Source organism: Vitis vinifera, chromosome 6 (genome assembly GCF_030704535.1).
Source record: "Vitis vinifera cultivar Pinot Noir 40024 chromosome 6, ASM3070453v1".
In the NCBI taxonomy this organism is placed as follows: domain Eukaryota; kingdom Viridiplantae; phylum Streptophyta; class Magnoliopsida; order Vitales; family Vitaceae; genus Vitis; species Vitis vinifera.
The window spans coordinates 21,459,745-21,603,923 of NC_081810.1; the positions used below are offsets into that span (position 1 = coordinate 21,459,745).

Genomic DNA, 144,179 nt, shown 5'->3' on the forward strand with positions numbered 1-144,179 from the left:
AATGATACTCATATAATCTCAAAGTGATACCTTATACTTGATTTCTTTCCTCGAGTGATAGAATGTAAATTTAAGCTCAATGCACTCAAAATGTTTTTTTAAGGCTCAATAAATTATTGGCGAATATTTTGGAACAATTCTTTCTTCAATAAATGAAATATAGAAGCCTTATATAGGATTTGGAAAGTTAAACTAGCCCTTAGGCACACTTTACATCAACCGATTGACCTAGGCAGTTGGCCGGTTTTCTAGTCGCTAGAGGCGAGGGCAGTACAGCATGTGACTGTTGGGCTGTAAAAACTCAATTGATAGCACAAAGTGGTCAATTGATTGAATCAACCTCAATCGATTAAAGCTTTGACTCCACTACCTGAAACACTTCTTCAGGCCTGAAAAACCACCTCAACCAATATACCCCTAGGGGTTGACCAAATCCCTTGTAATTTTGATAGTTTTGCAATTTTAAGTTCCAAAACATGAGAAAATTTTGATTATTAACTCTTTAACATTTTGAAAAACCTTCATAAAATCACCAATTTAAGTTTAAATTTTTCCTCAAATTGATTTTCATCTAAATTATAAAAAAATAAAATTGATTAAAGACTTAGGAACAAAATAAGATGCTTTAGAAAAGGATGTAACCCTACATGAACCTTGTATATCAATAACCTTATAAAAACATCCTAAAGATAAATTTGATAAACTTTTTCTTCGATGTTCTACTCCATCTTGATTTTCTTTTGACTTAATATATCTTCTTCTTAATTGTCTTTTTAAAAATACTCTTACCTAATACATTTAGATAAAACGTTAAATCCAATTCTTATTCTATTATCATCAAATATGAGATTAACCAAGGTTAGCATAAAAAAGAAGATATGATCTATCAAGAAAACTTAGTCCTTGAATTGTTTTGAATCAAATAGAAGGCTATTTGTGTTTGTATGCTTCAAGAACGGTTTTTTAAAGACATAGTCACACGTATTTGGGTAGCGTTTGGATGAGCACAAATCATCGTTTAGTCATACTTTTCTCTTCAATGATGGCATCATACCTTGGAGTAATAAAAAGCAATTTTGTATAGCATTATCTACAATAGAGTATACTACATGCTCAACTATTGTTTAGGAGGGTGTTTAGTTGAAAAGGTTCCTTTAGGAGCTTGTCATTGTCGCATGCACTTATGAGCCTATGACGATCTACTGTGACACCATGGTGACTCTTGCCTATGAGAAGGACCCCAAGTATCATACATTATGTCATTCAAGACATGGTTGTGTAGGAGAAAATGATCCTAAAGCACAGTTTTACGAACCGCATGGCTATCAATCCACTAACTAGGTCGATACCTAACAATACTTATAGGGCTCATGTTAGGAATATATGACTACATAGATTGATTTTATATTGGCTTGTTAAATTGACCATTGTATCTTAACATTTTTGTCATATATATTATAAACTAACCCATGTCATTGTTTACTAAACGTAATTTTTTTTAAAACAATCCTAAGTTCAAGTACACTGGCATATACAAATACACTGGCATAAAATACATGAAAATTTATAATATTCTAACTTAAGTATAACTTATATGATTTTCATAATTTTTCTTAAAATATTACTTCATTTTTTTTTTTATAATTTTGTTTAGTAATTTTAACCAAATAACTAAAACCGAAATTTAAATAATATTATAATTGTCTTGTATATAATAAACACAAGAATACTATTTTCCTACCAACTCCTTTTTCAAAGAAAATTGCTAAAATCTTATTTGTCATAATTTTCCCATGAAAATTTAAATAATTTCTTTTTTAATTTTTAAGGATAGAAATAAATATGAACAGGGATAAAGAACTACCATGGAACTTGGAAGCTGCGAAAATTAAGCCACCGCCTTTTCTAGATAGTGTTTGAAACATACTCATTAAGTCATTCTCCCCTCTCTGTCAATTAATGAAGAACATGAGCCCTCGTCATGCCAATCAATTAGCTAGGGTTCATATCACAAGATCCATGAAGATGCACATAACCAAAAAAAAAAAAATTTTAAATGGAAAAAATGAAAGAAAATACTTAAAATGAAATCCTAAAACACCCTAAAATTAACAACACAAAGAAACAAAAAACAAAACACGCTAGAGTTAGAAAATTACAAAGTAAAATCCCCAGGTCCACAACACCAATGTGCCCCTTTTCCACAAAACCACCCCACAGCATGAAGTGGGTTGACCATCATATTAATCAGTACTCCTATTTCCATTGAAATCAAGTAGTGAAAAAGGAGGTCAGGGAAAATCCTGGGTCTACTGCTTGTGGCCTCCTGCAGCAGCATAGTCCATGTAATTAGAAACGGCCTTAGTCCCCTCAGCCATGGCATGTTTTTGGAGCTCTCCAGGTAAAACCAGCTTGACGGCGCCTTGAATCTCCCTTGCTGATAGCGTTGTCTTGCCTGTATACTTGGACAGCTTCGCTGCTTCTTCCGCTATTCTCTCGAACATGTCGTTCATGAAGCCACTCAGCACAGTCATGGCCTTCGATGATACTCCCAGTCCAGGGTGCACCTGCTTTAGTACCCTGTACACGTACCTCTTGTACCCCTCACCTCCCTCCTTTCTTCTCCTACCGCTTGTCCTCCTCCTCCTCCTCCTCCCCCTCTTCTTCTCTTCTCTCCCTTCTTGTGTTGTCGTCGTCTTCTTCTCTTCCTCCTTTTTTGGTGGTTCTTCTTGTGTCACTGGAGTCGGAAGCTCTTTCGGTGGTTCCTCATCAGCTGAAACTTGTTCCCTTTGCAATTCCTCTGGTGCTTTGTCCTTTTTAGAAATTTTCTTCCCTTGCTCTTCCCTGGGTGGTTTTTGCTTGCTGGCAAGTACCGTCACTTCGACAGTTTGTTGAACCACTTTCCGGGTTGCCTTCACCACCACCTTACTCCTAGTCTTGCCAGAACGCTTTGGAGCCATTCCTTTGCTTTGCTTTTTTCCCTCTCCGTGTCACAAATTTGAAAATCATAGAAAGAGATTGGGAATTTGAATGGGAGGAATAGGCTGTGGTGCCATCGTGGTAGTGTAAGGGGTTGACATATGGCGGGGCAGGTGTCAAGCCTTCTCTGATCAAACGGCTACGTGGGTTAAAAGTAAAAGCCAACATCCTCCTCAAGGGCTCAGTCGGTCTTCACCTTTTTACTCCCTCCTTCGGAGTAAATAAAATTAAAATTCTATTTACAAAAATGATCTATTATTAACCAACTTCTATATATAATTGCTCATGTCATTAGAAACTTTTAAAAAATTGAAGGCAGCAAATGGACGCTCCGTGGGTCGAACCAACATACCACATGGGAAGAGATTGGCAGGGTTTTGAAAAAACAAAATTATGACAATTAAAATATTATTTTTTTCAACACTTCTTGATCGATACTTTGACACAGCAGAGAATTGTGAAATCGGCAGAAGCCTAGGGCGGGCCCATTAACGCCAGAGTTTTGACCCAAGCCTGTAGCTATGGGCTACTTTTACAGGATACTTACCATTTCAAATGGTTCTCTTTTATATATATTTATATATTCCTTCAATGATTTTTTTCTCGTTCAAAATCGTCTTGTACACGGCTCAGAGCTGATAATAGATTCGATACACGGGCCGTATCACATGCAATCTGAGCAGTTGACCTTGCAGATGGGCACAAACATGGCTATAATTGCAGGCGCCATCACTAACATCTCAATCACAAACATATTCCAAGACTCTTTTCTTAACCATATAAATCATTTTTTTTTTATAGAATTAACAAGGATTTTTATTTTTTGGTAATAATTACTTGGGATCATGTAACATCTTACAGGGCACTCATCGTCTATATCTGTGGGTTTGAGAAGGCAATAATTGAACTGTTTGAAAAAGAAAATAAAATGAAAAATGCTACGTTGCCCCCCGCTCAAAGAAAACCCATAAACCTAATAATGGAGTTGTGATGGTGCACATTGGATTCCCATTAAAAAAAATGCCAAAACCAGTGAAGGGGTTGCGGGGCTGCTCCATCCTTCTATTTTAACTTTTTTTTCTTCCTTTTCCATACTGTACATAGAACAAGCTGTTTGTTTGTTTGTTTGTTTTTGTTTTTGTTTTTGGTGGGCTAAGCTTAAAACATGACTCACACGATCAATCTTTCCATTGAATAATAATTATAGCCTGGGGTGGTTCTTATACATTGAATAGCCTCACTGTTTTGGTCACATGTTCATATACTTGGTAAGTATATAGAACTCTCACCAATACATTCCCAGAATAAATCACAATATATGCTAGCATGCAACAGTATTTTTGCAGGACTTAGTTCCAAGAGTTTATCCTTGGAATAGCAGTTTCATTCCCATTTTATAAGGGAGGAATTCCATTGTACAAAACTTAGAACAATTTTTATACATATTTAGTTTTCTTTTTCCTTTAAAGAAGCTTAAGAGAACTAGAGAACTAATTTCAAAATAATCTAAACTCCTATGGAGAAAACATGGCTGCATCTTTGTTGGGTGACCTTTTGGGTCATGGGAAGTGCTAAAAGAAAGTAGAAAAAAAAAAGTCTGAATTAATTTTCCTATTTAATTTCTTATGAAAAATATGAAGAAAAAAAAAATATAATACAAATTATTTTGAAATTGACATTAAGAAACATTCCTTTTTCCTTCCTTTCTTTCAAGGCAGGAAGATCCAAACAATCCTAAATTTTTAACCTCAAAGAAGGCTCTCCCCAATCCCTTATTCTTGCTTTATTCTTATTTTTATTTAATTTATTATTATTATTTTTGTTTTGAAATTAATGAGCTCCGTTCAAGAATGAGGACCATGTTGAGACATGCACAGTATCATTATCCTGCAAATCATTCATCATTCTTCCCAAAGGGAAAAGGCCAGAAAAAGTATACCATATATAATATGAGATCAACAAAGCAATATTGTTAAAGAAACAACTTGGATTGCTTATGTACGGATACTCATAATTCATTGGATAGTTCAGCCAAATCGCCATAATATTGAATGTCGTGAGGATCCATATCCCATGTAGACAAGTTTTCATCAGTAAAATCGTTGCTGGTATTATTAAGAAGCAGTGGTTATGTATATATAAAATAAAATGGAAAAGTGACCTAGGCTCAGTTTCCTTTACTCGTATACCTCTTCTTCTTAACGCTGCGAGACGAAACCCTAAAAAGTTCAAAGCTTGATTTGAAGAGGGAATCTACCTCATCTCCTCCGGTGAACTCAAAGAACTGCACTTCTTGAAATTTTCTCTTCTGTGAAAGTACTTTTCCTCGTTTTTTCGGGGCCGGCGGACAGCTTAGAATTGATGGGATCTTGTGATCGCGAGAAGTCGGGGTTCTACAGCCTTCAGGATCATCTGTTGTTAAGGTTGATTCACGATTTTCTTCAACAGATGGTGGTGGGATTAGTTGAAGCTGAGGGTATTCTCTAGCCATGGAGATGAAAAAAGGGTCTACTTTGGAAACTAGAAGGGTAGGGAAAGAGAGACAGAGAGTTTGTCTTGTAATATCTCTTTATCTTCTGAAATATAGACGTCTTCTCACGTTCGCACCTTCTTCTCTTGTATTCTTCCTTATTACCCGACCTGTTTCACTTCCTTTTTTTTCCCCATAAAATTACAAACTAGGTTGTGTTGTCGCTTTAAGGAATGACACCACTAAGTAGAACTACTATTCTCCATTCTCAGGACTCATCAATTCACCATAGACCTTTTCCCTCACCAGGGATGACTGTGTTTTGCCATAGCTACTGTAGGATGTGCGAGTTGGAGAGTTTTTTATCTCAGGGAAAACAATATATAGAAGGAAGGTTTCTAATTATAATTTAAAACAACTTTAAACTTGAAGTTCGTTTTTGGAAACTTTTTTAGGGAAGTGTTTCAAGCCATATGGAATGTTATATTACATAGAATATTTAGAGTGGTTTTTAATTTTTTTAGTATTTGAAAAATAAAGATTTTTAAGTGTTAAAAAGATCAAAAATATTTTCTAGAATCAGTACCAACTACACTCTTATAAGTTCGTATCTAATCTAATCCATTAGATTACTTCTAGGACAAAGAAAGTTAGTAAGAATATTTTTATGTTTTTGGAAACTTTTATGAAGAAGTGTTTGTAGGAGAGTTACTAATTACTAAACTCATATATGATTGGAATTGTATTACTAATTAGATAAGGAGAGCTCAATGTTTGTCTTTTTTTAACTTAATTTTAAATAAGACTTAAAATTAAATAGTGTTTAATAATATTAAGAATGAAGTTGTTCATTTTTTTAATATTTTATTTTTATTATGTATTAAAAATTTTAAAAAAGCATATATTGCCTTTTAATCTCTAGAAAAAATTAAGTATTTGTTTAGGAACAGTATTTTAGAATAATCAATTTTCTATTCTCCCGAATAAAAAATATAGAAAACTCATTTTACAATCAAAAATTGTTTTCTATTATTAGGAACAAAAAATATAATGTTTTCATAAAATATCTTTTAATTGTTTTTTATTATTTTCACTTATTTTCTAAAAAAATTGTTTTAAGAAATAATTATACAAATATATATGTAAAATGATTAAAAATAAAACATTAGATATAAAAAAAATATTAAAAACATTTTAAGTTTTCAAACAGACTGTTATTCTATAAAAATTAAAAAATAATTTTTAAAAACTATTTTTTAAAATTATTTTTGAAAAGACTTTAAATATTTTTCTTTTTTCTATTGAATAAAAAAGCTTAAAAGAATAAATTATCAACAAAAAGTGAAAAAAAAAAAAAACATATTATCTAAAATTTGGAAACAAATTATTTTTAGTAAAAAATTTAAAAAATAAACCCCACCAAGTAGAAATATTTTTACGAGTATTGAGGTCATTAGAAAAATATATATATTTTGCTTCAAAGGTATTTATTAGAAACCTAAATTAATTAATCAATTTTTGGGGCATCGTGAGCTAATTCATATACCTTAGAGGCGGCATGCAATGGTATAAAATATAGGTCTTCATCCACCATATTCCCAGTATAATTGGTTGAAAATTTATAGCTAAAAGCGTAGAACTTGTCCTTGTAAAATAAAGAGGATCAATTTTGAAGTAATCAAATATGGCAATGATTAAGCCGTAGAAAAGGGGAAAACAGCAAAAACATCGGATTTAGCCATTTATGCAGCTTCTTGAACAAGGGGAGTCCTAGGCAAAAGCCCATATGGACACAAGCAAGAGCCCTTATCTCTGTTCCCTTTTCACCTGTCAAGTCATGTACCTGTATTCTTTCTCTAACTTGTCTGTATGTACACAGGCAGCATAGGATACCGGTTTTATGTTTCGGACCTCTACAGAATAATTTGATGCCTGACGGGGACATGAAATTTCCTGTCACGTATCTTCTCTTACACAGTTACACTTTTCTTCTCTCTTTGCTTTCCCATGTCGTCTAATGTTTGCAGCTTTTCATTCCCTTCCTAAGCTTCCTTGTTCCATTTTCCCTTTGATAATTCCATACAGTAAAATACTTTATTTTTATACCCATAATTGCTGAACCTGCAAAAGAGATATTCCATGGACATGAGGTATATCCGTCTATATGTTTGTGCCACTGCATGCATCAAAGTGGAAGTCACATCTTAAATGAAAAGGTCCCCCAATATGTTTTTTGTTTTTCAAAATATTTTTTGGAATTTCTTCTATTAACATGTTTGTTTTCCTATGTTTCTGTAAAAGACAATTGTGTGTTATTTGTTTGAAAAAGTAGATACAAAAATTACATTCCAACAAATTTGTTAACATAAGAACAACAAATTATGGTGTATAATAATTATTAAACTTTCAATTATCCAAAAGGATTATGTAGTGCCCAATAATGTATGTCAAGATAGGTAGGCTATAAGAGTTCAATAAATAAGAGTTATGATATAATGTTAAGTTACCATCGATCGATGGCCTTCTTTGAGCTTTCACTTGGGTTTAATAAATAAAAAGTTTTATATCAATTTAAGTCGTTAAGTAATGTTGGAGTGTCACTAATATATATCATATTTGTAGTACTGTCCGTCACTTGTAATTTTTTTTTAGATTTATATGCACTAATTTACTAACTAAAAGTTTAAATATTAAGATCATATTTAATTGGTCAGATATAACATGAGATAGAATAAGAAAGAGGATGTTATATTATATCTCATGTTTAATTGATGATTAGAAATGATAAATTGTTTCATCACTTATTTTATCATATATTCAACCAAAATGAGATATGATAATTAGTGAAATATATTATTTATTTTTATTTTTTTATTCATTTCATATAAAATATGTTAATATCATGATAAGATATAAGATATACATATCTCATATATTAAAATTTTATTTTTTTTAATATAGTCATTTTACAAAATAAACTTTTCATTATAAATTAATTTTATGATTAAAAAAACTAACAAAATATTTATATAATAATAATAATAATATATGATATATAAATTATTTTTATATATTAAATAACATAATATAAAAAATTATCTATAAAATTTAAATATTTTAATCATTAATATTATTAAACATAACAAAAATTTTATTTTTTAAAATAGAAAATATTTGAATGTGATATAATTTTATTTTAAATATTAAAAATAATATATTTTTTATATTTTTATTTATTTTATAAATTAAATATAAATATAATATAGTATATCTTATTGAATATATTATTTTAAAATATCATGTTCATAAAATATGTAATATATATATATATATATATATATATATATATATATATATATATATATATATATATATATATATTCTATCATATTTTATCCTATTAATCAAATATATCCTAAAAGTAATAATAATTCTAGAAATCGTTTTTAACTTCAAAAGCGTTTTTTTTTTAATAAATAAATAAATATTTAATAAAATATATTAAAAAATATGAAAAATTACTTATAATATTAAAAAAAAAAATCATTTCTAATATTTTCTAGAGACATACTTAATAAATAATTTTAAAAAAAAATACTTCAAATAAAAATAGAGTGAAACACACCCTAATCCTCGCTAATTTATTTTGTGCGGACAAGACATTTCACAGCTATAGTAACTGAAAGGCATGTCGAGGATATTTTTAAGCAAAAGGACAATGATGGAATAAGTTGGAACCAAGGTGGGGTACGGTTGATAACTACCCCATCTCGTTTATATACTTATTATCATTCATGTCCCTATAAAAGATTTAGACAAGGTGGGGTATGGGATACGCCACCTTGTTTATTTTCTTGTTTTTATCTTTAAAATAATTTAATTATATTAAAAATAGATATGCTTCATATATAAGCAAAATTTTCTATTATTTTATGTGTTATAAAAAGGTGAAAATAAAAAACTTAATTAAACTATTTTTAAATTTTATTGTATATAAACCTACCTCAAGTTTTAAATTTATCTTCATTCCAAACAATTTTTTTTTATAAAAATGGAAAATAAGAATAAGTATTTTTAAAGTTCAACTAAATAAAAATCAAAAAAATTTAGAGATTATTGTTTATATATATATAACTCAGAACTTTAGATTCTATGAACATCTTTAACCTTTAGATGACATGAACAACTTCGTGTCATTAGCTCAGGGCTCTAGATGCATTGATAGGCTACGCATACACAAAGATAAAGTACAAAGAAATTCAACAATAACAATAACACTACCAATGTAACCCAAAACAATACACCAAGCAAAAAGGCCTTTCAAAGAAGTATAGAGCAAAAGCAAAAAGAAGTAAAATAGCAACATTAACAGTATATATATATATGGGCAAAGTTATATAGGCTAATGTACAAGGATTAAATGCTATAGAACTCCAATCAGGTGACCTGAAAGCGGCGCCCTGTGGGGAATGCCCTTCCTTTTTCTAGAATTAGAAGGTGGGAGTTTGGCCGGTGGGGGCGCCCTTACTCTGAACTTTATTTTTAGCGACGATCTCTTTTCTCCTTCTCCTTTACTTCCCTCTTCTTCACTCTTGTTGCAGGCGTTCACCAAACCTGCATTCCCATTCTCCATTATGCCCGCTACCTGAATTAATTAATCAACAAGAAGGGTCATATATAAAATTAATTAAGAGAAAATAAAAGAGAAATTAATTAATTAATTAACAAACCTTGCATCTTAGTGAACAGAAACGGAAGTTGGTCAAGAGACCTCGACGACAGACTTCACATGCATGAGAGGCATTACCATTACTAGGCTTCACCTGTGTCTTCCGGTCCAGATATACTACTTTACACTTGTTGACCACGTACGACTGAACCCCACTTACATCCAAAAGCTTCTCAACTTCCATCACCTTCACAGCATTATGATATGACGATCGTCGTATCTGCGAATTAATTAACTTTCATCATTAACTAATGTGATATTCAAATCAAAATTTTCATTGATAGTAATGTAAGAACGTACTTGAATTACGGCATGACCCGAGTGTAGTGAGATTCGGCAGTGGCTGCAAAAGGCGTCGCTTCTGCAGTCGATGCAGAACATGTTGCATTCCTTGTGTGCGGCGTCGGGATGCTTAGTGCAGCCGCTGTAGAACCGAGTAGACAAGAAACTCTCCACCCATGGTGGCACCAACATCGCTGCTGGCGGCTGTATATATCATAATCCCACACAAACCAGATGATTAGGACATCATTAATGGCAGGCGAGTGTTCGAAGTTAGAACAAGACAAAACAACACTTTGATTTTCTTTACTATTTGATTCTTCAATTTTCACAAAAGCCACTAAGTCGGTTACTACTAAGTTTCACTCATACTAAATTTATAAAAGCATGCAAGAAACATGTATTGAATTTAAACCAATTTTTATTTTTCTTTCCTTTTTCATCTTTGTTTTCTACTTTTCTTGGCATTTACCACCATCCAAACAGACCCTAAAAGTTACGAACATCGTTTTCTTCATAGATTGAGATGTAGAACTTTTACATGGACATGAATAATCAGAATTAGGTTTTGAAATCCTACAAAAACTCAGAAAACGATCATGTATTACCATATCTCAACATGCAGAAAATAATTTTTTTCAAGACTCTTTTCTTCATTCATCTTCCAAGATTGTGCTCATACAAATATTCTGAGTCAAGACTCAAGAGGACCCACAAAGAACGTATAAAGACAGAAGAAAATTCAGAAAATCGAATGCGTAACCTCGATCTGAATGGCCATCGTCTTCCCAGAAAAATCAATGGGGATGAGAGCTGTACTCAGAAAAGATACAACATCCTAATAATAACAAGAAAACACCGAGGGAATGAAGATACCTGCAACTGCAAGGCGTTTGGTTCCTTATTCCCTGTCTTCTCCGTGGATTTCACTTTTCAATGTTTTCAGTTCTTGATCCGACTGATTTTATGGAATGACGTGAATCCAGCTGTAAAAAATTGAGAAGTCCAGGAATTTGTTTCCTACTATGTTTCCATTTTTTTAAAAGCGCGGAATTGTAATAAAATTAATTTTGAGCTGGGAGGGAGTTCATAACGTCTCCTTCCTTTTTCCCAAATCAAAATTTGGGGATTTTTTTTTTTTTTTTTTTACTTAAATTATTGAGAAGGCCCATTTCTTCAATATAATTAAATATTTTCTTGAATATTAATTTCAATAATTTGTTTTATTCACAAAAAATTTAAAAATGAACCGATTCAAGAAAAGCCCATGTTCTAAAGTTTTTCACCTCCTCAATTTGATATGCCACGTCGATTTTTTTATTTTGTTTTATCTTATTTTATTTATTTTGTGAGATCCGATTCGATTTCATAAAGGCTGTCCCGTTTAAACCAGACACCTGTCCTCTGCATTGGGCGTTCAACCCACTCATGATACAAAAAGCCCAAATGGAGTGGATTCAAGAATAATTGGGCTGGGGCCCAATCCAGCCGGCCATCGAACTGGTGTTGGATATGATATTTTTAAAGGAAAATTATGTTTTGGAGCCTCAACATTTAAACCCAAGACTTAGAAGAAGTGTGAAAATTAAGAAAAATGATATGAATTTTTTATCTTTCCAAAAACGACTTTTATTGACTATGAAAAAAAAGTTTAGAAAAACATTAATTTAAATTTTATTTTTTTTGTAAACCTCAATAAAATTTAATTTAATTTAGTTATTTGGAAAAAAAGATACACATTTTTTCAAAAAAAATAAAAATAAATTATTATTATTATTTAAAAATCAAACATCTTAGAAAATATATATATTTAAAATTATGTATGTAAAAAATAACTAAAAATATGTCAAAATTATTTTTTTTAAATGATATATTTTTAGAATATATTTTTAAAAAAAATTAGTTTTCTAAAAATAATAAATATTCAGAATAATTATTAAAAAAAAAATTAAGATAAAAAAGTTTGTCAAAACATTATGGTAGAAAATATTCAAAATAGTTTTAAAAGGTATATTGATCTCTTCATATTTTATATCAGGCTCATCAATTATGTAACTTTTATGGATCAAATCTAAATTTTTGGGCTCAGTTGGATTTAAAACACAATTGTCCATATTTTTAAAATATTGGGATATGATTTTTTTTTTTTTAAATGTAACATTGAAATACAATAAATTTTTCATTTTATTTTTTGATCTTTTTACAAATCAAACATGAAAATAACATAGCAATTGGAAGTCATGGTATAAGATATTTCCCATCTAATCCAATCAAACACAACCTTAAAGTTTTGGTTACATCTAAGTTGGGAAAACCTAACCCACCCAAGTTGTGATATTTTGATCACTTTATTTTCCAAGATATTTTTAGTTTTTTTTTTTAAATTAAGGCCCAATATCAATCTACCACAAAGTGACTCCCATCTTGTGGTTCACCTTGTAGGCCCATTATTTAGGCCCAAAAGCTGAAAGTTGAGGCCAAAAGCCCCAATTCACAAAAGGGTCAGGCATTGTCAAATTTGCCAAGCCTGATGTTTAAGTCGAAATTAATAAATGTCTCAATTTTATGAGTACTTAGATATTCCAAAAACTAATAATTCAATACTAAAAAAGTTAAAGGCCATGTTTGGTTAACTGATATAATATGTGATAGGATAAGAAAAATGATAATATATTTTATCTCATATTTAGTTGGTAATTAAACATGGGATATGAAATAAGAATATTATATTTCATTGCATAAGAAATACATATTTCATTTAGAGATTAAAACAAGGTCGATAGAGACGAATATAAAAAAAACATGTTTCATTACCATCCTTAATCCTATTAGAATTAATAGGATAAAATATGTGTTTCCTATAAATGAAATATAATATTCTAAAATATACATATTTTTTCAATCAAATTAAACCTAAAAGTATATTAAATTAAAAATGAAGAATCCGACAATCACAAAAAATAAAAATCTAAAAATAAAATAAAATATTGTAAAAAAAGAAAGGTTCATGATTAACTCTTCACTAATTAAATTAAAATAATAATTAATGAAAGTAATGGTAGGATGGTTATCCACTTTTGTAAAAGATAATGAAGTAATCCCCCACGCCCAAAAGGCATTCCCACATTATTCAAACCAAAAATTCATTCCTTTCCTTTTTTTATAAATATTCTCTCCATCATGACTTGGAATTTAAGAGCTTCTCAAAATGAATCTCATCCATTATAAAATGCTTTAGTCAAAAATATAATTTAAAAATTTAAAAAAAAAACAAAAAACAAAAAATGGGGACAATCATGATTAATAATCCCCATTCTTCTTCCAAGTTCCAACAACCATTAGGCACCGACACTATTTATTTATTTATTTTTTTTGGCATTATTTGAAGTCTTTAATTACCATATTTTCAAGTCAAAGGCAACATCATTAGACTTTTCTTGACGGTATTAATTTTCCCTTGTGGCAGAAGATTACACATCAACTATACTGTATCAGCCATCATTTATTTAGTTAGTTATTAGTCATTACAATTTAATATTATTTAAATTTTTCAAAAAATTAGAAATAAAAATAAATCAATGAAAGCCAACCAGATAGCATGGAAAATAAATTGAAGATGTTGCATATCCATATCACAATTAAGTCTTCACATTTAATGATTTTAAATCATTTTTAAAATTAAATTATGTAAACATTAAAAAAATTAGTGAATTAAATTATAGTTAAATTGGTATTTTTTCAATTTAACAAAATTTGAACACATAAGATGATGAGTCACGCATATTTGATATGTGACATATATTCACATGGTAACATGGGATGAAATTTAACTTTATAAATAACAACAAATCTTTCAATTAAAATAAAATAAATAAATATTCTTTCGTTAATAAATTTATAAAGGAAGCAAATCTTCTCAAAAGAGAATTAAAATTAAATATGAGTTACAAAATTTCATTAATAAAAAGAGATAAATTATAAAATTAAAGAACCAAATTCTTTAAATTAAATAACTAAAATTTGAGTATTTTAAATTTAATTTCATAATTTTACTTATAAATAATGGTAATTTCCTTCTATAAAAGAGACTTTAAATCAATCAACAAAACCATTACACACGGGAAAAGTATTATGCCGCTTGATAAATTAAAAAAAAAAACATTTTTATCATTGTATTTCAAAATGTAATTAAAGTGAAAAAATGAGAGAAAAAAATATTTAAAAAAAATATTAACACAAAAATTGTACTCCACAATTATTAATTTTAATAAAATTTATGTTTTTATTATTTTTTGTTTTTCTAATTTTGTAGGGCCTCACAAAATTTGTGCATACAAGTTAATTAAAACTTATTTATTTATTTATTTAAATTATTAACGTTGTTTGGTGAAACTCATTTTAATTTTCTTAAATACTTGAATTGACATATTTATTATCCTTGGTATCGACAATGGAGTAGTAAAATTATGACGGAGAAATAAAAAGGAAAGAAAGAAAGACAATTAAAATTAAATTATTTATTTTCTGCATTTCTTATATTAAAGCTCCATATTTGACAGCCCATATGATAGGTGGGGGGTAAATCCGTAAAAGTCATTTTGGAAGCATTCTTTTATACATATCTAATAAACTATGCGGATGCTGGTGGGTAGGGCCGTAGGGGTCACAATCCATATTTGAATAAGCAAATGTTACCTCAGTCTAACGTGGATATTGTTTTATCCATATGTTTATTTAGGACATTTCTTTGATTCTTATTCCAGGTTCAGAAGTTTTCCAAGGGTTTTTACAAAATTTAGGAATTTTTTCAAATAATATTTTAAAAAATAATTTTTGATTTTTAATTATTTTGAGAAATAAAATTATGATTAATAATTAGAATATATTCTCAAAATTGGTACGATATAATCATATTCAAGCAAAAAGTTTTTATTGTAGTATGTGACTCATATCGAATGAAAGACATGAAAAAAAAAGACAAATGTCGAAGCGAAGTGGAGTGGAACGGAGTTACGGCATTTGTCATTCAAACTTTATTTTTATTATTGTGGACGAACGATAAGTTGGGGATACGGGGCACCCGCAGTACGGTTTAAGAGTATTTTTAAAATTTCATTACTTGAGAATTAGTATAAATACTCTTATGTAACCCTAATTTGATATATATAGTGAAAATCTTCTTCCCTATTTTCGTTAACGTAGACAATCTATCGATTCACGTTAAATCTGTATTTTTTTTCTTTTCGTTTTCTTTAATTTTCACCATAAATCGTTACGTAAATCAATAGCTTTATAAAAACAATTAAAAATATCTAAAATTTATTTTTTCAAAACAAACTTCCAAGAAAAGTTGTGAAAATTTTATCACATGTGTTTTCCTAAATTAAAAATAAAAAATAAAAATCTTCAAGAATAATTTCCAAACAAACCGAAGTAGGTGAGCAAACATTTATTATTATTAAAATAAAATTAACAAAACAGAATGATGTGTTATTATTAATCCATCACTTTTAGGATATGCCGATGAATAGACTTTTGAATCAATGTTGGAGATAGTCTTCTTATCTCAGGATATTTTTTTTTAAATTTTATTTAATATAATATTGGTGCAGCAAAAGCTCTGAATGTAGTGACATATAAAACTTTATTGATGTTGTTGGTGGTTATGTAAGCATGTGAAAGAATTCTATTAAAGGAATGAATGAGTATCCTCAAGTGCTAATATTCCTCCCAAGTAATCATTGCGCCCCAAGCCTCCAACTTCCCCAGGTAAAAAAATGTACAAGTTGGAGTACTTCAATTAAAACACAAATTGTAGGATTGAGATTGATGGAATATTGTATTAATTTATTTTTATTTTTTTTAATCCTATTATTACAGGTGTTTTTTTTACAGTAATATTTCGAAATTCTACACTTTCTATAATTACTATCAAACAAACATACTCTACATTTGTTTGATAGGATATATATATATATATATATATATATGATTTCAAATGAGATATTATGTATTTTTTTTTATATAAAAAAGGGTTTTAACTCATTAAAATATATTTAAGAAACACCTCAATTTTTTTAAATGAGTATTTTCTTCATATATTTTTTTAATTTACTAATAATAATAATAATAATAAATACATCTAAAATGAAGGAAAATATTTACGTGGTGTTGATGACATGTTAAGTAAAAATAACATTTTAAGGAATAATTATATCACTCGTTAAAAAATACATATATTTTAAATTATTTTTAAATAAATGAAAGCAATATTGATTTAAATAATTTGGATTTTTTTCTATATATTTTCGTATTAGTGAATCAAAATCTATTTTTCAAATCGTATCAAATGGATATCATAAAGTAACATATCTAATGATAGATATTATACTATCTCATGTTTATACTTAATTTGTGAAATAAATAAAAAAATAATAATTTGAAATATTATTTTTTAATGTTTAAAATAAAAATTATATTATATTTTAATATTTTTTATTTAAGAAAATGAAATCTATGTTTAATAATATTCATTATTAAAATATTTAAATTTTATAAATAAAAAAATTTACATTATGTTATTCATATATATATATATATATATATATAATATTAATATTATTTTACAATATATTTTATAAAAAAATATTTAGTTCTTTTTTTTTAACTACAAATTTAATTTTATAATAAAAAATTTTATTTTACAAAATAAGTAATATAAAAAATAAATAAGTGATAGTATATATATATCCTACAACTTAGTATAGGATTAATATATCTTCCAAGATTAGGTATCAATTGAAATTTTCTCTGTAGTTTTGGATAATATCTTTATGTTCTATTGTGCCAAAGATGTAAATTTGAAATTTCAACCAATGTAAGCCATCTACGCCGCATCCACTCTCCCAATTTCTTTCAACTTTAGCGTTATATTTTGACGGATGATTTAATCATTATCCGACTACCATATTTATTTCTTTAATTATCGTAGATTTTTTTTTTTTTTTTTTTCTGTTTGCAGAAACTGAAAGCTAAGAAAACATTCTAACTTCCCTTTTTTTGAGGACTATCTCATCAGCGGCAGCCAAAAGCCAAGATTCTGATTGGTTTCCAAAAAATCTTCCCCAACCCCACAATAATTTCTTTGGAAATTAACTAAAAGAAAAGAAAAAAAAAAAAAGGAAAAATCGGCGTTTATTATTCTCATGACCCAGAGAGGGTGAGAGAGGCAGAGAGCAGCCACCCAAGTCCTTTTCTTTACAGAAAAAAGATCCAAGCAAATTTACGCAATCTCTACCCGATCCATCCATTCAAAGCCATCTTTTTTTTTTCTTTTTTTTTTTATAAAAAAAAAAATATTATTTCATATATATAATCTCAAACCCATAACAAAAAAAAGAAAAAAAAAAGGAAAAGGAAAAAAAATTATTGATATCTTAATTTATTTTTTATTTATATTCTTCCTATTCAATATTCACTCGCCTTGCCTTAAACGGTTCGTCTAATATAGTATAAACTATGTCTTATTTTTTTTCTTAAAATTAGTATGCTGTTGAGTGAGTTTTGGTTCCTCCTTCTTCGTTCTGGTTTTCACTTTTGTTGTTGTTTCAGTTGCAGAAACAAACAAAGGAGGCTTCATTCCATCTTTTTCTATATATATGCCCTCCTTTATGTATGTTTCTGTATGATTTGTGAAGTGGGGTTTTGATGTTTTTGGCTTTGGAAAAAATGGAGAAGTGGTGTTTTCTTGTTGTGCTCTTTGTTCTGATGTTTGGTCCGTGGGTTAATGGAGGAATGGCCATGGCTTACAGAAGCCAAGATGGAACAGAGGAGTGGGGATATGTAGAAGTCAGACCCAGTAAGCAAAATGCTTTATGATTGAATATAATTGCCATTCATTTTGATATTCAGAGAAACATGGTGTTTGATGGGGAGTGTTTTTCATTTTTCACTTGTTTGTTCTTTTGCCTTTTGATTGTCTGACACAGAAGCACACATGTTTTGGTGGCTTTATAGAAGTCCGTACAGAGTTGAAAGCCCCTCCAAGCCATGGCCAATAATTCTTTGGTTGCAGGGAGGACCCGTGAGTATCATTGCATGATATATTACAGACTAAATATAAGAGAAACCCAGAAATTTATGGTCTTGTTTGGAATTCAAATTTGTGAATTTCATTCAAGTATGATTCCTCAACTTGAATATATTTTCTGTAGGGTGCTTCAGGAGTTGGCATTGGGAATTTTCAAGAGATTGGGCCGCTTGGAACAGATTTGAAGCCCAGAAATTCTACATGGTTGAGAAAAGCAGATCTGTTGTTTGTGGTAAGTGGGTCATGATGGTTGCTCTACTTTTCAGAGATTCAATGTTAACATGGATTATTACTTAGTAAGAATTGTCTTGTTTGGTATTTGTAATGATTCTTAAGCTGTAATGTAGGATAACCCGGTTGGAACAGGATACAGCTTTGTGGAGGATACAAAGCTGTTGGTGAAGACTGATGTAGAGGCTGCAGTTGATTTGACTACATTGTTGAAGGAGATTTTCAACAGGAATGAGAGCCTCCAGCAGAGTCCTCTGTACATAGTGGCAGAGTCTTATGGAGGAAAATTTGCTGTCACTCTTGGATTAGCAGCTCTGGAAGCCATAGAAGCAGGAAACTTGAAGCTTAAACTTGGAGGTAACTATGGATCAAACAATCCTCTACAATGGCAAAATTTCAAGAATTTGAGATATACTAAGAAAAGAAAAACAGATCGTTATCTCCTATTTAAAGTACATGTAATTCTGCTTTTGATTGATTTAAATTTTCTGTAGTTTTTTTCTTGTGAAGTATATGAATTTATCTGACTTCTTACTTCTGAATTGTTGTTCAATCTGTAGGAGTAGCATTGGGAGATAGTTGGATCTCCCCAGAAGATTTTGTGGTCAGTAGTTTGCCTTGAATTAGTCACTTCACATGTTTTTGACAAAAAAAATGAAGTTTCCAGTTTGATATCGATGTCATAAATTAACAACCTCAATCTGAAAAATTGCAGTTCTCATGGGGTCCTCTTCTCAAAGACGTGTCAAGGATTGATAACCAAGGCCTACAGAAATCAAACAGGTCTAATTTTCTCACTTCCTATACCCCCACCCAAAAAAAAGGCTATAAGATTTGAAACCTTAAGTCGCCTAACAAATTCATTTCTGGGATCAGTTTAGCTAGGAAGATTAGGCAGCAGCTGATTGATGGTCAGTATGTTGATGCAACAAGTTCATGGAGTGAACTGGAAGGTGTGATCAGCCGAAGCAGTAATTCTGTGGTATAATTCTCTTCACTTCTTATTAATTATCATTATTCATATGCCATTTTCCATAACCGAATTAAGGCCTTACAACCCATCAGGACTTCTACAATTTCTTATTGGATTCCAACATGGATCCACTATCCTTGACTTCTGTGGAGCTAAGGGAACAATTTGCAAAGAGGAGATATTTGAGATATCTCGACTCCCTGAGGCTTTCTCCTGGTGGGGATGTTGATATTGACACCTTGATGAATGGTATCATTAAAGATAAGCTAAGGATTATTCCCAAGAACGTAAGGTCAGTTGTAATCTTCTTCTTCAATCCCCTCCAAAAGAAAAGGTCCATTCAACAATACTTAATCCTTTATTAATCCAATAATTCCCATGTTTACAGTTGGGGAGGGCAGTCTGATCTTGTTTTCAGTACTCTCTCAGGTGACTTCATGAAACCAAGGATTAAAGAGGTAACAAACTTATATATGTTTGTCTCACAATAATATATTTGAAGGGGAAATTCAAACAGCTGTGATGAGTTGTAATGAGACTATAAGCCATCTTTTTGACTGAAATTTTCATTCTTTGTTGAAAGATTCCCAACTTGCTGTCCTTTTTCTTTCTCAAAATTTTCTCACTACCATATGGGAAATATAGTGTTGAATTTTGAAAGATGGTTTTGATTGAGTCTATTTTTGAAGGTTGATGAGCTGCTAGCAAAAGGGGTGAATGTGACCATATATAATGGACAAGTAAGCTTGCTTTCTATCTCTCTGAGTTTTTCCTTGTTATATAAGTTGAAGAATTTGTGAACATAAAGTTACAAATGAGAGTGGGTTAGATCCCTCGCGGACCACCACTTGGGTTTGTAGTCTAATGAATTATTGATTGATATTTTTGGGTTGACATCTGCCTGCAGCTTGATCTCATTTGTGCAACCATGGGGACTGAAGCATGGGTTGAGAAGCTCAAGTAATTCTCTTTCTCTCTTCGTCTTCTTCCTTTTTTTTTTTTTTTTTGTGTGATTTATGAGTAATGTTGTTTTTGAAGAAAATAAAAAAGAAGTTGAACTTTTTCTTATTTTCAGGTGGGATGGGCTGAAGGAATTTTTGAGCATGAAGAGAACTCCTCTGTATTGTGGGGGAGAGGGAGGCACAAAAGGGTTCACCAAGTCATACAAGAATCTGCATTTCTACTGGATACTTGGAGCTGGCCATTTTGTAAGTCAACTCTCTCTATTATTATTCATGTGCCTTTCATCTTCACCGTCACCATCATTATTTACTAAAGGGTGTCCATCATCATTTCATCTTTAGACCCTCCTTCACATAAATCATTTCAAAGACAACTAAAAGAGAGTGTAAAATAAATTTATGGTAAAATACAAAAAAGAAAATCATAGTGAGACTAGATTGGGTGGAAATGTTTAGGAGAGAGATATTGGACCATTAGTAGAAGTTTGGGTTCACAGATACCTTTTTGCAATGGTATAATTATATTGTATTTAAGCAGGATATTTTGAGTAAAAAAAAAAAAAGGCTGACAATAGGGTGGGGTGAGGTAGACGAATGCATAAGGCAGGGGGGCTTAAGAATGAATAAGGAGTAAACAGTGGGGGGGGTGGGCATGATCAGGGAGGGTGGCAGAGCAGGCATTAATGGTGAAAGTACTAAGAGTCAGAGAAATGAGAAGGGAGGGAAAACCACCCAACAACAGAAAATAACAGTGATAGTGATTGAGATATATGAGATATGAGATAAGAGATTAAAGAAAGATGTTTTGGTGACACTTTGTGGCAGGTACCAGTGGATCAGCCCTGCATTGCATTGAACATGGTTGGTGGCATCACACACTCTCCAATGGCTTCCATCTCATGACTCCATCACTCCTCCAGGCTCCATCTTCTTCTTTCACAAGTCACAGCTACACAACCCCCATAGCATCACTCCAATAATATACCTAATACCCCACTGGTATAGTAGCAGCAAGAGAAGAATACTACTGGCATACTACCCCACTTTTTGACTTTCATTGCAACTTCACTGTTCTTTTCAACCTCTTTTTCTTTCTTCACATTCCTAATAGTTTTCTGCCTTTCATTTATTGCTCTCTGCCTCTTTTTATTTATTTATTTTTGTTTGGGATGATGATAATAAATTTTTTTCTGTAAGAAAATATTATATTATACTGTACAACATCTTGACAACTCAAGCACCCATTGAGCTGTCACAATTATTGTTGACGTAATGTAACCACCAAATATTCAATTTTAATTCAGCAATTCCATAGTCTTGAGTGTTTACAACCCTCTACTTATGGGCATGTGACTGGCCAGCTGTTGTGGGGAAGCGCCAGCAATTGATAAGATCATTTGTTTGTTAGATTTTGTTTTCTAATCTACTTAGGGTGTTTTCAATAACTTTGACATGAATTATTAAGCATTGGTTTCATTTCAAAACGAGTGATGAAGAAAGAAGGGTTGATGGAGAGCGTAAAGGATTGACCCAAAAGGTGAAGCAGCATGTTAGGTGTTGCCCTAACATGTTGCCCGTGGGGATCCAACATTTCATCAATGAAAAGATGGTGGGCAGAGGGCAGATATTGGACCTTCATTTTGTCATTTTAAGATGTGGACATTCAACTTTCTCTATTTTTCAACCCACTTCAGCCTTTATGTCGGTGATTCTTCACCTTTTTCCTTTGATTTTTGGATCACAGATTCACAGCTTCTCACCCACATTATTTATTCCTTTTTCATGAATTTAGGGCTATATTTGAATCTCAGAAAATTGGAAGAAATGCAAGAAAGAGAAAATATATAGTTTATATGAAGAATAAAAAAAAAAAAAATAGATTTAAAATCAATAAATTATGTTTATATATTATTTTAAACTCATCTCATTTATTTAATTTTTTTTTTATAAAAATCAATAAATATTTTAAAAGTACATAAATTTTTTATTAATTTTATTCATTTTTTTTTATAATAAAATCAAAAAATAAATTTCTTTTACTAGGTACTTTTTCAAAACCAACACCAAGACCAATAGGGGTTTCCGGGGTGTTGTAATGATTTGTCATTAAACCTTTCAAGTCTCAAAACAGTCGTTGAGAGCTGAAATATGTGAGGAAATGAAGAGCTCTCGAGAAGGAATAGGCATTTAATTGTGTCTGGTTTCAGAGTATTTGTGCCTGAAAACTGAAAACACCTTAAACATGCATTTGTCGGCTGTTTTATTTTTGCTCTTTACATTGAAGTCAGTCCAATCCAATGTAGATCAATTTTCCAGCGTTGGGCAGCACTATCAAAACCAAAATAATTGAGTGAGAATGGGAAAATTCATTTTCCTACCGTGGAATTGAAATTTTACTCTTTTAATGTAACCTCATTATTTCACGTATAATGTGATCCAAAATTACATTTTGGGGTTCCCTTCAAGGGAAGATCATATATTACAAATTGAGATGTCACAAGATTTACAACCTCGAAATGTTCACTCTACATAATAATAAGGGAGATGAGAGACACTATCCAAATATACAGAACTCACACAAAAAGAACAAATTAATTACCAAAATGCAAGATTCTATCACCCAATAATTAGGAAAACGGCAGATCTTATCTACTTGGGCCTTTATATGGTGTTGATGGAAGCTAAATTCCGGTTCACTCGATCTTTTCTAGTACTTCCAACCTGGTTTTTCTCTTCCAACCTCTCACTGTAGCTACGAGGTTGATCAGCCCCACTATTTGATTTTTACTGTATTCCTGCAAGTTAAATGAAATTTAAATATTTCTTTGTCAGATGATCAAAGTAGTATGTAGGTAAAGTTGTCACCGGTTCCACCAGAGGACAGAATTTTCTTACCGGATGAGCCCGTGCCCAGTGAACATATTCAGTTTCTGGAAGATAGTATGCCTGTTTAAAGAGTAGTAGTGAGCAACAATGGCAGAACAATCATGATCTTTATTATGTTCCATGAAGACTTCCAATTAGAAGATCACCCACCCTCATATATCTTGTAATCATTGCATTTTTTTCAAAAAGATTTACTATATGAACTATGCTTATGCTTACCTTGATGAAAATTTCAACTATTTGCAACTTCGGCTTCACATTTGCAGAGACAAAGTGTTGAAGGCCATTGATTAAAACCTAAAAAGAATATATGTGACACTCAACTTAGAAATGTACCAACATACCAAAATGGGAAAGCTGAAAGAAAAGAAAAACAACAATAATATGCTAAAATTTGAAGGACCTGTTTGGTAATAAAAGTAGTTTTTTTAAAAAAAATGTTCTCATTTTTTAGATAAATAAATAACAAGAACATGTTTGATCTTTTTCCATTTAGAATTTGCACTACCAAACAGGTCTGTGGATTCCATTATAGTTCATAGCAGACCTGAAGATCTAATGACATAAGAGCCCGTCCTTCATCAGTACACTTTTTCACCCGCGATAGACCTTCAATGAGAGTCTCAGCAACATTTTCAAGTCCATATTCTAGGAGGAGGTCTTGAACCTTTACAGGAAAGATAACTCGTAGTTAGCCATTCAAATATTTAGCAATAACTTGGCTTAAACATAGCCTGCAGCTTCAATATAAACATATTTTGACAATGAACTTAGTACACAACCAATTTTTCTAAAAGCTTAAACTTGTACAATTTGGGCTTACAATGTATGCCACGCACTCAAACAGAACTTTAACACATGAAATACTCTACACAGAGGGGAACATTGTAAGAGGACATAAAACTGCAAACAAGCCCTCAACATATAAGTTGACCTAAAAATGAATTTGGAGGAATAATAATCTATTTTGCCTTTAGGTTTTAGAGTGTGACACCTGGGAAAATTTCATTTGCATGCACTGGTGTTAATGTAACAAAAACAAAGGATCACACATGTTCAATTTTCAACATAAAAACTGAACTTTTGGATCTATGAATCATCAATATAGATGAAGACAAAAGGCAAGGACATGTCAATATGGGAAATCCTTGAAAAATAGGATCCAAAAGCCTTACACACACACACACACACCCTCTTATAATGAATTTGGACCGAGTTTCACTACTGTTTACAGCTTATTGCTTTGAAATGAAAGACTAATAGGCTCCTCCACCCTGAATGGATATGCATCACTCTTTTACCTCTTGCAATATAGATTGATCTAGCGCTAGCTAGGGAGATTGTGACTAAACTAGAGTTATTTAGTGCACCGATGGTTGAAGAGGAACTTACATTCATAATACACACACATTAATTTATCTAAATTCCATAGTTGAGATATGTAGCAAACACGGGTACTGTTTTTTATATTCATTGAGAAAAGAGAGTGTGATATGATGAAAAAAAACCCCTTTTCTTCTTTTGAATTCATCAATGTGAGAATAATTCCAAATGAACAAAAAAGAAGAATTTAACCATCAGAAAACATCTTCAGCAAAGCAAAGCAAAGGATCGGTTACATGCACTTATGTTGTTGTAACCAAAAAATGAAAAAAAAAGAAAAGAAAAAAGATCAAGCATTTCCAAATTTCAACATAAAAACTGACATTTGGATATAAGAATATCAACAGAGATAAAAGCGAAATAAAATTCGGTACCAGCCATTACCTCCTTATGAATTCCTCCATGAGCAAGCCTTGTTCTATAATGCTTAAATTCTCCCAACAACAAATCAACATACCTATTCAAGATGAATTAATGCCAGATACCTAGTTAAATGATAGATGTTGTGACTTCATATGAACAAGTACAAGATAATCTGAATATTGTAGAGATGTAGATTTAAACTATGAGCTTTTCAATAAGAGATACTTCACAAGATCTTAAAAATTCCAGAACAGATGAAATTTCCATTAACAATCGCATCAAATGAAAAATAAAGTACTTTTTAATGTCAATTCCTTTAGAATTGTGGTAAGTAGTTTATTATGTTGTATTAATAAAAGCTTTTAGAGAAATTGGTGAAATGGGGGAAATCTTGGAGGTTATTCCTTTGGTTGCAAGAGTTTAAAATGCAAAACTGACAGGGTTGGTTTCCCTGCCAGCCAACTGCTCTCAACCATGGCTCAGCTCCTTATGCCACCAATTAGCCTCTCAGAGAGGTTTGATGTCAGATTGAAAGGTGGTAATAAGATAATTTAAAACTAGGACCTTGTATTGGTTCATAAAGCTAACAACACTATAGCTGGGATCAGGCTTGCTCTCTCTGCCTTTGGCTGTGATTCAGTATACCAAAAAAAAAACAAATAGAAAGAAGACAAATCTGACAATTATAACATCGATCAACCCAGACTCTTTGAAATGCTCAGAAGATAACAAAAACAATAGTTCAAAGTTCTATGACACACCTTTGTAAAAATCCATTATAATATTGCATGGGAACAGCCTTTTCAAAGTAGGAAACCTTGATGTCACATAGCGTAGAGGTTTCAAATGTTGAAAGCCAACAAAAAATACAAGTAGGGGTGGCTTAATCATAACAAATAATAAGCAACCACAACAGCAACACATAGAGTGACATGGATCATGTTGAAGGTAGTGCAAAGACATGTAGAGGTCAAAAAACACAATGATATGGCCGTTAGGAAAGACCTTATGGACTATTATTTAGTTTAAATTCCTCCTTAGTGTCCAATTTGAAAAAGGGAAACATGAATCTAAAGCCCAGACTGTTGGAATAAGACTAAATAGACTTCAATATGGGAGTTCATAAAAAATATGGAGACTACAACAGGATAAATTATTTACATGCAAAACATTTAGGATACAGTTAAACCTCAATAAATTAATTTTTGTGATATCCCACATCGGATAGGGAAGAAAGTTCTTGACATTATAAGTATGGGTCCCTCTCTACCTTGTAGATGTGTTTTAAAGCCATGAGGACCCTTTTGGGCTTAGAGTGGACAATATCTACACGGTTGGGTGTAGGTTGTTATAATGGTATCAGAGCCGATCCCCGACCCCGGTGTGAGGGTTTGTTTGGCCTCATAAGGGGTGTTTGTCTGTTTAGCCCTGTAATCCCATGGGACAAAACGAGGATATTGTGTCTACATTAGGGGGGAGGGGGAGGCATTTGTGATATCACATTGAATAGGAGAAAAAGCTCTTGGTGCTATATAAGTATGGGTCTCTCTCTATCCTATAGACGCATTTTAAAGCCATGAGGGTCCCTTTGAGCCCAAAGCATACAATATCTACAGGGTTGGGTGTGGGTTATTATAAACCTTGGGACTAACGAAAACCTATTAATTAAGAGAATATTAATTAATGGATAAATTATTACATTATTAATTTATCGATTAATTAATACATTATTAATTTATCAAGTTATTCCTTATTTTCCAAAATATTGTATCTAATATCATTTAATTGTAAGTAAGCACATTAAATATTTCATTCATGGATTTAGTTGCACATCAAGAAATTATTAATTTATGTAGTAAGTGGGTCCTATATGAAACTACACAGATTTTTCTATAATGTATTATCTAATAAATTTATCGAATTATTAATTTAGTATGTTGGCCCCAAGTTGGGACTCACAAAAATTATTTAATTGAGGTTATCAATTTATCAAGGTTCAATTGTACTATAAAAACAATCATTAACAAGGCAGATCCAATAGATAGTGAGATACATTGTTCACATGCAAAACATTCAGGATACTATGAACACAATCATTTACAAGGAAGATTCTAATTAATAATTGAATAAAGAAAGAAAAATAGTTTCAACTTCCCTTCCAATGATTCAAAAAGAGAAAGTTCCTTTTGCGTGTGTGTGTGTTTGAGAGAGAGAGAGAGAGAGATTTAGATTTTGGGGTGGGTGTAGTTGAGGACCCAAAACCTGGGGTTCCTTAAATGTTCACCTCATGTATGAGGTGTCCCCTTGCTGATCTTTCCATGTCCAGAGAGAGAGAGAGAGAGAGATCAAGGGTTGACACCCCAAAATCCAGGGTTTTCAAAATGCACACCTCCCTGATAGGGTGCATCCCTTGGTGGATCATTTTAGCTTTCCACAGTCCCATTCAAAATTTCAAAAGAAAATGGAGATTACCAAATATTGTTTATTTTTCTGCTATTACATGTTGCAGTCCCCAGTAATGTACTAACAATTGATGCTTAATGTCACGGACTTAGTCGTTCACTAAGCTCGTGCAGCACTTAGACAAGCTAAGACGCTTGATCTTGCTAAGTCAGCCTTGCTCCCCAATGCTTAGCTTGCTAGGCTAAAACACTCGTGACTCGAAAGCTTAAGAAGCTTGGTAGGCAACTCCTTAAAGAATGGAAGCTCTATTGACTCAAGAAAGCCTTTACAAGTGCTTGGATGCTCACTTGCTTGGTTAGAAAGTGATTTGGGTGGTGCCTTGGCCAAATGAGGGTCTCACCTATTTATAGGCACTAATGGAACTCTTTGGAACCTTGGAGGGTTCCTTACAAATCAAGAATATTCTAGAACTCCCTACACTAATCTATGTACAACCCTATGTACAAGAATATGCAAGAGATTCCTAGAAGTCTCTAGAAGGCTTTGGACTCCTCCCATGCCTTCCACCATAGTGTAGAGATGTGTGGACATCTCTAGGCATTTCTAGAACCTTCCACACTTTTCCCACCAATGGCTTAGTGTAGATGGCTCCAGGAGTCTCTAGAAGCTTCCCTCCTCCTATATAAGCCCATTGGGGGGGGTTCATTTGAAGCATCCTGTGACATTAAGCACAAAAAGAAAACCTAGGGGTTGCATAGAAACCAAGCAAAATAATAAAAACAGAATATGTTTAAAATTTTTATTTGATCTTATATGTACCACTCTTTGAACTGAAATATCAGATTTAAGGCTTTAGCTACACAATGGAAGAGACAATCTGGTTTCATGCACATTTCTTTTTATTACTGGAAAAAAGATACTACCAAGGAAATGATGAAATGTCAAGGCATTACATTGGATTAAGGAAAATGATAAACTTGAAAAATTGATCAATCTAAATCCAGCATGTAAACCTATAGGTACCCATGTTCATCCAGATCATAGTAGCTTCTACATGATTATGCTTTCCCAACTCACCTACTTAAACATGCTACAGATAAACTATTTTTAACGTACAAATGTAGTCACAATTACCAGAGAAGCGTTTTTTGTATGGATAGCAAGGACATGTAATATAAGGATCAACGTTTAAAGATCATACAGGAGACAAACTTGAAAACAGAAGCTGCATTTACAAAAAATAGAAAGAGGGTAGTCCCAAGCATACCCGTTATGCTCCAGTCCAAGCTCTTTTACTTCCCATTTAGCATTAGCAATCCTATCAACATACCTGAAAAAAAGTGAGTTTCCATTAGAGGTTGCAGCAATGCTTCACAAATGAATTAGGGTGCAGATCCAATGAACTTGTCAGCATCAATTTCAAACAAAGATTGAAAAAAATGTAGTCCAAATTAAAAGTTCCCGACTTAACTCAAATGAAGGTTGCAGTAAATTTCATCCAAAATAAGAAGCAATCAGCTGTGTAACTACTACGTGCAAGGTGACTGGTAGACAAAAGCTTAAATTTCACAATGATAGCACCAATCAGAGGCAAAACGAAAAGTATGTAATAAACCAACCAGCATCAAGGGCATACAATTGTATACCATAAAAAATTTCAAACAACAAACAGCAATTGCTCGCCTCATGAAAAGTGTGGGATTGTGCATGTTCCACACATACATAACAATTTGAAATTAAATTAGATTGCTATACCACTCAAACAGTAGTTAGTGAGTCATTCCAAAATGATGTTTTGTAACAACAATGTAGAAAATAATATGGTTTTGATGACATGAGAAATTGAAGTTTCAGCCAGATCACTTTTTGACACATTTATTGGTCAGGGAATTTCCGGTCTGCATGTCTATTGCATGGATAAGAATCTAACTGAAGAGGTACACATTGCTTGAATGAATAGTTGTTTGATTCCACTTCTTATTTTTCATCAGCAAGCACTGCCTCAGGGATCAAATCATATCCGTTTATATTTTAAATGTTCTTGATCAATAGAAAACTGTGCTCATTTTTATCAAGCTACTAGGGTTTATATTTTCTTGCTACTAGTAATTCAGCACATGTTTTGCATTTACCTTCAATCGGGGGCATTATTTTTGGTTTTAACCTTTTCACTGCTACTTCCTAGTAGTACTAGTCATTGGATTCTTCTCAACATTGAAGTGGCTGAGCTGAATTTTTCTAAGAAACAGGTCAAAGATGTCAGCTTCTGGCCAGAAGCCAAACCAGAATCCTTTTGGTCCTTAAATTGTTGAATTTTTCTTGGTGAATTCAAATATATCATTTAAGCCTCAATCAGTAACCAAAAACCAGCAAATTGGAAGGGATATTCCCTAGCTTAGCAGTGACCAACACTCAAGTGTTTCTTTAAACCAGTTTAGCATATGGCCCTCTGATCACCAACTCAACAGGAGAGTTCATTGGAACTTTGCCTCCTTCCCTAAAAAATTTAAAGCACCAGTTTTGTCTTGTTGAAGATTTTGCACCGTCTTGGCCCAACTCCAATTAATTTTCAAATCATCCCTTGAATTTTAACAACTCATCATGCAGTTCTGGCAATTTTTGCTTGATCCGTCACCTAGAATCAGTTTCTCGCCCTGTTTTCTCTTAGGAGGGAGGAGGAACAAGATTTCTTTTTATGGTAAAAAAATTATTCATCTCAGTTATTTTGCAAAAAGATGAAGAGAAGATCACAATGCTCAATAATAGATGGCAATTTAATAGGCCTTAATTCAATGGGTCCCTGCACACCCATACATGTGGGTGCACACACTCAACACATTCTTGCTATATCTACATCTCTAAATGTAAATCACAAGAAACCACATAGGATCAATTGGCAAACTAGAAATTGTCAATACAAGATGCAATAATAGATAGCAATCTAATAGGCTTTAATCAAATTGGCATATCACTCATATATATATATATATATATATATATATATATATATATGTAATATTCCATCTTCTTGTCTTACCCGTTAATATGAAGAAGTAATCTAGCAGTTGTCCTATGAATATGCTCTGTGAGATCTGGTACAGCATCCACCTGATATAAACCAAAACTTTTTGTAATCAATCTAATGAGCAGTATATATCCTAGTCCTACCCAAAAACATACAGGACAACAATTATAGGTGCCTATGAAACTTTATTCACTAAATTTTTATTTTTAGAAAATTAATCATAAATTTCAATCATGACAGACCAAATGCCAATTATTATGGAGGAGAAAATGCCATGACAAAGTTAGTTTTCACAATGGTTAGTCAGGCTCCTTCCCAGCCTAACCACCTATCTGTTGCAAAAGAACTGATAATTTATTACCTGTCAAACTACAAGTACTTTCTTGGTTTATAAGAGCAAGTACCAAGCTACCACAAAAGGGCTTACATTGATAAAGATGGGTATTCATTCTGAGCCAAATTTTTTCTAATCTTTAAACAATATGTCAAATGAAGCTAAACTAATGACCATACTAGCTTTCTCCAGATCCTGGGCCACCAAGACCAATTTCAAATGGTAGCAACAAAGGAATATGCCAAATGCACAAAGAAATATTAAATAAACATACCAAATGTGCATAGAAATCTTCAACTATAGCTGCATTATTTTGTAGAAGCATCGATTGAAGATGAGCTTTAGATCTATGCAATATTCGAGCAACAAGAGATATAGTGTCAACGCCAGCACATCTTTCCTGCAGCACAAGAGTGATCATGTTTTATGTGCATAAATATTTTGCTAATGATAATATTGTGACTTCTAAACCACCAGGACCGCTTTCTTGTAAAAGAGAAGACAGTACAAATTCAATATTATGAAATAAAAACCACATACATAGAAAGAAATATATATCACCCTACCAGAAGACACATCTGTGTTTATATATTATATATATTTTAATCAACCAGTTTTCATTTGTTCTAGGAAAGGTTGTCAGAGTTGGAACTAGTTAAGAGCAATTTGAGACTTAAATTGGACCATAGGAAGGAATTGAGAATAAAATTCATAAACATTTTCTGGAAGCCAAAAGCCAAAATAAAATTCAAGAAAATATACAAAATAAATATGAACACCAAAAAAATAAAGCAAAAGAAGCAAGCATAAATTAAAAACTAAAAACAGTTTCATATAAAATAAAACAGCAGTTGCAAAAAGAGAAAATCTCGAGTGAAAAACTCAAAAGATGAGAATTGAAAATCCACAATCATGTACAAAAAAGGATGAGTTGTCCTCAAAAAACAAATTCTAACCAATGAGAAAAATGTAGGAAGTGAAATGTACAACTAAGGAAAAGCAATAAGTACAAAAACCCCAATGCTGAAGAACTCTGGAGCATGCACTCAGGACTACAACCCAAAATGATTTTTAGGCTTATATATTTAGTGAATAAAAGTTTGGAAACCAACTCCAAATAATATTCAATAAAGAAAAGAAAAGGAAGTATTCAGTTAGATCAAAAAGCTGACCAACGGGGTCTATTCTTTCAGTGACAGAATTATGACCCAGTAAAATTATTGGATCAACACCCAAAATGCAATACCCTGCTGATCCAGATTAGAGTATGGTAGGGTTTTACCGACTTTAGAATTTTATTAGGGCATGAACTGAAAAGCTACATACAGGATCAAGGATCGTAGGAGATTTTGGTTGGGAATTTAACAGTCATGACACAAAGATATAATTGTCAACAATGTTGAGACCATAGAATTCATGTGAATGAAAAAGAAAGGAGAAAGAGAAAAGAGTTTTGTTCATCATAATTTCTTTCTCATATGCGGGTCCTAAAATAGGAAGATGTCACAAAATTAATCAATACTAACACAAGATCAATTTGTAAAGACAACAGAAATTAATAGCAAGCATGTAATTTTCAATCAGGCAAAGGAAAATGTGAAACAGGGTGCTTAAGTGGTTTCAAAAAATAAGCTTCCAGAGTTGTTGCTATTACTAAATTGGCCAAAATAGATTCTCCTGTCTATAAAAAGAATGTTTTACAGCTTCCAATATTAGAAAAAGAGAAGGTTTCTGTTGGAAATATCCAAAATTGATCATGAGAATGATGTATTGGTAGGGCTAGCCTGTACATATGATGTTTTCTAACAACTACATCCTAACCTTTGTGTTTAAATTTGGTTTGATCACAACCAGCTTGTGTTGTTAGCTTTATTGATCTAAGATTTGCTGCGGCCCAGCCAGAATAAGCAGCAGGCTCCACAAGTCTAGCTCAAACTTGGGCCACTTACCTTGTGGATATCCTTGACGAACTACCAGCCAAGATAAAGAAAGTCTGAGTAACCCTTTCTAAAATAAAGCCTTAGATGAGAGCTTTACCCACTGTAAGATTCCTTCCAACATATATCTAATGAATCACACAAACTTCCACTATACATAATTTTCCCAAAAGAAAGAGAAAGCTAGGTTGGTGAGGGCAGGGCACATAGAGAGGCACAAGAAAAGGACAGCTAAATTTAAAGTACTTGATTGCTTGCTTTAGAAGCACTTGCATTGTTTGGATAATAAATCCAAATACTTTCTTCCATATGATGCACTGAAGTAATAGACCAATTTGATGCACCTATTGTTGGTGCTAAAGTTCTGGATAACCACTTGCATCTAGATGAAATTCCTTAACAAACGTTGAGAAAAAAGAAAATGCATAATGTGAAGGAATATTGTGTGAGAGAAATATCCTTAATTAGAAAAGAGTACAGAAATAGAAAATTATTCCATTAACTTGTCTATTAAAAAATAAAAATTACATGAATACCTTTAGGCCAAAAGATGTGTTTGACGAGTGAACAAAATTTGTAGAATGTGGACCAGTCAGTGTCACATCCATATGTGAAAATGGCACATTCAAAGATGTTGAAGAGGAAGAAAATGGGACTAATTGGGGTTTTATCCACTGATCATAATCTTGAGTTATTCTGGACAAGGCAGTCTTCAGCCGATCTGAGGACCATAGGAAAGAATATTCTTTAATGTATGAATGATCTAGGTAGCCCACTCCAGCTATCATAAAATAAAAATAAGTAAAAGAGGAAAAGGAAAAATGAAAGAACACTGGGTGGAAGATGAATGCCGATGGAAATAAGAGGAAGAAGAGAAGTCACATACGATTAAGGAAGTCAGTTGCTCCTTTTCCACTAGGATGAGTGTTCTGCTGACCAAATGTCTCAAACACAAAATGGAAGAAGACCTCAAACAAGTGGCATATCCCCTGCAACAATCCACTGAATCAGGAGGTAAATAGAGAAAATATCAAAACATCCTTAAGATTGAATTCATAGGCTAAACAGACAAAGATAAGTGACAAATGATACTTATTAGATAGAAACATACCTTAAAAAACTCAACATTTGCTATTTCTAATTTTTGCATTAGCCTTGCATATTTGTCCATAAACCTAACAGGTAACAAATACATTAAGTACAATATGTCTAAGTGTATGGAAATACATAACATTCTAAAATCTGAACAAAGGAGTTGCTTCTGTTTTTGCATTTGTTGTCAATGTTAAATAAAGAAATACTTCACCTCAAAAGACAAAGAGAAGATCCTGTCTGCCCTGCACTCTCTTCATCATTCCAATATGAGGAGTGATTTCTTGGCAGGTTGGGTTTAGAAAGCCGACTTGGAAGTTGACTATCCTCATCAATGAAGTCTGCCCAAAGATCTTCATTTTCATCTTCTGAAACAGAATTGTTTCCATTTGCAACACCATATCTTGGGGAGAACTTATCACCATGAAAATTTTCAGTAATTTTTCCATCAGGCTCTTCAGAGGTTGACCCATTAGCCAAGGGGGAATTAGGCCATTCTTTAGAAGTACATGTTAGTTTTTGCAAAAAAGGGTTTCCATTTTTAAGCCACCAAGAAAAACCGCTCTTTTTGGCACCAGTTTCAAATGAGTCTGCTGATTTGTTGGACTGATGCACTCGGGCGCTAGCTGAGTTACCATCAGATGAAATAATTAGGGCTGCTCCATCACCAACAAGGCCAGCAAAACTAATTACTTGTATTGTGTCTGGTGGAATATTTTGCCAATTCTCCTTTTCCAAAACCATTTTCAGTGCCTGGAGGAAAAAAAGAATAATCCTTTGTAGTGTTTCCAACTCAATTTGGATGTTGATGCAGACACAATATAAAGTATGAACTTAGTATAGAAATAGACCAAAACAATAAAATTAGTCACAACTAGTAAAATACTCCATGCTATAAAGATGGCTGACAGAGAACCATACTGCAACATAGAAGTATCAAGATGATGATTGGCCATGTAGAGATAAAGCAAAAATAGATCCTAGACCCAAAAAAGTGTGTTGGGTCAATACATTCATTCTTAACTTCAATTTTCTAAGGGTCATTCACAAAGAGATTACAATATCTATATATATCCACAAGGGGAACCTTCTACTTGAGATAATCGAACTGATATTCATAAGTATAATGAAGATTCAGAGTATCAATGTTATGTATTCTTTAAATAGATCTCTACAGAATTACAATGTTTGTAATCAATTCATTGCAGAGGAATCAATTATTCTGAAATCAATTTGGATGTTTTTTTTTTGATAGGCAAATGGACTTAGATATGTTACTCATCTTTCAAGAATTAACAGACTTGATGAAGTAGCCTCAGCTAGGATCCTCAAAATAAGAAAGAGGGTTGTGGTATTTCATCAAGCAAGTGGAAGGTGCAGACTTTGGGACAAGAAAAGGGTTAGGTATTTGAAAAACAAAGAGAGTAGGAATAGAAGAAAACAGAAAGAGAAGAGGGAAAAAAAAAGAGAGAGGGAAGACGTATTGCTGGCTGTGATCCTTCCTCAATTATATGCAATTTTGGTGGTAGTCAAAGGCATCAATTAATTCAAACTCTTGGAGATCTTGGCCTTTCAATTGTCCGGAAATTGCAATAAACGATAGTAGAAAAAATAACTGGTGTTGGAAAAGGTTCATAACACCCTCTACTGCCATCTTCTGCAAACCCCAACTCCCCTCTGGTTTTGGAACATCCTCTCTTCCACAGGAGCCACATAGAAAAAGGTTACATGATTCTGAGTTGACACTATTTCTAGCTCACCATGATATTCACACCATCCACCAATTGGAAAAATCCACCTCCCTACTGACCAAATCAGCATATCAATACCCATCCAATTTTATGACCACCCTACCCTGCAGTTAGAATTGAAGACCCATGACAGAATAAAACCTCTTGAACTTTGTCCTTCCCACCACCATACTTCTATGTTTATTTTTGAACTCCAGTTACACTGTCTTCTCAAGTACTCAGCAGGATGATGACTGGCCATCACAAAGATGCTTTCTCCACACAAACTGATTCATAATCATCATTCATCCAAAACATATTAACAAGTGGGCATGCCTAAGAAAAAGATCAGTGAAATCATGAACAGAACATAGTTCCATAACTAATAAACACTTGGAGTTGAGACCATATAGGCTAGTTGATAGAGTAGACATTGAAAGAACCATTCTCAAAGAACAAAATGATCATACTAGCTCTGCAAACAAGCAAGAGACAGTGGGTTGGATAGTGTAATTAAGTTTACAGTCTCATAGTTGGGTAAGAATGACGAGAAGAAATTTGGGAACAACAAATGTGTGTTTATTCTCATGTCCCCAGGATTTATTTATTTATTACTTATTTATTAATAGCATAGATCCTTTCAAAATACTCCTGATATGAACAAGATGTGGCAAGACTATAAACTATAAACACAAGATACCCTCTAAGAATAAGAAGTACTAAAAAGAGTAAAGTATTGTTGCTCCCACAACTCCATTTATACATTTGGAATTTTTCTAAGAATCCAAATAGACAGTTTATGACCAAAGGACCAGAAAATTCGCAAAAGATTGCAAAAATAACCTGGGAAGATAGCATCCACCCTAGACTTTACAATATGCTTTTTACAAAATAGCATATTAAAAAAAACCAAAAGAGATAGCAAATTGAAATGTTAACAAAATATATCCACAGAAACTTAGGGTTTGTTTGTAACTGTTCTCAAAAACAAAATACTGATTTTGAGAACAAAAAAATAGGCAAACATGTTTGGCAATTAGAGAATAGGGTGTTTTCACTTGTGTTTGAGGACTATTTTAAAAAATAATGAGACAAATATGAAGAATAATTGAAAATAAAGCACAACATATAAAATTTATTTTTAAAAAATATTTGGAAACATAGAAAACAAGTTGAAAACATTCCAAGTTTGCAAACAGACTTTTGTTCTAAAAAACACCAAGAAACTATTTTTGAAAATTGTTCTCAAAAACTATTCTTTTTTTTTATTTTTATCAGAAACGAAGAAGAATATATTAATATAAGAACAGATACAGGAGAGATAAAAGAAACAAGAGAAAGAGAAAAAACCAAGGGAAGGATGAGAGGTCCTTCCTACACAAATTGAACAAAGGAGAAAACTCCCAACAATAGAACTCTAAAAACAAAGAGAAACCCCATCAATCTTCAAACTTTTGAAACGCAAACCCCAATCCAATTGAGTTGTAGAACATTTAGAGGAACTCCTCTAAAAGCTTCAGTACAAGAAGCCCAAAGAGAAGAATAAAACCGAATCAAATCCCATACCATCTCTTCCGTTCTCCCTTTATCCTCAAAGATCCTATTGTTTCTCTCTTGCCACACCATCCAAATCAAAGTAAGGCAAGCAATTTGCCAAAGTGTCTTGCCTCTTAATGAGTTCCCCAAGCCTTTAAAAGTAATAACCAACATGTCCTCGAGACTCCTTGGAGGGACCCAACAAAACCATGAAAATTAAAGAGCGAAGAAAATTTCTAGTATTTTTCTTTTAGTTCAATAAGTAGCAACAAAGAAATAGTGTATAAATATTTTAAATGAACTGATTTTTAGAATTTATTTTTTTAAAGCTTATCAGAAAACTTTTGCACCAATAAAACCCAACATAGAAGCAGCAAAAGATAGAAAGTTAGAAACAAAAGGGAGTGCCCACATAGAGCTAAAAATCAATACAAAAATTGAAGGGGCAAATAACTGAGGCATGAAGTCCTGTGCTAAACCTAAGCTATAAGCACTAGGCTCAACCAAAGAGTATGCTAAATGGTTGGACAAATGTGGAGTTCACAAGGAAGAGCACCCTAACTTTGTTGATGGATAAAACATCCCTTAGACCCACAACCCAGCTTCCAAGGGCTTCTATTTCACTTTGATACTTGGGATAGAACTATGAATGAATCACCCTTCACCAAGAAGTTGACAAAGGCCAAAGAGTTTACTTGGGTCAAGCTGTCAACGGTGTAAGTTTCTCCACCAGTATAGCCTGAGCCACCCTAGATGACAAGGAAAAAGCACTGACACACAGAAAACTCCATTAATACCCCATCTGCCTACGATTCTCCAGGAACATCCATAAAATATAAACTTCAAGAATCCCATTGGAGGAAGGAGCCACTTGGACAAACCTCTATAGACCTCCTACACCCACAAGCTGATCTCCAATTCAGCAAAACCACACTAAGCAAGGTACCTGAGAATTCTCAAGATACTGACACTTGTAAGGAAGCTAAAATACAAGTCCCAAGCCAAATCCAACAACCTCCATCTATTCCCTCTAGCCATATCATTCACAGCAAGCCATGTATGGCCACAGGCCATGACAGACACCTCCTGCCCTTGTCTCCAAATCTGTGAACAATCACCATCATATCACAGATTTCATTTTGTGAAAGCCAAAGAGGGACTCCAGCCAAGCGAACCAAACTAAGGAGCTTCTGAATAACTCCAATCATTGCAGAATAGTTAAGGAAAAATGGTCTACTATTTCCCCTCTCCCCAAGGACCATTGAAGACTTAAGGATCCATAAAGGCCTTTTAGTTGTAATGAGTCACCATCCAATCAGCCATAAGTCAAGCAAAGCACTAACTTTAGAGGGAGCTTTGAACTTCCAAAGAAAGTGGCACAACAGAGACTAATTGGCTCCCCAGATATGGTCAGAGAGACGGAAAAAAGAAGAATGGGTAGAGAATTCACCTGAAGATATTAAGGATTGGATTTAGATGCAAAGAAAAGATGGTAATATAAATACAGGTGATAGAGAGAACAATAAAACCATGAGGACATCGATTCCAAAGTCAGATAAGTTTCATCAAAAGTTAGGTCCAAGATGTGGATGGGGAGAAATGGTCTAGGATAAGAGAGATGGAGAAATGTCTAGACCTAACAACCAAATAAAGATTGGGGAATTAGAAGCACAAGGGTTGATCTCCTTACCTTTCCTACCTTTATATAAATGCATTTCATATCATGATTATAACAATCATGTTATATCTATCATATAGTAGAATGAAAAAGGTCTGCAGGAGAAGTACTGTCTGTATCTTATGGTATTAACTTCTATCAGAAACTGACTAGTTATGAAGCCAACTTACATATAGGCTTTGCCGATGGAAAGCAACAAAATAGTTCTCACAACCAGTCTTTAACTTCATCCTGAACTCAACTGCTTCAACCCCACAGAAAGCTTCCCCAGCCAAGATGAAAACATTCAGATCTTCATAATTCCTCAAGAATTGGTGGATGCTTGTTGAACAAGCAGCAGCCGAAGAAAGTAAAACTGATACACGACTTGTTGTAAGTTGCCAAAGGTTCTTGCGTCCTCTTTGTAAGGTTTGTGAAACAAATGCTATAGCATCTTTCCGCAGCTGATACCATGGAGATCCACTGCTTGATGCCTCACTCCCATCGTTCCTTGACTCATCAACTGGACCATTGGAATCTTTGTACACAGAGAGGGTACTTCCAGGAGCATCAGCAAAAGATACTGTCGTTGCCATTGACTCCTCTACAGAAGATGAAATTGGCATCCTATCCACAGAATCCATGAGAGAATCGTTATCTGCTTTAGATCTACAAGAATCTCTTGTAACTGATTCAATTTGTTGTTCATCTCCTGAAGGAGCAATGTCACTTCGCTTCTGGCTTACATTTGAAGTTTGGCATGCTAAAACCTGAAAAGGAACCACATAGGCATATGAAATCAAGAGACACACTCAGCCACAAACAGACTAAAGATTTAAAAACTGCATAAAGATGGAATGATTAAAATGTTCAGGAAAAGAACTTTCCAAAACTGTAACATTTTATAGTTGTTTTGCTTCTGAAAGTAAGAAGATGTGCACTTTTATAAGGCAGAAATTTTAGGTCTTTTAGAGGAGTTAGAGAAGGCTCCTTATCAAAGGGGTATGTTCTATCACCACAACCCTCCCAGAAGATCTGCTAGTATAAGGACTTGGTTGTATGCCCACTTTCTGCACGCAGTTGCAGACTTTGTATTTAATTTACTAACTTACATGTCCTTTTTCTGGCATATTATGCAACTGCTAATGAGGACATTGAATTTTTGGCTAAGGAGGCAGTTCTATTGATTCTAGATTTTAGGGGTCAATTTTCTTCCCTTTGGATTTTCCTTGATAAGATCAATCCGCTAAATCCAAAGAAGGGGTGCTTAAGGTGGCGGTAGTGATTTTCTATGTTTGTCTCTAGATTCAGGATTAGTTTTTCCATTCCTGCTCTTCTGTTTTTCCCTTTCTGAAAGACAGCCTTGTCCTTTCGCTTTACATTTCCCCCTAAATAAGATTTTGCATTTTCTTCAAAAAAGGCAATAACTAGCAACAGATACAAACTGCAACAATAATAATAGAATAGATTTTGTGTATTTGCATCTTCCAGATAAATGACCATGCCACAGCCTAGAAAGTAGTCTGCACTCAAACTTCCAATCACATTATATCATGTACATAAGGCTATGATAGCAAATTTGGACAAAAGAACTCATGGATCTAAAGTAAGACAAACGATGTCTTCAAAAGCTAATTTGAAAACCTAAAATTCCCCTAAAGGTCCAGGTCTTTGCTTGACTGGTGGTGAATACAAAAATTAACAGAGAAGATTTGCCTCAGCACAAGAGGCCTTATAAAGTTATTAGCCCTTATTTGTGTTTTGTGCTAGGGGATTTCGGGAATCCACAAGCTATCTTTCCCTCAAGCATCAGTATGATATTAGAATTATGGCAGAGGCTATTTTTTTAGCAGGAATTGATGGATAGATCTCAGAGATTTCAAAAGACAGTCTTATCAATTTGTGGGTTTCATAGCAATACCAAAGGGAGTGGGGAAAGATCTTAGCTATATTGTTGGCTATTTGGCTTGAAAGTAACGTCAAATTTTTAAACATAAGGAGATTGGTTGATAGCTTGCAGGAATATATTTGTTGCTCTCAAATCTTGTTAGATGCTAACCACCAAGGAGTTTCGTGGAGTTGCTCTTAGCCTCATTTGTTGGATTAGAGATTAGTTGCCCCACTCATGAGAGGGTGTTCAAGTAGCAAGCTGATTGGACTTGGGTAACATGGTAGGCCTCACTTGAGATCATGGAGTTGACATCATCTAAGCCCCGTCAATGGCAGTTGGCTTTGGTTAAGCCATTGGCAATTCAAGATGGACTAAAATTGACAAGCAAGTGCTCTTCCTCCTTCCCCCCCTCCCTATTTCTCTCTTTGCGATCAGATCGATTATATTTATAGCATTTAATGGTAAATACAAAGAAGGACGAGTTCAATCTCATAGTGGAGGGGATTCAGCTACAGCTCTTTCCTGGTTAGCAAAAAAGCCATGGGATACAACCACTAGATACAGAGCATTTTGGTCATCACAAGAGTTTTAGGCTGTTTTTCTTAGAAATTTAGATCAGAAAATCAAGTAGTAGATCAACTAGCCAAGAGAGGAGTGAATCTATCATTGATTTTATAGAGGATTTTACAAGCCCATAGTTTTGGCAATCCATCCTTATCACCTCTGCTTTTGGGTTGGGATGCATGGGTTGTTGCACTTGGGGATCTATGTTCTCCTAGCATTCTGGTGTATGGCCATGTATTTTTCTTTTAAAGAGAACTCATCCTTTGTGTGTACCATTCTATTTCTCAATACAAATACAGTTTTTTACAAAATAAATAAATAATAAGGCAAAAATCAAATTTTCCTTCGAAATTTTCCTATTTTATAGCATATGTGACAGTGTATTTGCTTGCCTGGAAAATTTTCAGGAATATATACAGGATTCCAGGTACCAAAAGGTGATAACAGTTCAATAAATGAAAATTTTATTTTTAGCATTAAGGATGGCAATAGAAGATCTAATAGAAATAGTAGAGATTGTAATTAAACAACAGAAACAAAAGCAATATGTCAGAAACAACTTGAAAATTGAAATGCTAATTATGTTTTTTTTTTTTAACAGGCAAAAACGCTAATTAAGTAAACAATGAAGATGAGCCATAGCAATAAAGTATAAAGAACCTTACCTTGTTCTCAAGCTGGAAGCTCATGATTGCATAATATGAAGACATCAACCTAAAAAGACCAGCTAGTGTTTTTAATAAACACAGCCTAAACTTGGATTCTGGTATCCGAAGGCATAGATCGCTATAGGTGAGTCTGGAATTTGATTGTAATAAATGAAGAAGCATATCAAAACAAACCGTTGTTAAACATAATTAGAACTGGAGCTGTAAAGACAACAGGAAAAATAACTCAAACAAAGCATACCTACTACTTTGCATGTGTGCTTCTTGATCCTGCCAAGTCAATCAATCATTTAAGAAGAAATGTGTTTTGATAAGACAAACTGAAAATAATGCCATAGTTCTTTTTAATGATTTTTTTTAAAAAAATAAGGATGATAGATTTAAAATAAATTTGAAGTCTTTATTTATTGTTTTTAGATATTCATATCTTTACATATTTATTCAAATATTTCAGAATTTTTCTATTTATGTTGCTTCTCATGTATATTGGCTCTCTCTGTCATCTGATATGTCCATTATATCATAAAGAAGTCACATTGAATAAGTGTATGCAACCTGAATGAGCACATGATATTAAAATATAGTAGTAATTCATTTTTGATAAAGAGTGTGCATATGAAAAACAAAATAATCGTCACGCATATCCAACAAAATCACCAAGACATAAAACAACAATACAGGTGAAGTGTCTGTTTTTCTTCTTTATGTATTTATGTATTTATTTAGTTTTAGGACCTTTCAATACAATAGACCAAGTTAATGAACAGCTAAAGATCTTCATTTTGTCAGCATACCTCTTGCACAATATTCTTCAATACAGAGTGGGTTTCTGAGAGAACTTCCTGCATAAAGAAGCTCTGCATCTTTTCAGCAAGACCAGAAACATCCCCAATTAATGCATAAGCATCAACAACCTGTAAAGCATCATAACACCCTATTAGATCAATCTTCAATTTTCTTCAAAAGTTCAAATTGATATTAAGAAGTGAAAAGAATTCAAACCCAACTTTTGTTTTCGCAAGATATGCAGAATCTTTTTTCCTTCGTTTTTTTTTTTTTTTTTCATTTTTAATCTATCGATGACACACAATGAGAATAGTTGTAACAACTAGATCAAATAAGGAGTTTCACTGTGAGATGGTATAGGATAACCGGACTCACTAGGATTAATAATGTTTGTGTTACTGGGCCATCCCAAAATTTAAGAAATAGATTCTGTGACAGAAAAAAGAACTCAATTTTTTAGACTTTTATTTAGTCACCAAATGACTAACAAGGTATAGAAATAAAAAAGAGGAATCTAACATTAAAACTGTCGGGTAATTTCAGAGCTATCAATATAAGTGAACCTCCTCCTATTAAAAAATTTGTTACTTTGAGTTCATGTCAGATGTTCTCAGTGTGCAAAATAAGCATCTGAAATCACAACCTTTTGGGACAGAATGAGGAGCTAGAGCTCCCTTCATTAAAAGTTGCTCCTGCAACGGCCCCTTATGAGCAAAACAAGTTCAAAAAAATGCCTTTAAAGGAAATTGACACTGTTGGAATCCATTTTCCTTGAGTTTATTATGCAAAAAGATAAGGAAATCCCTAGTTGCTAGAACTTGATGATTTAATGCTGCCTAGGTACAAAAAGCCTGCTGAACAACTACTACTTGATTTCCAAATCAAAAGACCAATGAGAACATCTGAACACTTCAAACACATGACACATTCAAAATATTCAATTACAGAGTTATTTAGGAGTAAGAATACAGCACAAAATGACCATGTAAGTCCTGCTTCAAACAGTTTACCATGAAATTGGCAGATCCTGGAATCTCATGTCCGAATATCATTTTCCATAAATGCATAAGAAATGAAACAAATTCATAGAGGCAAACAGGCTCTACTCATAGTGATAATGTCAGGATTGGATATCAGGGTTATATGAAATCAAGAAATTTAGTAAATATCAGGAATGGTTCTAGCAATATTCAAAATGAAATTGGAAATAAAAGAAAAGAAAAGATAAATCACTCAATAGTAAGACAATAAGAAGTCTTCTAATTCCATAAATATTAAGAATAATCCAGATTTAGAACTAATTTGGATCAATAATAATTGTTTATATAATGGGCTGAAAACTCAGCAAAGAGTAAGTCATATCATTAATCATTAGAAGAAACTCTCTTCTAAGGAACAATTAGAAGTTACAATTAATACAACTTCAATTAATGGTTTTGGCATAAAGTTGTTTCACTAGGAAATCAAAAAATGGATAGTAATTTTTTACCAAAACCAAAAAATAACTGTGATTGATGCAGTATGTGGATATCGCTGATGCAAAATACTATGTCAATATCATGCAAGCCAATTTGATATTGATACTCCCACAAAATATGGTACTAGCTCATATATCAAAGAATATGGCAGTCAATGTTGAGAAAAAAGTCACATCAACCAATTTTTAGACATAAGATTGCAAATAGAAAATAAATCAAATAAAGATGAAATTATTTGCACTTAAAGATGGTGGAAATAGAAAGTAAGAACTTCATACTTTGCATACACTAAAAAATAGCAATTCGTTTCACAAGAAAGGGATGATATACTGACATTTATATAACCTTCATCTTTGAACTCTTGGCATACTCCTAGCAAAAGAGAATCCAGCTTTTGAAGGGTTTTCCCTAGCCAAACCTGAGACAATATAAAGAAAAAGGCCCAGATCATAACTGACTTTTACCCATACAAACAATGAGAGAATAATAGAAATAAATATAAATAAATAAAAAGAGGCAAATATAACCCCATGGAGAACAGCTGCAGCATCTAATACTTCTTTAACGTTAAAAGAACCAAAAGAGTTGTTCATTGAGAGATTATCAAATGTTTAAGGGAAAAAAAATGTTATATATAGATTTAATTTAAAAAAAAAAAAAAGGAAACTGACGATTGATCTACACCTCAACACCACGGCTTAGCTCTTGTATTGCTGAAAGCTCTGAAAGACTATCTAACAGCTGCAAATACTCAGGTAGAACTTGGAATGCCTGTACAATAATGAGCATTTAGCACATATCTACTGAAGAGCCACAGATCAATGAAAATATTGTAAATGTCAAAAGAAAAAAGTTGGCAAGTTGCATGGACATTCCACAACCCATACTAAACAAAGACAAATAAACCCACCTTGAAGTAGTTTCCATCCTCAACATGGGATTCAAGCGCCACTTGCATATCCAATGCATGACGTAGCTCGGTTAATATAGGAAGCATGTCCTGCAAGTTGTGACATTGATTGCATGGGATAGACATGTAATTTCATTCGATTAGCTCATGAATATCCAACACACAGCACAAGATCAACTCTAAACCATGTTTCTTGACTTTCAAGTTAATCTATGAGCAGCATATGATAACAATAATCAGTAACATAGCAAACCTAAGAAACACATTAGTTGTGAAAAGATGATCATATTGGAAGAAGGCTTAAAATATTAGGTAACAGGCCAACAAAAAATATCAAACCAACTTGTTTTATAGGCAAACGAGAAAACATGTTAAAAGCACCTTAAAAGAGTGCAACAAGGTATACATGATATATACAAATAGCACTGAACAGGAAAGCAGACAAGTCCAAATATAAAATAAAAAAGATCAAATTTCAGAACACATCTAAGACGCACACCATATTATTCCCCTGTCACAGAGGGCCCAATACATATTCTCAATATGTTCTTTCAAAACAAACTTATGCTAATGGAAAATAATAAATATATAATAATAAGCATCTAGTATCAAACTTCAAGTGTGACAAAATGTACAAATCATAAATTCACCAAGAAAGAAAACCCAAACACAAGCCAACAGAAGTCACTGTTTAAGATTGCTACAGCTAAGAGTTGCAAAGAGGGGAAAATACCAGAAGAGCTTGTTTCCTTTTGGAATTAGACGTAACAATTAGATCCCTTGATACCTCATTCATTGATGAGGTTAAGTGTCTTCGCCCATTCTGCAAATATCATATGAAACAATCAGGATTTTTTTATTTTTTTAAAATCAGAGACAAAAAAAAAAAAAAAAAATCATTGATAAAAATTTAGAAGTACATGTGAAGGATGAGGAATCCTTCCCAAATATACAAAACCTGATCAAAAGAAAATATGGATGTACTTTCTCCAATGTAAAGTGTCAAAACATCTCCTAACAAAAAGAGACCGAATGCTCATGGCTTTGCTATTTTAACCCTTTTGATCTACACATCAAATTCCAATTGGGTTGAATGACATTGAGAGAGGTGCCCTTGAAAACTATAGTTGTGCAGGCCCAAAAGGATGAATAGAAGTAAATTAGATCTCATATCATCAATATAGTCCTCCCTTTGTCCTCAAAGATCCTAGCATTTCTTTTCCACCATATTATCCAAATCAAAGTGAGCCCCAAGCATTTGGTCATATAATTTTGCCGCTAACTATATTCCCCAAACCTCTAAAGGAAATGGCCATCATGTCACTTATGCTTCTGGGAGGAACCCAATCTAGCCTAGCTAGTCCCAATAGTTTGTGCCAAGGCAACTAACAATAATAGGATCTTTACAACCAAAATCGTTGTATATGGTCACATTTGTTACAAATATTTTCCCATATAAGGCTCTTTAGTCATTTAAGTGCTTCACTATACAATTCTTACCATGCAAATGACATTTGCGACCTTCAAGTCTTTCTCCAACTCTTTCACCAATTGCATCCCCTTCACTGCCCAGAAACAAGTCACATTTAGAAAAGAGACAATTAAGAAGCTCAGGTCTTGATGAATTATACATGCTAATATCTCAAAACAGAGACTAAACACTGCAACTATATTCAGGCCCAAACCTGAAAATTTGAAATCCTTCCCACAAAAGTAAAAACCATCAGCCAGCATTGATACAGCCATAGTGCACTCATTGCCTCCTAGGAGAGGCATGCTGGATGTGGTTTTACCATCATCATTTTAACATGCATTGGGTGCTATCGTACATTGTGATACTCTCTACATAATGAGGGAGAAGCTGCTCCATGTGCAAAGCAAATATGAAATAAAAGTTGCTCTTATCCAAAATGATTGATGAAAGAGAAGAGCAACAACTAAAATCAGAAAAATTGTCAAGTTCTTTAAATTCCTTCATCAGTAAGAATCTTGCAATAGCTGAACTTTTCTTCATTTCTATTCTCAAGGAGTTGGTCAAAAAAATATTTGAAGAGATTCTCCAGCAATTGAAAAACCAGTAGAGAATAAAGCATCTAAACATGTAGCTCCACCCTGAATTTCTATATAGCGATTACTTTATGAAGATGATAAATTAGCTTCATGGTAGCTCAGAGTTTGTTTTGTAGATCAAATCCATGTTTTACACTCTTATACCAGAATTGCAAGAGGCAGTAGGCTTGAGGTATTTTTATCCATGAGTTTGGTCAAAACTGTTTATAATTTTTTTAAATATGAAACTGACAAATAATATATAGAAAGAGAAGAAAGTAAACAAAGTGGGATGAGATATCCTTCAACAATAAAGAAGCAAAATTAAAAGAAAATTAATTCTCAACCCCCAGTACACCCCCCATTCAGGACAAGCAAATTGCTCGACCATCCAAAGAGATCAGGCAAAGAAGAATGCCACCACCTAACACCACCTGTAACTTCCCCGGCACGTTTCTTCCATTTGTCTTGATTAGCACTCTTGCCCACTGCAAATTTCTACCCCCCGCTGTCTCCTCGTCCACCCCCCAAATAACCCCAGCAAGCATCACCCACTTGTCTAAAGAAATCCCTATGCCAGAAGCAAAGCGGAAGCCCCACAATCCTCACCCAGTAAGAACTTGGTTCAGAACTCTCATTGAGACATCCTACTGTAGTACTCCATCTTTCCAGCTTTAGAGGTCTTTGCTTGAAGACACCCAAACCTTCTTCCAACGCCCTTTCCACCTCCCTCGCCAACTCAAATTTGAACCAAATCCAAGACCCCCCCAAAGGAAATAACGATAGATTCCCTTTCAACCTCCAATGGTATCTAGCCCAATCCTCCAAAGAGGACAACAACGGGCCCTCCTTTGAGACGTCCCCCCACTTTCCCACCAAACAACGATTAAGAAACTGCAATTTGTTAAATGAGTTGACTCCCCCCTATTGCAACCACACCTCTTCACTCTCACCCCCCTACTCAACCAAGGGAATGGCCTCTAGAGACCCCTGCCTTTGCCCTTCTTCCCCCTTAAAAGTTTGAGCAAGAACAACCCCCCCCCCCCCCCCCCCCCCCCCCGGCAATCCTTTCCCCTCTAGAAAAATCAATACAAACCTATTCGCCTCCACACAAAACACCGAACATAACATATATCTTCCCACCTCGTTACTGCACAGCTGTAGCTTATAGCTCCTTCATCCCTCCACCCAAGAATTTTTGAACTCCTTCAAGTTCTCCTTTTGGCAGCATTCTTCCACTCCTTCTAAGAGTAAGGACAAACCCCTCTCTCCAAATCTAATCCAAGAAGAAGAGTTTCGACCCCTCTCTATAATAACCCCAGACAGCTAATTATATATATATATATATATATATATATATATAATTAGAAAGAGGCACCAAAAGAGTGACCCAAGGCATACAAGAAAGATACACCTACCCCCAAACAGCTCAAACAAAAAAGCAATTGCAAAAAAGGGAAGTACTACCACAACCCTACCCCCAAATTAATTAATTATATATATATAACAATCAAAATACCAAAAATATAAGTAAAAAATTTTTAGATTCAAAATATATATATATATATATATATATATATATATATATATATATATATACTGTAGGAATATTTCAAAAAAAATTAAAATTAGAAAGAAATCTGACTACAAATTTTTTAATAATTTTAGTAATTTTTTAGTTAAAAAATCTCACATTTTCTTTAAACAATTCTTTAATTTTTCTTATACATTTTGGTTTTTTTTTTTAAGTGAATATAAGTATAAATCAATTAAAAGTGACAAAAATATTATTTAAAAATTATCTATTATAAATTTGAATATAAACATAAACCCTCTTAATGTGAATAATTAAATAAGATCATTTAATATTAATTATATAGTTCAACTATAAATAAGTTATTATTTAATTAAAAATGAAACATTAAAATTTTCAAATCAAAAGTGAAGAGAACATGCTATTAGAAAAATTGTTTAATAAAATCTGAAATACAAAATTGAATTACCAAAAATTTAATTTTATTATAAAAACTATGAAAATTTATACATACATAGAATGAAAAATAATTAAGATAATGTATGTGTGAGGAAAAAATGGCAAAGCTAAAATAAAAAAGGAAAAAATAAGTAGGAATGTTAAATAGATTTACAAAAGATTTTGTTTGTTATTAAATTTTATTTAAAATTTATATATTTTCTATTTAAATCCATTGGAGTGAGTTTTTTCCTTCTTTTTTTTTTTTTTTTTTGTCAATAACATTCAAATGAAATTATTTTTATCTTTACAAATTGAAAATTAAATTTATATATATAAGGAAGGGCAATATTTCCCATTTACTTTTTATATTTTTCTAAGTCTCTAGTTTATAAGGCAACTTTTTTTTTTTTTTTAAATTTTGAGGGGGCACATGGTTCTTCCACCCCCCCAAGCCCTTACTAGCTCCTCTAGTGCACACCTATGCAATGCTCTTTGAGACCATCAATATGACCATCTAACTAGAATGTTAGTATGTCATCCATCAAGATGTGTCTCATAAATGCTGATAGTAAATTAATGTCAAAGGGCAAAACTTTCCTCAAAGAACCTTTAAAGCCACTTTCCTAAGAGAGCACGATTCTTTAGAGAGAAATCTTCCTGAACCCCAAACCTTCAAACTCATTAGGCCTACATACTAAGTCTCAACCAATAAGATGATTTTTTTTTGCCCTCCCCAACTCCTAATAAAAATAAATCTCTTTGTGATTTCTCAATCTTAGACGTTACTATGATAAAATCTTGAAAAGAAATTGGAAATAACTAGGGATGTGGGTCAAGCGTGACTGAATTAGAGTTATTACATCCTCTAGAGACAAGAAAAAAAACATTATTCATCCATCCAATCTCCTCAAAATTATGTCAATCACTAGATCCCAAAACATGTTTGCCTTTAGATTTCCCCCCAATAGAAGACAAAAGTAAGTTTTGAGACTACGCATTCAAGTATCAAAGCCAACCTGGTGATCAAATCCTAACTTGGGTTGATATCAAAGAGAATACTTTTGTCTAAACAAATCTTTAGCCATGATATATGCCCTAAAACCAATAGGATTAGTTTAAGATTTTGCAATCTTCTAGTGAAGCTCTAGAGAAAAAGATGGTATAATCTGTAAATTTTACATGAGACACTCTAGTTCTATCCCTGCCTACTAGGAAGCCCTGTGAAAGACCACTCTCCTCCCTCTCTCAACATCTTCCTACTTAAAACATCAGTTTCTATAGTACTAAAAAAAGTAAAAAAAATTAAAAATAAAAAGGAAAACAAGAAATGAGGATCTCTTTGTCTTAAACCTCTGGATGCCTTGATCCATCATTAGGTTCTTCTGTTCACTAAGACCACAAAACTTGCCAAGGACCACAAAATAAAGGAAAAGAAAGATAATAGCTAAGAAAAAAACCAAAAGAAAAGAAAAATACACACACACACATACTAGGGTTAGGAAACCCTAGCACCACTTTATTGGTGAAGAAAGGCTACTAAGGTATCTTTTTTCAAATCAAATATGCCAACAAAGAACACTATAAGTGCTTTCGTAAAATAACTGAATCTTGAACACTATAATATTCTAATCTTAGTAACTCACTGCTCTATTTAAATAAATAAAAGACTCAAAAACAAAACTTTAAAAATTTTTAAAATAAATAAATAAATAAAAAGGAACTCCATGCATAAGGCAACCTATTATGCACAAGCACAAAGTTGTCCATTAAATTTGCTGGCAGATTCCAAGCATTTTGGGAGCTACCAATGATCTAAAAAACAGATCAGCCAACTCAGTTACTGCATCATGTACAGAAAGAGAGAGTGAGAGAGAGAGAGAGAGAGCACTACAACTCCTATTATCCTATTAAAAAATATAAAGCATCACAATTCAAACTAAGCTTTTATGAATACAAAAAAGGAAAAGAAGAAAAAAAAAATTGATAAATTGACATATGAACATATAAGCTAACATCATATTGTGCACTTGAAAGCTTGGTTAAAAAGCTTAATATACGATGGTAGTAAGGCACAAGATAAGATAAACATATGGTACACACAATACAAAACTTACAATTATAACCGTCAATAAAACATGAAAACAAATCCTAAAATGTGGATTACTCAGTTAAAAGTTTGAATTCAATTTACAAAAACAGGTGTGTGGACTCTCAAAAGAAGCTTACCCATTTCTTCATGATGCTCCATGACGTGTATCGATAAACGTTCCGATATTCTATCCAGTTGTGCTAATCTAAGAGTGGCCTATAAAAGATCAGAATACAATTGATTTGTTTATAATAAATCGAATGGAAGTTTTAGACAAAACTATGCTCTTTGATGACTAACTTCAAGCATCTACTGACAAAATAAATGGTTGCCCACAAACAATTTGGAATCTAGAAATAAACTGTTCAAATTCAAAATTTCAGCAAAACTCTTACCATCCAATTAATCAGGTAACAAGCTTTGGAACATGAAACTAACAAATCGATACACCAAATATAAAGTGGGATACTAAGGGTGACGAAATAAAAATTACAAAGACCAATCTGACAAGAACATCTACTCATGCATGAATAAATATCCCAAAATCCATAAAATGGAGTACAAGAGCCACCAAAACACGATACTTTTACCTATAATAATCATCATTTAGGTAGAAAATATTAGGAAATACAAGGCACAAGAAGACATAAATTTATTTATGTTCATATAGGGAACAAAAAGGGAAAAGCAATATATGCCTAGCACATAAGTGATGTTTTGATCAGAAACAAAAAATGTATTAAATATGGATAAAGAAATACATAAGAAGGATTAGGAATCCTCCCTAAAACACAATGAACTGATTAAAAAAGTATGATAGACACCTCGAGTATACTAAGAAGACCCATGCATCAGTATAGAACCACATGGGAATATACAAAAGAACATCTCATTGCTCTGATATTAGATTAACTACTTCAAAAAGAGACCTAAAATGCTCCTCTCATTGCTAGTCCAACCCTTTTGATCTACACACTGAATACCAGTGGATCTGGACCACATTGAGAGGCATGTCCATAAATGTTGTAGTGATGTTCAGCATGCATTAGTTCAGTATCAGGCAGCATTCCTTAAGGCTCATTGGTTTTACTTAGAGTTAGTCCAATCCATGTGATTCATAAGCCAACCAATTATATGGTTTAGTCCACACTTGTGATAGATAAGACAAATCAAATTATAAAAAATCATTAAACAGGTTGATTCCAGCATTGAAGATATATAAAAGAGTGGAATGATCATTGGTGAAGTCCATAAATCAATATCATGGAAACAAAGTGTTGAAATAATGCCAAAGTTAGGATTTTAATTTAGGAAAGTATTTTAGGAATAAAAAAGGAGAGATCATTTAGGATATTTCCTTATGATTCAGTTTCCTAATTTTAGGAGAGAATTAAGCTAGATTGATTTTTTCTTATTCAGTCATTTGTGTATATATATGTGTATGGTGTGTACCGAATAGAATCAATAAAGGAGTTCAGAAATTCTTCATGGTATCAGAGCCAGGTTTCTGAAACCCTAATCCCTTCTGGCCACCTCTTATTCAAGCCATCATTCATTCCGGCCAAATATCTCTGGCCATCTCCCAATCTGACCATCTCTCTCTCTGGCCATCTCTCATTCCGGTCATCAGTCCCTATTCTTAGAGTCAAGGGAGAAAACGCTTTCCGGTCGGTCTAATCGTCGTTAGAAAACATTCACCGCCGGCAACTTTTCCGGCGAACTTTCCGGCGACGGTTTTTTCTACATCGCAAGGAGCGCCTGGAGGAGATCTCCAATTTGTCCCAAAGCACCGGAACCAGAAACCCATCCACGTGCCGTCCACGCGCGTTTTTCCAGCCGGCGACTGCATCTCACGCGCCGGCGCGTGAGCCACTTTCCGGCGACGCGCTTCCTCCTCCAAGCTCGTCTGACGCCGACCAGCCACCCTTCTTACCTGTTTTTGCCATCCGAGCCCTGCACGTGCCTCTTTTGGGGTTCTTTTGCTTCCGTGGGCCCTTCGATCAATTTTTCCGGCGTCCTCCGGCTATTTTTTCTCAACTCCAATCCCTGCACGTGCCTTGGGAAGTGTTCTTCTACCTTTCCGGTCCATGACAAAATACGGAATGGCATCATCACAAGTATCCAGCGTCACGTCACCAGAATCAGGGGGCAGATCTGAAATTCCAAACCTTGGTGGTAATGATTCATCTCCTATTCTCATCACAGGACACAAATTAAATGGCCATAACTATTTACAGTAGTCACAATCTGTGTTGTTGTTCATTTGCGGTAAAGGAAAGGATGAGTACCTCACTGGAGAAGCAGCCATGCCAGAAACTACAGAACCGGGTTTTAGGAAGTGGAAGATTGAAAACAGCATGATCATGTCATGGCTTATCAATTCCATGAACAATGACATAGGAGAAAATTTCTTGTTGTTTGGGACTGCAAAGGACATATGGGATGCAGTCAAAGAAACTTACTCAAGTTCTGAAAATACTTCAGAACTTTTTCAGGTTGAATCAGCCCTACATGACTTCCGCCAAGGAGAGCAGTCAGTTACTCAGTATTACAACACACTCACAAGGTATTGGCAGCAACTTGACTTATTCGAGACTCACTCATGGAAATGTTCGGATGATGCAGCAACATACAGGCAAATTGTGGAACAAAAGAGACTGTTCAAGTTCTTCCTAGGACTAAAAAGGGAATTGGATGATGTTAGAGGCCGAATCATGGGCATTAAACCCCTTCCAAGTCTCGGGGAGGCTTTTTCAGAGGTTAGGCGTGAAGAAAGTAGAAAGAAAGTGATGATGGGATCCAAAGAGCAACCTGCCCCAACATTGGATGGCTCTACCCTTGCTGCTCGGTCATTTAATAGTAGTGGTGGAGATCGTCAGAAACGAGATAGGCCTTGGTGTGATTATTGTAAGAAACCAGGCCATTATAAGGAGGCTTGTTGGAAGCTTCATGGCAAACCGGCTGATTGGAAACCAAAGCCACGGTCTGACAGAGATGGCAGAGCACACGTGGCTGCCAACTCTGAGAGCACATCTGTTCCCGAGCCGAGTCCATTCAACAAAGAGCAGATGGAGATGCTACAGAAACTATTAAGCCAAGTTGGCAGTGGCAGTACTACCGGGATAGCCCTCACTGCTAGTCGAGGAGGAATGAAGCCGTGGATAGTGGACACAGGTGCTTCTGATCACATGACAGGAGATGCTGCCATTCTTCAAAATTACAAGCCAAGTAATGGTCATTCATCCGTCTATATTGCTGATGGTTCAAAGTCAAAAATTGTCGGGACAGGTTCTATAAAACTTACTAAAGACTTGTATCTTGACTCTGTCCTCCATGTTCCAAACTTGGATTGTAATCTTTTGTCCATTAGCAAATTGGCTCGCGATCTCCAATGTGTTACTAAATTCTATCCAAACTCGTGTGTTTTTCAGGACTTGAAATCGGGGAAGATGATTGGCAGTGCTGAACTGTGTTCCGGGCTCTACCTCCTCTCATGTGGCCAATTCTCAAACCAAGTCTCTCAAGCAAGTTGCGTACAGTCTCAGAGTATGTTAGAGTCTTTCAATTCTGTGTCAAATTCTAAGGTCAATAAAGATAGTGAGATTATAATGTTACACTATCGCCTTGGTCATCTTAGCTTTGTTTACCTTGCAAAATTGTTTCCCAAATTATTTATCAATAAAAATCCAGCATCTTATCACTGTGAAATTTGTTAGTTTGCAAAGCATACTCGAACAGTATATCCTCAAATCCCATACAAACCTTCGACTGTTTTCTCTCTAGTTCATAGTGATGTGTGGGGTCCCTCCCGGATAAAAAATATTTCTGGCACTCGATGGTTTGTGACATTCGTTGATGATCATACTCGGGTAACATGGGTTTTCCTTATGAAAGAAAAGTCAGAGGTCGGGCACATTTTTCAAACCTTCAATCTTATGGTTCAAAACCAATTCAATTCCAAAATTCAAGTCCTCTAGTCAGATAATGCAAAGGAATACTTTACTAGTAGTCTCAGTACTTATCTTCAAAATCACGGCATTATCCACATAAGTTCTTGCGTTGACACCCCACAACAAAATGGGGTGGCTGAACGCAAGAATAGACATCTCTTGGAGGTTGCCCGGTGCCTTATGTTTTCCTCTAATGTTCCAAACTATTTCTGAGGGGAAGCTATTCTCACAGCTACCTATTTGATTAACCGTATGCCATCCAGAGTGCTTACCTTTCAATCCCCACGTCAACTTTTCTTGAAACAATTTCCTCACACCCGTGCCGCCTCTTCTGATTTACCACTCAAAGTATTTGGTTGCACGGCATTCGTTCATGTGTATCCTCAAAATCGTAGCAAATTTGCTCCTCGAGCAAATAAGTGCATTTTCCTAGGGTATTCTCCAACCCAAAAAGGGTACAAATGCTATTCTCCAACCAACAAAAGATTTTACACCACCATGGACGTCTCTTTCTTTGAACATGTCTTCTTCTATCCCAAATTTCCTATTCAGGGGGAGAGCATGAATGAACATCAAGTTTGGGAGTCTCGTCTTGAGGGTGTACCTTCTTTTCACTCAGAGTCACCAAATCCTTCCCAATTCGCGCCCACTGAGTTGTCCACACCCATGCCGTCATCAGTCCAGCCAGCCCAGCACACAAATGTTCCTTCTCCCGTGACCATCCAGTCTCCCATGCCTATTCAACCTATATCCTCACAACTTGCTAATGAGAACTTACAAGTTTACATCAGGAGGAGGAAAAGACAGGAATTAGAGCATGGATCACAGTCAACATGTGGCCAATATATTGACTCCAATTCAAGTCTTCCTGAAGAGAACATAGGTGAGGATAGGGCTGGAGAGGTGTTAATTCTCAGCATTGATGATTCTACTCTGCCGATTGCATTAAGGAAGGGTGTTAGGAGATGTACAGATCATCCAATTGGGAATTATGTTACGTATGAAGGGCTATCACCATCTTACAGAGCATTTGCTACTTCTCTTGATGATACTCAGGTTCCCAACACAATACAAGAGGCATTAAAAATTTCAGAATGGAAGAAGGCAATACAAGATGAGATTGATGCACTTGAGAAGAATGGGACGTGGACTATCACAGATTTGCCGGTTGGGAAGAGGCCTGTGGGGTGCAAGTGGATTTTCACCATAAAATACAAAGCAGATGGATCAGTCGAGAGATTCAAGGCTCGTTTGGTAGCTAGAGGGTTTACACAATCTTATGGGATAGACTATCAGGAGACCTTTGCTCCTGTTGCAAAACTGAACACTATCAGGATTCTTCTCTCATTGGCTGTCAATCAAGATTGGTGCTTGCAACAACTGGACATAAAAAATGCGTTTCTAAATGGTGACCTAGAAGAGGAAGTCTACATGGAAATACCACCTGGTTTCGAAGAAAGTATGGCAAAGAATCAGGTTTGCAAACTCCAAAAATCCTTGTACGGCCTTAAACAATCTCCCCGAGCCTGGTTTGATAGATTCACAAAAGCAGTCCTGAAGCTGGGCTACAAACAAGGTCAGGCTGATCATACTCTATTTGTCAAGAAGTCTCATGCCGGGAAAATGGCTATATTGATAGTCTATGTCGATGATATTATTCTATCTGGGAATGATATGGAGGAATTACAAAATTTGAAGAAGTATTTGTCAGAAGAGTTTGAAGTTAAAGACATTGGAAATTTGAAATATTTCCTTGGTATGGAAGTGGCTAGATCAAGGAAGGGAATTGTAGTCTCTCAAAGAAAATACATACTCGATCTTCTTAAGGAGACCGGTATGCTTGGATGCAAACCAATTGATACTCCTATGGATAGTCAGAAGAAACTTGGTATCGAGAAAGAAAGTACACCGGTAGACAGGGGGAGATATCAGCGGCTTGTCGGACGCTTGATTTATCTTTCACATACTCGGCCAGATATTGGCTTTGCAGTGAGTGCTGTAAGTCAATTCATGCACAGCCCCACTGAGGAACACATGGAAGCAGTCTACAGGATTCTTAGATATTTAAAAATGACACCAGGGAAAGGTCTATTCTTCAGAAAGACAGAGAACCGTGACACTGAAGTATACTCAGATGCGGATTGGGCAGGAAACATCATTGACAGGCGGTCGACTTCTGGATATTGTTCTTTTGTCTGGGGAAATCTTGTTACCTGGAGGAGTAAGAAGCAATCAGTTGTAGCCAGAAGTAGTGCAGAAGCTGAGTACAGAGCTCTTGCACAGGGAATCTGTGAAGGGATTTGGATAAAAAGGGTTCTTAGTGAACTGGGACAAACGAGTTCATCTCCAATTCTAATGATGTATGATAATCAGGCAGCTATAAGCATAGCAAAGAACCCCGTGCATCATGACAGGACCAAACATGTTGAGATTGACAGACACTTCATCACAGAGAAGGTGACTAGTGAGACGGTTAAATTGAACTATGTTCCTACCAAGCACCAAACCGCAGACATCCTCACCAAAGCTTTACCTAGGCCTAACTTCGAAGACTTAACTTGCAAGCTGGGATTATATGATATATATTTTCCAGCTTGAGGGGGAGTGTTGAAATAATGCCAAAGTTAGGATTTTAATTTAGGAAAGTATTTTAGGAATAAAAAAGGAGAGATCATTTAGGATATTTCCTTATGATTCAGTTTCCTAATTTTAGGAGAGAATTAAGCTAGATTGATTTTTTCTTATTCAGTCATTTGTGTATATATATGTGTATGGTGTGTACCGAATAGAATCAATAAAGGAGTTCAGAAATTCTTCACAAAGCAAAAGTAAACTCAAATATTCAACAAAGATTTTATAAGCAAAGTAAAACTGAGAAGGATGAGAAATCCTTCCCTAAATACAAACCTGATCAAAACAAAGGAAAAGGAAAAAAACAAAAAAACAAAAGACATCCAAACATCTTAACATTACTACTTTGACACTTTCGAACTACATATTGAAATCCAATCAAGTTCAATAAATCTAAGAGGAATGCCCTTGAAAGCATTAGTAATTGGTGCCCAAAATGATGAATAGAAGTAGATGAGGTCCTATAACATTTCGATTGTCATCCACTTGTCCTGAAAAATCTTTACATTTCTTTCCCCCCATGCTATCCAAATCAAAGTTAGACAAACAATTCGCCATAGAACTTTGCCTCTATTCATGCTCCCCAACCCCCTAAAAGAAATGGTCATCATGTCACATACACTTCTAGGGGGAACCTAAAACAAGTTAGTCTAAAAAGCTATGCTATAACTCCAAAGTCATAAGGTAGTGTAAAAAGAGGTGATCTATAGATTCTTCACTGCCCATACATAGGATGCAACAATGTAGACTAAGGGCTTTGAAAGGTCTTCTCGCTTGAAGTACATTGTTGGTGTTAACCTTCTTCTTGGCCACTAACCAAGCAAAAGTCTTGACCTTTGATAGGACTTTTGATTTCCAAATGAAATTAGCAAAAGAGAAGGGAATCAAAGTTGATTGTTTTGATAAGGCTAGGAAAAAGGATTTTATCGAAAATAAGCTGAAAGATTACGAAGACCAAACTCTCACTACTAGGGACGATGGTGTAAGATTAACACTATTGAAAATGGAAATGAGTCTTTTAAGAGCCTTTATCTCTGAATCAATGAGATTTCATCAAAAATTCAAATTCTAAGAAAGAGGTGGGGAGAAACCATTGATAGATGAAATTGCAAAATTTCAAGCTAATGAAACTCTATGAAGACCTGGAAATTGCAAAGCCAAAGGTTGAATCCCCTTCCATAAGTCTTCCCATAAACGGATTTTTGTCCCATTTCCCACCAAAAAACAAGTATGGATAGAGAAATCATGGAAGACCTAGCAAATGACCTTCCAAGGGCCACGATGTGACCACCTAAATAAAATGTTTGTATTCCAACCATTTGGATGTGGTCCATAGATGCTCAAGATAACCTTGTGCCAAAGAACAATACACTTCCTAGGAAACCGCCACAATCACTTTCCTAAAAGAGCCTTATTCCTCAAAGAAATGCTCTCAAACCTCAATCCTCAACCCTCCTTAGGCTTGCACACTTGGATCCAGCTAATGAGACCATCACTCTTTTCCACCCCAAACCCTAACCAAAGAAAATCCCTTTTCATTTTCTCAATCTTTGTTGTCATTGAGGTAGGGATTTTGTACATCGAGAGGAAATAGCTTGGGATATGAGATAAATAAGACTGAATTAAAGTTATCCTTCCACTTAAGAACAAAAAGGCTTTTTTCCATCCATCCAATCTCTTAGAAATTTTATCTAAGATTAGATCCCAAAAGACTCGAGCCATGGGATTCCCCTTAATGGAAGACCCAAATAGGGTAAAGGCCAATTGGAAATTATGCTTTCTAACATAGAATCCAATCTAACAACCTTATCCAAACTCATATTGATTCCTGACAAAGTGCTCTTGGCTAAGTTGATCTTAAGACCATAAATGTGGCCAAAAATCAACAAAATAATCTTAAGATTTTGCAACACTTCAGTTTTAGCATTAGAAAAGATAGTGTCTGCAAATTGCAAATGAGACACTCTAGTTCTACTTCTACCCACTAGAAAGCCTTCTAAAATACCAATCATCTGTTCTTACTAGCATTCTACTTAAAACATCTTATGCGAAGGTGGAAAGGAAAGGAGAAAGAGAATCTCCTTGCCTTAAGCTTCTAGATGCTTTAAACCATTCCTTAGCATTTCCATTCACTAAAACTGCGAAAGTTGTTGAGAACAAACATCCCCTCATCTAAGATCTCCATCTATTGCTAAAACCCTTTCTATCAAGAGCATGGTCTAGAAAACCTCAATTCACATCGTCATAGGCCTTTTCAAAATAAATTATGAAAACTACTCCTCTTGATCTTCTTCTCTCATCCACCATTTCATTGGTTATCAGAACTACCATGTAGGATTTGTCTCCCCTTTACAAAAGCACCTTGGGAAACCTGGAGAATTTCATGTAGCACTCTTCGAATGCAACCTAAAAGAACTCTAGTTAAGATCTTATACAAGCTAGTGGCTAAGCTGATAGGCCTAAAGTCTAATATTTTGACGGTCTGGCTCTTTTTCGATAGTAAAGCTATGAAGGTTGCATTGGTGCTTTGGTTAATTACCTCACTGTTATGGAACTCCATAAACACCTTTAAAATATCCTCTTTTACCACATCCCAAACACTCCTAAAACACTACTATGGAGAAACCGTCTGACCCAGGGGCCTTTTCCTTGTCTAATTGGAAGATAGGTTTGGAAGAAGGGGAAAGTTTGGAAGACAAGGGCGCCTTTTCTACGCCAAAGGTTCAAGAAGGGGAGGATTCTCTAGTTCGGAAGAATGATGAAAGGGGAAAGTTTAGTGTAAAATCATTTTTTTTTTTTTGATAGGCAAACACAGGAATATATTAGAAAATGGCACCTTGAGGCTAACCCAAAAGCATACAGGGGGTATACAAGAGGCACCTTAAGGCACAAACAAAAGAAGAGAAGATATAAACCCATGCCTCAACTAGCGCCTAGCCTATCAAAAAAACTGAGTAAAGGAAGAGGACCTTCATTTACAACCGACTTAGTCCACGACCAAAGATTACATACAAAAGAATTTTTCAACCTATGAATCGAAAATTCCTCATTATCAAAAGCAATCCTATTTCTTTCCTTCCAAACCGCCCAAAAAAGGCACAAAGGGGCTGCCTTCCACACCTTTCTATGTTTCTTGCCCAATTTAAAGCCACACCATCCAATAAGGGTATCTCTAACCGAAAAAGGAAGGACCCAAGTAACTCCAAAAAGAGCAAACAATAGCTCCCATATAACTCTTGCCCTGGTGCAATGAATAATAATATGATCAATTAACTCTTCTTCCTCACAGCAAAGGAAGCACCTATTAGCAAGAATCTGGCCCTCTTTTTAAGCTGATCCAGAGTAAGCACCTTACCCCAAGATGCCTCCCAAGCGAAAAAGCTCACTTTAGTAGGCACACAAGGACTCCAGATCATACCATTAGGGAAATGATCAACTCTTTTTGAAGCTAGATCGTTATAAAGAGATTTAACTGAGAAAATCCCATTCGAAGTCTCTTTCCACAGCATTCTATCTTCCAAAAGAGGATTGAGTCTCCTTCCCCGGAGTGACAAAAGTAATCTCTCCACCTCCTCCACCTCCCAATCGTTGAAGGGCCTAGAGAAACTAGGACTCCAAACCCCTTCCTCTCCCGAAGGATCCCATAACTCCACTACCCGAGCCTCTTTAGAGGAAGCAAAAGCATACAAGGAAGGAAAAGAATTACAAAGGGCGAAATTCCCACACCAAATATCATTCCAAAATTTCACACTTCTACCATTCCCCACAAAAAAAACGACTTTGTTTTGCAAAATAGCACCTTCCTTCATTATTTCCTCCCAAAAGCCTACTCCAAAACCCTCCCTAACTTCTCTAGTAAACCAACCCCTTTCTTCCTCCCCGAACTTCCTACTAATGACATGCCTCCAAAGATTCTCCCTTTCGTTCGCAAAGCGCCAGTTCCACTTACATAAAAGGGCACTATTGAGAGTAGACAGACGTCTAACTCCCAAGCCACCCTTCCTTTTGTCCAAACAAACGGTATCCTAATTAACTAGGTGAGGCTTCCTCTCCAAAGCTCCCCCTCCCCACAAAAAATCCCTTTGAATTTACTCTACAGCCTGAAAGGGACCCCCCCCCCCCCCCTGCTCTAAATATGAACCTACTAAGAGCCTCTATCCCAATCACAAAAACATAAGGAGAAAGGGGATCCCCCTGACGCAGCCTCCTTGAGCTGTTGAAGAAACCTACCGGAGTGTCATTGACCAAGACAGAAAATGATGCTATAGAGATGCACCAAGAAATCCACCCGGTTCACTTCTCCCCAAAACCTATACTTTGCATTACAAACGACAAAAAATTTCAGTGTAAATGATCGTATGCCTTCTCTAAATCCAACTTGCATAACACCCCACTCTCATTTCATTTCAACAAGGAATCTATTGCCTCATTGTCAATAAGGGCAGCATCGAGAATCTGTCTTCCTTCAACAAAGGCGTTTCGAGCAGAAGACACCACCTTTCCCACTACCTTCTTAAGTCTGTTAGCTAACACTTTTGCCAATAGTTTATACAATCCTCCCACCAAACTGATCGGTCTGAAGTCTTTAAGGTCCTTGGCACCTGCCTTTTTTGGGATTAGGACCAAAAAGGTTGAATTCAAGCTCCTTACAAATCTGCCATGCTCGTGGAATTCTTTCAAAAAACCCATAACCTCTTCTTTGACAAAATCCCAGCAAAACTGCCAGAAACTAAGGGGGAAACCATCTGGACAGCCTTGTCCCCGTTTAGATCTGAGAGAGCAGAGAAAACCTCTTCCTCTGAAAATACCTCCTCCAATCTAGCTGCTTCCTCAACATCAATCTTATTAAAGTCCAAACCTTCCATAAATGGGTGCCACCCCCTTGGATCAGTCAGGAGGTCCTTAAAAGCTCCAACCACTCTCCCATTAATTTCTTGCTCCTCAGTTAACCAAGTTCCATTTATTTTAATCTTAGACAAATAGTTTCTCCTTTTATGAGAATTGGCCATCTTATGAAAGAAGCCTGTGTTTCTGTCACCCTCCCTCAACCACACTTCTCTTGATTTTTGTCTCCAAGAAACCTCCTTCATTAGAGTCCATTTCTCAAAATCCCCCTTTGCTTCCTTTCTAGCTTCCAGTTCCTCCATTGATAATGGACACAGCTTCTCCTGAGCATCCCTAAAATCCACTTTTTCCAAGGCCAATTTCTTATTCACTCCCACCTTCCCAAACACATCCTTGTTCCAAGACTTTAAGATAGCCTTCAAAGCCTTCAATTTCTCTGCAAGAATGAAACTAAAGGATCCATAGAATCTTAGACTTTGCCACCACTCCTTCAGCAGATCCTTAAAACCCTTCCTTTAACCACATGTTTTCAAACCAGAAGGGGACAGGCCCCCTTCTAACCCCTCCCCCATCCAATAGGATAGGAAAGTGATCGGACACTGGCCTAGGAAGAGTACACTGCACTACCCTGTTAAAGTGGCCCTCCCAGTCCTCCGACACCAAGAAACGATCTAGTCTGGACATAGCTTGACTGTTCAACCCTCCGCTCCAAGTGAATGGACCCCCCTATAAAGGGAGATCCCTCAAGTCCAGGTCATCATCAATCACTTCCGAAAATCTTCTCATTGAAGGAGACACCCTCCCTCCTCTTCTACGCTCATTCGGAAATCTAATTATATTGAAATCTCCGCAAATACACCATGGATCATTCCAAAGCCCATGGATGGCCCCTAACTCTTCCCAAAACAATTCTCTATATCTTTTCATAGTAAGGCCATACACTCCTGAGAAAATCCATCTGAAACCATCTTCGCAATTCTTAAACCGACAGGAAATGGAGAAGAGACCCACCTCCATCCCTGCCAGCTCCAACACTCTACTATCCCAGAAAACTACCACCCCTCCAGCTGCACCCCTAGCATTCAGAACTCCCCATTCTAAAAATCTCCCCACTCCTAGACTTCGCACCACCCCTAAAGACATCTCTGTCATTTTAGTCTCCTGCAGGCAGACCAAGTCCACTTTTTGTGAACTAATTAAGGCCTTAATTAATTTCCTCTTATTACTGTCATTCAACCCCCGAACATTCCAAGATAAAATCTTAATCTTCATTTAAAACACAAAGCTCTATCCCTGCTTCTTCGATCCGAACCTTTCTTTCTGCTCTCTCCATCATAATTAATCGAACATTCCAATTTTTTTACTTCCCGATCAAACCTGAACATTCCTGGAATTCCCTTCTTCTTGCCTTGATCTCTTCTGGTTTTCAATCTTAAAAGTAATTTAAGAATTTCCCCTTCAACACCTTCTATCGTGAACCCTAGAGACTTACTGAACTTAGCCAAGTTACTTTCATCCCAATTGCTTCCCAGGTCCTCCCTTTTCTGCAAATCCTCATTTGCCTGCGTCCTATTACCTATATACTTTTCCCCCTCTGTACCCGTCACCCACGGACTGCCGTCAGTCAGCACGGCGCGCAGCGGAGCCTAAAACTCATCTCCTTCAACAATGTCTTCCGTTCCAAAGACACCCCCCACCACCAAAGCCCGATCACACCCAGAAAAAGGAGAAGAAGAGAATAAGACCCGATCCTCCCCAAAGGTAGCGGGAATGGACTAGCACATGGATGTCTCGGCTGTTAAAGCTTCGTCAGTCATCCACGCTCTAGCTTTCACTGAGAAAGCCTCTGAATCCCTCCAATCCCCTCCGAGAAAGCAAGCGACCCCCACATCCTCCTTAACTTGAACACACGAAGCTTCCTTCGTAGCCCTAACTTCCATCTCCCCAACCTCGGCATGGGAATGAGCCCTAACTCCTTTTATCTCCCCTAACCCAGGCTCGAAACCCATTCCGGCCATACCCTCACAGCCCACAAACGAGCCCTTAATGTAAAAAGGCCTCTCCTCGCAGCCCAACACCCACCCTTTTAACGTGATGGGCCTTGGCTCACTAACCAACCCATGCTTCTGGGCTTCCTCAAAGGCAGTCTTGTGACTAACCTCCCCAAGCCCGCTGTTGAACTGGGCCTCCCAATCAAGCCCAAATTCAAAAACTTCAGGCCCAAAGCCAAGGCCTCCCTCTCTGACTACTTTCCCTGCACCTTGACTTCTGTTCCCAAGGCTATCTTCTCCATCAATCGCCTCCACACCAGGCCCCCTTTCAGTCGACTTAGAGGGAAATCCTATAGCCCCTTTTGAAGAGCATCCACAAGGCGGCTCAACTTGTACTCCAACCTGCTCCTTTAGCTGAACATCCTTCTCCAACACGCTTCCTCTGCACACAATGCGTGAATCACTCCTTATTTCCACCTCGTCCACTGTAGCCCCCTTCCCAAGAAGACCTCTCGCCGGCACCACTTGAGAAAACCAAGGTGGGGTTTCCCACCACAGCTGGACAGAGAAGCACCCCGACCCAGCCACAATCTAGACTGAGGTAGGTAAATCCCTACCAGCCATCTTCACCAACAGTCTAGCCCATTGCAACTCTACCATTGAATCCGTTTTGTTGTCCACAACAATGAACCCACCACAACCATCTCCAATCAACTTAAACACCTCGCGGTTCCATAAGTGAAGAGGAAGACCCACCACTTTGACCCAAGCCTCGTTAGCAAAGGCTCCATTGCAAAAACACCCCACCTCCGGGTGCCATTTTTCCAAAAATAAAACACTGCCTAAAACCTTTCTCTTCCCTCTTGCAAGAACGCGCTCGGCCTCACTTAACAATTCAAACTCAAAGAGCAATAGCCCACTTCCCATTGCAGTTATGTCCAGCTTTCCTTTGAGGAGCCAGGCATGACCAGCCCAATTTTTCAGATAATCCAACTCAGGGGGATGGGTCTCCACCTTTTCCCATCTACCCACTAAACAGCAACCCAGCTGCTCTAATCTTCCAGGCGTCACCCTCCTTCCCACCCCCAACCAGACCTTATCCCCTAATCTACCCATTTTCGATTTTGCTACATCCGCAAAGGTCCTTGGTTCTAGATAACCCCTTCCCTTCTGGAAAAATTAAGCAAAATCTTTTTGCCTCTAAATCGCGAACAGAGCAAAGGAGAAATCTTACCGCCTCATTTGAACGACGCTCCATCCTATACTTCCTTCCCTCCTCCCAAACAAGAGACCAACTTCTATCATCTCTATCTCTGCAGCAAGACTCAACTCCAGCCAGCAAACTACTAAGGCTTGCATCCCCAAATTTGATCCAAGATGTTATCCCTTTGCATCTCTGCCATCTCTTCCAAATGCACCCTCTCAGCTTACCTCCTACTTCATCAATCAAAAGTTCAAAAGATTTGGACTCCACAGCAAACCATCTTCTTCCACCCCTTGGTTTTTGGTTAAAAGCCATTTTCTCTACAGCATAAAATTATCACCACCATAAAATGTTGGTGCATCACCACCACCTGTCTCTACAACAACAACATGTCACAGCCTTCCCCACCTTCATGAGAACCACCACTACCACTATCTTACACCAGTGTAAAATCATATCATAAGTCGTTAAAGGCTAAAAGCAATATTTTATTCCCTGCCAATGAAATCTGGGGTTCATGTGCTACTCTTAGAAGTCGTTTTTTTGCTTGGAAAGCAATTTGGGGAAAACTCTTAACAGTAGACACATTAATGAAAAGGGGATAGTTCATGGCCAATAGGTCTAGCCTTTGTAAAGGCAGTGAAGAATCGGTTGACCACATTTTGATTTATTGCAACAAGACAAGAATGCTTTGGATTGTGCTTTTAACTTCTTTTGGACTGGTATGGGTATTCTCAAATTTAGTGAGAAATCCTCTTCTAGAATGGAAAGTTAAGGGGCTAAGGAAGAAGAAAAGAGCAATGTGAAGATTGGCTCCGATTTGTCTTTTTTGGTGTATTTAGAGAGAACAAAATCGAAGGACTTTCCAAGAGGAAGAGATGTCTGACCAAAGTATGAGGAAGCTCTTTACCAGTGCACTATTAGAGTGGTTGCAGCAGGTTTTGGGGTTAGACAATCCCTCTTTTTTTGAAATTTTGGGTGTCCTTAATGGAGACTAGCCTCCCTGTTGTAGGTCTTGTTTCGTTGGGTTTTGTTTATATACTGCCTATATACATAGGGTACACTCCCTGTTTTTAGGTGTTTATTAATTCAATCTGCCTTTGTCTATCAAAAAAAAATTGAAAGACAACTTTACAAACTTCCTCTTCGAAAAAAGTCCAATCAATTTGCACTTTCTTCTAAAATAGGAGACCAATCCAGATCTTCTAACCTCCATGAATCTCCAAGAGGGCTAGCATATAACTTTCCAAACAATCCCACTATCTCTTCATAAATGTTTTTCAAATTGTCTAAAGTAGCCCTTTCTTCATTATCCAAATATTTAATGAACTTCATGTTTCTCTTGCCATTAGCCACCCTATGGGAAAATTTTGAACTGCAATCCCTTTCTTTTACCCATTTTACCCTAGCCTTTTGCCTCCAATAAACCCCTTCAACAACAAATCCTCCAAATCTCTTTTCCTTTGAGCCCTGAGAGCTAAAACCTCTGGAGCTAGCATTCCACCCTTTATCCATTAAGGAACAATTACACACTATCATAAATACAATTATAGAGCATTTGGACTTCCAATGAATTATAAATTAATCCACTTTGTTCAAAGTAACATCTTGGCAAATAAGTTGGTAGTCTAATATGAACCATCAATATAGTCACCAAAGAAAAACAAAATTCATATCACTTATTGAAATACTAAAATGACATAATCCTGAATTTTTGTTATACATATATATTCACACACATATATACATACATATAGATATGAAAAAAAATCAAAAGCTAAAACAATGCAATGTCATGATGATCTTGTTTCAACTCCTACCGGAAACACAAAAGAGACTTACAATTTCCATAGAACATCCAAATGCCCCATTAGAGAATAAAAACAAAACCACACAAGCCAAACAAAAAGAGGTTGAGAAATTTCTAAAAGAAAAAAAAAAGTAAAATAAGAATGAATCAATAATAGGGAAAAATGAAGAGAAAAATGGAATATCACCTGTTTCTCAAAATATGCCACATCGCTTTCTTCAGGAGGAACATGCTCCAATACATGCCTAACTGGGTCAAACTCCTGCATTTAGCAATTCAAACAGTATCTTATAAAACAACTGGGAATTTCAATAATAAACAAGGCAAGATCTCAAACTTGGAAGTGAAGTAGAATTAAATAAAACAGTTAAGTTGAAAGAAACTTCTGCGAACTACCATTTAAACTAGTAGGATAGTCTCTTTTGATATATCCATATAGATTTACATAAGCAGGAAACTGACTTTTGGGATTTTAAAAGTGTGAAAGAGATGAAAAAGAGAAAAAGATTAACAGGAAGAAAGAATAAGCATCACTTGTTTACCGAAATCCTTTTATATATGCAATATCCGATGCGATACTACAAATCTGCCCCTAAGCAATAGAAGTTTACACTTTTACCTTGGCTTGTATCTCTAGTATTTCTCGAATTAGAGTAAGATATCTGATTATATATCATAAACAACTTATAATGAATATAGTGATGGGTGAAACAAGCATTGCTCACTCTTTTAGTCAAAAACATAATCCAACTATTGTTTCATCGTCATGAAAGGGGCACATATAACAGTTGTAGTCAGTTTATTCCATATAAAGGGGAAGAAACCTCAATACCATTGGTCCAATTATATTGAACCACGCCAGAAGCCTTTCTTTTTCTTCTTTGATAGACATTGAACCATGTCACAAGCCATACATACTGCTTTTTCTTTTTCTTTTTTTTAATCAGAAATAAATATTATATTAATGATAGTAAAGTACAAGAGAAGGATGAGAGGTCCTTCCCTCAAAATACAGAATCTAATCAAAATAAACACAAACATAGGGAGTATATATGGGACACATCCTAATGGATGGGACGCCAACATGGTGGTTAGATGGTCACATAGATGTCCTTGGAAGGCTATTGCTCAAGTTTTCCAGGAATTTTCCCCTTTTGTTCGCCTAGTGGTGGGCAATGGGGAGAGAATTCGTTTTTGGGAAGATCTTTGGTGGGGTAACCAATCTTTGTGCTCGCAATTTGCTGATCTTTATAGAGTTATTTCTGTGAAAAACCTCACTGTTTCAAATGTCCTTGGCAATTCCTTTCCATTGGCTTGGAATTTAAATTTTCGTCGCAATCTTACCGATTCAGAAATTGATCTCCTTCAGAGATTAATGTCCTCCCTCAGTTCAGTGCGTTTCTCTCCTTCTCTGGCAGATTCTAGAGTTTGGTCTTTGTCTTCATCAGGTTTGTTTACAGTGAAATCTTTTTTCTTGGCCTTGTCAAAAGTCTCTAATCCTATTTTGTTCCTTCCGGCCAAGTTTTTGTGGAGTTCAAAAGTCCCTTCAAAGGTTAAGGCCCTCGCTTGGATAGTAGCTCATGGGAAGGTGAACACCAATGATAAGTTGCAATTGAGAAGACCCTACAAGGCCCTCTGTCCTCAATGGTGCATTCTTTGCAAAGCAAATGGAGAGTCGATTGATCACCTTTTTCTTCATTGTCCTGTTACCATTGGACTCTGGAACAAGTTGTTCAAGATGGCTGGGTTGGATTGGGTCCCTCCAAGGAGTTTTGAGGATATGTTGGTTATTGCTTTTAAAGGCTTGGGGAACTCTTTAAGAGGCAAGACTCTTTGACAAGTTGCTTGCCTTACTTTGGTGTGGATAGTGTGGCAAGAGCGAAACAAGAGGATTTTTGAGGATAAGGGGAGATCGGAAGAGACATTATGGGATTTGATTTTGTTCTATTCCACTCTTTGGGCTTCTTGTTCTGCAGCTTTTAGAGGAGTTCCTCTAAATGTGTTACAACTCAACTGGAGTGAGGTTTGCGCTTCAAGAGTTTGAGTTTGTGGGGGTTTCTCTTTGTTTTTAGCTATTGTTGGGTGTTTTTATGTTGTTCAGTTTGTGTAAGAAGGACCTCTCATCCTTCTAGTGGTTTCTTTTGTTTCTTTTTTCTTTTCTTTCTCTTGTATCTTTCCTTCTATTAATATATTTCTCTTCGTTTCTGATCAAAAAAAATAAAGTCAAGAATGAGGGAGTATCAACTGATTTAAGACAGCTATTAAAGAATCTGCCCAAATCAAACGTGGAGTCCTTAAAACAGGTCCCTAGATCCTACTGAGGCATAAAATATTGCATAAATTCTACGTCAAAGAAAATAAAATGAGAGGATAGCATGATAAACTAAAAATTAATAAAAAATTTCTTCATGGCTCATTTTTATTTTTTTTTAATAAGAGATTGTATTAATAAAAGCGCAAAAAAATACACAAGAATATACAGGTTGTATACAAATAAACCAAGCAAAAAGAAGGTACAAAAAATACTCCCTCCCTCACCCAATACCCAACCAATCTATGAAATCAATCAAATGCGTATATCCACCACCTATATACACCCTAACCCACATAGAGAAATTGTTTAGGAATAAATTTTTGAACCTTTGATCAGACAATTCCTCACTATCAAAGTATCTCATGTTTCTTTCCTTCCAAATTGTCCAGAAAATGCAAAAAGGAGCAACTCTCCAAGCCTTAATACACCTTTTCTCTATAAAAGACTCATGCCACCCTAGGAGGGTAAGAATTTTTCTTCATGATAATTGATGAAAAAAATAAAATAAAATAACAAGCCTTCAAAACCATTAGAAAGGGTATACAGCAGCTCCATTATTGTCATTGGGTCTCATGTTAATTGACTATCTTCCACAGTGGACCCAAAATGTACCCCAAGTATAACTGGTTCAAAGGTTTAGATCTAGATCTAGTAGTGAAGAACAGGTCTTCCATTGCCACACCTTTCTGTTTTGGCGTTAGGATTATGTATGAAAGATGCCAATACTAAAGCATGGATGCAGAAACGGATACAGGTTTTTTTTTTTTTTTTTTTTTTGACAGGAAAAATGAGATAATATATTAAAAGTGCTCAAAAAAAAAGGCATACCAAAGTACACACAATGTATACAAATAGCATCAATAGGCAAGCAAAAAGAAAGAGAGCAAACAAAAAAACAATCTTTCTCTCCTTAGTTGGAACTCAACCAATCTACAAAGTCTTTCAGGGTCATAGAAGGATCATTTAATCCGGAAAATGACACAACAATTTGAATGCTTGATCCGACTGTATCTTTGAAAGTTGTCCTATTTCTTTCCTTTCATAACATAGGCAAAAGAAACTATGATGAAAAGCACCTAACAAAAAAGAGCTCACCCTATGCATACAGGAGGTATACAAGACGTGCCATAAAAAATAGCACTAAACTCCCATCAAAGAAAGCAGAAACCTAAGCTAGCTATCTACAACTTAGATTCTCAATGAACTCCAACAATGTACTATTTTCCATATCCAATTGGGCTCTCGAAAATTCCCAAAGAGATTTAATGAAAGGCTCCTTTAGCCTTTGAAGATATAATTGTTATCAATCTTTTTGTTTATAGGCAAGAGTGATATATTAACAGGTGTTCCAACTTAGAGGCACAGGAAGTATAAATGTTTCAATTGTTTGTTGGGTTGAAGAAGACCAAAAAAGGCAAAAATAGAACTGCTGATTTTAGGCCTTAGTACACATTCCCAATCCACCTTTTGGCAAAATGGAGTATTCCAAGAAAACCTTCTTTCACCATCTCTACATAGCTAACCTGAAGTTTTTCAATTTTGTTACTTGAATATGTTGAACTCTTTGGCTTTATGAAAGTAAACCAAGTCCAATCACAATACAGCTGTGAAGTGCTAATTGCAGCATACTTGAAAAAGGACTAGTTTCATGCCCCAAGATATGATGAAGCTTCACCAATATCAAGATTGACTGCATCTTTCATAAGCTCAGAAAATTATACAAGAGATATTAATTTTTCCTATTATATAGAGCTGTTGAAAATTACTTTATTACTTTCCTATTGATAAGAATTGATTTAATTTTCTTTCCCCAATCAAAACCAAATTATATAGGACAGTTAAAATAATAATAATTTTTTTCCCAATTATATAAAGCCACTAAACAATAAGAGGTGTATTGTAAATGCAACTACTCATTATAAAAGTAACAATCCCATGTTAAAGCATGCATTAGTACCTTTTGCACCAATGAATCATGTTATATTAAAGAAGAATGTCATGTAAGATCCATACAGTATCAGCGAACAAAAATATTGTTGAAGACATAATCAAGCCCATATTAAAACCAAAAGTGACAATAATAAGTGACTAAAACCTCTTCATAGAAGTCTTCCTCCAGCTCCTCTACTACTTGACCACGAGGTCTGCTCCCATATATTGAGTTCAATTCTTCAGAACTTGATGGGAGAATTAGCCTCTGATGAGGAGGTAATGATGCAATAGCACGAGCAACTGCTGCTGCAGCAGCAACACGAGCTGGAACCTATACAAGGAAAATTAAAAAAACTCATGAACCAAATCGTCATACACTCCCATTGATTAAAAAATCATTGTAGCAGCAAACTAATCATTAGGATATATGCATGCAGCAGAACTGTACCAAGAAAAACTCAATATAATACGTCAATTAGTGGTTTGCATGTTTTTCATGGTGTGACTGCTCATCTTCTTTTGATGCACTTTGCTGATTCCTCACCCACCATGTTCATTATAAACCTAACCCAAGAACCACTAGTAAATATAGCATCAACGCTCCTAGATTTTGAAAATTTGTCGACCACCTTGGTTCCCCAAGTTACTTTTTTTTTTTTTGGATAAATAAGAGAATATATTAAAAGCACCAAAAAAAAACCTTTTTTTTTTATAAGTAAATTGCAATAGTATTAATAAATATTAATAAAAAGCACTAAAGGGGGCACACCAAGGTACACATGGTGTATACAATTGGCCACCAAAGAGCGCCAAAAAGTATAGGGAAAACAAAAATACTCCCTCCCTCAATCCAATCCCAACCAATCAATAAAATCGACTAAGGACATAATTGAATTTTCTATTACCAACTTAGACCAAAAATACAAGCAGCACAAAAACAGGGAAAGAAGGCTGCATTAAGTTCCTTCATATATTTCTTTTTCTTTCAAAACAACGAAAGAGATTGTTATTTATAGAACCATGTAGTCTTTTAAAACTGAAAAAGCATCAGGAAATTTGCAATTGCAGATGGGGGTCTTCATCTTGTAATCTCACTTCTTGTAAGAATTATGACATGCTTTCTTAGTTAGTGTAGTGATGGAAGGTGAAAACTATCTCCCCTCAGTTTCCTTCAAGGTAATTTATGCTGTACTTTGCAAACATGAACACAATGATGACACATCTAAGGCATGTTATACATGCCTCGAGAGAGTGCTAAAGAAGTATTGGTGCCCGAAACATATTCCACATGAAAGTGGCTCCTTAGTAAAAATGCCTATGCAACTCCATCTCATGCACTTTTCTCACAATTAATACATCTTTTGTTTCTGATAAAAAAAATGCCCATGCAACCCTTTGTGATTTCTAGAGAAAATAAAAAGTAAAAGAAAGGAAGGTGCTATTACATAGAATGAAGAAAGAAGAATATGAATTGCAACATTCAATGCAATTCCTCTATCAACTATCCTTCATCCCACCCTTAATTTAGAACTCATATTAACCCTACTTCTCAGGTTAGTAATGAAATGAAAGAACAACTTTGAACCTATATCCTCTTCCAAGCGACTCTTAATTTTTGTCCCAAACCAGCTTCTCCATTTGAGACTAGTAATCTCCCTTTTTATTCTTAGGCATTTGCCTCTTCTTTCTCGAACAAGAACTACCCCATGTTATGTCATGCTCTTCAAATAGTTCTTTGTTCTGTGAAATACTTTCTTCTCTCATTTCTTCTCTTGACTTGTTCTCCCACATTCTTTTAAGTGTGGTTCCATCCACCCATTATACATCACTGGTCATCTAGAATCATTTCATTCATGTGATAATTTTCCAAAAAAAAAGCATTGAGGTACACACTAATTACATAGGTCCTTTCTAGTATTTTTATTTACTTTTGTTATATGATCCCTAATAGTTCCCTTCCCAATGGCACATTAATATCTTATTTATAAGTAAGCATTCAATGCTAATTAGCATATCATTCATAGGCATATTTAATCAGATCATTTAATCATAAGCCATTCAACCTTATGCGTGAACGTGCATTGATACATGTACACTGTAGGAGCACTCAAGATAAATTTCTGCCACAATTGAATTTGAAGCTAAATTTCTTATTGGCAAGGAAAAACTATGGCCCCAAATTAAGAATTGAAATAAGATCGAACATGGATATCAAAGTAGGAGCCTTATGCATTGTCCATTTGTCAGCACTTATTCTATTCTTAATTCCTTTGTTTTCATTTTTCCCCTTCACTACCCTGCACTAAATTAATTTTCCCTGTCAATGTTGTTTTCCCATTTACACAAATGCCATGATGCCAAAATGTCCTTCCTTAGACCAACAAGATATAACAAGCAATTATCATCAATTTCCATTCTAATTGAGGATTCCACTTTAAGAATACGATCACCAAACCTGCAGATATCTAATAACATATACCATCTATAACTGCTCACACCTGAAACCCCATGTTACTTAAAATTCCCTCAAAACATAAACAAACCTAGAAATGTTAGATTTCCAGCCAAGAGGAAAAGATTAACAAACAAAAATAATTCAATTAGAAACATTCTCCATCTAGATGATCGCAGTCATCCTAGTCACACGCTAAAGCCTAAGTAATGTAATGATAATTATAATACAAGAAGCCAATTTTAAGCAGAATGCATTACTCCTACTGATTTCCAGTACCTAATTTAATTTTCTGGTAAAGCCTATTGCTCGTTTAACCTAATGCTGAAAAAAATATATAGGGAAAATAAGATGAACTAAATTGTTTCAACCTCGGATTTTTCAGTATTGAGGACTCGCGTACACAGAAACCAGCACTCAACTGACCTACCGAGGTCAGTTTTGTAGTTTTCTGAAGAAAAAAAATTACTCAATTTTTTTTATTTTTCGGCCTCCAAACATCAACCTAAACCATAATTCACCAAAAAATAAATCTGAAAACCGCATTAACGCACAAGTCCCTACCTCAGGACGATCGGACGGCGCAGAAAGAATGCCGAGCGATCGGGCGGACCGGACCGAGCTGAGAATCTTCTCTCCAACCTTGGATAAATCCATTCCCCCTCCTTGGAACAGAAAAAGCGAAGCGAAGAACAAAACCCTAGGGCCGCCGAAACCCTCACTGCTCAAATCGTCATTGAAGGAGAAAGGATTCAACACTGGGCGAGACAATGACGACGAATCAGCTGGCTGCATTTCAACTCATCGGTCCGAGATCGAGGCGTCGAGACTCCATATAACAGTCGGATTCGAGCGAAGGAGGCGTTGCGGAGATCGGATCGGAAAAGTATTTTTTGTGTTATCTGTGTCCTCTGTTTTTGGTGTTTTCACAAAGTGGTGAGTGGTGGGATGTGGAAGAAGTTCGGTCGCAATTTATATGATCATGCTCCTGCTTGGTGGAGTTTGTGCGTTTTTCTCTAATTCCTTGTTAGACTTTTCTATAATTTCGTCCCAATTTTTACTAATTTGCATAATCTTATCATTTTCTCACTAGATCGTGCTTTTATTTTCCAATTTTTGTTCCTCAAATTAAAATTTTGAAAATTACGAGAACATTACTTTAAAAATTAAAAAATTATTTATATTTTTTTACTTCTAAAAATAATAAAAATAGAAGTATATAAAAATAATAATAATTATTATGTAATCTAATACGTTACATTTCCTATGGTAGTAGCATGGACAGAAAAAGTGAAGTAGATGCCGTGGTCTTCTTAAATTTTTTTAGTGTCATTCTTTTGACTTATAAGTTATCACCCACCAGACAAGGTGCCAATTAATAATGTAAAAATTTGCCCTAAGAAACAAGTAAAGTTGTTTTAAAAAAGACGCTGACCAAATATTTCTCCATCATGGAGAAATGATGATTAGAGATTTTTGTTTGGGACGTTTATTTCTCCTTCTGTATTTAAAACTATGGGGATTGTAATGGAATTTATTTTCATTAATCCTAACTATTTATTAATTTTGCCTTAATTACAATACTTCAATTAGGGTCATTATTTATTTATTTATTTATTTATTTAGCGTTTTAAAGGTTTCCAAATGCAAATTGTAAGTAACAAGGGCTTCTGTTGATAATAATAGACAGGAAAGCAGGCCTCAAATGTGCGCCCTGCAAAATGCCTTTTTATTTTTATTTATTTATTTTTTTAATTGTTGACTATATTTTGTCATTTTCTTTATTTTATATTGGTCTAATTTCTCTCTCTTATCTATATTATTAATGTTGTTGTTATTGCCACCTAACAAACAACTCTTCCTAATGCTCCCAAACACTCACCAAATAATTCTTTGATTAGGCCGGCTCCTAGTGAACAATGATTATAAAAATTGCATAGAAAATACTAAGAAAAAAAATGTTAATAGTTTTGATATAGAAAATACGAAAAAAAAAAATCATATATAATTAACATTAATTAGAAACTTATATATTTTAAAATTATTTAATATTTTCATAAAAAATTAAAATAATTGAAATGAGTTTACAACATCATATAATAATAATTTATGAATTTTAAATTTATTTCACTTTTTTTTCCATTCTACCTTTTCTCTTTATTTTCTTTCTCTTACTTTTTCTCTTCTATTTTTTGAAATCAAACCATAACCTAAAGAATTTGAGATTTTAAGCTATCATCGAGAATTTTTTATTTTTTATTTTGGAAGCAAAGAGTTATGGAATCTCCTTATAACTCTTTTATTGGTCTTAAAGGTTATTTATAATGATATTTGATTATGATTAGGTCAACAAGGTTAACCATAATCATAATAAAGTTACAATTACTCGCATGCAAATGACTTCCCATTGAACAAGGTGAGGATTTTTTATTTATTTATTTTTCTAAATTAGCAACATTAGCCTTTAAATCATGCAAGGAAATAAATTGAAGTCTATGAAAGGTAGGATGTGTTTTATTGAAGTTTTCATCAAGAAAGAGGGTCAAATTTTGAACCTTACAATGTTGTAGGGTAAGGCACCATTAGAGGTATTCCACTTAGGTAAAAAAAATGAGGTATTCCACTTGGGTAAAAAAAATTGAGAGAGTAACTCAAGCCCATTAAGAGAGACACCCTTAAAATTATTATAGAAGTTGTCTCTCTCCGAGTAGTAGTATCCTAACCCTTTCCTAGGGAGTTATTCCTTAGGTCATCCATGGTTCTAAGGGTGATATGATACGAAGTTCATTTAGTCACCAAGAAACATGTTCGAGGATTTGATTATGTGCCTTTGCCATATTGCAAGTCATCAAGAAATGTTTTGGAGTATTTCACTATGTGCCTTCACCATATTGCAAGTTATAATTATTATTACAAATACATTTTTGACTATTGTTTTTATTATTACTATAATTATTAGCAATGATGTTGTGGAAATTCATATTAATATTGCTTTTTTCTAATAGTAGGGCATTTATGTTTGGTCAATTTGTCAAATGGATAAAATCTAAAAAGCTATCTTAACTTTTATAGATAAGGATATCCAAATATTTACATTTGGTCTTTTGTATTTCACACTAATTTTATAACTAACTCAAGGATGATTGCAAAACTTTATAATTAGCCCAATTATATCAATGAGGAAATTCTTTAGTATAATTTTTCTAATTTATAATAGTCCAAAGTATAGGACGCGTTGTACAAGTTATAACTAAGTGGTATCAATTTTATTTATGTTAATAAGTAATAACATCATGTGTAAAGTGTAGTACAAATTTTAATAAGAGTGATAGTTGATTTTATTCAAGAGCATGAAGGGTGACATCATAACGAAGTTTGGACATTTATATGAAAAATACTCTCAATGTAAATTATTATTCCATTTTTTATAATTATGTCCCTTAAATATTTTGTCATAAAAAACATCATTTATATCATTTATTTATGTTATTTGATTGGATCATATTTTAACTCTTATTATTGAATTTGGTAAAAAAACACACCAACCTAAACTCAACTACACTAGCACTTCCTTATATTTTGAAAAATCACGCCACCCATCTTAAGGTAATAGTTATAAAGGATACAAGATAGGCTTAAGGCACCAAAGTTTTTATAGGGCTTAGGCACCAAAGGTAACAGCGATGTGTATCATTTGAGAATGGAAGATGGGGTTAGCATAGAGACATTTCATGCCTACATTGTCACGATTGAATCATTAGCATGGTTGAATTAGCAACATGAAACACGTACAAAAGGTTTTGAATCCAATTGATATTGGCAGCAGTGGAAGTAACAACTCAATATTTAGCTTCAGGGAGAGGATTGAGTTACTCTTTTTTGTTTTTTAAAACTCCAATTAATGAGAGTAACACTAATGAATGCAATGTAAGCATATGCAAAGTGTGATCATTTATATATTTTGCCTAGTTGGCATCAACAAAGGCATAGAGATGAATTGAAGAGGTTCATTGAATGAAAACTCTATGTTATAAGATAACTTTGAGGTAGCAAAGAATACGTTTTAAAATTATCTAATGATTCACAAAAGGTTGATCAATTAACCTAGACAATTTGTGGATGATAGAAGAGATGTCCATATGAAATAGTGAGAGATATTTCATGGCACCAATGACTTGACAATATTGAGTTGCATCAATTGAGTGGTCAACATCATTGAGATGAACAAGTTTTATAGAGGATAGCATGTTGAAGACTTTTTTTAACCCCATTCATGTTTGTCTTCTCAAGCATGTTGTGGTTGTATTTGTATTTCAACAAGTACAAAGCCATGGATGATGAGAACTACTTTAGTATTGTTAAAGTAGCTCAAGGGACCAAGATCCTTAAAAAAAAAAACCGACACGCTTAGATAACAATGAAGTGACCAAGAAATGCGTCAAAATCGTTTTGAATGAAAATGTCATTGACATAGAAAATAAGAACAAATGTGAGTTTTCCATGAATGTGGATAAACAATGATTAATGATAATTGGAATTAATGAAGTTGTGAGACATAAGAAATACTCAAAGTTCATTATCAAGCTCTCAACGCATGTCAAGTGCCATAACTTCCTACTGAATTTGTATGCACGACTTGGAACTTGAGAGTCAACAAATGCAAATGATTGTTGCATATACAAATCATCAATGAAAGTTTGAAAAAAACATCATTCTTATCCAATTGACACAAGAGCCAATTAAAGTTTATTGTCAAAGTGAGAATAACCTAAATGGTCATTGGTTTGACAATATGACTAAAGGTATCACTAACATCAATCTTTATTGATTGAAGAAATGTTATAACAACAAGGTGAGTCTTGGACTTTGCAACTAACCTATCTAGATTTCCCTTGGTCTTGTAAATCGACTTACACTCGACGACATATTGGAAAGAATGAAAAGGAACAGGGTCCATGTATAGTTTCGAACAAGAGCATCAAACTTTTCAAATGTAGGTGATACTAGCGTAAGGATTTTGTGTTTCGATAACGATAGTGAGTTTAATCACTGGATAGAATAAGGTGGGCTAGTGGTGACAAGGCGATTTTTTTTTTTTATATACTTGAAAATATTATTTTGAGACCAAATTATCACATGACGTTGGTGGATGGAAAGTATTGGTAATAAGGAAGACGGGCATACCTATAAGACATCTTATGAGGAGGAAACATCTTGCATTGGGACATTGTTCACATAAGGTTCATAGGGTGTCCTTGAATAGCTCAATGAAAAGAGTATGACATTAGAAGGGAATGCCAAATTTGGTACTAAAGATATGGGTGGAGTGGATGAAGATAGTGGATAGTAGAATGATAAAGGAGAATTAAGACCCAAAAGATAATTTTAGGGTTTGAATAGGATATAAGATAGAGTTAGAAATCCTTGGATTAGAGAAAACAAAAAAATTAATAGGAACAATATAATGAGGTGAAAATTCAACTAAATCCAATTTGGAGAGCTATCATATGCACACGACTTTCCCATTGTAGAAGGTTTTTGAAACAAAATGAATTTTCAATAAAGGCCACATTGTAAGAGACAAATATATATATATATATATATATATATATATATATATATATATATATATATATATATATATATATATTTTAAATTAAGAGTATAAGTAATGGTAAACATTGCGCTCATATGAATAACCATGAAAAATACATGAATGAGAGTGAGGTTGAAGTTCACTATTGGTGCCATAAAGGTTGGGCCAATGGTAACACAAATATTAACCAAAGTGTTGAAAGGTAGTTAACAAAATTCATAGTAAATTGAAATGCAACAAATTGGTAAGTAGAATGGAAGCTTCATGGAGTAGTGTAACACCAATCTTGACAATGTGTTGATATTGATGCTCTATGGCTCTAACAAGTTGAGGTGAACGAAGAGGAGAATTTAGGTGTTGAATGTCATTGTCACTAGTGTCAAGTGGTGACTTTGGTATCCATCACCTTTTTCAAAATAGGTTGTGATGATATAAGTTTGGAAAAAAAATTTAGCAACCCTTTTAAATTACTCAAAATTAAACCAACATCAGATTTTTGTTTAATAAATTAGTCATAAATATTTTGTTTAATAATTCATAAAGAGAACATAACAATGGAAATTATCAAATGATTAATAGGTGCAAGTCTCCATACATTAACATGTAAAATTTTAAATAGTTAATTATAGAAAATAGATGAAATTTGAATGAGAGTTTATGACTCTTATTACAAAAATAAGAATCACAACAGTTAAAAGAAGAGCTCGAACTAGAAGAGGCTGACTAGACACTAAATTTTTGAGAATCTTGAGTGATAAATGACCAACACATTGATGCCAATGACTCATACACTTTATGGTGATGAGAAATGCTTGATTGGATGCATTGGTTGTGGGTGAAGGTGTCAACTTTTGATACACATTCTTTTATTATTGCCTTCGACAAGTGATGTCCTTGTATTCATATCCTTTACAACAAAACAATTGGGAAAAAAATCAATATATGTACTATTTTGAGTACAAGGCGAGATATAAAAAACAATTTTTTTAGAACAAGGGTTGTACACAAAATGTTGTCCAATTTAAATATGGTATAGGAATACATTTACCATAATTGATAATAATATGGTTACTACCGTAATCATGGTGTAATGATAGATCCTAAAAATCGAAAGTGACATGGTGAGAGGCCTTATAATCTATCACTTATATTAATTGCCATTGCCATGACTAGCAACCACATGGTTGGCTTGAAGTTAAAAAAATAGTGCGGATATGGTTTGCATGTCTTGATATTCTGTTCAATTTTATTGCATAATTAGCACATAATCCTTAGTTTATTATCTCCATATCAAGGACGCTAGAACCTTTGATGGAATTAGTAATCGTCAGAGTTTGAGAAATTATCATTGCCTTGATTATGGTTGTTGTTACAATTGCTTTACTTGTAATATTTCTTACCAAATTTTCCACAATATCCTTTGTTATTTGGATGACCACTAGAGTTGTTGTTGTTGCCTTTATTGTTACATTGTTTGACCCTTTTGGTTAAAATTATGCATGATTGGAGGATTTTCTTTCTAGGCATTGGTTTGTTTAATAAAGATTGATAATCTAATTTGTTGTGCACTTTATTAAATTAAATTAAAAAATCACTAGCTGCATTCAACCCTTTGTAACCAGGAATAGATTCTTGATATAAAAACCATAGGTCAACTCTAGAAAAAATATATATATATATATAGAAGGAAAAATAATTGCTAATTTCTTGCTAATCTTTTAACACCTGCATTGTGTGAAAACATCATACAAATGGGATTACAACAAAAATATTGTCTATAAAAGCAATAAGATTGACAAAGCTAAGATTATTCTCTTCTAATAGCAATAGTTATACTTAAGGTTTTTGCTCGTTACATGATATTTCTTGAGATTTTTTATAGACATAAATGATGATTATTTATTGTACATGTAGCATTAGATGATTCAATAATTTGTCTATTAACCCACTTTTTAATTATACTTTATAAATCAAAATTAGCCATGATTTAATGCTAACTCACTCCCCCCACTTCCCACATATATATTTTTTTCGTATTTCTTTTTTACTTGCTAGGTTGTGGCATGGCTACAAGCATGCAACCATGGGCCGTCCGACGACATACACAAGCATCCAAGCCCATCGCTATGGGTGCAGCCATGAACTTCATTTGACAAATGGACCGGGCTACACCACGGCTGCGCTTTTGAGGCAATGCTGGCCCGAACAACCACCACTGATATGTGAGCCTCTCTTTTGTTTTAAAATTTTCTTTGAATAAATAAATAATTAATTCCTTACTGAATTAAGGTTTTTTAATTAAATCTTTGATTAATTTTATTAAAAAAACCTTATGGATTAAAAGAAGATCGAATATGAAAGTCAAATATTATTTCTTATAAAAATTATATTTTAATTTTTATAAATTTTTTTTTAATATTTAATAAATTTTTTATAATATAATATTATCTTTCAACATTTAAACTGCCATTTTAATGACTCATCACTACATAACTAGGCTTCCATCCCATCGCGCAAATTTCAAACTCGTTTTGGATACGGCTGTGGAAAGAATAGAAGTAGAAAAAACTAAAAGGACTTGTCATCACTTGACTAAATTTTGTCTTTTAAGGTTGTATTTTAAAAATCCGAATGATTTGAATATTTTTAAATAATTTAAAATTCACGTGAGCTTCGTACGTGGGGCTCATACTTGACTTTCAAAGACAAATGAAAAAGTGAACGGAGATGATCCTTAATCGATTGAATTAACTTGACTAGCAAATGCGAAATGATTAGAATTGCGCGTAATTCATACGTTCATGTATGTATCTCGATCGTTCAAATAAACATTGGAGTGGACCCACGACTATAAAGAGATTCAAAAAGGTGCCACGAGACCTCCGGCCCTTTCTATGAAAAAGCTCACACAGACCTATAATAATTATATCACTCGGAATGACTCTTTTCTTTCATTCTTTGGCGATATCAGCAGTACACGCGGTAGCATAAAACACCGCAAGTTCCAAATATTATTCTTTAATACATTCTAATTCTAACCAATAATTTAAATTAACGTCCAGAAATAGAGATGGTAATGCGATGGAGAGGAAATGGATCAGATCCTCCATTATTAAAATTTGACCTAACCACAAAAATTAGTCGGACGAGGGGGTGGCACGTCAAAGAAAGCGAAGGGAGAAAACCCCCAAACAGAAGAGAAAAAGCGAGAAGGGAAAAGCAGTACAGGTGGCGCGCTTCTCTCGTCACCACTCTCTTTGTTGCGTTGCAAATAAATAAAGAAAGCCGTTTTAACCCAACCCCCGGAAGAAAGCATATTCGGAAATCCCCAAACCCTTAACAGATCTCAGTGCTCATTCAATGAAGCATCTTACAATGGCTCCGATTCCGTCGGAGAACGGGGTCGAGGGGGACGACGAGAGAGAAGAGGAAGAGGATGATTCCGAGGAGGAGGAAGAAGAGGAGGAGGTGGTGGAGGAGGAGGAGGAGGAGGAAGAGGAAGAGGAAGAGCCGCGGCTCAAGTACCAGAGAATGGGGGGCAGTATTCCCACGCTGTTATCCAGCGACGCCGCGTGCTGTATCGCGATTGCGGAGCGGATGATCGCGCTCGGCACTCATGACGGCACCGTGCATATTCTTGATCTTCTTGGCAATCAGGTAATCCGATTGATTTGCGGTTCGGAATTTGAGTTGTTTGATGAAGTTCTCTTAAATTCCATCTATTTTCCTTCTGATGTTTGTCTGTATGTTATTAGTAGGATTGCGTAATGGAGGATTAGAAAATGATGGAGTCTTTGGTAATATGAACTAGTGGTTAGAGCGAAAGAGTGTGGAGATGGATCATTTGATGAAAACCTAGCTCCAGTGTTTGCTTTTAATTAGGGTCTATCAAGCTTAAAAGCAACATATGCTTCTCGTTTGTACCACATTGGAGGCTACGGATGGTGGTGTTTTATTCATTTAGAATGAGTTGTTGGGCTATAAAATTGAAGCGCGTTGCTTGTTCTTCCTAGTGCATCTTGGTCTTCTATCATTGTGATCTCTTAACTGCAGTTGATTTTGATTATGTTGAACCTATAAGGCTATATCTGGAATCTGATATTTTATGCTCCCCCTAATATTAGGCTAAGCTCAACTAAGCTATGCCTGGACTATTTGTTGTTGCAAACCTCTCTCTTTATGGCTATTAGGGTTATCTATGGTGATATACCTACTGTTAAGCTATATGCAATTGTGCCTCATCTCCTCCTTTCCCCACATCAATGTTCTTGTACCATTTATAGTATAGTTAGTTGTACATCAGCAAATCCTCTCAGTATGCATCCTGTCAGTTATCCTTGAACAAAGTTGCCTAATCATGTACCATATTTGGTATGCCCTTTAAAATTGTACTATCTGGTGATGTCTTAATTTTGAGCTTATTGAGCTACTCATTATTGGTACATTTTTCTAAAACCACTTTTGGTGCCATCTATGGTGCTAGAAGCATGTTTTAGCTTAAGCTTGTGAATTCCAGCTCTTTTGAAGTTTTATCTTTATTAAAAAACATTCCTTTCCTGACCACCTCTGAAAATCCATAGTACGATCTCGGAGAATACAATCCATGCCTAGGTCTTTCTGCATCAACTCAAGTACCATATATCATTCTAAACTGTTTCAAATTGGCTCCAATCTCCAGTACCAAAGCTTATAAGGGAAACTTTAGGTTCTATGGCACTCTATCCCCAATCCCTTCTAAACAATCCACCACTCCCCAGCCCTCCTTATTGCTAGCCAACATTAAAAATTCAGGAATTTTTTTCTTTTTAACCTCTCATTCCCAAACCACACGTCCCAACAGAAATCTATTATTCAACCATCTATAGTGGTGAAATAAACATGCTTTTCAAACTCTGGCCACCTTTTCCTATTTCTTTCCACATGGTAACACCATGTGAAGCTTTCCCGCTCTTAACACTCTCCCCTCTTCCACCTTTCCTCATTTGTAGTCCACTGTCTTTCTCCTATGTTCATCATCTCCCCATAGCATATATCTGAAACAACTTACCTAGAAAGCTTTATTCCAGTGTGCATCCTCTGGAGGTCCCAACTTCCAACCATCTTCAAAGAGCAAATTTTCTTCCACCCACTAAAAGTTCCTTAAACTTATTCCACAATCCACCCCAAAACAAGAACTTCCCGTCAAAATACTTTAAAATCAAGTATCAAACTTCTATGGATTTAAAAGAAGATCCCAACAACAGATCAAAAGCAATCCAGCCTAACACAAATTCAAAACACTTTTTTCCAAATTGATCCTGAGCTTGAAACCAAATCAAAATAAAGGGACATGAATTTTAGGAGCCTTAGTTGGTTTTTTACTCCTCTCACAAAAGTATCAAAGTATCATCAACATAAAAAAGATAACATGCAACCACACTTAGTTTCCCTTTACCTGCTACCTTAAAACCCCTACTAAACATGCCTTCCTCCACTGCTTTGTGAATCCATCTTCTGATAGCCTCCATCACTATAACAAACATACGGAGAAATGGAATCCCCCTGCCTCAGGCCCCTCGACCTGCTAAAGAAACTAGAGAAATCCTGTTGTCTACTGTCAGTTGAGTATGCCCAGAGTTCACTTACTCCAATTCTAGGAATGAAAGATTAGATTATGGAGGCCCAATTAATGTTTTGGCAAGCCTTTGTGATTTTCAATTTAAAATCTAAGTATATGTCCTGTGTACTTTGGAACACTTTTTCGGGCGTTACTTATTACAAATTGATTTTGATTACCTATCAAAAAAAAAAAAAAAAATCAACTTAAAATATAAACCAACCTGCTACTTGTCTACCTAGACTCCAAATTCATTTGCCACTTTTATGGCATATAAGGCTTGCCCTCCTTTGATAAAAGCATCTTGCAAACTGGAACCGCCCTTCTGGCCACTGCTTTAAGTCTCAATGCTGGAATTTTGCCAAGAGTTTTCTCATTTCTATATTGAACTAATTGTCCTCAAATCTTAATCTCCTCAACTCCCTATTTCTTTGGAGCAATGAAAGTGGCATCATGCTTCGAATTAAATCCCTTGACTGTTAATTTGTACCTATATGATACCTTACTATGAAATATTATCTAGAATTTTATTTTATATTTTTGATTAGAAACAAACATTTTGTGATCATGAGGTAAGTAAATAAAAAGAAGGATGAGAAATCCTTCCCCAATCACAACCACTACATGTTGTTATCTAGAATATGGTAGTGTATTGGAAAATTCTTAAAGTGTCTGCCTTGATAACCTGAAGGACATATTGCCAATCCTAAGTGGAATTTATTAATGGAATAATCTCATTGTAAAGGAGTTTCTCTTATCTTCATCTGGTATTTCTTCTCATAAAGATGCTTGGTAGCTGATTTTTGGGAGGGTATAGATAGTCAAGGGCACAGTTTTCCATGCTTTTGGAGAAATTTCCTAGACAGCCATGTGGAGTGGCTAATTCAAAGTTTTCTTTGGATTTTGCAATATTGAGGCAGATTGTGTAAATAAGTTGAATTAGATATTAGTAAAGAATGGGAAATTCTCAGTTCAAATTCTTTTTTTATAGCTTCTTGAATTCAATGGAGCAGGGATCCATTCTTGTTAAGGAGGTCTTGGTATCTTTGACACCTACTAAAGTTAACGTCTTTGCTTAAGTGTCCACTTGGAGAAAATTCTTATGACCAATCAGCTTAAAGAGTGGGGATGACCTCTAGCTAGTTGGTGTTTCCTTTCTAAGAAGCATGACGAGTGGGCTTATCATATTCTGATTGACTGTAGAATGTCTTTTAATTTGTGTCACTTGGATTCAGAATGTTGTTTAATTTGTGGAATTTAGCATTTGTTTTGTTCGGTGTTTCATGAATGCTTCCTAGTCGATTAAGTAATTATCATTCAGTTGTCATCAAAGATTCCTGGAAGAAACAGTGGATATTTTGGAGGTTAGCTCCTCTATGCTTGATGGATATTTATGGAAAGGGCAGAATAGAAGATATTTTGAGTGGAGTTTGGAGTTGGTGCTGAAATTTATTTCTAATTATTTGCCTAATTAGGTCTTCAATTGTAACATGACCACCCTTCTTGATTTTGTCAACTTTCTTGGCAGGAGTTAAGGTCTTCTTGTCATTTGCCTTTAGCAATCTTTGTATAAATCCTGTGTGCTTAGATTATGACTCTTTTTTTGTTAGGTGCATTTGATAAACTATCTCTTTGCCTATACAAACAATATAGACATTTATCTGTTTGTTCTTATGGTGAGAGTTTGCTAATCCTGTTCTGATCTGGTCTAATATGAACTTGAAATCATGGAATTGACTCAATCATTGGAGTATGGATCATATGCTCATAGCCCAAATATGTTCCCTTTGGATGGAACAAACCTGTAATTCTTTGGTTCCAGTAGCTAAGAAGGATGTGTAACCATGCAACCACTTATTCTATATCAATACATATTAAAGTATCGAGATATGCATTTTACTTTAAGTTGTAGGACAATGCTATCTTCATCTTGTAAAATTTGTACTGCCAATTTATTTTCTTAGGGTTCTTTAAGTATAGTGTGAGATAAGTGGGTTGCATTGATCACACTACTTGTGGATTTTAGGTGAGTCATGAATCTGGTTTCCTGACATTTAAACTGCTTTATTCACAAGCAGATGCAGTATTGAACACTTGGTGTATTTCCAGCTTCATTAGGGATTATAGATTTTTGCATCTAATTACTTGTTTATTTCAGATATATTAAACTTGCCTTATGTTTGAAGTTAGTCCTTGATTTTCTGCTTTTACAGGTTAAGGAATTCCGTGCTCACAATGCTACTGTCAATGATCTTAGCTTTGACGTAGAAGGTGAATATATCGGAAGTTGTTCAGATGATGGATATGTTGTAATAAACAGCCTTTTTACGGATGAGAAAATGAAGTTTGAGTATCATCGCCCAATGAAGGCCATTGCTCTAGACCCAGATTATGCAAGAAAGACATCTAGAAGATTTGTTGCTGGTGGTTTAGCAGGTCATTTATTTTTTAATACAAAAAGATGGCTAGGTTACAAGGATCAGGTTTGTGCTAGCTCTTGCTAACGTTGTTGCTTGTGCCAAAACCTGGTTACTTTCCTGGTTCCTGAATTGCAGAAGTTTATCCTTTTTCTAGGTTCTACACTCTGGTGAAGGTCCTATACATGCAGTGAAGTGGAGAACAAGTCTCATTGCTTGGGCTAATGATGCAGGTGTAAAAGTTTATGATACTGCTAATGATCAGCGTATAACATTTATTGAAAGGCCGCGAGGAAGCCCACGTCCTGAGATTTTGGTCCCTCACTTAGTGTGGCAGGTTAGTTAAGGATCAATATAGACACGGTATTTGGCAGGGACATCCACCCAATGGTTCTCATGCAAACTTTCAGGCTTGCATCATAGTCTAGAACAGATGCAATAGCAGATTTTTTTGGTCAAATTTCAATTTATAATTTGCCTGATCATATAATATTGTTTGGATGAATTGTGTATTGCTACTCACTGTTCTTTCATCTCATTCAGGATGATACTCTCTTGGTCATTGGTTGGGGAACATCTGTGAAGATTGCTTCAATAAGAGCAAATCAGTCCAATGGAACCAATGGGACTTACAGGAATGTTTCCAAGTCCAGCATGAACCAGGTGGATATTGTGGCGTCATTTCAAACCAGCTATTTCATTTCAGGAGTTGCTCCTTTTGGTGATTCTTTGGTTGTTCTAGCCTATATTCCTGGAGAAGAGGATGGAGAGAAGGAATTTAGCAGCACCATTCCATCACGCCAGGTATTTTCTCCTTCATTTTTGTGAAAGATGTGAACTCCTATCATAATGAACTCCTCCAGTTGCAAATTGAATTTTGTTAGTTTTTTATTTAGGACCAGTATTAAAGCACAAATGCAAAATGAAAGGAGTTCATGCTGCATATGTGGACTCCTGCCACCTGTGATTGTGTTCTTGTAGACTTAGTAAATATCAGTTCTTTGAATTACTGAGTTATTTCTAAACCCAAATGAAACCAATTTTAATACTGACATCCCTGTCTTCTTCTAAGATAAATGTTTAAGATGCATTTTCCCTCTTAGAATTGTTTTACATGTTTTTGTAGTGTAGTCTTACACATTAGTTTTATGCACACAGCACACATCTATATGTCACTTTTCTTATGTTCTTTAATTTTTCATTAACTGAATTCATATTTAATTGTTATCAAGAGCAGGTTCTGGTTTTCTGCTCTAAAAGGCTTCATCTCTGTGAAGTTTGGTTCTTACATTTATTTGTCTAGCTCTCTTATGCACTCACCTATCAGTCAAATGAGTTTCTGATATTCTACTATGTAATATTGTCCATTCATTATTGGCATGAACAATGAATCGCCCTGTTGTCTAATCTTTGCTTCTATAAGCCTATATGGTAGCATTCTTTTTATTCACTTGCCTTATGAACTATTGAAGTGACTGCTCTGTCATTGTTTATTGTGAAAGATGACATCTTTCTTGCATAAACCTCGACTCTCATTTAGAAAAAGGGAGGTATGATGGCTGCTAACAAGTTTAATTCTATTTTAAACAGGGAAATGCGCAAAGACCTGAAGTACGCATAGTCACATGGAATAATGATGAGCTTGCGACAGATGCCTTGCCTGTACATGGCTTTGAGCATTACAAGGCAAAGGACTATTCCCTTGCTCATGCTCCTTTCTCAGGTAAACATATTTTGCTTTCAAACTTCAGTCTTGTGCATGAACAGATAATTAACTCTGAAATCATTGTATCACTTTTACATTTGAATATAGGTAGTAGCTATGCTGGTGGTCAGTGGGCAGCTGGAGATGAACCATTGTATTATATTGTATCGCCGAAGGATGTAGTTATTGCAAAACCAAGGTTAGTATTGACAATTCCTTGTTTTGTATCTTCTATCTGGTATGATTATTGTTTTTTTTTTTGTTAGTAAAATCTGGTATGACTATTGTATTGATATTCAATTGGATTTGGAGTATGATATGTATTTTGGCAGATATAAATTGGGTCTTTTGGACCTGGGAATCCTATTATGGTCTAGCAATGATAAAAGAAACAACTTCTATTTGATGAAGATTTGTATGTTCACAAAGCAGCCGCTTCAAGTTTCATTCCAAGCATCTGCCCTTTCTCATATTATCCAATTGGTTTCTTTACATTGATTGATCTTACCCTCAGCTTCACAAGTGATTTCTAACTAATGAAGTGTTATAGTTTTGTTTGGTAATGCTAATGAAAATGATTTTTTCATATTTGACTTACCATTGAAAATATGAAAGAAAATCAAATATAATTAAGATTAATTAAAAACTCATGCTTTTTCAAGTTATTTAATCTTTATACAGAAGAGGAAAAACAAGTAAAATAAATTTGAAGAAGCATGTAAAAATAACTTTTATATATATATATATATATAATTTTTCCTTTTTATTTTCTCTTCCTCGCATTTTCTCTCAAATTTTCCAAGAACCAAACATAGGGTACAAGTTGATTTGAGGCTACCAAATTCTTTGATTGAAGTAAAAAGGTTTTGGGTTTTTAGAGTCAGCTCACTTTGATTTGATAATTGACCGCTAACATAATCACCTTTTTGTTTTGTTTATTTCATTATTATTATTGTTTTTGTTGTTATTGTTGTTTTGGTTATCATTATAATCGTCATCATTATATTCTCTTCTTCTTTTTCTTGTTGTTGTTGTTGTTGTTGTTGTTATCTTTTCTTTTTTGTTTCTTTACAAATCGAAATGTTTTCACAGTTTTGATGGGAGCACAATGAAATTTGAAACCATTATTTTGATTTCCTATTTGCTTAAGGTGTTTTCTGCCGTTATATTCTTCAATACTATTTTAAAAAATAGAATATCACAAAATTTGTTTGATTTGAGAAGCAAATGCGTTTTATGATTTTAGGGATGCTGAAGATCATATCTCTTGGCTCCTTCAACATGGGTGGCATGAAAAAGCTTTAGCAGCAGTTGAAGCAGGGCAAGGGCGGAGTGAACTCCTTGATGAGGTTTTTTTCCTTTTTCATTTTCATTTTTATGTATTTTTTGGGCATTATGTTCCCACTATGTGTCTTTGTGTTTGGGGTTTTTTTGGGGTTGGGTGGGGGGATGGGGAGGATGTTCTTTTGTGTGAGATCATATATGCCTTCATCAAAACGTTTACCTGAGATGCGTGTGTGTGTGTGTGTGTGTGGATGTAGGTAAATTATGCATATGCCTATATTATACATACACATCCGACTGAACTCCTCATATCCTTTGTGAGTTATAGATGCATGCACAATGTGGAACACAACTCACTAGGGTCCTATGCTAGCTCCTTGGTTTGCTTCATGAATTCATTATCTAGGGCTGTAACTTTTGTTAATGGCATGATGATGAATATAAACCATTAGCTCCATCTCTTCCCTATTTCTATCTCGCTCCAAACGGGAAAAACATTTTTTTTTAATCAGAAACTAATAGATCTTTTCTATTAATTGAAAAAGATCAAGAAGGACAAGATATCCCTCCACAATGTACAAATTTAGATCAAGGCAAGGGAATGAATTCCTTTACATGGATCCATCTAGTTGAACAAACGAGCAAAAGTACAAAATGTGAAACAACATTTGAAGCAAGCACTAGATAGACTCAATGAGACACATAATATCCAACAAAATTTACCCATTGCTTTGCTCCTCTTTTAGCTAGCCCATTAGCCACCTGATTAGCTAAGCCGGGAACCCATTAAATGGAGTATCCCAACTTTGTAAAGATATTGAATATTTGGCATAGCCACCCATCAAGTCTCCATGAACCTCTTTCCTATTTAGCCAATCATGAGATAACAATTGTTGAATTCCTCTTCACTACAAAATTGGATAAGCCTAAAGCTTTTGCTTGTACAAGGCCCTCTAGAAGTGCTACAACCTCGGCCCCAATAGCAAACCATCACCTGTAGCTATAGAGTAAGCTTTGATTATTGAACCTTGATGATCTCTAATCACACAACCAATCCCAAGTTGCCTTAGGGCGTCCAATGCACATCCATGAAAGTTCAATTTATTACTAGTCTACTACTTCAATTTAATTACTACTCTACTACTTCAATTGGCGCTGGCCATGCTTTTGAAGTCTTTCTGACCAACCTCTTTGACTTGCAAACAAGTCGTTAGTCTAACAATAAAAGGCTCAAGGGGATGGCTTTGAAGAGATTGCTAGTATAATAAAAAAGAGATGAAGAATAGTGAAATAAGTCCGAAACCCCATCCACTGTTCTGTATTTTCAAAGATCCTTGCATTCCTTTCTTGCCAAATTGACCAAAGCATACTAAAGCTTGCAATAACTCATCGAACCTTCCCTTTTGCATGATTTCCAAAAGCTTTGAAGGAAATAGACATCATCTCCACCGCCAAATTTGATGGTACCCAATCTATTCTATGTGCATAAGTCCAAAACCACTGAGCAACGATGAAAAAGATGATTAATTGATTCTCTGCTCATCTTGCATATAAATCATTACCTTCTTCTATCCCTATTTCCGTCTTGCTGTAAAAGGACAAAAAATTGAGATAGTTGCCATCCAAAGAATTGAGACACGTTGCCTTGGAAATGTTTATTAAACCAGTAGCTTCATCTGTCCTTATTTCAGTCTTGCTGGAAAAGGGTAAGGAATTGAGATAGTTGCCAATTAAAGAATTGAGATACAGGCAACAAGTCTTGCCCTAGAAATGTTTACCAAAGTATTACTAAACTATCAGCCCTATCTTTCCTGTATTTCTATCTTACGCCAAAGGGAAAAAACTGAGACAGGTACATAGTTTTACCTTAAAAATGTCCAATTAAACTGTTGGCTTCATCTATTCCCCATCTTGCTCTTCTTGCAAAGGGGTAGGGGTTTTTTTTTTTTGTACTTATTTGTAGTTTTCATTGTTCAATGTTTCTCTGTTCCCTATTTCTGTCTTGCTCCAAAGGGAAAAAAATTGAGACATGAGCAAGTAGTTTTGCCTTAGAAATGAGTGTTAAGCCATTAAATTCATTTGTCCCTATTTTGGTCCTGCTGCAAAAGGGCAAAAAATTGAGTTCTGCAACCAGTTCACCTTAAAAATGTCCATTAAACTATTAGCTTCATCTATCCCCTATCTTGATCAAGGGGCAATTTTTTCTCTTCGTGTTACTTATTCTCAATTTTCCTCATTTAGTGATGCCATCGCATAACAAATTCAATTACAACATCATATTGGGTCTTGGGCTCTAATTTCATGGGAAGAGATTCTTGGTTCCTCTTAACTTCTATTGTTTAATTGATTAGGCTAGATCCCTTACTTCCTTTTTGGGATGTTCCCATGTATTGCACATTTTAGAGGGTTCATCCTCTTCATAGGCCTTTCAATAAAATGGAATTTCTAATGCAATTTTTGGCACTTCTAAGTTCAATTGCTGTACGTGTTTCAGATCTATTCATTAAGATGTATGGTTTAACTATTAGGATAAAATTCAGAGTGATTGTTTCAATAATCAAGTGAATCCTTGTGCTAGGTGAGGGCTGGTATTGTATTTCCGTTTCTTTTTGTGCCCTTGGGCGCCTCTTGTGTACTCCCTGTATGCTTTTGGCCCTGTTTTTTTTTTGATAAGCAAACACATATATTATCAAAAGGCAAAACGCCTCAAAGTATACAGGAAGTATACAAGGCGACAGGGCCTCACAAGCTTTTGGCCCTGTTTTAAGGGGCTCTTTTCTAATATATGTTTTTTGTGTGTTTGCCAATCAAAAAAAATAATCAAGTGAATCCTTCTTGGTGTAAAACTCATAAAATCATTTCCACAGAAAATTATTTATTCATTTTTACACTAAATATTTGTTTGTTGCCTGCTGGTTGTTCTAATTCTCTTTATTTTGTTAGTATGCCACTTGTATGATGGAACTGTTACCAATGTCTGGTTGGTTATGATCATAAGCAATTAGTTCAGCTATTGATGCTTGTGCACTTGTATTTTTATTTTTGAGACTAGTCTTTTCATGAAATTGTAGGCGATAACACTTCTTTGGTTGGCATGGCCTCTTAATCCTTGTTCAGGAGAACTTCTCAAATGCTAAAAGATTTGTAGGTCAAATGCAATTTTTAAGAGTGTTTGGATAGAATTCTTTTTTTTTTAGATAAATAAAGAGATTGTATTAAAAACCACCGAAGCAATGGCTAAAAGTACAAGAAGGAGAAAAGAAAAAGAAAGAAAAACACCCCACGCTCCCTAGCAGCCTGCCAAGGAACGAAGAGCCACCCTAACCACACCCTTAACGGGAAGCCACCCACCCGACAAAATCAACTAAGGTCGAGGGACCATCTTTTATAGACCTCTTCGTCTCTGACCAAAGAAAATAAACAAAAGAAGTCGTGAGTCTTTGGATTGACAACTCCTCTTCCTCAAAAGCAACTTTGTTCCTTGTCTTCCAAACCGTCCAAAAAAGGCACAAAGGACTTGCTTTCCAAACACCCTTCCTCTTCTTCCCCACAAAAGACCCATTCCACCCCGAAAGCGTCTCCTTAACCGTGGCAGGCAGCACCCACTGCACCCCGAACATTGAGTAGAGCAGCACCCAAAGAGTTCTAACCTTTTCACAATGAAGAAGAATGTGATCAATTGATTCTTCATGTCTTTGACAAAGGTAACATCTGTTTGCTAGAGCCCAACCTCTCCTTTGAAGTTGATCCAAGGTGAGAGCCTTTCCCCACGTTGCTTCCCACCCAAAAAAACTCACTCTAGGCTGCACCGTAACTTTCCAAATAGCCGACGATGGGAAGGAGATTGGATGGCCTGATACTAATGATTTGTAGAGAGACTTAACCGAAAACTTCCCACAATTAGTCTCTCTCCAAATCACCCTATCATCCACCCCTTGCTGAATTTGCTTCCTATTTAAGGCCACAAAAAAACTGCACACCTCTTCCAACTCCCAATCATTAAACGGTCTAGAAAACAACGGGCTCCAACTTCCCCCACCCTCATTGCACCTCCAAACATCCTTAACCCAACATGATTTATCTGTGTTCTAAAGAAGTAGGGAGACCCATACTTTTCTTCTAACAAGATGTATAGTTTCTTATTTAATTAAAATTTAAAAAATGTTATAATTATCCTTATCATTAATAAAAACATTTTATTTTATTTATTTATTTATTTTGATAAGTAAACAAGATATGCATTAGAAAAGGCTAAACGCCACAAAGCATACAGGGAGTATAAAAGCATTTTATTAATGATAAGGAAAAGTGTAAGAGGCAAGATGCTTTGGCATATTGCATGTATCACTGTATTAGAGAAATGCTAGGATTTTTGAGGAAAAGTGTAAAATGGAAGGGATGTTATGGGATCTTATTCATTTCTACTCCTCTTTTTGGGCTTCTTGTACCAATGCTTTTAGAGGAATTCTCCTTAATGTTATTAGAAAGGGGTGGATGACTTTTGAGAGAGTTTGGTTTTGATTTTTGAGAGTTTTTGTACATGCTTTTATAAATATTTCTCCTTGTACAGTGGAGGGTGTGCTTTTACTTTGATCAGGTTTTGTACTTTGAGGGAAGGACCTCTCATCCTTCTCTTCATCTTTATTATTATCAATATATTTTCTATTTCTGATAAAAAATAAATAAATAATAAAAGCATTTTTAAAATACAGTTTTGAGATATAAAATTCAATCGCACTGCAATATTAATTACTTCTACTGTTAAACTCTAAAGTTAAACACTATCATAACCAGGGCTTAATAATTCCATATTTTGATTTCCAATTTTTGTTTAGACTGTTTAATATATTCAATAACAGAGTATGCTTTCATCTTGTCCTCTATATGCATAGGTGGGATCAAGATACCTGGACCATTTGATTGTGGAAAGGAAATATGCTGAAGCTGCATCTTTGTGTCCTAAATTGTTGCGTGGATCTGCTTCAGCATGGGAAAGGTACCAAATAACTTTAGTTATATCCTTTTTTTAAAGTTACTGATTAGTAACTGGCTGTGGGTTTCTCACCAGATGGGTTTTCCACTTTGCTCATCTCCGTCAGCTCCCTGTTTTAGTTCCATACATGCCAACAGAGAATCCAAGATTGCGTGATACTGCTTATGAGGTTTGTAATGCGGACAATTTTTTTTATTAGAAGAAGGAACAACAATTAATTCAGACATCAATAAAAAGTATAAGGATGAGTATCCTTCAAGTGTGCAAACAAACTAACTCAAACAAAAAAAAAGCAAACAGATAAACAGCCAAAAAGCCTAACAAATTATTGTTGTCTCTATTTAATCTCTTGATAGTTGACATATCCCTTCTGATTGACCCTGGGAATCAAGGCATGAGTTGTTGTTGGTTTTGTTACAGGTTGCTCTTGTAGCCCTGGCAACAAGTCCATCATTCCACAAGGATCTATTGTCAACTGTTAAATCTTGGCCACCTGTGATTTATTCTGCATTGCCTGTTATCTCAGCCATAGAACCTCAGCTTAATACTTCATCCATGACTGATACGCTGAAAGAGGTCAGGCTGAATATATATTTTTTAGATTTTGTCATATGCTTTATAAATTCAATTTGTACTACATGTTTTTTAAATCATATATTCCTTTACTGTCTCAGGCTCTAGCTGAGTTTTATGTAATCGACACACAATATGAGAAAGCTTTTGCACTATATGCTGATGTAAGTGGGTTCAATGTACATTTATGCACAATCATATCTGGGCACAAACACAGTTCTCTTTTTTAATTTTTAATTTTTTTTATTATTATTATTACTCTATGCATGATATATGTAATATGCTTCAGGAAAGCAAGGTGAAGCATCTATTCGTAGTTCTGATTCTCTGGAGCAATTTGATTTTATCTTTGCTTATTCCATTTTGCTTCTTTTTCCAGCTTATGAAACCGGACATATTTGACTTCATTGAAAAGCATAACTTACACGATGCCATTCGTGAAAAGGTATGGTAGATTTCAGATCAAGTTGAATTTTCTTAAAGTTACTCTTTTTTCCAGGAGGAGATTATACGTTTATGGGTGCTTGGGCATCTGGAAAACAAATCCATATCTCACTTTGGGACTTTAATTGAGGCTTTTACATTCATGTCTGAAGAGGTTAACTTTTTGAATGTCAAAACAGCTGTTTAGGATTTGGTAGACAATTGATTCAGAAAGAATACATACGCAGAAATACATTTATGCATATACATATATACATGTATATGCATGTACACATACATAAATACGTGCACACACACGCACATATATATATATATATAAACACATTTATGTGCACATATATGCACATAATACATACTGTGTTGACATTTATGTGGGACTTGCTTCATTTCTATGTTTCTTTTTGGGCTTATTGTACTGACATTTTTAAACCCTATCATTTGAATGTAATTCAGCTTAGTTAGCTTTTGATATGTACACCCTAGGGTTGGGCCTACAGGGTCAGGTTCCTTGATGAGCTTCAAGAGATGTTATGCTCGTATAGGCTTTTTTGTTCCTTTTGTATAGCCCTCCTTGTATAGTGGAGGTTTCTTTGGGTCTTTTGATCAGGTTTGTATATCATGGGGAGGATTTCTCATTCTTCTCATGCTTTATTCACTTGTAATTAAAATATTTGTTGTTTCTGATAAAAAATAAAATAAAATAAATACATACATATATACATTTATACACACATGCATAAGGGTGCACACATGCACGCACACACATGTGCAGATATGTTTATTTGTGCAAGTGGATATTGTTGGGAATTTACACATTCTACTCAATCTTGTAAAAAGGGGAGAAAAGGAAAATGGTTGGGGAGTGGAATGCTAATGCTTTTCCTGGTATTACTTTGCAATCTGGTTATATTATGACATGATTGTTTATTCTGTTAGATGTACCTTTGCAGGTTGTCCAACTGATGATGCTAGATTGCAAGCGTGCAGTTCCATTATTGATCCTACATAGGGACTTCATTACTCCATCTGAAGTTGTCTCACAACTTCTGGATGCCAGCAAAAAGTGTGATTCTAGATATTTCTTGCATTTATATTTGCATGCATTGTTTGAAGTCAGTCAACATGCTGGGAAGGATTTTCATGACATGCAGGTATATAGCAAGCCTCTACTAAGTTTTCTCATTTCATGTGATTATTATAGGTTACTTAAATTTGAACTTGTAGTTCTCTTGATGAAGGTTTGGGTATCTACTATGAACAGTGCCTTTCTTATTGATGGTTCCTGTTCTGAATCCTTTTGGATTGTGTTTGAGTTAGACTTTTCATAAATATTTCACCTAATCAATGGAGAGGTTAAATTCAAGTTGAAGTGAACAAATTAAATTAAACCACATAAGACTCATCAAAGGGGTATCTAAATCTTGTCTTTCTGTGGATAGTCTTTTGTGTTACTCTCTCAATCTTTGCTGGTTGTCTTAACTAAATCTTCTAAACCACAACACTTTAGGTTTTCTAAACCACAACACTTTAGGTTTTCTAAAGTTATCAAGGTATTCATGGATTTCTGTTGGGTGTAATACAAAAAATCCGTATATATCCTATGTACACTGGTTAAACTTGAACCTCAACTAGTGATTTAAATTATGTCATTGACTCCTTGCAATAAATTGAATTTTTTTCTGTTGGGCACATGGTGCATCAAGGATGAAGTAATGTAATGGTTTGTAAGTAATAGTTGTGTTTCCAATTTTGTGGTGGGACAACACTTCATTGTCCTTGTCAAGCAATAGCCTTACACTATCAAGACTTTATTCATCACCTTACGTTATTGTGGGTAATGGTTTGTTGATTTACTTTTGGAAATATCTGTGGTGGGGGTTCAGCTCCAATTCCACTTGTTTTCTTGCCTTCACCAACCCTCTGAATTGAAAAGAACACACATATATAGCTTTTTCTCATCTTTGAGTTCCCCTTCTAGTAAACTTTGATGTCAAAAGAAAATTCAGGAATACAAAAATGAATGACCTCTCATCCCTCTTGTTGTGCATGTAGATTGTCTTTTATCCTAGACAAAACGAGTCAATCCTTGGTCCTGGTGGCCTCTTCTCCTCCTCCAAATCTTTTTTCAATGCTATTTCAAAAATTTGAGTCCTTGATTATTTCCCCTCAAGTCAAGTTTTATTTGAAAGTTCGTACTTTAGAGTTAGAGCTTTTTCATAGTTAATGGCTAATCAGAAGGTTAGTAGTAATTTGATTTGCCTAAGGATGCCCTATAAAATCATTAGACTTAGAAGAGCTGGCTTTGGAGTTTGGTTGCAAGGTGGGAGTTCTTCTGTCATCTTATTTGGGCCTTCTTCTTGGTGCCCCTTTTAAGTTTGTGCTGGCATGGGATGGTGTAATGTGGAAAAGATGGTATATATCTGGTGGGAAGACTTGCCTTGATTTGGAGCACTCTATCTAGTATGCCCATTTATTTCATGTTCTTTTGCATTCCAAGGAGAGCTAGGTTGAGGTTGGAACTTTGGGGAGGAGGGGCCTTAGAGCGGAAACGTCATTTAGTAAAGTGGACCAATGTTTGCTTAGGCAAAAGAAAGAGTGGCTTGGGGGTAAGGATTTTTTCAACACTTAACAAAGCCCTCCTTTGTAAATGGAGTTGGCGGTTTGTTGGGGAGAGGAGGGCTTTATGGAAGCATGTGATATGTGGAAAGTATGGGCGATCCAAGGAAGCGAGAGAAAGTTATGGGGTAGCGTTATGGAAATCAATTAGAAATGATTGAGATCTTGTGGCAAGTAGATTTGCCTTTTCAGTTAGGAATGGACGAAGGGTTTGATTTTAGAAGGACAAGTGGATTGGTGACGAGCTGCTATGTAATATATTCCCTTCTCTTTTTGCTATTGATGATTCTAAGGAGGCTTGAGTGGAAGATGTTTAAAACCGGTCGGAAGAAGGAGGTTGTTGGGCCATGCTTTTCTAGGCTCCTAAATGATTGGGAGGTGGATTTAGTGGAGTGGTTCCTTTTAAGCTTGCATAGGAAGAGAGTGAGTAGCAAAGTGGAAGATAAGGTGATTTGGATAAGGTCGAAAAATGGTAAATTCTTTGTTAAAGCTCTTTATATAGCTTTAGAACTGGGATGTACAACTTTGTTTCCAGCATGTGTGATATGGAACTCTTGGGTGTCGCTGAAGGAGAGCTTTTTTGCTTGTAAGGCTATTTTGTCAAAGGTTTTAACCCTGGATCATTTGAAGAGGAGAGGTTGGTCTTTGGAAAATAGATGCTTTCTTTGTTAGGAAGAGGAAGAGTCTATTTATCGATCACTTATCCATTGTGTCAATACAAGGGTGTTGTGGCATCTTTTGTTATCCTTCTTTGGAGTGCAGTGGGTGTTTCCTTACTTTATCAGAGGCACACTTTTAGGTTGGCACGGTTCTTTTGTGGGTAAAATGTAGAGAAAGGCATGGTGGATTGCTCCCTTATGTTTATTCTAGATGATCTGGAAGGAAAGAAATCATAGATCTTTTGAGAATGAAGAGCATTTTGCTCATAGACTAAAACATTCCTTGCTTTGTAATCTTTGGACTTGGTCTAAGTTGTTTTTAGTTTCTAGTCTTCCGTTTATAGTAGAATTTGTGGACTGGTTGGGCTTGTTTTGAGGAGGGCGATGTCTTTGTTGCCTCTCTCCTTTGGAGGCGCCTTGAGGTGGTCGTTGTATACGTCCTGTGTATTTTAGGGTGCTTTGTAGGTGTCTTTTGTTTTTAATATTATCTTGCTTTACTCATAAAAAGAAAAAAAAGAAAAAAAATAGACATTAGCTCTGCATTCTTTATGTGGAGAATGGGGGTTTGGATGGCTATCTTTTCCTTCACTGCTTGTTCACATTGGGATGTGGTGGAGATTATTCTTGTTGACTTTAATTGAGAAATGTTCTGGGAGGCTTTGCAGATATGACTGTCATCTCTTTCCTAGGGTTTGGAAAGAGCCCTAGAGGGAGAGTTTTGCAGAGAGGAGCTGCCTTGCTAACATTTTGGATTCTTTGGCTTGAGAGGAATGGCAAAATTCCAAGATGAGGAGGTCAGTTGGTCTTGGAAAGAGCCCTAGAAGGAGAGTTTTGCAGAGACGAGGTACCCTTTCTAGCATTTGGGATTATTTGGCTTAAGAGGAATGGAAATATTTCAATATGAGAAGGTTGGTTAAAGAAGTGTCTGAGAGCTTGAAAGGGCTTTGCTGGCTTTTTGTTTGTTTCTTTGGATTGAAGATAGATTTTCTTGATAACCATACTGACTGTTTTCCCTAAATACTCTTGTACTTGGTTTTGCTTTAAGGTATTTCTCATTCTTCTTTGTATATTTCTTCTTTCTTACCTATATAATATTATTTTCATTTTGTAAGAAAGAAAAATAATTTATGTTGAGTTTTTTTCTTTTGCTTTGTTGGTTCCGCATGATCTATCCATTACTTGTTGAATCTGGAACTTTGACTCTTTCCTATGAGGTCTGTCTGTTTGATTTTTCACTTACATCACTGTTCCTCAATAGTACTGTTACTATTGGAATTGTTCAGTTAATGCAGTACTTGGTCTATATATTTATGCATATATATATATATATATATATATATATATATATGCTGTGTGCATTGTCTAAAGTTTACATTATTATTTATTTTACTGTAATAGGTAGAGCTTTATGCAGACTATGATCCAAAGATGCTGCTTCCTTTTCTTCGCAGCAGTCAACACTATACACTCGAGAAGGTTTGCACAGGCAACGAATGGTTAATTCTAATTAAATTATGATTTTTTCAATATATTAATTTTTGAATCAATCTCAGGCATATGAAATTTGCATCAAAAGGGATCTTTTGAGAGAGCAAGTCTTCATCCTTGGACGGATGGGAAATTCAAAACAAGCCCTTGCTGTAATCATTAATCAATTAGGGGATATAGAAGAGGTACTTTTCAAATTCTTTAGTTTTGCTGATGTATTAAATTTTAATTTTGAAAGGGATTTCTCATTTATCTTTTGCAATTACTATTTGTTTTTCCATCTATTTTGAAGCTTGGTAGTGATGGGATAATTTTTGTGATCGTGCACAGGCTGTAGAATTTGTGAATATGCAGCATGATGATGAACTTTGGGAAGAATTAATCAAGCAATGTCTTAACAAACCTGAAATGGTATGTTTTAGTCTTAACCTGCAGACTAGAACATATAAACACATTTAAATTCATGTCCTCTCGTTTAAGTTTGATGCTATAATTTGCAGGTAGGTGTGTTGTTGGAGCACACTGTTGGTAATCTTGATCCTCTCTACATTGTAAATATGGTGCCCAATGGCTTGGAGATACCTAGGTTGGTATCAAAATGATTTCAAATTTTTATTTCAATTAGAATCTTAATTTTGCAACCTAGCAGCTTTATTTCTAGTTTTGTGTTCTTTGTTTTTTTTTTTAGATAAACAATTGATTGAAAATAACCTACTATGTGGAAGGATGCTTCAAACAATACGTTTTCCATTTATTTGTATTTTTTTATTATCAGGAACAAACAATTCATTAATGCTTGCCTGTCAATGTCTTTACTGGAAGGTTTGATCCGGCCTGCCGCATTAAGTAAAGTAGGCATTCTGTTGAAATTAGCCTAAGATGGTTTAGTGGGTAAAGATGCAGTCTTCCTCCATGACCATCAAATTGGTAATAGCTGAAGAAGCAATGTGTAGCAAAATATTCTCTATGTGCTATAGTTCATTCAAATTCCATGAAGATGAGAGTCAGTTAGGGAGCCTTTGTTGGATTGGAAGATGTGAGGCTTAGATAAGCGGAGGAGGAAGGTATGGTGAATGGCACCATCTGCTTATTTTGGTGCATTTGGAAAGAGCATAATGACCAGATGTCTAATGAAGAAGAGAAGTCAGAGTCAAAGGCTGAAGGAGAAGACCCTTGTTAAGTCCCTTTTAGAGTAGTCTTCGGTCTCCTTAGGGTTGGCTAATTGTACACTATAGATGGCTTAAATACTTATAAAAAAAAAAAAAAAAATTATAGATGGCTTAAATAGTGTATAAAAAAAGGTTATTTTGATTTTTTGGAGGGTTTTGTTCTTTAGTGCATAGGGCGTGCCCCTTTTGTTGGGTGCCTTATATATGAAATCTTGTTTTTCTATCAAAAAAATAAAAAATAAAACTAGAGATAAAAATTAAAATCCATGAAGTGCCTCCTAAGTGATCAAGGCATTCCAAGGTTTTCTTTTGTTAGGCACCTTCTATATGAAATTCTGTTTTTGTATAAAAGGTGCCCCTTTTGTGGAAGAGTGGCTAATGTGGAGAGATAAACTTCTGTATTGGGTTGTAGAGTGTGGAAGTTGCTTGCTACCTACTTGGGCCTCCCATTGGGAGCTCCTCATAAGTCTTCAAAGGTGTGGGATGGTGTGGAAGAGAGATTTGAGAGAAGATTGGCAGTGTGGAAGAGACAATGTCTTTCCGAAAGGAGGGAGACCTTTTTTTTTGACTAAATGCACTTTGACTTGAGGCACCATGGCTACATAGCAGTTCTCATCCTCACTATGGAACTCTCTCTTTTTTCAGTTATTATAAATCCCAATACCACATCATAGTCAGGACTGCTCTGGAATGGAGCAACTAGAAAGGTAAGGAAGCAGCAGATGCACAAATGGAACATGCAAGAGTGGGCTTTGAATTTCGTTTGAATATAGTGGCAAAATGAATAAATAAGCTTTTAGCTTGAGAAGGCATCTTTGGATTGTTGAACTTTCATGCTTATGTAGTGTTTCAAAATTTCTAAAAATAGCTCAAACTTATCCAAAAAAAAAAAAAAAACTCAGTAAATGACTGGTTGAGCAAGCGGCTAATGATAAGAATACATATCAGCAAGATTTCTATCCAGTCTTTGTGCTAGCCTACTAACCCCGGGGGGGTTCACCAAAGACAAAGACAATCCAACCAAAGGGCATGCCTTCACGGCTTTATTTGCCGTGCATGAGTACTTATTCATATTCGTGGAAGGCATGCCACAATAGGAACGGTTTGTTGATAAGAAGTCTTGTCTGTTAGAGGGTAAGCTCTATCAATTCTGTGTCCCACTCATGAAACTCTTGACTTGGAAAATCCTAGAGTAGATTCGGAGGCTTTTTTCTGGGTGGTGGTATTCATAATCCTAGAGAAAAGGCCTCACTTGGTTAATTGGTTCATTACCTATTTGGAAAAAAAAAGTATGCGGATCTTGGTATTCATAATCTCTCCACTTTAAACAAGGCTTTACGTAAATAGTGTTATAGATTTGTAGAAGAAAGTCCTTTTGAAAACAAGTTATAAGTGGGAAGTTTGGAGAAGAGGAAGGGTGATGGTGCACATGCAGTGTGTAGGATGACTATGGGGTGGGGATGTAGAAGGCAATAAAAAGTGAGTAGGAGGTCATAAAAAGCATGTTTCATTTCATATTTGGGAATGGTAGGAGGGTAAAATTTTGGAATGATAGATGGTGCAATGACTTGTCCTTGGAAGAGTTCTTTCTGATGTTATTCTCCTTAGCAACCACCAAAGATGATTGGGTAGTGGAGGCATGGGAGCTGGTCAGGGAGGGGGTAAGATAGAGTCCTTTCTTAAGACAATTTAATGATTGGGAAATTGAGGAAGTGGAGATCTTTTTAAGGAAACTACATTCTTTGTCCATGTAGATGGTTTGAGGAGGATAAATTGAGCTGGAAGGAAAATAAGTGCGGCAAGTTCTCTGTTAGATCTCCTTATGCCTCCTTAGCTAGGGGAGGCAGAGAGCCTTTCCTTGCAATCATAGTGTGGAATCCTTGGGTTCAAACAGAGGTAGGCTTCTTTACTTGGGAAGTGGCATGGGGGAGGAATTATGACTTTAGATCAACTCAAAAGAAGAGGTTGGAATTTGCCACATGGATGCTACATGAGCAAAGACGATGAAGAATCAACTGATCTTTTGCTTCTTTATTGTACCAAAGTAAGAATGTTGTAACAATTTATTTACTATTGTTTTGGTGTGGTTTGGGTGACACACTCTACAGTTAGAGGAAACCTGGTTGGCATGACTAATTCATGGGGAAGAAGCAGAAGAAAGCTTAGAGGGCCACTCCCTTGTGCTTATTTTGGACCTTGTGGATCGAAAAAAATAGGAGGTCATTTAATGATGTTGAACAATTGGACCAAGCAATCAAATATTATTTTATGTTTATCTTTTGGGAATGAGTTAAAGTATACATAGAGGATGAGACAATGTCCATAGACCTTATAGATTGGTTGTACTTCAAGTAAGGAGAGGGAGTTTGTTTTTTGTTCTCTTTCCTAGGTTAGCCTTTAGGCATAATTTGTCTACTTTGTGTCTACTTTGGTGTGCTTCTTCTTAGGTGCTTGTAATATATTTTCTTATTTGCCTATGAGAAAGGACTAGTGTATTTTATAAGCATTGCTGTAGGTTTATCCTTGCACTATTCACATATGACAATTCTGTTATGTGATTTTTTTTTTTTTTTGTGAATTCTACAGCAGTGATCTATGACCATCCTTTCTTCTTTCCATTTCAAAAAGGAATGGTTGGTATGCAGTCCGTCCTCAGAAAAACCTGGGGAATCTCCTTTTCTTGATTGCCCCAAAGTGTGCTTCTATTTCTTGTTCTTTGAGCTCAACTGGTCATATGCTTCTTTCTCAGTCATGCCATTCCAGCTGCATCTGCTTATATAATAGTATATAAAGATTTAAGTTATAATAGGAGTGGGAGTTGATTCCTCTCGAGACCCCAAGAACTAGGGTTAGCTCTTTTCAAAGTGAATGGGGAGTAGGGAGAAGTGACCAAAGCCTATAATTACTAACAGCAAAATATATACAATGCAAAAGACCATTTAATTAGCTGGCTAAAAGCCCTCTTTGGAGCATAAAATTGAAGTATTATGTAAGCAGATTACTTGCTAAATTATCCCTCAGGTATGAAGTGTCTGGTCTGATAGGACTGAACTACCTTATAATCTGCTGTTAGCATTTAGTTTGTCACTCAGAAAGAAGAGTATCACTCACCCATAGGAATATGATAATTTTTTTAGTGGGCAACTATTGTTTAGCGATTATGCATAGCCCTTTGCCTTTCGAAGTCTGTGAGCTGTGCCAATATGGATGTTATCCTCTGCGAGGTGAACCTGGATGTGCAGAAACTTTCTTGTTCACGCTTATTGGCTTTCAAAAGAGGAATGGAGAGACTTGACCAATAACAAAAGAAAAAAAGAGAAAGGGATGGAATTTCTACGAGCTCTCCAAAACAGGCTAACAGTCTGGCTTGTCTTTGCCCCTGTCCTTCCTTAGCTTTCCTCTTTGGACTTATTTTAAGATTCTGGTCTACCTGCCTGCTTTTTACCTTGGAAAAGACCTAGCAATTGCCAGGGGATATGAAGAATACTTCAAAACCGCTGGATGTAGAAGACAGATTTTATGTTGGAAATGCCATTTCTTCTACTGCCATTCCCACTTCCGGAACGAAGTGTTTTTATATTATATTGATTAAGATTTTCCCTAAGAACTAGCTATCTAAAGATTGCCCTCTGTTTTGCGGAAAATGATTTTGAAATGACTCCCTATTTGATTGGTTCCATATCTATTGGTTCCATATTTATTGCTATTGGCTTCCATTTTTTTGGCCCTCTTAATGGGTGGAAAAAATTATTGTGATTAGCATGCTTCACTATATTCATGTGGATCACCTATCAGAGCATTTTCATTTTTTAATGATACCTAGGGCGATTTAGACTTCTCTATTAGCACTACCATTTCATTTTGTCTCTGCAGACCAGGAAAGGGCACTTGGCAGGAGAGTATTTGTTTTATCCATGAAAACTAAGTGATGGGCCTCAATTAAATTATTCTTTTGAAATAAATTTCCATATTTGGTATTAAACACTTATTTCTATGCCCAGACTTTGCCCATTTTCGTCCTCTATAATGGCTGAGTAAAGACTAATGTAATGCTAATACATGCTAGCCATTCGCATAATGTGAAAATTTAATCCTTGTTACACTATAAGCCTTTTCCAAGGACTATTTTTGTTAGATTTATATGTAATATCTCTCTATTTTCTTGAGTTCTTTTCAGGCTAAGGGATCGCCTAGTCAAAATTATCACTGATTACAGGACTGAAACATCTCTTAGACATGGATGCAACGATATTCTCAAGGTACTCCTTTGCTTCTCATACCAGCATAGCAATTTTTCCCATAGAAAACTTCATCATGCTGGAAATGCTTTGACATTTCGGTATAATTGTCGAACTGTCAGGCTGATTGTGTAAACCTGTTGGTTAAATACTATAAAGAAGCAAGACATGCAATTTACTTAAGCAATGAAGAAGATGAAGCGCGAGCGAAAAGGGGTGACAGTAGGGCTTCTCAGGCAACTGAGAGACCACTGAGCATGAAAACCATGGAGGTTAAATCAAAAACTAGGGGAGGTGGAAGGTGTTGCATGTGTTTTGATCCCTTCTCTATACAGAATGTTTCGGTCATAGCATTCTTTTGCTGTCATGCTTATCACATGAACTGTCTTATGGATTCCACTTATTCGGTCAGTGGCAAGCAAGGAAAGGGAGCCACTTCCCAGGAAACAGCTTCAGATTATGATGAGTATGATAACAGTGTTGATGGTGAGGATGATGCCTCATCTGGTGCCCCTCGGATGCGTTGTATCTTGTGTACTACTGCTGCCGGTTGAGTATAGGTTTTTTGGTGTGTGAGAGTGTGCGTGTGTTTTTAAGTGTGCATAAGTTTTGTTTAAGTTATATATCAGGTTTTTTGTCTTGCTTAAATTGGGTTTAAGTCTTGTATCTTAGTTTATTTATTCATTATTGAGAGGCTTGTGTATCTTTTTCGGCCATTTGAGCATTATAGCCTTCAAAGTGCAGGATTTTTGTGTAGACACGACTCGTGAATTTAATAAGTTTATTTTTATCAGTTTGGGAAAATCATTAAGTACAAGGTTTGACCTTCCATCTTGTGATGTCAAAGTAAACAAAAAATAAAAAAATAATAAGTAAAAAAATAAAAATAATAAAAAGATAAAAATATGGAAACGTTATAGAGAAAAGGCTCGAGGAAAGACTTGGTGGATTTTTACGTGAGAACAACATATATTGATTTGTAATATAGATATGTGACTGGTTGGTCTGAAAACTGGTTTATGAACCGGCTGGAGTGGGTTGAGAGAGAGTGAGGGAGATTGGATGGATACTTAAAGCAGTGGGCTGCTGGTGCTTCGCACGATTAGACTTCGTATGAGTACAAAAACAAAGAGGGTAGATCTCATGAGTACGAAGCTGGTTTTATTAAACAAACTCCAACCTGCCAGAAAATATCAATTGAGTATCGTCAACTTGTCTTGGCTAGCAACGATGGTAGCATAGAAAGTCACGTAGAGGGAACAAGAATGCCGGCCAAAGAGTAGGAGAAGAATTTGTGTAGTACCCTGTTAGTTTCTCTTAATTTCTTTCTCCATCCTGCGGTGCAACTTTGCTATAGGTTTTATAGCTCAAAAAATGGCACAACAGTTATCGTTATTACTATCACTACTGCTGGTCACAGCAATATGCGTGTCTGCAATGTATCCCATCACGGCAAGGTTTGGTGCAGTCAATAAATTGGTGAAAAGTGATTTTGAAGTAGAACTCCTTCCGGAGTTCGTAACATACTTCTACAACCAGACACTCGATCATTTCAATTACAAGCCAGAGAGTTACAGAACCTTCCAACAGAGGTACATTATGAATTCTGAGTACTGGGGTGGGGCTAATTCTAGTTCTCCAATCTTCGTTTATACCGGGGATGAGGCGAGTATAACTGCAGTGGCGGCTTTTGCTGGATTCATAGTTGAGCTTGCTTCTCGTTTCAATGGTCTTCTGTTATATATAGAGGTAAGTATATCTTCAATTTGGGCCCAAATAAAAAAGAAAATGAAAATTAATGCTAGGAAACTATGGGAGTTCTTTTGTGAAGTTCAACCACCATTTAGTCCTAGTACTAGTAAGCACTTTTAAAGTTTCCTATTGCCAGAACATGTCGTAAGATACAGTATAATTAGCATAATCTTGGGGATTACATTGACCTTCAAGCATTGGAAACATGGATGATAATAGCAGGTATGGCTTGTTGCAGCATCGATATTATGGTGATTCAGTTCCATTTGGATCCAAAGATGAAGCATTCAGTAACACAAGTACCCTCGGCTACTTCACCTCAACACAAGCTTTGGCAGATTATGCAGAATTGATCACCAACCTCAAGAAGAACTTGTCTGCAGAAAATTGCCCTGTTATAGCCATTGGGGGGTCTTATGGTGGAAGTAAGTCACACCTGAGAGTTGTTATTCAAGAAAGTGTCTTCTTATTGATGGTCTTTTGTTCTTTCTGTTCAGTGCTTGCATCTTGGTTTCGTCTGAAATATCCACACATTGTTATTGGTGCTCTGGCATCGTCTGCTCCCATCCTCTACTTTGACGACATAACACCCGGAAACGCCTACCATGTCATTGTAACCAAGGATTTTAGAGTAAGAAACCTCAAGATATTCAATTTCCGGAGGGTGTTAAGGATGCCAACATTTAATTTATTGGGTGTTGCAGGAAACAAGTGAGAGTTGCTACAGCACCATAAGAGACTCTTGGTCTGAAATCGACAAAGTTGCAGCTGAACCAAATGGGCTTGCCAATCTTAGCCAAATATTCATGACATGCGAGTAATACAATCAGACCTTTCATCTTTATTAGATTCAAATTCATAGATTTCCATGATTGAAAAATCTCATTGCTCTTTTGGATTCTCTTTAAAGGCCTCTGAACTCATCACAAGAGCTCAAGTACTACTTGGCACTTTGCTATGTTGTTTCGGCACAGAATGACAACCCTCCGGCTTATCCAGTTAAAAAGGTATGTGATGCTATTGATGGAGCACCAGAAGGAACTGATATAATCGGCAGAGTTGCTGCAGGTCTCAATGCTAGTGTTGGACCTCCATGCCATTTTGTATATGATTTCAAGCCAAGTAACAGGAGTGAATGGACATGGCAGGTATTCATTGTAATTTATTTATATATTTTTTCATGTTCCTACTTTCACCCCCCACGGCCCCACCTCCACTATCACCATCATCTTCATCATTGTAAGAATGAGGCTTTGTCATTCTGTAACTATCTTCTTCTATTCTCATTCACTGAATTTTTTTGCCTCAAAGACATGTACCGAGATGGTGATGCCAATTGGACATGGGGCTAATGATACAATGTTCCAAGCATGGCCTTTTGATTTGAACAACCATACAAAAACCTGTCAAGATCTATTTGGTGTTACTCCAAGACCTCATTGGATCACAACAGAATTTGGTGGCCATGTAAGCTTCTGCTTCTTCCTTTTCTATGTATCACCTCTTCAATTTTCAACAACAAAATTCAACAACTCCTAATGATAACTTCCAGGATATAAAGTCTGTAGTAGGAAATTTTGCAAGCAACATCATATTCTCCAATGGACTTCGAGACCCTTATAGTGCAGGAGGGTAAAGTACTAAAACTTCTCAACCTTTTCACCCATGTAGTCCTCATCAAAATTACATTATATGTTAACCGAATTCTTCTTATACCACAGAGTTCTACAAGATATATCTGATAGCGTGGTAGCTATATATACTGACAAAGGTACGTCTTTTCTCAACAGCGAAGTGTTGGAACTGTAGTTTTACAAGTTTTCTGATTGAGGTTTGTATGGCAATCAGGTGCCCATTGCTTGGATTTATCTACCCCAACAGCTACTGACCCTGACTGGTTGGTTTCCCAGCAAGAGAAAGAGGTCAAAATCATTGGATTATGGTTAGCAGAGTACAATGCTAGGCTTATTAGTAAGGCTCATGGGAGAATGGGCTAGGACTATCTTCATTAACAGTTTTCTTTAGAGGAATCATAATGGTGTAAGTTAAAATATTGAATTTCATGACCATACCAATAACATATGGCTCAGGTTTTGAAATTAAAAAGTGGATGGTGAATTTATCTTATACCATGTAAACCAAAAGCAAAGAAAAATATATGACCATATGTGAACTCTTTGATTTGAAACTGGGGCTTCGAGTGGTTGGAGCCAGGATGGTTGTGATTTTGAGAGTTAACCTTGGTTTAGTTTTCAAAAACACTGCCTGTAGAAACTTTCAAACAGCTGTATGTATACATGAGAAAGTGGTTTTTTGACTTCATCAAGCCCAATGAAATTCAAGATAGAATGGCCAGAGAGATGGTGAATAATGGGGTTTCAAGGTTGAGGTTGAATTTACTTGGGCCTCTTCAGGGGTATATTGTAAAAAGGAAAAATAATATTTGCCTTGAATAATTTTATTGAATCAGGAGACGAAGATTTATACAAGAGATTTCCTACAATCATGCTAATCTATTCTAGGTATAAAAGGCAACTGAATAAATATACAATTAATACAATATATTTTGCCATATACAATTAATACAATATTGACCTTTCCTTCTTAACACTCCCCCTCAAGTTGGAGAGTGAATGTCAAGAACTCCCAACTTGTGTATCATAGTTGAGAAAGTTTCCTTTCCCAATAGATGTAATCGGAGCCTGTTCTCCACTTGGCATAGCAATTGGTGGCAAAAAGGTGTTCTTACTGCTGTTGACAAGCAAAGTTGGAGATGAAGTAATGTGGTCTATTGCACCACTGTCGATAATTAATCGATGTAGGTGCAACAATGTTTGTAACAAACCTGAGGCAGCAACATTAGCTTTAGGATTGGTAGATTGTGTTGTCCCTTTACCCTGCATGATAGATAAGATTTGCTGGATTTGCAAATCAGAGAGTCCATTTGTCATTGACGGCACTTCCTGCATTACTGGACGTTCCTTGACATTGTTGGCTGAAGATTGATGGCTATTGTTGCGCTTGAAATGAGTGCTTCCATGATTAGACCTGTTTGATGCATGTTTAGGGTGTTCTGGTGGGTACCCATTCAGCTTCCAGCATGTTTCTCGTACATGATGGTCACGGTCACAATAAGAGCAATGCAAAGGTTTTCGATTAGATGGGTTAGAACGAGAAGAAGAACCTTGTCCATGTCGAACAGCCAGTGCCATCGGTTCAGCCCTTTGAACAACCATGACTGAGTTCTCTGTCGTCTCACGTGTAGCCCCCAGGCTTCGTTGCTTCTCCTCTTGTACAATGGAAGAGTAAGCCTTGGCAACATCAGGTAGCGGATTCATCAACAAAATCTGCCCTCAGATTGCATTGTAGGACTCATTGAGTCCCATGAGAAACTGCATCAATCTGCGTCTCTTATGGTCTGCCCCACAAGAGCAAACGGTGTCATTATAGGATCCTAGTTCATCCCATAACTTTTTAAGCCTTGTGTAATAAGCTGCAACAGTCATCTGATCTTGAGTAAGACAGGCAATGTCCCTCTCAATCTGAAAAATACGAGGGGCATTGCTTTGAGAAAAACGATCCCGAAGGTCTTCCCATACCTCCTGGGCGGTGGTTGAAAAAATGACACTGTCTGCAAGGTCTTGTGAAAGTGAATTGAGAATCCAAGAGAGGATCATATCGTTGCATTTTTTCCACGAAGCATGTTCGTCTGGTTTGTCTATGGCAGACGGCATTGTGGTGGTCCCATCTATGAAACCTAACTTGGACTTGGCGTTCAAAGAAATCGTCATGGCTCTACACCATGTCGAATAATTATCCCATTGAGGGGCTTGGAAACGAGCACCATTCCTGGATGATCAGAATGGTGAAGAAAATATGGATTGGCAGCATCAAGTTTGCCTCCATTCGAAGGTTGCTGTTCCGTCATGATGATGAGAAACAACAAAAAAAGGAACGGCAAAAAGAAAGAGGGCAGAGAGCTAGGGTATCGTTTCCTACTCTGATACCATGTAAAAAGGAAAAATAATATTTGCCTTGAATAATTTTATTGAATCAGGAGACGAAAATTTATACAAGAGATTTCCTACAATCATGCTAATCTATTCTAGGTATAAAAGGCAACTGAATAAATATACAATTAATACAATATATTTTGCCATATACAATTAATACAATATTGACCTTTCCTTCTTAACATATATAACTTGCAATTTCCAACTGCCCACAACATACACTGAACTTTTTGATATGATATCGATGTAAAAAAATATAGAAAAGGAAGGGTGCATGAATTCAACTTAGCCAGTAACGAACAAGGAAGATTCTCAACTTAGAGAGCTAGCTTTCAAACTTTACATGTATGTCCCAGCACGGCAAACAGTAATCTACTACTACAACCAGACCCTCCCATCATTTCAATCATGAACCAGAGAGTTACACCACCTTGCAGCAATAGCACACCACAATTTGTGTGTAATGGGATGGGACAAATTTTATTATTTTTTGTACAGGCAGTGAGGCGAGTGTGAGTGGAATGGCAAGGCAACTGTTGGTGGATTCATGAGTGATCTTGTTTTTCACTTCAGACAATGAATTTATGTGTAATGATCTGAATAAGAAGTAAAAATGAAAGATATTACTGATCAGAATGTATGCATGCATAAACAGGTATTTGAAAGAAGATATTCTAGAAAGCTTATGTTAGCAGATCACGTGAAGTTTTGACTGGGTCGGGCTGCTTGAGCTTGGCTTGATTAAACTCTGCCGGCACAGAAGAAAGATGAGAGAGATGGTGAGTAGCTGAGTTTGAGCTTGACTAGCTTTATTAGAGTGGGAGCTTGACCAGGGTCTATAACATGCGAATTCTAACCGGCCACAAACGCATAACATACGCTTCTTGATGTGAACTTGCTCTTTGACAAAGGGTAACTTAACCAGTAAAGAGGAGAAACATATTCAACCAGAAAGCTACCTTCCAAACTCTACATGTTCACGTCCAAGCAAAGCAGACAGACAACATAGAAGGTAACGAAGCAAGGACAAAAATGCCGGCTAGACACAAGGATAAACTTTTGAGGACACTATATATATTACTCCATTCTGGGTTCTAATTTGCTGTGACAAAAATGGGGCAACATTTAATCTTCCAACTGTTGCTATTTCTGCTTCTGCTCATGACAGTATGTGTTTCTGCAATGTACCCCAGGACAGCAAGGCTTGGCATGGTCAGTAAATCCATGAAGAGCGCCTTGAATGCTGAACTCTCTTCAGACTTCGTAACTTACTACTACAACCAGACACTCGATCATTTCAATTATAGGCCAGAAAGTTACACAAACTTCCAACAACGATACCTTATAAATTCTGCATACTGGGGTGGGGCAAATTCTAGTTCTCCAATCTTTGTTTATACAGGTGATGAGGGGAGTATAACTGGAGCGGCAGCTTTTGCTGGATTCATGGTTGATCTTGCTTCTCGGTTCAAAGGACTCCTGCTGTATATAGAGGCAAGTATATATAGCTCCAAAAAAATGACTTTTATGTATTGTGATTATTTGTGTGTTTCAAAGAAAAGATCATAGAAAAAATGGTATAAGACAGATTAATTAGCATAATCTTGGGGGTCATTATATCCTTGAAGAATTGAGAGCATGGATGATGATGACAGATATTACTTAATATTGCAGCATCGATATTATGGAGATTCAGTTCCATTTAGGTCCAAAGATATAGCATTCAACAACACAAGTACCCTTGGATACTTCAGCTCAACACAAGCTTTGGCAGACTATGCAGAATTGATCACAAACCTTAAGAAAAACTTGTCTGCGGAAAATTGCCCTGTTATTGCCATTGGTGGATCTTATGGCGGAAGTAAGTCAGTTATACTTCCAGTGCTGGCATAAACTTTCTTCATATTGGTGATCTTCATTTAATTTTCTCTTCTTTTTCAGTGCTGGCATCCTGGTTTCGTCTAAAATATCCACACGTAGTAATTGGCGCTTTGGCATCTTCTGCCCCCATTCTCTACTTCGATGACATAACACCACACAATGGATACGATTCCATTGTCACCAAGGATTTTAGAGTAAGAAACCGAAACATCAGATCCAAATCTCTCAAGGTTAATCACTTGAAGCACTGCCTCCATGCTAATCCTGTATTGGGTGCTGCAGGAAACCAGCGAGACCTGTTACACCACCATAAAACAGTCTTGGTCTGAAATTGATGAAGTTGCAGGTCAACCAAACGGGCTTGCTAATCTCAGCCAAATTTTCAGGACATGCGAGTAATTCACAAGATTTCCATCTCTCTCTATTTCTCTTGTTTCCTTGTCTAGTTTCAAATTTGTAGTTTTCTAAAAACCAACAGTAACTAGATTCTGATTTTGGATATTTCCCGTGTCCATCTCCCTCAAATTCTTCTCTAGGCCTTTGAACTCATCGCAACAGCTGAAGTTATACTTGGAATATACCTATGAGGCTTCAGCTCAGTATGACAATCCGCCAGCTCATTATGTGAGTGATATATGCAATGCCATAGATGGGGCACCAGAAGGAACCAGCATTCTTGGCAGAGTTGCAGAAGGTGTCAATGCCAGTGCTGGACCCCCGTGTCATCGTATATACGATTTCCAACCGAGTAACATGAGTGGGTGGTTGTGGCAGGTATTTCTTCTGCTTGCTTCTATTGAATTAATTCCCTTTCCACCCACTTCCACCGCCACTGTTTTCTTCTTGCTCTCGAATCACTGAAGCTTCCATGTCTCACAGACATGTACTGAGATGGTGATGCCATTTGGACGCGGTGAAAACGACACAATGTTCCAGGCCTCGCCTTTTGATTTGAACAACTACACAAAGACCTGCCAAGACATTTTTGGTGCTAGTGTTACTCCAAGACCTCATTGGATCACAACAGAATTTGGTGGCCATGTGAGCTGCTATATATATACATGCTTACTTCATTTCAACCTCCATCAGTACTGCCATCTCAACACGAAAACTGACATTTCTAATCGTGGTTTCAGAATATAAAATCTGTACTGGGAAATTTTGCCAGCAACATCATATTCTCCAATGGACTCCGAGACCCTTACAGCATAGGAGGGTAAAGAACCAAAACCTCTTAAACGTTTTCCCCCCATGTCACTTTCAACAAGATTAATACACTAAACATATCAAATTGTGTCTTAAACTGCAGGGTTCTACAAGATATATCAGAGAGTGTTGTAGCTGTATACACGCTCAAAGGTACTCATTCAAGTCTTCTGCCAATGTCAAAAGTATTAAATTTAGAGTACTTATTTCTAACTGGGATTTGTGAATATATATGGAAATCAGGCGCCCATTGCTTGGATTTAGGTACTCCAATGCCCAGTGACCCTGACTGGTTGGTGGCGCAGCGAGACAAAGAGATCAAAATCGTGGCATTATGGTTAGCAGAATACAACGCCAAGCGTCCTACTAGTTAAGACTCAAAGAAGAATTGGCTATGACTATCTTCTCTAGCCGTTTCTTTGAGACGAGCTTATATATGAATATGCACTTCGAGATTAAGTATGTACTAGAAAATTTCTTTTAATTGAGCTTGGTATTTCCCAAACTTGAGAACTTGGACTTGAGCTTGGGTTGATTGATCAATGAACACTTTAGACGGGCTTCATTAATTTAGCTCCAACATCCCACCATAATGTATTCATACTTTTTTATTACTAGAATCGGTCTCTAAAGGTTAATCGTATACCATTTCTAAGAATATTTGAACTGAATTCTTTAGATTTTAGAGAAATAGGAATATCTATATTTTTCCTCAAACCCGGTATAAAAAGAAAGGATATTTTTATTTAATTTTATTTTGAAATGTAGTTTGTTGGAACCAACATAATAGGGTATTAATAATATTTTTGTTAAAATAATAAATTTATTGTATTCACACGTTTAACATAATAACCATCCTATTTATAATAAACTAATCATAGCTGTACTAGGATTTTAATTCCTATTAGATTAAATATGTTAATTAACATAGGAAGCCTAAATAAATAACCATTTCAAATATTTATCAAATTCCTAAATTTATTCTAATTTGACTTTAACTCGGATTATAATTTTAACCTAGATGACTTAATTTTACCCACACACCATTTGAATAATTATTTTTAACATTTAAATTGGTTTCATTAAGATTTTTAGTTCCAAAATTAATTTGGATTAGACTTGGTTAAAAGTTCACATAATCTAAATCTTAGTTGAGTGTGATTTAATTTTTGATAATATTTATAATTTATACTATCTTATATAATAATAATATTCATCTTATTTATTTTTATTTTAGATTTTTAAGGAGAAATATCAAATTATAACTATATGACAAGTTTTTTTATTTTTCTTTATTACTTGGAATTTTGTCCCATTTAAACTTTAAATTTGGGAATAAATATGCTACAAAAAGTTTAAAAAAAATATTGTAAATAAACTTTGAATTATATAACCTAATCAACTTGATAAATTTGAATCTAGTTCAATCAACCTAAGGTTGTACTGGATTTGAGTATTTCTATTGGATTGAATGTTTTCTAATTTGAATTATTTTAGAACCATAAAACCCAATCCAACTCACTTTAGTTGCAACCTTAACTTAAAAAAAATATAAAAATATTCTTATTTTTAATACAATTATTTTTAAATTATAATTCCAAATATAAAATTTAATTATACACTTATCATATCTTCTTCTTACTTTTTTTAGACCTTCAAAAATTTTGAATGAAAATTTTGTTTCCCTAAGAATTATTTTAAAACATTTTGAAGTTTTTTTTTCTTATTCTATTATTTAAATTAGAACGAATAAGAATTCTATTTGTAGCTTTTATTATTGAAATTAATGTTTTTTATTAAAATAAAAATGGTGATTGATATTTTAAAAAATTTTTGAATGTTTTTTCTTATTCTTTTTTTTTTTTCAAATTATGAAACTAATAAGACATATTCGTAATTATTGTTATTAAAATTAATGGATTTTTTTTTTAAATAAAAAATTCTTACTAATATCTTTAAATTTTTTTTTATTGATGTTTTTCAGAATTACCAAAATTAATAAAATTTATTTTCTAATTTTGTTCTCATAAGATTTGATAAATTTTACTTTCTTTTTTTTTTTTTTTAAATTGTTTCCACTAATATTTTACTATAATAATTTATGTTATAGGTGATTTATCTGTTTAATATTTTTAACATTTTATAATGACAATTAAACCATTCATTTATTAAAAATGAAATTATAATTTAAAATGTTAAAAAAAAAAAATTTAGTTCAATTTTTTTTTGTTTGGTGATGGATGACATTTTGTCCTTTACGTCTATAGTTTTTTTATAAAAAAAAAATGTAAAAGGTAAAATATTAATCATACAATTGGTTTTCCTATAATTTGTATCATTTTTTCAAATAATAAATAATAATTTAATACCAATAAACTGATGATGATGGGTTTGTGGAAGATTAAATAGATTCAAAATAGATTTGTCCACATAAAATGAGATGGACACATTCCACAATCTCTTCAAATTGATAAATGGTAGTTTTTTCATTCATTATTTCATTCGTTCATATACAGAGTATATATAGAGGGTAATCACTATTTTAAGAATGAGAAAAAGTGATACAAAGAAAGAATAATATACGAAAATAACAACTAATATCCTAATATCTCAACTTTCCTAATATCTTAACATTCCTAATATCTAAACATTCATAATATCTCAATATTAAATTATATAAGGAAAGAATGATATAAGGAAAACATTCCTAATATCTCAACACAATCCACACCATTTGAAGAAATTGTTCAAATATTAGATTATGTTGGGTATGAAAAATTATATTTTCATATTTGTTTTATTATAAAAAAGAAAAAAGAAAATTATATATAGTTAAAATTGATTAAAAATTTATATAGTTTAAAATTATTTAACTTTTTCATAATAAAGAAAAATAAAATAAACTTAAAATAACATATAAAAATAAAATAACTTATTAATTTTAAATTTATTTATTTTATTTATTTTTTTGTTCACTATACAGATGTGGAGATTAGAGTGAAACCCCAAAAACATTTTGTTCACTGTATGGTCATGAACTCATCATCTCTAAAGGTTTCGCTGCAATGGCTTATTTCAATATTGGCCTTTGTGACCTTCTTCAATCTTCAGTACTACTTGTATCAGTGTAACACAACCTAAAATATTGCCTAAGCTAAGTATGATGGGACGCACATTTCTGAGAGAGCCTGCGAGCAAGCTAGTGAGAGTTGCTACAAAACTATACAAGAATCATGGCCTGAAATCAATAAAGTTGCTTCTGAGCCCAATGGCCTTTTGATCCTTAGCAAGAAATTCGGAACTTGCAAGTAAATAACTATTGATCATCTTCTTTCCTTGTTCTCATTCACAGATTCAGAAGCTAAGACTTAATCCAAGACTCATTCAATTTTTTCCTCTGTTATTTCAGTATATTAAATAATTCTGATGAGCTTAAGGATTACTTGGATTTGACATATTCTATTATGTGAATGTTTTCAAGAGTATTTCTTTTATATATTTCCATTTACAAAGTACATAAGAATAGAAAGAATAAATAATTTATGGTAACGTATCCTTGACACAAGGGAGCAAATTAAGGTAACGTATCCGTGATGCCCCCCCGTACGCTGAGCGTCGGATTTGAACAGACATGAAGCTTGGTACAAAAAAAGTCAAAGAGAGGGCGAGAAACACTTTTGGTGAAGAGGTCGGCAACCTGTAGATGAGAGGGCATATATTGAGTGTGAAGTTTACCAGCAACAACAAGGTCCCGAAGAAAATGATAGTCTAAGTCAAGATGCTTGGCCCGTTTGTGGGAAACGGGGTTGGAGCTTAAGAAGATCGCACTTTTGTTGTCACACAGGAGAGTAGGCTTTGGTGAAATGAGAACCTTAAGATCATGAAGTAGATGGGTGAGCCAAAGATTTTCAGCTGCAGTAGTGGCAATGGCACGATACTCAAATTCATAGCTAGAATGAGAGATAGTGGATTGCTTTTTAACACTCCAAGAAACCATATTATTGCCAAGATAAATAGAGTAGTCAGAGGTGGAACGACGAGTATTGGGACAATCGGCCCAATCAACGTCAGAGTAAGCAACTAGGGCACGAGGAGCGGCAGAAGGGCGAAAAGTAAGACCAAAGTGAAGTGTGCCATTGACATAACGTAAGATGCGCTTGACCGCAAGAAAGTGAGTTGCAGTAAGGGCATGCAGAAACTGACTAATAGAGTTGACAACATGAGCAATGTTAAGGCGAGTAATGGTTAAGTACTGAAGGGCACCAACTAGGGATCGATAAAGAGTGGGGTCCGATAAGGCAGGACCATCGCTAGTCAAATACTGAGAGACAACCATAGGAGTGTGAATAGGCTTGCTATCAAGTAACTGGGCACGAGTCAGAATATCCCGAGCATATTTCAACTGATTGATAAAAAGACCATCAGTAGTGGAAATGGCTTCCAAACCAAGAAAGTAGCTGAAAGAACCCAAATCCTTGGTGGCAAACTCAGAATTGAGTTTGCGAGCAAAGCTATCAAGAAGAGAAGAGCTGTTGCCAGTAATGATAATATCATCAACATACAAGAACAGATAAATAATGTCAGACTACTGATGAAAGACAAAAAGAGAGGTGTCTGCACGGCTGCAAGAAAACCCAAGGGTAAGAAGAAAATAGCTAAAATGTTGAAACCAGGCATGAGGAGCTTGTTTGAGGCCATAGAGAGCTTTCTTCAACTGGCAGACATGATTCGGGTACCAGGGATCAATTTACCCAAGAGGTTGTTCCATATAGACATTTTCAGTGAGAGTGCCATTGAGGAATGCATTCTTCACATCAAGTTGGCGGAAAGGTCATTTGTTGGTAACAACAAGAGAGAGCACAACACAAATAGTAGTAGCCTTAATAACAGGACTGAAAGTGTCAGTGTAATCAAGACCAGGTACCCTAGTCTAACCTTTGCCCACAAGACGAGTCTTGAGGTGCTCAATGGACCCATCAGGCAAATATTTGGTCCGGAACGCCCATTTGGAATCGACAATATTTGTGTGGGTAGGTCGAGGAACTAGAACCCAGGTACGATTATGTTGTAGAGCTTGAACTTCTTCATCATGGTAGCAAGCCATGTAGAATTCTTAGCAGCATACTTGAATCCTTTAGGCTCGGTGGAGGCAAGAAGAGTAGAGAGAAGCCCAGAGGAGCTGAAGACACTAAGATTCACCGTATGACGAGTTTTGAAGATGCCAACTTTAACTCGAGTAAGCATGAGATGAGAACCTAACGGAGGAGTTGGAGTAGGAGCAACATCAGAAGCAACAGGAGGTGGGCGAGGCTTTAGAGGAGGAGAAAAGAGACCTGCAAGAGAGTCAGTAACCTGCAAAGACTTGTCCATTGGGTCAGTACAAATAACACACGGGTTAGATCCGGATGGTGTAATGGGCGGAGAATGGTGCAGAGGAGACGTCAGAGGGGGGGTCAATATGAGACATGCTTGGTTCAAGGAAATTCGAAAAATTGAGAGAAGAGGGGGGTTGGGCCTGAGAGCCATCTTTGGAGGGAAAGTGGTGTTCATTAAATTGAGCATAACAGGTGATATAAAGCTTAGAAGTGGTAGGATCAAGACAACGAAAGCCTTTGTGGGAAGGGCTATACCCTAGAAAAATGCAAGGAATGTTGCGAGAAGAAAACTTGTGAGACATATAATCACGTAGACAAAGATAAACACGACAACCAAAAAGATGAAAATTCTCATAATTAGGTGAGGAACCATAAAGAAGCTCAAAGGGAGACATACCTTCGAGAAGTGGTGTGGGCAAACGGTTGATGATGTAGGCTATAGTGTTGAAGACGTCAACCCAAAAGCGAGGAGAAAGATGAGAATGGAAAATGAGGGCCAGACCAGTTTCTATCAGATGTCGGTGTTTTCTTTCAGCACGACCATTTTGGGTGGGGGTATAAGGGCAAGAGAGTTGATGATGAATACCCGAGGTGCTAAGGTGGGCTTTGAAGCTATTGCTTGTAAACTCAACACCACCATCACTTTGAAAATTTTTTATGCAAGTGGAATGTTAGTTTTCAATAAGATTTTGAAAGTGAATAAAAACGTCATAAAATTCAGATTTTAATTTCAAAAAGGTAAAGCCAAGTAAAGCGGGAATAATCATCAATGAATAACACATAATAAAGAAATCCCGAAATTGACGTAATGGGGGAGGGACCCCAAATATCGCAATGAATAAGATCCAACACATGAGACGAGCGACGCTCATTACGAGAATAAGGCAAGCGATGATTTTTTGCAATTTGACACGTGCCACTAATGAAGGAGAAGACAACAATGAGGTAAGATAAAGATGACCATTTTTATTTAATAAAGAAATAACAAAATGGCTAACATGTCCAAGACAAGCATGCTATAAATCATACGAGGCATGAAGAGCCTTATTTTTAAGAACAAAAATGAAAGCGGAATTTTCGCGCTCCAACACATATAGGCCACCATTTCTTTTACCGGTTGCCATAACCCTTCTTGTTTGACGATTCTGGATAGAGAAAAAGTTATTAGTAAATGTAACAACAAGAGGAAAATCAGATGTTAATTTACTAATTGACAAGAGATTTTTCGTTAAGCGAGAAACAACTAATACATTTAATAACTCAAGAGATGGGGTAATAGATATGGTACCAGTGTGGGTAATGGGAAGGGAAACACCATTCCCGACAACTACATGATCCTTACCCGTGTAATTACTTGCTTGATCCAAGTGAGAGATGTCTAGTGTCATGTGGGCCAAAGCCCCTGTGTCCAAGTACCAGTCATTAGGCTCGGGTCCATTAAGAGAGCAGGAGACCTTAAAGGCTTCAGCCAGGTTGGCTGTGGTGCCAATAGATTCTCCACCCCGTGCATATTGTTGGTTGCACTTATCAGCATAGTTCCATTCCTAGCAGCAGATCTGGCAGTGTGGCGGACGGTAGCCTTGTCCGGAGTTGGAACGGCCAGTGCCACGATGAGAAGATGAATGGCGACTCGATTAATGGTGAGACTGGTTTATGAAAGTTTAATGAGATTGATCGTGATTGGTGGTTGTGAAAGCAGTTGTGGTGGACCGTGATTGTCAAGGGATTTCTGGAAAAACTCAAAGCTTTTAGCCTTGGAGACTAAATCGGGAAAGGAGGACAGTGACGTTTGAGCCATTTGGGCGGTGAAAAAGCTGGTGAAGTCCGAACCAAGGCCACAGAGGAACCAGAAGACTTTATCAGTGCCATCGACTGGTTTTCCAATGGCGTGGAGTTGATCACAAAGGGCCTTGAACACCCGAGCATATTCGATTATCGATCACGTCCTATGTCTCATCAATTGAAGGTCATCCTTGAGCCGAATTTCTCTAGCTTTTGATCGGTGACTGAATGTATTTTTGAGTGCTAATCAGCCATCGCGTGAGGTGGAGAGGCCCACGACCTTGACCATGGATTCTTCCGTGAGAGAGGAGAGCAAAAGACTCAAGAGGCGCTAGTCAGTATTTTTCTATTCCAAATACTTGATGTTTGGCGTCTGATAATCAGTAGGGGCAAACCGTGGAAGAGGTGCAAGAGTTTCATCCACATGGCCGAGAAGTTCTTGGCTTTCAAGGAGATGAAGAAGCTGGCTCTTCCATAGGAGATAATTGGAGGAGGAGAGTTTGATGGTCACCATGTGAATCATGGTGTTGAAAGAGAGAAATGTGGGGGAGGTGTTTTCAACAACCATTGAAGCAAAGGGGATCGATGGAGACTAGTCCGAGAGAGCTCTGATACCATGTGAATGTTTTCAACAGAACCACCACAAATTATCGTGATGAGTATTTCTTCTATATATTGCCATTTACAAAGTACATAAGAATAGAAAGAATAAATAATTTGTGGTAATGTATCCTTGACACAAGGGAGCAAATTAAGGTAATGTATCCATGATATATTGCAGCTCAATATAATGAACCATCGATATACCCCATTACCATGGTGTGCGATGGGATTTGATGGAGTACCAGAAGGAAGCGATATTCTAAGTCGTATATTTGCAGGTGTGGTTGCCTATAGAAGAAATAGGTCTTGGTATAACAAGAGTTATAATCCAATTGAAACAAGTGAGGGATAAGGATGGAAGGTAACCACATAGTCCTATGATAACAAAATTATAAGGACAGTTCATAAACTTCTAGAAAAATTGCATAGAGAAGACAATGACCTAAAAATATTAAATTATATTCCATTGTACTAATCCTTTCGCTGCTTCTTGTGCGCATGCAAAGATGCAATGAGACGGTAATGCCACTAAGGCGTGGTGACAGTGACACCATGTTTCCACTGGTGCCTTTCAATCTAACCACCTTCATCCAGGAATGCATAAGCATTTATGGCGTCTCGCCTTGGCCTCATTGGGCTACAACTTATTATGGAGGCCATGTAATTGTGTTTTTTAAATACATCAGTCCAATATATCAAGCTCTACTAATTTCAAAATAGTAACTCTCTAATATTTATGCCAATTGTAGAATATAGAATTGATTCTCCATAGGTTTGCTAGCAACATCATCTTCTCAAATGGGCTAAGAGATCCTTATGCTGTGCCAGGTAATTGGAAGAGCACATTCCTCTTTCCATTTTTTTTTGTTTTTTTTGTTTTAGTTTTAGTAGAGGTGTGTTTAAATCCACTATATGATATCAAACCATATGAATTTACCTAATTGCTTTACCCTAACGACTTACTCTCCAAAACCTATAACTTCATTAATGTTCGCGATGTAGTAATCTCCAATTGCTCGCATCGGTCTCATTGAAGGGAAACATAGCTTCAAATAACTCAAGATTCAACACTTTGAATCCTTCTTGACTGATTGAGAATAGTAGGACAAGTTAGGTTGAGTGTTTCTTAATGAGTTCCCCTAATAAAACACATTTAGGTAAGGTATATGTAGGAAAAAAACTAGTGAAATTGATATCAATTCGGAAATCATGTTTTACTAAAAAAAAAATTTAGAACTTAAGAGTTTTAAAAAGATTTGAAAAGATTTCATATTTTAAATTAAAAAAAAATTGAAAAAATTTTTCTATTTAAAAATTAAAATTTTAGATCCTTAATTTAAAATTCCATTTCAAATTATTTTTATTATTTGGAAATGTTTTTCTTTTTAAATTCTCAATTTAAAATTCTTTCCAAATAATTAACAAAAAATTTCACATTTTAAATAAAAAAATTTGAAAAAAAATTCTATTTAAAATTATTATATTTTAAATCCTCAATTTAAAATTCTTTTCCAAATTATTTTTATTATTTGGAAAGATTTTTCTTCTTAACTTCTCCAATTATAAACAATTAAAATATTTTAACTCAATTAAAACTTCGAATTCAACCCAACCTTATTAGAAAAACTAATTTGTCTTTACTGAACCCTTTTTAGACTTACCTGTGACTTTCGGGTTGAGCGAACAACTTTGAATCTTCAATTAAGAGTAAGTCACCATCTAAAAAGTTTTCTAAGCTAGAAAATAATTGGAACAAAATCGCTATCATACAATATAGACTCATTGTCCTAACAATCTCTCCCTTTAGCAATTTTGTGACAAAACTTCATTACATAAACCCCTTCAAACTCTCATAATGAAGTTTACATAACACTCAATTATGCTCATCTAAAAAGGATTCGATGGAAGACAATGCATCAACTTGTAGTATGTATCTCCCAATCTTGTATCCCATGTATATAGAAACAATCATACCAAAGGTAAAACATTGTATGAGATAAAATATAATCAAGGAAGAAAAATAAGCTAGTGAGGAGTTGCAGTTAATGCATTGAACATTGTTGAGGAAGCAAAACAATATTGTAAGGAAATTTTTTTTCTCCTTAAGATGTAAATTCTCATCATTTTTAAAGTTATTAATTATCTCCTCATTTTTTGTCACAAAAATGACAAAGTATGCACAATTGAAAATATAAAGTAGAAAGCAGAATATATATATATATATATATATATATATGAACTAACAAGCACAATCCATATACCAAACAAAATAAATAAAAAAGAAAATATATACTAAGCATTATATGCAACGGGTGTAGGAGGAGAAGTAGATACAACTTAGAGTGCTTGGAGCGCTAGTGACAACACTTGAGTGCTTGAAGCAGAATTGAAACTTCCAGGTTGAAACAAAGACCTTAAAATAGGAATTTTGAAACAAAATAAAATAGGGTATAAATAAGAAAGAGTTAAGGAACAAATGAGCAAATAGCCCAAGGCACGATCATAATGTAGAAACTCATAAAATTAGACTGAAAAATAATAAACCAAGTAGAATTCCCAGATAGTATAAGTCAATCAAACAAGAATGAAGTTTCAACTCTAAAGAACAAAGTTAATCCCAATTTTAGTTTAGAAACTCAATGCTAATTAACTAACAATTTATAAAGGGACCAATATAGAAACATAAGCATTGATGTTCAAGGGAATATGGTTTACTATTTGGTTCTATATTTTGAAATTGAACTCTTAGAAGAATCAAGTCATGTCTTTGGTCAAATTAAGAACACATCTAGTCAATTTGTTTTAAGATCATTGGATTTCTATCTAACACAATCTTGTTGATCTATATACAACACAATTTAACTCTCCCTTAATTTGATATCGTATTTTTCTTTTTCTTTTGAAAGTGGAGGCATTGTACACCATGATCTCATTTGATTTTTCTTTATTTTTATTCGTGGTTGCCTTTGTATCCACTTTGGGAGTGTTTTCAAATGTTGCAAGTGAGCAACAAATATTTAATCTTGGAAAGTATATGAGTGTTGATTCTTAGCCAAGGATTCAAAAGTTTGCACTAACTCACTTCGGGAAACAATGGTAATGATCTTAGTCAAACAAAGTATTTGGATGATAAGATGTAGGCATGACAATTGATCCTTCCAAAGAAATCAAAATCTACTTTATTAATTAAACTTAAGAAGTCTCCATTTTGATCAAACACAAGGTGTAACTAATGTTGATTCTCCACTGTACAAAGATTTTTAATTATTAAGAATCATGTGCCTCAATAGTGGTTAACAAATATTTGAGGAAAATTAACATCAAAACTTATAAATTTGTTATATTTCTCTAAGTAAAAAACTCGAGATATTACAAATCATGATAATAAGACAAGTAATCAAATAAAAATCATATGCCTAAATAAGATATAAATAAGACAAAAGGAAAACAATAAAGACAATAAAGAACAAAACTTTCTAGGCCTAAATAAAAAAAGATTTAATTGATTAGGCATATGCTTAGGGATTTCCTAAGGAATTCAAATCTCAGAGAGTCCAAGAGTTTGGTAAAGATATCTACCAATTGTTATTTAGTTGGGACAAATTCTAGAGAAATGACCTTATCTTCAACTAAATCCCTAATGAAATGATGACGAATTTCAATGTGTTTAGTATGAGAATGAAGAACATGATTTTTGGAAATATTGATAGCACTAGAGTTGTCACAATGTTATTGGGATTGAGCCCCTAAAAACAAGACATGATGTAACAAAGTTAGATTTAACTATCCCTTTGCTATTTGTTTGGTGTATTGACATTGATTTGAACATTTAGTCCATGTCTCTTACATTGTACATGACTTGGGTGCATTAGGAGTTGTACAGAAGATACAAGTTATGAGTTCCTTATAAGTAGATACGTCATCCACAATCAGTTCATAGATTTGGGCAATCTAGTAGAGACGATAGTGTGTCACCTCATTATTGGAGGGATGCCTTATCTTGGCCATCGAGATGGATTTTCCATGGTAAGTGCATTAGTGTATGTGATGCACATTAGATAGGAAATGCGATGAATCATAATGCAAAACTATTAATTGTTATGATTCACCAAGATATTATACTACATGTACTCTTAACCTTGAGAGGATATTGAGCTTGTACCAAAATCAATAGGAGACTTTACCTTATGGGTGAGACCCTAAAGTAGTCATCTATTCCTATGGATTGGGTCATTGTTAAAGGAGGTTGGTGGTAACAATTATTCTCAATAGATGCACCATGCTATCTCACAGGTTTGACACAGTTGTTCTTCCTAGGTGATCCAAAAGACATGTAATTATGAAATTTATAGCCACAATAATTCATTTAATGGAATTTGATATATGTTCCTTATAACTAGAATATGTCAGTTGATCACACAATAAATGAGATCTGTAACTCAAGGATTTGAGAGGTAATTTTGATAGGTTATAATACTACCTTGTTAGATTATAGACACCAGTTCATGCGAAGTCTACATGTAGTGGATAGTAAGTCACAAGCTTGAACTTCGTCTCGTTGTTATTTACATAGGGTATTGGAGTACAATTGATTCTCTTTAGTGGATTATTGAATCAACTTTAAAAATTGGATTTTTGTGCACCATACTGAGGTGCTAATTTCTTATAAGTTTTACAACCACACATTAGATCATTTCTGTTACAAGCCAGAAAACTACACAACCTTCCAATAGAGGTTCATTATGAATTCGGCATACTGAGGTGGGGCCAATTCTAATGCTTCAATCTTGGTTTATACAGGTAATGATCAGGCGAGTATAATTGCAGTGACAACTTCTGCTGGATTCATGGTTGAGTTTTCTTGTTTCAAAGGTCTTCTGTTATACGTAGAGGCAAGTATATTTATCTTCAATCTAGGCCTAAATAAAATGGAAAATGATAGACATTACTGTTGGCATAACATTTATGCATGATACTTTTGATTACTTTTAGAAACTCTTTGGTAGATTTTGAGCCATTGGCAACCTTAGCAAGACAATCTTTAAGATCATAATTCTCGTTCAAGATCGATTGGCATATATAGGATGACTAGTTGAGTTCATGCTTTGAGGGCTGATATAGTCCTTGAGATTAGTGGCATGATTGATTTTAGAGTTTGTTTGATAGTAATTTTAAGAAGCGCTTTTAACTCTTTTAACACTTCAAAGTTTTATCATGTAAATATTAAAAGTACTAAAAATGTTTCCTAAAAGTATTACTAAACACATTCTGAGAGAGAGATGCAAATGTTGCATGAAGTGAAAGGCAATCTTAGTGTTTCCCACATAATCATATTTATCGTGGGCAAAAATAAAAATAAATAAAAATTATCCACATAATCATCCTTGTATATAAAAGAGATCAGATTGCGAACTATTTCAAAGTGGATTTGCATGTGTGTTTTTCCCTTTTTTTTTTTTTTTTAAATAATAATTATTTTGGTCCGAAAGTCATTGAAGTGGTTTCTTGTCCAATGTCATCAATCTTTTCAAATTGTGAGGGTAGTCCAATCCAATGGACACGACATCTTAATTTAACGAATTTCTTGAGCCAATTAATTGAGAGGACTAAGCCTCATCTCTCCATTTAAACAAAGAAAGGGATTTTCGTACATCTTGCCAGTTTTAAATATATTGATTTAAAAAAAAAAAAAAATAATACTATAATTTTTATAATCTTATTTAATAGTAAACAATAATTTAATACCAATAAACCTTTGCATTTAATAATAAAAAAATTATTAAATTAATTCACCACTCATCATACAATAAAAATGTAAAAATGGTGATACTTATATCATTTATAATTAAGAATTAGATAGAGTTATAAAAGAAGATATATAAAAATATTTTATACTCTAAATTAAATTCCTATTTAAACACACAAATTTTATTTAGAAAAAAGAAATTCAAATTCCAAATATTTTTATATTGGTAATCATCAAAATTGAGACTGCATGCTAACGCCTGCTGACACTTGACTTGTTATTTTCAGTGTTTAATCACGCCGAAACTGACGATGGGAGGATTAGATTCCAAATAGATTATGTACGCACTCCTCACCATTCTCAGTTGACTTGCCACGTGGAAATTGTCTTCAAATGTTAGCCTTTTGTGATCTTAGATAAACAAATTTTATTATTTCGTTTTCATTTCTAAAATTTAGAGAGCGTTTAAGAGTGATTTTATAAAACGTTTTTAATATTTTTAACATTTTAATGATAAAAATTTTCAAATATTATAAATATTAAAAGTGTTTTTTATTATCATTGCCAAATGGGTTCTTAATGTATGTATGAATCATGAACTTTGACGTTTCCAACTTGTCCAAATTCTAAAACTTATATTTCAATTTGCCTACCCCCACCCATATATTTGCTTTTCTCCCAAACGTTTGACTGATAATCAAACTTTGATTTATGACTTGGCCCATGTCATTGGCTCAATAGCTGGACCGTCAGCCATGGCCCAAAAAAAGAAAAGAAAAAAGGAACATAGTCTCATAAAACTCTTTATAATTGAATTCATATTATTAATTTTATGGTATATGCATATGCAGATGGTATAGCATGTGGAGATTCCAGTGAAATCCCAAAAACATTTTGTTCACTATATAGCCATGAACTCATCCTCTCTTAAGGTTTTGCTGCACTGGCCTATTTCAATATTGGCCCTTGTGATCTTCTTCAGTACTACTTGTGTAAGTGCAACACAACCTCATTTGCTAAGGCTGGGTGTGCTGGGGCGCACATTTCTGAGAGAGCCTGCAACATTTTCTGAATCGGTTTCTGAAGAATTTCAGACTTTTTATTACAACCAAACATTGGATCATTTCAACTATAGGCCTGAAAGCTACATCACTTTTCAACAAAGATATGTGGTGAATTTCAAGTACTGGGGTGGTGCAAATGCCAGTGCTCCCATATTTGCTTATCTGGGTGCAGAAGCAGACCTGGATTATGACTTGTCTGGTATAGGATTTCTCACAGATAACGCTCATCAGTTTAAGGCTCTTCTGGTGTATATCGAGGTTAGTATATTTGGGAGCTTAATGTTTATAGCTCATCAGTTTAAGGTTTGATGGCTGAAGTGCTTTTTTATAAACTCAGCATAGGTACTATGGGAAATCAATTCCGTATGGATCAAGAGAAGAGGCCTTCAAAAATGCTAGCACTCTAGGGTATTTCAACTCCGCCCAAGCTATTGCAGATTATGCAGAGGTGCTTATATACATAAAGAAGAAATTGCTTGCTGAGAATTCCCCGGTCATCGTGGTCGGAGCTTCTTATGGGGGAAGTAAGTTACCATGTCGAGTACTTAATCTGAGTGTTTTTCATAACATGTCGTTAAACTCTGTTTCTATCTCTCTTTTCCTAATTCAGTGCTAGCTTCATGGTTCCGGCTAAAGTATCCTCATGTTGCCCTTGGAGCTCTGGCCTCTTCTGCCCCCATACTTTATTTTGATGATATTACTCCCCATAATGGATACTTCTCCATTGTCACCAAGGATTTCAGAGTAATGTCCTTCGATATTCTTTGGTTTTTTTTTTTTTTTTTTTTTACACTGAGCTAAAAGGTCACATGGATTGGTTATTTTTAACTGCAGGAAGCTAGTGAGAGCTGCTACAAAACTATAAGCGAATCATGGTCTGAGATCGACAGAGTTGCTTCTGAGCCCAACGGCCTTTCAATCCTCAGCAAGAAATTCAGAATTTGCGGGTAAATAAATATCGGTACTCTTCTTTCCTTGCTCTCATTCACGGATTCAGAAGCCAAGACTTAATCTAAGACTCATTAATTTGTTTCTGTGTTGTTTCAGTCAATTGAATAATTCCGATGAGCTCAAGGAGTTCTTGGAAAGAACATACTCTATTGCAGCACAATATGATGCTCCACCAAGCTACCCTGTTACTGTGGTGTGCGGTGGGATTGATGGAGCACCAGAAGGAAGCGATATTCTAAGTCGAATATTTGCAGGTGTTGTTGCTTTTAGAGGAAACATGTCTTGCTATTACACAAGTAATACTACTGATTATCCGATTGAAACAATTCAGGGCTGGGGATGGCAGGTAACTACAGACCCCTATCATAATAAAATTATAAGCACAGTTGTACTAATTCTCTTGGCTGATCTTTGTGCGCATACAGACATGCAGTGAGATAGTAATACCAATAGGGCGTGGCGTCAATGATACCATGTTTCCTCTGGCGCCTTTCAATCTAACCACCTTTAGCCAGGACTGCACAAGCCTCTATGGCGTCGCGCCTCGGCCTCATTGGATCACAACTTATTACGGAGGCCATGTACTTATATGCTTCTTTCCAATATATTAAGCACTTCTAATTAATTTCAAAATAGTCACTCTATAATTTTTATGCCAATTGCAGGATATAGAGCTGATTCTCCGTAGATTTGCTAGCAACATCATCTTCTCTAACGGGCTAAGAGATCCTTATAGCATTGGGGGGTAATTGGAAGCACATCGACACATTCTTTTTGTTTCTGTTTCTGTTTCTGTTTCAGTAGGGGTAGTATATATGTATATATACACTGCAAAGACACATTCCTCAATTTGATTTTTTGGGTCTTTGATTGTAGGGTATTGAAGAACATATCCAATTCTGTTCTTGCCATTCTCACAGTCAATGGTATGTTTCCCAATTATGTTTTAAACCCTGTTGTTATCTACAAGGCCAAACATAAAATATCAAAGCTATTGTATAAGAAAGACCACACATATATTATCTAGAATGACTCAATCATAGCAGAGGAAAAACAAAACATGATAGCTACCATATGGGGGATATAGATTAGAATGGCTCTATCATTGTCAATTCAACTCAATGGAATATGCTCTATTGGAAAGTTATATAATACAAGTCTCACTCTGCAGGGTCCCACTGCTTGGATTTACTCCCGGCGGCTTCAACTGATCCGGAATGGTTGGTGATGCAGAGAAAGGCCGAGGTTGAGATCATTGAAGGTTGGATCGCTCAGTACTATGTCGATCTTCATGCCATAACAAAATAAAACGAACCCTGCTTAATCATTGTAAGAAGTAAGAACTAATGGTGTTATCATATTTGGAGAGATCAAAAGAAGTGGTTCCTTTGCAATGGGATATGTTGCGGGTGCTATTTGAATTGGAATTGATAATACAAACAGGAGAAATATTTGATGTTGGCTCACATTGTTGGTGGTGTTGTGGGTACCAATTTAGGCCCACCTCTAATAAATGTTTAAGTTGTGAAGGCAAAAGAAAGAAATTGCTCCCGAATTTGACAGTATGAGGGAAAGGGGAAACGATTTGAAAGCTTCCAGTGGAAGAAGATGAGCTTTACTTAGCCCTATCTGCTTTGTCGGCTACAGGGATTGTATTAGCTAAGCCGTAATTCCACAAGAATGCATATTAGACCTTGTTTGGACAGCATTTTTACTTATTTATTTATTTATTTTTATTTTTTTTCAATTGGAGCCCAAAGTTGAAGCCACTGTTATAATTTTTAGATGGTAATATTGGTTATAAACATTAGATTAAATATTAAATAATTTTTTGTACAGGTCAAAACACTAGTTTTAATTATATGTTCTTCACTTTCATATTAAACTCTTTTTTAAGTTATAAATTTTTTGAGCAAAATTTACCAATTTGCATAGAATTAAGTTTAAAAAATAGGTTTTTGACTTCTTAGAAGTAGATCCAAATAAGACCTAAGTCCATTTGGTTTTAGAAGGTTAAAAGCATGTTTTTTTCCCCAAAAGTTAGCATTGGATAAAATTTTAAAATCAAGGAGCACTTAGTAATCATTTTTTTTAAATCATTTATTTATTTATTTTATATCTCATCATAAAAACACTTTTTAAATAATTAAAAGTATTTATGATTAAAAACATTTTCAATAGAAGTATTACAAGCAAAAAATTCTTTGACGAGGATGATAAAATTATATTCTCTGAGGAAATGAGACAATTGTGTTTTAGACCTAGTTGGGTCTACAAATTAAGTTTTGATTCATATAAGTTTACTATTTAAGTCCAAAACTTAGAGGAAATGTGAAAATTGAGAAGAATGATATGAATTTTTTATCTTTTCAAAAATGATATTTATTGACTATTAAAAAAAAAGGTAGAAAAATATTAATTTAAATTTTATTCCTTTTGCAAATTCCAATAAAATTTAATATAATTTAGAGATTTGGAAAAAAAATACACCCTTTTCCAAAAAAATAAAAATAAATTATTATTATTTAAAAATCAAACACCTTGGAAAATATATATATTTAAAATTATGTATATAAAAAATAACTAAAAATATGTCAAATTTATTTTTTAAAAATAATATATTTTTTTAAAAAAATTAGTTTTATAAAAATAATAAAATTTTAGAATAATTATTAAAAAAAATTAAGATAAAAAAGTTTATCAAACATTATGGTAGAAAATAGTTTTGAAGGGTATATTGGTCTCTTCATATTTTATATCATTCTCATCAATTATACAACTTTCATGAGTCAAATCTTAATTTTTGGGCCAAGTTGGGTCCAAAAGACAATTGTCCTAAGGAAATTTCATGCTACCTTGAGAGAGAGTGTTTTGACTATTAAATTATGTTGTTGGTGCATAAGGTGGAGGAGACTTGCAACAAAGATAAATCTTATCCTCGTGCTAAAACAAAAAGGTTATTAAATTTAATAAATTATTTTTATATATTACTTTAAGTCAATTTAATTAATTTTAATTTTTTTATATATAAATATTAAATTTAGTATTTTTTTTTCCTTATTGCTTTCTGAGACCAACACTTAAACAATCTAACAAGTTTTGGGTATGTCATGTCAAGGGAGTATGTAAATTTTTTATAATAGTATGATGCATTAAAAAAATAATAATTTGTAAAATATAGTAGTAAAAATAATATTTTCAAAACTATCATAGTTTCAACACATAAGAAAGAGACCATGATAAAATCTATCCGGAAACTTCAAATTAATAAAAAATAGTCTATTATTTCTTTTTCTTTTAAAAAAAAATGCAAAAATTGTCTAATCAAGAGGGGATTTCTAAAAAAATAAAAATTAAAAACTAAAATCGTTTCTTGAAGAGACGATTTCTTAAAAACAAGAAAATTATATCAATACAAGAATCATCTCTCCAAAAGACTATTTCTAAAAAATATTGTTAAAAAATTCTCCAAAGAGATGATTTCTCACAAAAAAAAAAAAAAAAATTGATTTCAATTTTCTTGAAAAAAATACAAATTTTCATCTCTCATATATTTAAATTTTTTTAATAATAGATGTAGTATAAAATTAATTGATTTTATATAAAACTAATTATAATTTTTGTGGATATATTACTTGTAGATAAAAATATTTATAAAAGTATAAACTAGGTTACATAGTGAATTAAATATTTATTAATAAAATATTTTGATAAAAATAAAAACTAATTTAATTTTATACTCTTTTGTTCTTTCTACAATACATAATGAATATTTTGATTTGAAAACTTTATTTATTACTTTATTACTCCTTTCATTTTCACATTACTTTTTAATATTTTTTTAATTAATTGGATCACAATTATTTTTGCTCAAGTTAGAATCTTGAGGATAAATAAATTTTAATTTTTTTATAAGTGATCATGTTAAATTTTTCTTAACTTAAATTATATTATATTTAACTTGTAACAAAAAATGTTTGAAAGTTTTTTTAAAAATAAAAATTTTAAATTAAATTATGGATTTGATTTTATTTGAGTTTTTAAAAAAAATATATATATTAGGAATTTTAGTTTATTTCAGTTTTTAAAAAATAAATCAATATTTGTAAATTGTATTTAAGCATTAGACATAACTTTTAAAATATATATTTATTTGTAAATTATTACATAACTTTTAACATGTAAAGAATATACATTTATTATTAAATTGTTTGAACGTTAGATACAATTTTTAACATTTAGAATATATTTATTTTTAATAAATAAAAAATTCATTTAAAAAATTTTAAAATTACAAAATCTATTAGATATTAGAAAATATTATTATTATTTTTTAAAGAGAAAATTAGAAAAGGAAGAAAAAATTATCCTTTCAATTAAAGTTTAATTTCTTATCTATCAACTGATTTGTAAAGATATAAAAAAAATCAGAAAATTAAAATGTGATTATTGATTTTTAAAATAAAATTTCAAATTAAATGAAGATTATTATGAACAAATATCTATTTTATAGTAAACTTAAATTTTTATTGCAAACATATAGTTTAAAATTATATAATTTTTTTTAAAAAAAAATTGACATGTTATATTTTTTAAATAGTTATACAACTTAGAGTGTGTTTGACATTGTTTCTAGGAAATGTTTATAACCTTTATAACATTTGAATAATAAAAAATTACAAATATTAAAATTTTTTAAAATACATTCTAAAATCACTAAACATATTATTATTATTATCATCTTATTAAAACGATGAAAAATGTTATATAAAGAATATCTTGATCATATTTTATGGTTCCTTCCAAGCTTATAATTCTTTGTATCATGATAATGTTTTATTTCTCCTTAAAATGCAGTAACAAGTTAAATATGGCATAAATTAATTTAAGAAATAACAAAAATAAACATAAATTTATCCTCAAAGTTTTAAAATTGAGTGAAAATAAATATGATTTAATTAAAAATATTATTTTTTTAAAAAAGGATATTAAGAAGTAATGTCAAAGTGAAATGAGGAAGAAAGGTATTAAATCAAAATTTGAAATTAAATTTATTTTTATCCTAAAAATAACAAAAAGAATAAAACAATTTTTTTAATTGTAAAAATAATTAATTAGAATAATTTAAAGAAAAAAGGATCAAAATATATTTTCAATAAATATCAAGTTGAATATAAAATAGTATTATTTTAGTGCATCTATAATCAACATAATTTATATTTTTATAAATGTTATTATTTAGAAATAATACATTAAATAATTAATTGATAATATTACTATTTATAAATAATATAACCATGTTAATTAATAATTATTTTTACATATTGAATTTGGTATATAAAATTAATTAATTTTATAATAATAATAATAATAATAATAATAATAATAATAAATAAATAATGATATTTTTGAAATGTTCCATATATGAAAATAAAAATAGCCGATGTTGTATTTTTAATAAGTTTTAATCAATATTTTTTATAATATATTGAGTTGGAAAAATTATGAATTTGTAATAAAGGAAATGGGGTCACTAGGAAATCCGACATGATTTTGGTCAAATCAATAATTGATTGATTTGCATAGAGCCAGACCATCCATTCAAGCGGTTTGACCATCCAACCTTTGAACGGTCCAATTTGTAGGATTAGACCAAAATTGGACCAAGATCCAACCAATCCAACCATTGATGGTCCAATTCGTTGGACCGGATCGAAGAAGCCATCGATGGTTAGACCAACTGATTTTTAAAATATCAAACATAATTTCACAATATTTCCTTTAATCATGGACCACGCCTTGGTGGGGTCTCCATTTCTATTGTTTTTAAATTGTCGGGCTGATGGTATGTGTCCATTATTTTCATTTTATAAAAATAAAATATAAAATTATTTTTTCTTTAAAGTGGCCAGTTATTATTATGATTTTCACGTTTTCCATTTTGGGGCTGCGGTCATGTAAAAAATTTGTATAGGGAAAGCAAGGAAGCACTTGTGGAAGAAAGGGCTTCTCAATTATGAAAGCAAGAAAAACGTTTTGCCCATGTGGACCACTTAAATAATACTCAATCCATACGATTCAGTATTACTGCGACTTGAAATAGGGACAAGCCACATGGCTATGGGCCATGCCGCGCCTTTCATTATTCTAGAGTTAGAAATATGAAAATTACATTAATTACCTGTCACATTCTCCCAATGGAAAAGTGTTTGGAGGTTAAGAAAATCAATGAGAATCAAGAAATACATTGATTGATAAACAGAGTTTGCTTTCTGTCCATGGAGAAGCAACTGATGTCTACCTACAATGTATTTTGGTATGTAAGACTATTTGTTTGGCGATGAATTACTTTTTCACCTAAAAAGTGTTTTTGAAAAAAAAAAAAGTCTTTCATGAAAAATTACTTATATTATTTTTTGGAGAAATACTTAGAATATGTTTTATAGTGATGCTAGACATCGTTTTTAATATTTTTAATACTTAAAATTTTTTATCATTTAAATGTTAAAAATGTTAAAAATACTTTCTAGAATCACCCCAAACGCACTTTTAGAATGCATTTGACAGTAATTTTAAAAAAAGTTTATATTCTTTCTAACACTTGAATGATAAAAGTTTTTAAAAGTGTGTTTGATAATGATTTTTAAAAGTGTTTTTAGTTTTTTTAATACTTGAAAATAAAAATTTTGAAGTGTTAAAAATGTTAAAAATGTTTTCTAAAATCACTATTAAATGAACTCTAACTATTAAAAATATTGGAAATATGTCCTAAAATCACTTCCAAACGGGCTCTTAATAAGCAATTATCTTAAAAACACTTTTTAAAGAATATTTCTATTTAAAACATTTCAAATAAAAATAATATCAAACACACTTTAAAAATATATTTGATGACATTTACTTCTAAGTGTTTTTAAATAAAAGTAATAAAAAAGTGTTTTTAAGAGACTTGCGTATGTGTTTTTTCACGAAACATTGGAAATGATTTTAAAATTTTGTTAAACACTATATTTTTTTTCTCAAAAACATTTTTTAAATTAAATGTGATTTTTAAAAATATTGTTAAATAGACTTTAAAAAATTTATTTTATAATGATTTTTGCTTGTGTTTCTAACATTTTTAGCACTTTGAAAACAATTCTTTTAATAAAAAAATTTTAAGTATTAAAAAGCTCATAAACACTTCGTAAACTTACTATTAAATGAATTCCAAATTAAACTTTAAGAAGTAATGATACGACCTGTTATAAAATGAGGACCATAGAATTATCGTCGTTGGAGGATCCTATGGGGGCAGTGAGTTACCATACCATGTACTTAATCTCAATATTGTTTAATTTTCATAACAGAGTCCTTGAACTTCGTTTGTCTCTTTTCCTAATTCAGTGCTTGCTTCATGGCTCCGGCTGAAGTATCCCCACGTTGCCCTTGGAGCTCTGGCCTCATCTGCTCCCATACTTTATTTTGATGACATTACACCCCAGAATGTATACTATTCCATTGTCAGCAAGGATTTCAGACTGATAATCACTCAAATTTCTATCTTTTCTTTTTTCCACCATACACATTGGACTAACAAAAAAAAAATAAAAATTGAAGTTGATATGAATGGGCTGTTGTCAATTGCAGGAAGCCAGTGAGATTTGCTACAACACCATTCGAGAATCATGGTCTGAAATCGATAAAGTAGCTTCTGAGCCCGATGGTCTTTCAATTCTTAGCAAGAAATTCAGAACTTGCACGTAAATAACTTATCTTCATCTCCTTGTTCTAAATCATATATGCAAAAGCTACGACTTGATTGCAGACTCATTGATTTTCTTTTTCAGTGAGTTGAGCACATCTGATGAGCTGAAGGACTACTTGGACGAAACATATTCTGTTGCAGCACAATATAATCATCCACCAAGGTACCCCGTCACTGTGGTGTGTGGTGGCATTGATGGTGCACCAGAAGGAAGCGATAAATAGGTCTTGTTATGACACAAGTTCTAATCCAACTGAAACAAGTGAGGGATGGAGATGGCAGGTAAACTACACATACTACTATGAGAACAAATACCAAGTATAATCATATGGCTATCAGTAGCATTTACATTACATATGCTTTGGACTTGGAGGCAACAAAATTAGAAATTAGGAAAAATAAATGATGTCCCATCGTGTTAAGTACATCATCTTCCTTCCCTCTGTGTGTAGACATGCAGTGAGATAAATGGTAATACCAATAGGCCACAGTTGTTGGGTTTTTCCTCATGTGAAAGGCCAAAATTAAGAGCCCAAATTTAAGGCCTCTTAAGCCTTTATATAAAAGAGTTAGAAGAAGAATTCATCTTCTTCTTCTTCTTCCAATTTTATTTTTTTTTGGAGCCATCGGAGGTAAAAGAAAAAAAGAGTAGAATGAGAAAAGAGAGAGAAGGGGAGAACCACCATTTTTGAAGTTAAAGAGAAAAACTCAGTTTTTCTTCACTATTCAGATTTCATAAAAGGTCCGATCCCGCTTCGTCTGTGGGCCGATCGACCTGAAATTTGGAGGAGAGGTTCGTGACTCATTGATCTTAAATAAGTGGAGATCGGATTTAGAGTTCCGGACGACCGTCTTTCAGTCCGAGAACAAAGCCTCTGTTTTGGTGAGTTTTCTATCCGGACAGTTTTGATCATGAGCTTCGATCAAGGTTAATATGTGGTTCGATTGAGCTGATTTTTGGTGAGCACATTCAAAACTCATTGATCTTCATTCTAACGGTGGAGATTGGATTTGGAGTTCGGAATGGTTATATTTCAGTCAGAGAACAGTGGTTGTGTTTGGTAAGATTTCTCCATTGTTTTTATGCAAAGTTGTTAAAATTGCCAAGATTAATTTGTTTTGAGATATGGTTGATGTATGCCTCTAGTTTTATCTAGAGAGAATTATGTAACCCATTGATTATATTAGTGGAGTTTTTAAGTGGCCTAAGGGTCCCGTGGTTTTTACTTCTCACATTGGAAAAGGTTTTCCACGCTAAAAATTGTTGGTGTTCATATACTTGTTAATTGGGTGAATTCTTGTTGCTCTATTTGATTGATTCCTATTAGGTTCTTACATGAGGGGATAAAGTATTGATGGGATACTTATAGGAATCAATCAAATAGAGCAACAAGAATTCACCCAATCAAAAAGTATATGAATACCAATAATTTTTAGCGTGGAAAACATTCTCCAATGTGAGAAGTAAAAACCACGGGACCCTTAGGTCACTTAAAAACTCCACTAATATAATCAATGGGTTACACAATTCTTTCTAGATAAAACTAAAGGCATACATCAACCACATCTCAAGACAAATTAATCTTGGCAATTTCAACAACTTTGCATAAAGACAATGGAGAAATCTCACCAAACATAGCCACTGTTCTCGGACTGAAATATATCTGTTCCAAACTCCAAATCCAATCTCCATCGTTCAGAATGAAGATCAATGAGTTCTGAATGTGCTCACCAAAAATTAGTTCAATCAAACCACAGATTAACCTTGATTGGAGCTCATGATCAAAACTATCTGGATAGAAAACTCACCAAAATAGAGGCTTTGTTCTCGGACTAAAATATGACTGTCTGGAACTCTAAATCCGATATCCACCATTCAGATTGAAGATCAATGAGTCACAAATCTCTCCTCCAAATTTTAGGTCGATCGGCCCATAGAAAAAATGGGATCGGACCTTTGATGAAATCTGGATAGTGAAGAAAAACTGAGTTTTTCTCTCTAACTTCAAAAATGGCGGTTCTCCCCTTCTCTCTCTTTTCTCCTTCTACTCTCTTTTTCTTCTACCTCCGGCGACTACAAAAAAAAAAAAAAAAAATGGAAGAAGAAGAAGAAGAGGGATTTTTTTTTTTTAATCCTTTTATATAAAGGCCTAAGAGGCCTTAAATTTTAGGCTCTTAATTTAGGCATTGCACATGAGGAAAAACCCAACAACGGTGACAACAACACCATGTTCCCACCTGCACCTTTCAATCTAACCTCTTTCATCCAGGACTGTACAAGCTTATATGACATCCCCTTATGGAGGCCATGTATTATATATCTTGTACAAATTTTTTGTTTTTTTGTTTCTGTTTTTCCATTATATTTAGCATCACTAATTTCAAAATGATCTTCATTTTTTTTATGTCAATTGCAGGATATAAAACAAATTCTCCATAGTTTTGCGTAATATCATCTTCTCCAATGGGCTAAGAGATCCTTATAGCAGTGCCGGGTAATTAAAAAAAAACACTTTTATTCTTGAATTTTTTTCAGTTTTTTAGGTTTAGTGGGTGTGTATATGTCCTCAATCTAATTGACCCAATTTTAAGTAATTGTTTTTCCTTTTCTTTTGGTCCCTAATGTATGGTATTGGAGAACATATCTCATATTGTTCTTGCCATTCATGCAGTCGATCAATGGTACACGCTTTAACATGATCAACTCTATTACAATCCACCAAAAATAGAGAGAAAAAAAAAAAAGGAAACAAAATCACACAGCAGTTATTGATTAGAATGGCATCCCATATGCTATACTACTAAGCATATAGAAATATTTCAAAAGAGAGGTACAAATTAAGATCATGTGCATATTGTAACTTTTGTCCAGAGAATATTGGTGGAATTTGTCTTTAATAAGAGCCTTATGTCGCAGGGTCTCAATGCTTGGATATTCTTCCTACAAGGTCTACTGATTCGGAATGGCTGGTTATGCAAAGACTAAGGTTGAGATCATTGAAAGTTGGATTGCTAAATACTATGTTGATTTAGATGCCACAAAGAAAAGGACCATTTTGAAATATTAACTACGGGAAATAATGGTATTATATTTCTTATGTTTGAATTAAAAATAAATAAATAAATAAATAAATTGTAATGGTTTAAGATGATACCCTAATGGGTTACATTTTGACACCATTTGAATTGAACTTCTAATTTTCTTGTCTTGCTCACATTGTTAGTACTGTTCTTGTGGTGGATTCTTTGCCTTCACGAAAGCTCTAAATTAGTTGAAGGGAATTCCCAGCATAATGTTGGAATGACAACTAATCGCTCGGATTTTGTCGTTTATTAGATTAAAACAAAATTTATAACCTAATTTACTATTCTATAGCAGTTTGTACCTGATCAAAAAGTGGTTTTAGTACAAACTACTGTAATATAGTAGTTTTTAGGTATCGTCCACAATGATGGATTATTCTCAGTAATAAAGGCTTGAATGAGATGATAAGAAATGATTGTGATAAAGTGAAATTGACTTGAAATTGCATGATAAAAATCCAAAATAACAATGTATTCAAATTGAGAGGAAAATGAAGTGTAAAAGAGAAGAAAATTAATAAGAGATGAGATTCTCGGAGTTAGGATTTTCTAGAAAAAAATTTCTATGGTGAATAGATGTTGAGATCTAATTTTCATCAAGTTATATTGAAAACCTAAATTTTCATCTAAACCGATTTTTGATTTAGCTTTAGGTCTATATCTAATTTCTCTTCAAATTAGGTAATCTAATCCAAGAGATCAATTCAAATCATATATTCAATTCATCTTAAATTATCTTCCAATGATTCACACAATACAACTATTCAATCTCATCAAATCTAGCTTTAAGAATTTGATGAACCTACCTAGCTTGCCTTGTAGTAATCATCCAAGACAATTTGAAGAGAAAAATCCCCAAATTTTAATTAATCAATCAATTGGATCAAATTACCTTTGCAATTCAAGCTCAATTCTCTAATTCACCATAGATCTTGCCTATAGATCCTCCATTCTCCGAGAAAAACGAGATTTAGCCACTCATGCTTGGAGATTTCATCTCATAAGACATGTTTGGCTACCGAGAAAATGAGAGAAAATGAAGGAAAATAGAGAATTATATAGAGAAAAGAAGTCTGAAAAGTTCTACAATTAGAAAATATCCAAAAGTTTTTAAATGAGTCAATCACGTTTCTATTTATAGGCCAAGGTTAAGAGGACACTTGGCATCATTTAAGAGGTCTTCCAGATGCTTCTTTATCAAGGAATCTAGAGAAAATACATTTTCTCACGAGCCTCAGCAATTTCGCATGATGGTGAGAAGTGGAAAATCCATTAGCTTCATTTTCGTCTTTCTGGAGCGTTTCACATGACTGTGCAAAATTTTCGTATGGTTATGCAAAATCACTTTTCACGTTTCCCTTGTATACTGCAGCCAAGCCTATTCTGTTTCATTTCGCATGACTGTGCGAAAATTTCGCATGGTCATGCGAAATCGAAAAACATGCTTTTTAGACTCCTCTTTGCAATTTCTCTCATTTCTTTCTCTTGATTCCACTTCAACTACCTCCAAATCAACTCCAAATCCCAATCCAAACCGATTGCATTGCTTCTTTTGTCACCAATTTATCAAAAACATACCTTGAAATTACTCCAAAAC

At 34.6% G+C, this 144,179-nt stretch overlaps 8 protein-coding genes across 9 annotated transcripts; 5 read left to right on the forward strand and 3 right to left on the reverse strand.

Annotated features, from left to right (window-relative positions):
• Positions 1-1,985: 1,985 nt before the first annotated feature.
• On the reverse strand, positions 1,986-2,994 carry LOC100253395 (uncharacterized). The gene has a single exon (XM_002272276.4). It carries the CDS (start codon positions 2,958-2,960, stop codon positions 2,310-2,312), a length of 651 nt encoding a protein of 216 aa, XP_002272312.1. The 5' UTR covers positions 2,961-2,994; the 3' UTR covers positions 1,986-2,309.
• Positions 2,995-9,743: 6,749 nt separating this feature from the next.
• Positions 9,744-11,587, reverse strand: LOC100263681 (protein RGF1 INDUCIBLE TRANSCRIPTION FACTOR 1). Its single transcript, XM_002272198.4, has 4 exons — positions 11,337-11,587; positions 10,479-10,664; positions 10,180-10,398; positions 9,744-10,094 (listed from the first exon to the last, which is right to left on the reverse strand). The coding sequence occupies exons 2-4, from the start codon at positions 10,650-10,652 to the stop codon at positions 9,873-9,875; spliced, it is 615 nt and encodes a 204-aa protein (XP_002272234.2). The 5' UTR covers positions 10,653-10,664; positions 11,337-11,587; the 3' UTR covers positions 9,744-9,872.
• Positions 11,588-17,962: 6,375 nt separating this feature from the next.
• LOC100267109 (serine carboxypeptidase-like 51) lies at positions 17,963-22,029 on the forward strand. Its single transcript, XM_002273483.4, has 13 exons — positions 17,963-18,318; positions 18,449-18,543; positions 18,674-18,781; positions 18,897-19,137; positions 19,341-19,384; positions 19,496-19,563; positions 19,657-19,762; positions 19,846-20,045; positions 20,142-20,211; positions 20,443-20,493; positions 20,661-20,713; positions 20,829-20,961; positions 21,541-22,029. The coding sequence occupies exons 1-13, from the start codon at positions 18,168-18,170 to the stop codon at positions 21,616-21,618; spliced, it is 1,398 nt and encodes a 465-aa protein (XP_002273519.1). The 5' UTR covers positions 17,963-18,167; the 3' UTR covers positions 21,619-22,029.
• A 1,068-nt stretch (positions 22,030-23,097) lies between these two features.
• LOC100241423 (uncharacterized) lies at positions 23,098-75,619 on the reverse strand. The gene is made up of 25 exons (XM_010653446.3): positions 75,165-75,619; positions 72,312-72,479; positions 68,090-68,164; positions 51,609-51,687; positions 46,859-46,923; positions 46,092-46,181; positions 45,359-45,448; positions 45,133-45,219; positions 44,783-44,866; positions 42,979-43,098; positions 42,426-42,454; positions 42,182-42,314; positions 39,253-39,831; positions 34,353-34,891; positions 34,158-34,221; positions 33,933-34,035; positions 33,583-33,767; positions 31,384-31,509; positions 30,788-30,858; positions 29,018-29,080; positions 25,369-25,441; positions 24,149-24,268; positions 23,821-23,898; positions 23,611-23,661; positions 23,098-23,510 (listed from the first exon to the last, which is right to left on the reverse strand). Exons 1-25 carry the CDS (start codon positions 75,393-75,395, stop codon positions 23,409-23,411), a joined length of 3,405 nt encoding a protein of 1,134 aa, XP_010651748.1. The 5' UTR covers positions 75,396-75,619; the 3' UTR covers positions 23,098-23,408.
• Positions 75,620-83,257: 7,638 nt separating this feature from the next.
• Positions 83,258-108,182, forward strand: LOC100244792 (vacuolar protein sorting-associated protein 41 homolog). The gene is made up of 19 exons (XM_002273214.5): positions 83,258-83,853; positions 88,006-88,275; positions 88,367-88,546; positions 88,753-89,013; positions 89,800-89,932; positions 90,023-90,113; positions 91,161-91,263; positions 96,091-96,194; positions 96,267-96,360; positions 96,612-96,767; positions 96,866-96,928; positions 97,144-97,209; positions 98,159-98,359; positions 101,882-101,959; positions 102,037-102,156; positions 102,302-102,382; positions 102,472-102,557; positions 107,318-107,399; positions 107,501-108,182. The coding sequence occupies exons 1-19, from the start codon at positions 83,557-83,559 to the stop codon at positions 107,930-107,932; spliced, it is 2,898 nt and encodes a 965-aa protein (XP_002273250.3). The 5' UTR covers positions 83,258-83,556; the 3' UTR covers positions 107,933-108,182.
• Positions 108,183-108,284: 102 nt separating this feature from the next.
• LOC100246541 (uncharacterized) lies at positions 108,285-111,521 on the forward strand. Its single transcript, XM_002272116.4, has 9 exons — positions 108,285-109,127; positions 109,369-109,555; positions 109,628-109,761; positions 109,835-109,947; positions 110,041-110,278; positions 110,442-110,597; positions 110,683-110,762; positions 110,852-110,901; positions 110,979-111,521. The coding sequence occupies exons 1-9, from the start codon at positions 108,753-108,755 to the stop codon at positions 111,125-111,127; spliced, it is 1,482 nt and encodes a 493-aa protein (XP_002272152.1). The 5' UTR covers positions 108,285-108,752; the 3' UTR covers positions 111,128-111,521.
• A 2,735-nt stretch (positions 111,522-114,256) lies between these two features.
• Positions 114,257-116,735, forward strand: LOC100261907 (uncharacterized). Its single transcript, XM_010653533.3, has 9 exons — positions 114,257-114,627; positions 114,772-115,004; positions 115,085-115,218; positions 115,307-115,419; positions 115,561-115,798; positions 115,904-116,065; positions 116,161-116,240; positions 116,334-116,383; positions 116,474-116,735. The coding sequence occupies exons 1-9, from the start codon at positions 114,257-114,259 to the stop codon at positions 116,602-116,604; spliced, it is 1,512 nt and encodes a 503-aa protein (XP_010651835.2). The 3' UTR covers positions 116,605-116,735.
• A 13,834-nt stretch (positions 116,736-130,569) lies between these two features.
• On the forward strand, positions 130,570-133,456 carry LOC100244772 (uncharacterized). Of its 2 annotated transcripts, none has more exons than XM_002271925.4 (9): positions 130,570-131,058; positions 131,138-131,324; positions 131,411-131,544; positions 131,635-131,747; positions 131,848-132,097; positions 132,177-132,332; positions 132,417-132,496; positions 132,628-132,677; positions 132,923-133,456. In XM_002271925.4, exons 1-9 carry the CDS (start codon positions 130,648-130,650, stop codon positions 133,057-133,059), a joined length of 1,518 nt encoding a protein of 505 aa, XP_002271961.1. In that variant the 5' UTR covers positions 130,570-130,647; the 3' UTR covers positions 133,060-133,456. The 2 variants fall into 2 exon arrangements, with proteins under 2 accessions (XP_002271961.1, XP_010651746.1); XM_010653444.3 differs by having other exon boundaries at positions 132,985-133,456.
• The last annotated feature ends 10,723 nt before the right edge of the window (positions 133,457-144,179 follow it).

Bases quoted from the DNA above. Each gene is read 5' to 3' on its own strand.
- LOC100253395 (XM_002272276.4), bottom strand. From the start codon at position 2,960: ATGGCTCCAAAGCGTTCTGGCAAGACTAGGAGTAAGGTGGTGGTGAAG.
- LOC100263681 (XM_002272198.4), bottom strand. From the start codon at position 10,652: ATGTTGGTGCCACCATGGGTGGAGAGTTTCTTGTCTACTCGGTTCTAC. The intron at 10,399-10,478 runs GTACGTTCTTAC...ATTAATTCGCAG, and splicing joins CGGGTCATGCCGTAATTCAA to ATACGACGATCGTCATATCA. The intron at 10,095-10,179 runs GTTTGTTAATTA...TAATTAATTCAG, and splicing joins TCTGTTCACTAAGATGCAAG to GTAGCGGGCATAATGGAGAA.
- LOC100267109 (XM_002273483.4), top strand. From the start codon at position 18,168: ATGTTTTTGGCTTTGGAAAAAATGGAGAAGTGGTGTTTTCTTGTTGTG. The intron at 18,319-18,448 runs GTAAGCAAAATG...TGTCTGACACAG, and splicing joins ATATGTAGAAGTCAGACCCA to AAGCACACATGTTTTGGTGG. The intron at 19,564-19,656 runs GTCTAATTTTCT...TTCTGGGATCAG, and splicing joins GGCCTACAGAAATCAAACAG to TTTAGCTAGGAAGATTAGGC.
- LOC100241423 (XM_010653446.3), bottom strand. From the start codon at position 75,395: ATGCAGCCAGCTGATTCGTCGTCATTGTCTCGCCCAGTGTTGAATCCT. The intron at 68,165-72,311 runs GTTTTAGTCACT...TGCTAAATGCAG, and splicing joins AGGAAGACTTCTATGAAGAG to GAGTTTGACCCAGTTAGGCA. The intron at 42,455-42,978 runs GTATGCTGACAA...TTGACTTGGCAG, and splicing joins TGAAGAATATTGTGCAAGAG to GATCAAGAAGCACACATGCA.
- LOC100244792 (XM_002273214.5), top strand. From the start codon at position 83,557: ATGAAGCATCTTACAATGGCTCCGATTCCGTCGGAGAACGGGGTCGAG. The intron at 89,014-89,799 runs GTATTTTCTCCT...TATTTTAAACAG, and splicing joins GCACCATTCCATCACGCCAG to GGAAATGCGCAAAGACCTGA. The intron at 91,264-96,090 runs GTTTTTTTCCTT...CTATATGCATAG, and splicing joins GGAGTGAACTCCTTGATGAG to GTGGGATCAAGATACCTGGA.
- LOC100246541 (XM_002272116.4), top strand. From the start codon at position 108,753: ATGGCACAACAGTTATCGTTATTACTATCACTACTGCTGGTCACAGCA. The intron at 110,598-110,682 runs GTAAGCTTCTGC...GATAACTTCCAG, and splicing joins CAACAGAATTTGGTGGCCAT to GATATAAAGTCTGTAGTAGG. The intron at 110,763-110,851 runs GTAAAGTACTAA...CTTATACCACAG, and splicing joins GACCCTTATAGTGCAGGAGG to AGTTCTACAAGATATATCTG.
- LOC100261907 (XM_010653533.3), top strand. From the start codon at position 114,257: ATGGGGCAACATTTAATCTTCCAACTGTTGCTATTTCTGCTTCTGCTC. The intron at 114,628-114,771 runs GTATATAGAGGC...ATATCCTTGAAG, and splicing joins CGGTTCAAAGGACTCCTGCT to AATTGAGAGCATGGATGATG. The intron at 116,066-116,160 runs GTGAGCTGCTAT...TCGTGGTTTCAG, and splicing joins CAACAGAATTTGGTGGCCAT to AATATAAAATCTGTACTGGG.
- LOC100244772 (XM_002271925.4), top strand. From the start codon at position 130,648: ATGAACTCATCCTCTCTTAAGGTTTTGCTGCACTGGCCTATTTCAATA. The intron at 131,325-131,410 runs GTAAGTTACCAT...TTCCTAATTCAG, and splicing joins CGGAGCTTCTTATGGGGGAA to TGCTAGCTTCATGGTTCCGG. The intron at 132,333-132,416 runs GTACTTATATGC...TGCCAATTGCAG, and splicing joins CAACTTATTACGGAGGCCAT to GATATAGAGCTGATTCTCCG.